Source organism: Brachyhypopomus gauderio, chromosome 2 (assembly GCF_052324685.1).
Source record: "Brachyhypopomus gauderio isolate BG-103 chromosome 2, BGAUD_0.2, whole genome shotgun sequence".
NCBI lineage: Eukaryota > Metazoa > Chordata > Actinopteri > Gymnotiformes > Hypopomidae > Brachyhypopomus > Brachyhypopomus gauderio.
The window spans coordinates 1,121,759-1,252,500 of NC_135212.1; the positions used below are offsets into that span (position 1 = coordinate 1,121,759).

The 130,742-nt window shown below is 44.7% G+C and overlaps 3 protein-coding genes across 8 annotated transcripts in view; 2 read left to right on the plus strand and 1 right to left on the minus strand.

The window, feature by feature from the left end:
• The first annotated feature begins 50,236 nt into the window (after window positions 1–50,236).
• LOC143483050 (alpha-N-acetylgalactosaminide alpha-2,6-sialyltransferase 2-like) lies at window positions 50,237–67,473 on the plus strand. 2 transcript variants are annotated; one of them, XM_076981743.1, is made up of 9 exons: window positions 50,237–50,434; window positions 57,946–58,015; window positions 58,116–58,287; window positions 58,454–58,616; window positions 59,024–59,162; window positions 59,285–59,388; window positions 63,229–63,312; window positions 63,417–63,513; window positions 66,701–67,473. In XM_076981743.1, exons 1-9 carry the CDS (start codon window positions 50,280–50,282, stop codon window positions 66,887–66,889), a joined length of 1,173 nt encoding a protein of 390 aa, XP_076837858.1. In that variant the 5' UTR covers window positions 50,237–50,279; the 3' UTR covers window positions 66,890–67,473. The 2 variants fall into 2 exon arrangements, with proteins under 2 accessions (XP_076837858.1, XP_076837865.1); XM_076981750.1 differs by lacking the exon at window positions 66,701–67,473 and adding an exon at window positions 64,295–65,492.
• A 198-nt stretch (window positions 67,474–67,671) lies between these two features.
• On the plus strand, window positions 67,672–118,098 carry caskin2 (CASK interacting protein 2). Of its 5 annotated transcripts, XM_076981771.1 has the most exons (24): window positions 67,672–68,069; window positions 69,425–69,500; window positions 69,684–69,787; window positions 69,887–70,013; window positions 87,788–87,839; window positions 93,523–93,620; window positions 93,788–93,933; window positions 95,464–95,559; window positions 97,519–97,649; window positions 103,238–103,346; window positions 103,478–103,586; window positions 105,558–105,652; window positions 106,615–106,732; window positions 109,170–109,349; window positions 110,270–110,347; window positions 111,657–111,790; window positions 112,021–112,078; window positions 112,236–112,330; window positions 112,443–112,553; window positions 112,654–112,755; window positions 112,851–112,989; window positions 113,241–114,812; window positions 115,082–115,328; window positions 115,538–118,098. In XM_076981771.1, the coding sequence occupies exons 4-24, from the start codon at window positions 69,920–69,922 to the stop codon at window positions 115,632–115,634; spliced, it is 3,861 nt and encodes a 1,286-aa protein (XP_076837886.1). In that variant the 5' UTR covers window positions 67,672–68,069; window positions 69,425–69,500; window positions 69,684–69,787; window positions 69,887–69,919; the 3' UTR covers window positions 115,635–118,098. The 5 variants fall into 5 exon arrangements, with proteins under 5 accessions (XP_076837886.1, XP_076837877.1, XP_076837894.1 ...); XM_076981762.1 differs by lacking the exon at window positions 69,425–69,500; XM_076981779.1 differs by lacking the exons at window positions 69,425–69,500; window positions 110,270–110,347 and having other exon boundaries at window positions 69,684–70,013.
• Window positions 118,099–123,086: 4,988 nt separating this feature from the next.
• The window catches only part of nherf1b (NHERF family PDZ scaffold protein 1b), a 25,990-nt gene continuing 18,334 nt past the window's right edge, over window positions 123,087–130,742 (minus strand). Inside the window, exon 6 of the mRNA XM_076981809.1 lies at window positions 123,087–124,610. Coding sequence (XP_076837924.1) covers window positions 124,464–124,610 — 147 coding nt within the window. The 3' untranslated portion in view covers window positions 123,087–124,463. The remainder of the gene's footprint in view (window positions 124,611–130,742) is intronic.

Consider the following 130,742-nt stretch of genomic DNA (forward strand, 5'->3'; position numbering starts at 1 on the left):
AGAAGTGACTGAGCTTTCGTTGGTGCGCGTCGAGACTTCCGTGTTCCCACAGCGCCAGGGGAATTTCTGTCTCTGGTTCGTTCACGCTGCGATATCGGAGAGTTGAACTGGACCGAACCAGCCAACATCTCATCGCAGCGATTAAACTCACCAGAGTCTCGCTCCCTCGCTGTGTCCTTGTAGGATCTGTCTTTATGTAACGTTCTGTGCGGGGCAGAACAGGGAGGCGGACACAAACGCTGAGGAGAGCAAGATTTATTCAAGGAAATTCCATAATCAGGGTCGTAATAACTGGCGCAGGTCATATTGGGAGGGCAGTCCATACACGAAATATACAAAGGCATATTACGAACAAGGGAAACGACAAGGCAGGTAACTAGGGAAAAACAGGCAAAACACACGAAATACGGGAAACACAAAAGAGTGAACTTACTAACAGGTGCAAAGGCAACGAACAGGTTGGAACAAAAAGACCGATACAGACATGGGAGACACAGGGACTAATATACACAGGACTTAACAAGACACAGCTGACAAGGATCAAGACACGGGCGTGGTGAACAGACAGAGACCGGAGCAACAAACAAGCAAGGTGGGGTTAGGGGCACGGAATAACAGAAAACACGAGGAACAGACATTGGAGTGACAGCTAGGAGAGGGGGGGGGGGGCGTAGCCCTACGTGACATGTACCCAGGACAGGTTTAGTAAAAATTACACTTGTATCGTGACAATGAACGATTAATCCTAGTGATTAATAAAAATATGTTTATGCTCAATTTTATAGCCAATGGCAACAAGGTCCAACTTTCAACATCAGCATCTACATCAGTCAAGCACAGAATGTGCAACAAAAAGTTACCAATAAGCTTTGTTCAGCCGCAAAAGCAGCTGGTTCTCAAAGTTCTTTGAGCCAGTGCGTGCTCTTTTTGGCCTGAACAAGTCAGCCCTGCAACAATAAACAGTCTTTCACAGGCTGCTGTAGCAGGGAGTGCCGTATTAAGCTTAAGTGATAGCTGGCACACAGCTGGGAAGGACTTCTGTACCTCTACTGTGTCTCTTGGGCACCCCAGTTATGCATCCAACTGCTGGTTTGTTTCAAGAGGCCTGATCTTCTTCAAGGAGGAAAAGAAGTCCTCTTCCTCAGATGATGTGATCTGATGATGTGATTCCTCTCTCACTGATGTGATTCTCGGTCTGACAGTCCAAGTGGCTTCTGATATAGTCAAGGCCTGTGGAATAAAAAAACAAAAATCAGTACAAATTGGATTACACAACAGTACTGTAATTATGTATTGGATAATGGGGTGTGTGAGATTAAATGACATTTCAAACTCATTTCACTGTCTCCATAGAAATTATACATATTAAGGGGAAGTTGAGAAGTGAGACATTTACCAAGTTTGAGGATATTTTTGTCACTTGTCCAGCAGGTCTTAAATGTGGGAACTAAAATGGCTGCGGCTATCAGCTCTGGATCAGTAAGCATCTCTCCGAAGCGTTTTTCAACACCTGAAAGAAGTGCAGCAATCAAAGGCTCGCAGAACTTGGAGGCAACGTTAAGTTGTTGGAGCTTGGTCCTTAGTAGAGTTATGGTGGGGACCAACCATCCCATCTGCACACTGGTTTCGCCTTGAAGAACATCAAGTGCCTTTGCAACTGGGCTCATTGTCTTCGCATATTCTGCAAGAAATGCAAGTTCCACTGGAGTAAACCTGTACAAAGACAAACACAACAACATGGAACATTTAGCCTACATGATGTAGCATCTTCAACTGGAGAAACTCGTAATTAAAAAGGAAAAATGTTGTCATCTGAGACATTTAGAAATGTAGTTGTGTTTCTACAAATCTGAAAGGCAGGAAAAAAACTTACTTGGGTGTATCTAGTTCACTGCAGACAGCTGCAAGGGCTCCTTCGCCTTGTTCTCTTGTTATTCTCACTATTCTTTCTATGGCTGAGAAGAGTGAATTTCACCTTGTAGCAACAGGCCTTAGTTGGAGTTTGCAGTGGTCTTCAATTACTTCAGATGCAGTGGTTGATCTTGAACTTTTGTTCCACAGGCTAGAGCATTTGGCAAATGGGGACCTTGACACACGCTTGTACAATGGGTTGATGTCTGCTTTCAAAGCATCAACTGTGGACACTAAATTGAGAAGGTGATGGTGCTTGGGTAGCTGGTATTCCAAGTAGTCATCTTCATCCAACAGGGCTCCAGCATCAACAAATTCAACACCCTCAACGCTTTCCTCTTCATCGCCATCATCATTTTGACCGCCATCATCCTCTTCTCCATCACTCTCTCCTACAGGTTCAGGATTGTTGTTCTCATCAGTCTGCCCATAAATTCTGAAGACTTTCAGGAAGTTTGATCCATTGTCAGTTGTAGTGCGAACGATCTTCTCTCTGATAGTGAATTCTGTGTGAATATCATTAAGGGCACCAGCCAGGGCAGAAAAGGTGACCCTTTAAGTTGCTTGCATGCCAGGGCAGCACAAGATCTCTGCAAGGTCTGGGGGTTAAACCAGTGTGCAGTGACACCAATGAAATTGGTGAAAAAATGAAAAAACCAATTTAATCATCTGAGATTGAGTAACTTTTAAAATCAGGTCTGCAAGAACCTATAAATTGAAATGGGCGTATCTTGTCGTAAGCAACCGCCAAATGGAGGATCAGACCACAACACTGCTTTTACAGATATATCTCAAAACCCAATTCCAGTATTTTGGTCAGATCGTATTTAAAAGGTAAAGCGTCATCATGTTAAAAGAAGAGGTGCAAATGTAGCCAATCTTCTGTCTTTCCCCCGATCATCACAGTCTACTACACAGCAAAAACAACTAAAAATGGCGTTATTCAATACTCGTTCATTAAGCACTAAAAGTCACATCTTATGTGAATTTATATGAGATTCTCTTCACCCCTGCTTCCTGCTGACGCTGTTTCCTGTTGACGCTGCTGTGGAGCGAATTTTGATTGTCTCTCTAAAGTGTAATAATCTGTTTACGTGCTAATCTTTACCTTTTGCCTTCCTAGATAATTTTTACAGGTAGTACTTCCACTATCAAGACGGGCAGTTGATTATTCTGGCCACTGACAAACTTTCTGCTTCTACAAATCAGCTACCGTAAGTTTGTATAAATCGGCTAGACGTGGTAAGTGTTTTGATTTATTCATGGCTGGTGTGGGTTTGTTTCCCTGTTCGGAGTGTGGCATGTTTAGCCAAGACCCTTTTGCCACTGGTAGTAATAGTGATAATATTTGTGAGAGGTGCAAACTAGTTAATTCTCTCGTGGCGAAATGTGGAAAGCTTAGAGCGCCGCGTCCACTCATTATTGAGGGATAGAGAGACAGGGTCAGTAGTAGCTGTGGACGCGCCAGGGAGAACTAGCGCCTCCGCGACTCCGGCGATAGAGCCCTCACAGCGGGGCGAATGGGTGACATCTCGGCGGCGTAGTCGGAGAGCGAGAGCTGCAGCTCACGCTAACGCCAGCGCTAGCCCACCAGAGCACCACTCCCCGGTTCACGTGTCCAACAGGTTTGCCCCGCTCAGTGAAACACCCGCTGAGGTGCCTGTCTCACGGACTCTGGTGATAGGAGACTCTATAGTTCGGCACGTGAAAGTCGCTATTCCTGTAGGGGCTCCAGCAGTTACAGTTAGTTGTTTACCAGGAGCCAGAGTGCCGGACAATAGTGGCAACCTTAGACTGTTAGCCCATGTGTTGTTTATGAACTCAGTCTATAAACGCTGTTATAATTATAAACTTGTGTTCCGCTTTATTCGACCAACTTATCTTTTACATGTGTTACACGTCTTCTCCCTCACATCCTCCACATGCCTGACCTTCTATTGACTACCTCCAGTGGTCATATTTGGAACTGCTATTGAATGCATTCTGCATATCAACACAGCCCATAGGAGATTCTCTAGGATAGTCAATCATATAGGGGCCAACGATATATGTCTGCGGCAGTAAGAAGTAACTAAGAGTAATATTAAAGAGGTGATTAAATTAGCCCAGACGATGTCCGATGCCGTAATCTGCTCTGGCCCCATCCCAATGCGGCGCGGTGATGAGCAATACAGCAGGCTCACGTCGTTAAACCGCTGGATGTCCAAGTGGTGCTCCAAAAATCAAGTGGGCTTTATTAATAATTGGAAAGAGTTCGAGGGCAAGCCTGGTCTTTTAGGCAGGGACGGTGTCCACCCCACCCGGGATGGCGCCGCCTTGTTATCTTGCAGCATAGCCCATAGCCTGTTAGTTAGTGGGCAGAGTAGTACTAGGAGCTGCTGACTAACCAGAGTCGCGACCAGGCCGCAGACTAACGGGCTAAACCTGTCTGCGAGCTGCTTAGAGGCATCACCAAGTTCCCATAGGATTGAAACTGTGTCTGTGCCCCGGGTTAAATTAAATCATAAGAAAATAGTCCGTCCTAAGTTTTTAACTAATATTCAGACTTCACATCCAATTATTACCTATATGACCGATCTGAAAATTGGATTAATCAATATTCGATCGCTCAATTCTAAAGCAGTTTTTGTGAATGAACTTATAACTGACCAGAAAATTGATATTCTGTGTCTAACTGAAACGTGGATTCAGTCTGGTGATCATTTAACTCTAAACGAAGCCACTCCTGTGGGATGTAGTTATATACATAGACCTAGATTGTCAGGCAGAGGAGGAGGAATATGTATAATCTATCGTGATTGTTTAGAAATTCATCAGAAATACCTAGATATCTCAAACTCATTTGAGATGCAGTCTATTAATGTAATTAGTCTATCTGAAAATAAAAGTACATTTTCCCTAACAAATGTATATAGACCACCAGGGCCTTACTTAGATTTCTTAAACGATTTCACAGATTTTGCAACAAATTTAGCAGTATGTAGTGACAAAATAATAATGGTAGGAGACTTTAACATACATTTTGATAATGCGGAGGATCCCCTGACAAGGGCTTTTACTTCTATATTGAACTCTGTCGGCATTATACAAAACGTAGTAGGACCTACACATTATCGAAATCATACCCTTCTATATCTTCGACATAGATAATATAAATATACTTCCAGAAACCGTAGCAATCTCTGATCACTATTTAGTCCAATTCAATCTTCACCTTAAGATAAATACCCGCTCGTCTCCTCGGCAGTATATAAAGCGCTCGATAAATTCATCAACAGCAACACAGTTTATTGAAACCCTCCCTGATTTAACTGTTTTAGGTCATTCGCCATCCGATCCAGGAGAGTTAGATAGTCTAACCGACTGCTTAGAGAATACCTGCAGATCAGCTCTAGATATAGTAGCTCCACTAAAATATAAAAAGGCTAGATCCAAAAAGCTCGCCCCGTGGTACACTGACCAAACTAGAAACCTAGCATGCAAATAGCACGTAAATTAGAGAGGAAATGGCGATCTACTAAGTTGGAAGTATTCCACTGTGCCTGGAAGGATAGCATTATTGAATACAAACGGGCACTCACTAAAGCACGCTCAGCATACTGCAGCATAGCCCATAGCCTGTTAGTTAGTTATTTTTCTCACTGATAGAGAAAAATAAAAACAATCCTAGCAGATCAAAAAATCAAGCAGGCGCAGAACCTCAGATTCCAGTAAACCTCACTAGTAATGTATTTATAGATTTCTTTGATAATAAAATAGAGAATATTAGACAAAATATAAAACCTTTTATTAGCAATACAACGGTTATGTCATCTGGTTTGGTTGATATTGATTTAAATTATATACCGGGAGAAAAACTTGATGCTTTTTATCCACTCCAACGATCAGAATTAGAGAAAATAATTTCTTCCTTAAATTGTACTACCTGCACTCTAGACTCGGTTCCCTCAAAGTTATTAAAAGCTGTAACTAAACCAGCTGTAACTAAACCTCTTCTAACTATAGTTAACTCATCCATTACAATAGGTCACATGCCCAAGTCATGTAAATTAGCAGCAGGGTTGCAACTACATACTTTCTGAGGTGTATGCAAAGATATTATCGGCACCCCCCGCACTCCACCCCCACCCCCCACCAACTCGGCAAATAATTTTCTGGCATCGATTTGGCGCCCCCTCTAGTGCAGCGCCCCTATGCGTCTCATACGCTGCATACCCTGCCACTGATTAGCAGTTATTAAACCTCTGATCAAGAAACCAAATCTTGATCCGACTGTGCTATCTAATTATAGACCCATTTTGAACACATCATTTATATCTAAGATCATGGAAAAAGCTGTTGCCCAGCAATTATGCCTACATCTGCATAGGAATCACATATTTGAAAAGTTCCAATCTGGCTTTAGGCCCCATCACAGTACTGAAACAGCATTAGTCAAAGTAACAAATGATCTCCTCCTTGCTTCAGATCAAGGCTATGTATCACTGTTAGTGCTTCTTGATCTTAGTGCAGCTTTTGACACAATTGATCATAGGATCTTGCTAAAGCGGTTAGAACGCTGGGTTGGAGTCCCAGGCACAGCCCTTTCATGGTTTAACTCTTACTTGACAAATCGCCATCAGTTTGTAGAGCTCAATAATATTCCATCCAAACGTACAATAGTTAAATATGGGGTCCCGCAAGGCTCCATCTTAGGACCACTATTATTTACATTATATATGCTACCATTGGGCACAGTTATAAACAAACATGGTGTCAAATTTCACTGCTATGCAGATGACACTCAACTTTGCATATCAGCCAAACCTGATGACAAACTCAGTTTAGGAAAAATTGAGGCCTGTGTAAGAGATATTAAATGCTGGATGTCTCTAAACTTCCTCCAACTAAATGAGGACAAATCAGAAGTTCTTCTCCTGGGCCCTAAGGCCTCAAGACAGAAAATTCCAGATTTAATGCTTAATCTTGCAGACTACCCAATTACACCTGGCACAGTAGCCAAAAACCTAGGCGTCATACTCGACTCTAACCTATCATTTGATAAATACATAGATAATACTACTAGGATAGCTTTTCTACATCTCCGCAACATTGCCAAGTTAAGAAATGCATTATCACAGGATGATACAGAAAAATTGGTGCACGCCTTTGTTAGCTCTAGATTAGACTACTGTAACTCACTACTGTCAGGACGTTCAAATAGGAATCTAAATAAACTTCAAATAATTCAAAATGCCGCAGCCAGAGTTCTGACCAGAACTAGAAAATTTCAGCATATTAGACCAGTCCTATCAGCCCTGCATTGGCTCCCAGTTAAATTCCATATTGATTTTAAAATTCTATTATTAACTTATAAAGCACTGCACGGGCTTGCTGCTGAATACCTCCAGGAACTTATTTCCTACTATGAACCCCCACGTCCACTAAGATCACAGGGTGCTGGTCTTTTATTAGTTCCACAAATTAATAAGGTAACAGCAGGGGGAAGAGCCTTTTCTTATAAGCCCCCCCAGTTTTGGAACAACCTTCCAAAATGCATACGGTACTCTGACACAGTCACAATCTTTAAATCTAGGTTGAAAACCCACCTATTTGGTTTAGCGTTTGATAATTAACATCCCCCCTTAGATAAAGGTACAGATCCAGGGGTTCATAGACGAAGGATTTTATGGTAGACTGGGGTGCTGGTGCTGTCATCCTGTCACTGCTCGTGGTCACTCAAGTTTGTTGACAGTGCAGTGGATGGATGCCATTGTCTCAGAATGCCCCCAAGCCTATGTTACCTTCTGGTCCTGCCTTTTTAGCTAGGCTGTAATAGTTTAACTTAATGCCGGAGTAGCTGCCACACTCCAGAAATGTGTTTAATTTAATCTGTTCTGTATATGTCCTCATACAGAGCTAATTTTCCCTGTTTTATTTTCTCCACATGGCTGCCCGCCTGCTCGAGGAAAAATGAGATGAGGAGAGACAAGCGATCCATCCAGTGCCAGACACCTACTGCCTGACCGGATAAGCCTACACCATGATGGAAATTATTACATATTTTCCTTTTCTTTATTTTTTTCTGTCTAAATTGTTGTTGTTGTTGTTGTTGTTGTCATGGTGACCGGTGTCGGCCAGAGGAGGATGGGTTCCCCCCCTGAGTCTTGGTTCCTCTCAAGGTTTCTTCCTCATGCAAAAAAACTAGTTTTTCCTTGCCACTGTCGCCCTTGGCTTGCTCACTGGGGGCTAGGACTCGGCACTTGTAAAGCTGCTTTGTGACAACAACTGTTGTAAAAAGCGCTATATAAATAAAATTTGATTGATTGATATCTTATTGTACTCTAGACTTTCTCTGTCTGACCGAAACTTGGCACAAACCCATGGACTACTATGCCCTAAACCAGACAGCACCACTAGGTTACTCATACGTTGACAAGCCTCGTATGGAGGGGCGAGGTGGTGGGGTGGTTCAAGTTCATAAGGCAGATATCAGGGTTACAACTGTCCCCATGCCTAGTGTTCCTTCATTTGAACACCTGATTTTTAAGCTGGCTGCGCCTACTCCGCTACTCGTCTTCTATATTGCTTCTGGGTGATTTTAACATCCACATTGATAACGCTGACTGTAAATTTGCCAAGGAATTTTTAGAAATGTTGCAATGTTTTAATCTTACACAACACGTACATTTCCCAACTCATAATAGGGGCCATACTCTTGACCTCGTCTGCTCTACTGGTATCACAGTACATCAGCATTCTAGCACTGAATTTAATGTCTCTGATCATTTGGCAGTTATCATGGACATTGAAATCCCATTGCCTATTACAATAGTTGATCGCCGAATATCTATTAGAAACCTTAAAAATATTTCGGCCTCAGCTTTCTTGAACAAAGTTGCTAGTGAAATTGCTGTTTGTTCTCCTGATCTGTCTGGTAACGTCTCTGACCTAGTGGCATTCTATAATGATGTGCTTTCCTCCTGCCTGGATCGACTGGCTCCTCTGAGAAGCAAGACTGTGTCATTTCGATATTCTGCACCATGGTATACAACCGAGCTTCACCAAATGAAATCCAGGAAGCGTCAGCTGGAAAGACTGTATAATAAAACGGGCCTAACAGTACACTGTCAAATGTACACTGATAGTCTCAAACAATATAAGGATGCTCTTCTAGCAGCACGGTCTGTCTACTATTCTGACCTCATACAAGGTGACTCAAGAAATCCTAAGACTCTTTTTTCAACAATAAATAAAATACTGAAACCCAATAATTTTGTTACAGGCTGCTTTACAGCAGACAAATGTAACTCTTTCATTTTTTTCAAACAAAGTCAAGACACTCTACAATACTCTAACCATCAGTCCTATCCTCTCTTTCTCATCGCCAACTACACCAGTATTTGTAACTCAGCCACTCTCTTTGTTTACACCAGTGTCTCAACTAGAATTAACGAAGATCATGTCAGGAATGAGAGACTCCACTTCTGTACTGGATCCTGTTCCATCAAGGCTAGTTTGTTAGAGGCTAGAGTTGTTTTCCAGTAATCTCTTCACTAGTCACAGAGATTGTTAATTCTTCATTAAACTCTGCCTCCATTCCCCAAATACTAAAGTTGGCTGCTGTTACTCCTATACTCAAAAAACCTGGTCTGGATGCTAATACTATGAGCAAGTTTCGACCTATCTCAAATCTCCCATTCCTATCTAAAGTAATGGAATGTGTTGTGGCATCCCAACTCAAACACCATCTGGTCACCAATAAACTGAGTCATTTCAGTCAGGTTTTCATTCGCAACATAGTACTGAAACAGCTCTTTTAAAAGTGACGAATGATCTGCTACTCGCCTCGGACTCTGGGCAAATCAGTGTCCTCCTTCTGCTGGACCTTACAGCAGCCTTCAATACCATCAACCACTCCATTCTACTTTCTCGCCTGGAAACCTCCTTTAACATTACTGGCACTGCTTTAGCATGGTTAAGATCTTATCTTACAAACCGAGAGCAGTTTGTGCATATTAACAATTACAGCTCTAGCATCGCCCCACTGTCTCATGGCGTCCCCCAGTGTTCAGTACTTGGTCCGCTTCTGTTCATTCTCTACATGCTTCCTCTAGGTGACATCATATGTAGGAATGGCCTCAATTTTCACTGTTATGCTAATGATGTGCAGCTTTATATTTCTTCCAAATCTACTAGCTCTGCTCTTCATTCTACTATTACAATTGAGTTGAAATCATGGATGGAAACAAATTTTCTCAAACTAAACTGTGAGAAATCTGACATGATCGTCATTGGTCCCAGAGCTCTCACAAAAACAACAGGAAGCTTCCATCTCACCATTGGCAACGACAGTTTGCATTCATCTTCAGTTATTCGCAATCTGGGAGTGATTTTTGACAATAATCTCACCTTTAATAACCATGTGAATCAGCTCACTAAAACTGCTTTCTTTCATCTAAGGAACATCGCATGATTACGTTCATCACTGTCTTTTTCTGCTGCTGAAATACTGATCCATGCTTTTGTTACATCCAGAATCGACTATTGCAATAGTGTTCTTTATGGTATATCCAGCAAAATTCTAAATAAACTTCAGTATATACAGAACTCAGCTGCACGTATCCTCACCCAAACTTCATCACGTGATCACATTACACCTGTTCTTCAGAAACTCCATTGGCTTCCTGTTGCACAACGTATTCAGTTTAAAATTCTTCTACTCACCTACAAAGCTCTCCACAACCAGGCACCATCCTACATCTCTGATCTGCTTCATCAGTACACTCCTTCTCGTTGCCTTCGTTCCTCTGATGCCAACCTATTGGCTGTACCCACTAGGACTAAGCACCGAACCTGGGGCCTTCTCGGTAGCTGCGCCCTCCTTGTGGAATTCTCTACCCAATCCAATACAGAACTGCTCTGAATTATCTGCCTTCAAAAAATGCTTAAAACCCACGTTTTTAAATTGGCTTTTAATTTATAATCTACATATGCAAGTGTTTATGTGTATGGTGTGTGTATATGTATGTGTGTGTGTATGTATGTATATGTATATGTACATACATGTGTGTATATGTAGATACACTCCAGATCAAAATCTTAAGACCAGCTAAAAAATTGGAAGAATTTGCATTTTGCACCACTAGATCTTAAGAAGGTTGTAAGTAGAGCTTCATTCAATGCTAAAAGAAGAAATGGGACCAAGAGACAAAAGATTTTGAGGAGCCAATTTATTGAAAACAACAATATAACTGAAATAGGCTGTTCAGCAGCTGATCAAAAGTTTAAGACCATACCTCAAAAAAACCCAAAGGGCCCCTCAAAACTCAAAAATCAAAGTGTCAAAAAAGACTCAGTAATGAGTAGCTCCTCAATTCTTGTTGATCACTTCAAACAACCGTTTAGGCATGCTTTATTCCAGTGTTTCCAGGAGGCTACTGGGAACGTTGTTCCAGGTGTTGAAGATGGCTTCACAAAGGGCATCCATTTTTGTAAACTTCCCTTGCCATCCATCCCCAAATGTTCTCAATCGGATTTAGATCAGGGGAACACTCTGGATGATCCAAAAGAGTGTCATTATTCTCCTGGAAAAAATTATTTGTCAGACGGGCATTGTGAATGGCAGTATTGTCCTGGTGAAAAACCCAGTCATTACCCAGCTGGTCCTAAGATTTTGATCAGCAGTGTATATATATATGCCCTATATATGTATTTTATTTTTCATCTTTTTGCGTATTTTATATTGAGTGTATTTTTCGGGATAGGGTACACTTGCTGCCTGTTCCTTACATTATCTTTATGCTTTCTGTTTTAATGTGTTTTGTAAAGCGTATTTGAGCATTGTGGAAAGCGGTATATAAATAAAATGTATTATTATTATTATTATTATACACAGCAAAATCAGCAGAGTTAAATATTTGGTGTTGATGAAATATTTGAGAGTAGAGAGTCAATCTGACTATTGGCCGAGTTAATCCAACTCTGAATAGAGTCTCATCTCTGTGGTTTTACTCCCAATTGAAAAAAACCCAGTGTCAAAATAAAGTGTTAAACAAGCCCTCCTTTAAAATAACTATCTTACGCTTTTAGAGTGTTAAATGAGTAACCCCACCCATAGTACGTCGTTTCTTGGTTAGCTGTGTCTCATTTCTCCTGTGTGAATCGGTAAGTTAATGCTTAATATATTGATTTATGAGTGCCAATGTATTTATTTCATTAAAATATTGTTTAATGTGTACTCTATGTATACGTATAGTCCATAATATCAACTGTGACGTGTTCGCTAGCTCGAGGGACAATACACATAGTTAAACCTTTAATAGGCTGTCATTTTCACTTGATACTCATTTTAGCGCAAATTTGATTTTACACCCAACTGTATTTGTTCGGTTTCGGCGGAGAATTTTGGGTAAATATTCCGTCTGTTATCCACCTTTTTCCTGGAATCCCAATGGGGGTTGCCATGACGTCTCACTATTTCCGTTCCCCGGTTTATTAGTTCCGGTCTCGCTAGCGTTTCAGCATCGCTAACCAAAACATTGCTAGTGAGACGAATAAAACTGGCTTTGATACCGATTACGTGCTTCAAGTATGAGCTCAGGCTCGACATGTTCCCTTGTCGGGTGCCATAACAACTCAAAAAATTGAAGTTGTTGTTGGAAAGTATATGCTTTGAACACCAGCAGCTTCGTAAACACTGTCCGCGTCCGGCTCCTTTTGTAGTAACTTGGATATTTTTTTCAACATTACTTAATCACATTTAAAATAATTTTATTAGATGCAGCACAATATAACAAAAAAGATGCCTTAATTGTCAAATTTGATCAAGCCAGTCCAAAGATATTCAAATTTAAATCGTCTGTATTTTTTAATGCAATTAACCTACATCTTGTGATCAAGTAATGTGCGCTAGTTTTACCATGTGGCTAGTGCCCGCCGTGATCATGGTTCATCGGACCAACACGTTGTCTTGGGACCCTTAAAAACTACCTTAAACTGTACAGACTGGGATGAAACGTCAGGAAACAATAAACAAGAATATAATGTAACGGTCCACGTGTCTATTAATATCTTTTGAACAGTCCCACAATGTTTTTGAATGGTCCAAATGCGAAGTTAAAATTCAAGCAGGCTCAAAAAGAAACAGGAGCACGAAATGCGAGTTCTTCTAACGGGATGAGAGAAAGTGGACATTCAATTATGTCATATTACCAAAACTCTGGGAAGAACCTCCTACAAACCGATTAAAACAGCGATTTATTTACAGCGCGCTTGCGATCACTGACCTCGCTTATGCCCGGTTCACACTACACGATCTTAGGCTGGTTTTTCAGTCGCCGACTGTTTTTTGTAGATCGCCGACAGAAACTGTGGTCGGAGGCAAATCGGCGATCACTCGTAGCTCGCTCAGTTCTGTAGTGTGAACTGCTGAAAGACGCTCGCCGAGCCATCGCCGACTCATCGCAGACGACCGGCAGATATCTAGCATGTTTAATATCTAGCCCGGTCGGCGACTGAGAGTCTTTGTGAGCCCGCGTCGCCGATCAGTCATGTAGTGTGAAAGCCACAACAACTGAAAGACTTGCGATTACAGCACAACCAGTCATGTAGTGCGAACGGCACAAAAACCTGACGACTGAAAAGTCGTGTAGTGTGAACCTGGCATTAGACAGCGCGACCGGAGAAAAATGTCCGCGGCTCAATCATGATCATGCGGGGATATCCAAGTAACTACGTTTTGCTTTGCATTCCATACCGAAGGAAAGGAGCCTAGCGTGGCTTGCAGTTTTAAAACTGAAATACCATCCGAAGAGGATATATGTTTGTTCACTTTGTTGAAAAGAAGCCTACAGAGCTGCATCCTGACCCGGAGCTGTATTTGGGTTACGATAGACCACCCCAAAAGAAGAGACGAATAGTTCGCATGAGCCAAACGGATCTACAAACAGTTATAGTAAAAGTAAAACTACAAACAAACGAGATATTATACATATAATTTATTGTTTTTCAATGTTTCACAACATACGTTCTGCAATGCACGAGTAACCCACTGTCTCCACTACTCCACTCTCCCTCAGCATTACCCACGCCTGATGTTTACCTCGGCTCACGGTCTCACTTGGCTCTACCTCAGCTTTAAAAAAATGAAATCACCATGTTTTTTATACAATACATTTCCTATTTTGTTGCTATAAAGGTAGTTGTATGCTTCTGTTCTTTTATAATTCCGTAGCTCTTCGCCATCTACGCCTTCGGGAAAGACGAAGTAATTGACTATATCAATATCGCTAACTTCAGGCCACAGCTTCATGTTATCAACCCACTCTGAGAGCGCGGAGGGGTGGGGCACTGTTAAAACACAGTCACCACAACTTTTTAAATCGCTCGTACTGTGCAGCCACCTAGTATTCTTGGCCATGTTTTATTAATAAATCCGCAACGAACGTCCACTTTCTGATTCACTCTTAACGTAAACACTACAACCGGAAACCAACAACCGGTTTCAGCTACGAATCATGGGAAAGGTTAAAGTTCAGGAAAATCGTGGATACGGACCCCACACACACACCAGCCACGTGGAGCAAAGAATAAGCTTGAACCAAGCCAAGTTCACGTTCATCTTCAACTCACATTCTACTTATATGTAATGAGAGAAAAGTAGCCAGCATCACTTTTCACGGATTTTTGACGCTGGATTAATTATCATTTTTAATTCATCGCTCCATGTACCAGTAAAATAAATAAAGCACAGGTGGCACTAGACGTTTGATGAACAGACGTTGAGGAGGAGACCGCCATTTTGCTTTTTGCCTGGACAACTAATTAACCTTGATCAGGCTACAAATCAAATTGGTAAGTGCTGCTTTCTGTCAAATTTCTGAATGTAGCCCCACCAGGGTGCCTATGAATAAATAAAACACTCACTCCAACCTATGGTTAGATGATCACATTTATTGACAAACTCTTTTCCACCCTCGTCACTTTAATCGAAACAGGGACACACCCCGTCTGGAAATTTCATAGGAAAGGAGGTATCCTTTTTACACGCCCACACACACCAAGGTAAGACACTCCAAATCTTAAAACCACACACATATAAGGCTCACTCCAAAAAAAATTATCACACAGTGCACGCCAATCCCACACAACTACGCCCTCTAGAAAGAGGATTCTACGAGGGAAGATCCCCGCCTCAACCAAGGCACGTAGGGAGGAAACAGACAAACAAACAAAAACAAACAAGAAAACAAAAAAAACGAACAAGCCAGTAGTCCACCGTCCTGCCGGACCACCCGCTAACCCACTGGCTTGTTCTACTGTCTAGAACCCCTGAGCAGCCCTGATCATGCTACACTATGTCAGCTAAAATCTCATTAAGTTTATTTAAGAATATGTTGTTAAAATACCCAAAACAAGAACAGCAGGTGGCAGTTACGCACTCCATGCGCACATCTAATAAAACAATACAACAAAACACAATTTACAATTCATCAAAATACACATCCAGCCCAAAAGAAATTACATACAAATCTGCAAAAAAACATACCATCCGTTCCGATGCGATGTCATCTGCAGCTGTCCAGACGCCGATACACCTTAAACCCCTAGCCATCGTACCCGACGTCGAGCCTTCGCGCACTCCAACCACCCGATGCAGCCACTACTCCGCGTTCCTTAGCATGCACACGATACTGCAGTATAAACCCATAGCATAGTGCAGCATATTCTTAAAAGTGACCACCCACTTTTCCTACCTCACAACGCCGACAGTTCCATGTGCTCCTACCATCGCATTCGGAAGGACCCCTAGCTGCCCCATCACTGCCAACCTAAATCCTATATAGCCGAGGCGCATGCGCACAACGTTACTCCTCCTGTCACCCCGGCTACAATCTACCCCCGGCAAAACAAATCGGCGACCCGACGATTCCAACTAAACCTCCCTCACTAATCTGCACCTTCCCCAGCACTACTCCCTCCATCTCCCCTAACCGATCTAGGCAGATGGTGGGGATTGGAATGATGTCCTGCCGTGGACCTAGTGGACGTCCTCCTTGGTACAACCCCTGGTATGAAGTCTACCTCCACCTGTACGGGAGCTGGAGAGGGAGGATCTGAAACTTCAGACTCATCCCCAAACAGAGCTTCCGACTCCCCATCTGAAGTCTCTCCCTCAGAATCGGAATCAACCGCTTCATCTCGCCCCTCGGGTTCGATTTCACCCTGTTGCCCCAAAACCTCCGGGATTTCTCTTAACTCTGTCCGATGAACATGTCGAACGGGTCCTTGAGTATAAGCTGGAAGGACTGAATAGACCGTACCCTGGCTCTTGACCACTCGATATACACAAGGGTCCCAATGGTCCTGTATCTTGGCTCGCCCCTTTGCATGGTTCCGCAGATACACCAACTGACCTTCCTTGAGTCCTTGATCGTTCACCTGCTCATTGTGCCTCCGATTACGCTTGGCTGCCTGTTGTTCTATTCTTTGCCTCACATGCTCGTATGCCACCCCTAAACTGGCCTGGTGATCTCGAACCCAATCGGTGACTGATTCAATCTCCCCCCCATCACTCCCCAGCAGAAAATCCACTGGAAGCCGAGGTTCACACCCAAACATCAAATAATAGGGGGCCATTCCGGTAGTCTGATGAGGCGTGGTATTATAAGCATAGGTTAACTGAGATAGATGGTGTGGCCAGTGTCTCTTCTCGGCAGGCGGCAAGGTACGAAGAAGATCGTGCAACGTACGATTGAACCTCTCACACTGGCCGTTACCTTGAGGCCGGTAGGGGGTGGTCCTGCTCTTGTGTATACCATAGATCTTACAAAGTTGCTGGATTAATGAACTTTCAAAATTCCTACCTTGATCAGAATGGATGCGACACGGAGGGCCAAAACGATGGAACCACTGCTGCACTAAGACCTGGGCCACGGTGCTGGCCTTCTGATTTCTGGTAGGTATGGCCTGGGAATACTTAGAAAAAACATCTGTGAGTACTAGCACATTCTCCCGCCCATCACTAGCTGGCTCCAACACAGTAAAATCAATAGCTAGAATCTCATGAGGGCGGGAGGCCTGTAGCAGGCCCTGATAAGCTCGTACCTTTGGCTGTACAGCCTTCCCCAAAACACATCTCTCACACCGTTGGCACCACTGTTCAACTTCTCGGGCCATTCCTGGCCAAAAACAACGGCGTCTAAGTAACTGAAAGGTACGATCAATACCCTGATGCCCGTGGTTGTTATGAACATTGTGGAGAACTTCCTCCCGCAAACACACTGGTACCACCAGCTGGTAAATTTCCTTACCGCCCCCTGGCGGATACAACTTGCACCACAACGCACCTTCTTTCTCTACCAAGCGCTCCCGCTGCCGCAATAGCTCCCTACTCTCAGGTAGCAACTTTGCCCTCTCCTCAGCTCCAGGCCAATGGTTACGCCGCAAAAATCTCAGTATCGGACTAATACTAGCATCCCCATCTTGCAAACAAGCAAGGTCTCCCACTGAACGACCTGGAAGAGCTAGAACCTCCTCACACCAAACCTCACCACTTCTAAGCCCATCTTCTAGATGTCTGCCCATCAAACCCTCTGGCAGCGCCGTACTTAAACAGCACTGTTCCACATACTGTCGGGAAAGGGCGTCGGCATTCCCATTCTTACGGCCAGGGCGATACTTCACCTCGAAGTTAAAGGAGGCCAATTGCGACACCCATCGCTGCTCCACAGCACCCAACTTGGCTGTCTGAATATAACATAATGGGTTGTTGTCCGTAAAGAGAGTAAAATGATTCCCAAGTAAATACTCCCTAAACTTCTCAGTGACCGCCCATTTAACTGCCAACAGCTCGAGTTTTATAGAGCTGTAATTGTCCATATTTCTCTCTGTGGGCTTCAAACTCCTACTCGCATAAGCGATAGGGCAAACCATGCCCCCTTGTTCTTGGGACAATACAGCGCCCAACCCCCCAAAGCTGGCATCCACTTCAACAACAAAGGGCTTTCAGAAGTCTGCATACGCCAGAACTGGACTCTCCACGAGTTTACATTTCAGAGATTGGAAGGCTGACTCGCAAACTCCATCCCATACGGAGGACAGTGGCACAGGCGGAGTCTTGCCCTTTTTCTTGGGGGTACAGAGCTGACCAACGAGCCGATGTAGTGGGGCTGCCAATTTGGCAAAACCCTCAACAAATCGCCGATAGTAACTCGCGAAACCCAAAAACGACCGCAGTTCAGCCAGGTGCACCGGCCGCCTCCACTCCCGGACCACTTCTACCTTTCCTGGGTCCGCTGCCACGCCCTCAGCCGAGACTACGTGCCCCAAGTACCGCACTTGACTTTGGAAAAACCTGCACTTAGACAACTTAACCTTTAGCCCCTGACTCTTTAACCGAGAGAAAACTCCTTCTAACCTTTCTAAGTGCTGTTCAATAGTAGAAGAAAAAATGATAACGTCATCCAAATACAACAGAACGGACTGATGTCTCTGGTCACCAAACATACGCTCCATCAACCGCTGGAAGGTTGCAGGAGCGTTACATAAACCAAACGGCATACGGTTAAATTCGAACAGGCCAAATGGCGTGCAAAACGCAGTTTTTACTTTGTCCTTCTCAGTCACTGGCACCTGATTATAACCGCTCGCCAGGTCTAGTGTAGAAAACCACCTGGCCCCACACAAGGAATCAAGAGACTCTTCTATACGTGGGAGAGGATAAGCATCGCGGCGCGTCTTCGCATTCAATTGCCTATAATCCACGCATAACCATACGTTACCATCTTTTTTTGGCACCACCACGATCGGAGCAGAATAAGGGCTGCAACTTTCCCTCACAATCCCAGCCTCAAGCAATTGTTTAATATGTGCTCTCACCAGTTCGTACTGAGATGGCGGGAGGCGGCGGTATGGCTGTCGTACAGGTATGTCATCTACGAGAGGGATGTCATGTGTAATCAATTCAGTACACCCTAAATCACCTTCATGCTGGGAGAAGATAGAACTATATTTACTCAGGAGAGCTTTAGCCTGCAATACCTGCGAATCGGTGAGAGTTGAAAACTCCAAGGCCTCCAAAGAACCCTTTTCGTGGCTGAGGTCGGAGGTCTCCTGGACTGACATCACTGTAACCTCACATGGAGCTGTCTCTGGGGACCTAACATGTAACCCACCGGGAGAACCGAACATCAATGCTTGCACTACCCCCACCACATGTCTTGGGGGAAGCCACACATCCGCATTACTAACATTGGTTACTGGGGCATACAAAATACCTGCCTCTACTCGAACCAGACTTGGAGATAACAACAATCCCTCAGGCAGACAACCGTCCCCAGGGCCCAAAGGCTCCAATACAAACTCGGTCAGGTAAGTCTGAGGGCAAGTGACGGGGACCAAGGCCAAGGTACCTGCAGAAATACGAATGGGCAAAGACCCCTGCACTCGAACACGGAAGGGTTGGGGGGAACTCAGGATCGCCTCCGTCTTTTCACACTGGCGTAGAGCACGTTGAAACGCCAAGGGCGCCGACTTCACTGGGGGGGCAGAGAAGAGATGGGCACCAAAACAATTAACCAAAACATGATAACAGGCACTAAGAACATTCATGCCCAATATACCTGGAACCTCCCCTTTACGGCCAGCCCTGGGGTCAATGGGGTCCTTTACGATCAGCACACCTCTTTTCGGAATAAGGGAATCCAAGACAACCACGTCTAATTCAAGGTACCCTACATAAGGTATTCCCAACCCATTAGCGGCCTTCAATCCTAGCCACTCACATTGCCGGATGGGCACGCCCGAAAAATACTTGAAATAAAAACCCTCAGATATAGTGGTCACCATAGAACCTGTATCTACCAAGCACGGGACCAACACCTCATTCATTTTTACATTTAACACAGGGCAATTTCCCACCAATTGATCATACCCTGAAGGACAAACTGCGGTAGAGCCTGATAAATCATTCCCCAGCGTGTGGCTCTGCACGCTGGGAAGTACTAGTTTCCCGCCTGACTACCAGAAGGACAACTACCTGCAGACGGTGGCTGATTCCCAGAGGAAACAGAAGACTGACAATACCGAGCTATATGCCCGGGTAAATTACAACGTATACAAATAGGTTGGCCATCTGGGGTCCTCCTAAAATGCCGTGTACCCATAGAATTAGTGGATCTCGAAGGCGGCCCAGGAGGACCCAGATGCTTGAGCAGTAAATCTAACTGGGCTTGTTGCTTTAAAACCATTTCTTTTAATTCTGTCAATTCAGATGTTGGGTTCACCGTCCCTGCTGCCCTCTGGCTAGTATACTGCTGGTCGCAGACCACTCCCAGCTGCGACCTTCGATCCCGCCCTGATTGTCCCTCGTCCACCCACTGTAGTGCCTCTTGTCGTACCTCTAGAACAGACAGGTTTGCATTATTCCTAACCAAACGTTTTAGTTCCCTGCGCAACGTTGAGTCCCTCACGTTTTCACAAAATTGATCCCTAATTACCAGGTCAGGATCCGACACCGAATTACCTTTACAGTTTTTAATTTTCTCCATTAACTCCATTAGAGCATGGGAAAACTCATACAAAGATTCCCCTTCCTTCTGTTTACGATCAAAAAACTTTTGCTGCCAGTACACATACGACTTTGTGCACCCAAATACTTCCCGCAGCACTTGGATAATCTGTGTGGAACTTTCCCGTACCTCCTGAGAACGATACTTAATCTCATTGCGTGCCTGACCCTCCAAATGATCGTATAAAAACATTGCTTTGTCCCATTCAGATAAATACCGTGACCTGATACAACCTTGGGCCTCCTCTAGCCACTCTTCCACAGTCAAAGCCCCTGCCGAGGTGACCAAGCCTGAAAACTTGGGGCATTTCCGCTCCCTTGGAAGATAGACAAATGGTTCTCTTCTTAATGCCGGTCCCAGTCCATGACTACCCAAACTGTCCACAGTAGGTGCTGGCCTCAGTCCCTCTGCTTCCCCTTCCATCAAGGGTGCAGGTTCTGATGAAGAAGGGCCTTCCATGTTCCGGTCGTCCTTAGTCCTCCACCACCTTCTCTGGCACCTGCTGTTCTTGTTTTACTTTACACAATTTATCCCCTGACCTGGGCTGCTCAACCCCTCCCAACAACTAATCTAACTAAATCAAAATGAGATCAAAAACAAATTTAAAAAAAGGATTACTCCCTTCCCACTACCGCCGTCAATAACTACCTTAGTCGCTCCTGCTTGCAGCGCCAAAATGTAGCCCCACCAGGGTGCCTATGAATAAATAAAACACTCACTCCAACCTATGGTTAGATGATCACATTTATTGACAAACGCTTTTCCACCCTCGTCACTTTAATCGAAACAGGGACACACCCCGTCTGGAAATTTCATAGGAAAGGAGGTATCCTTTTTACACGCCCACACACACCAAGGTAAGACACTCCAAATCTTAAAACCACACACATATAAGGCTCACTCCAAAAAAAATTATCACACAGTGCACGCCAATCCCACACAACTACGCCCTCTAGAAAGAGGATTCTACGAGGGAAGATCCCCGCCTCAACCAAGGCACGTAGGGAGGAAACAGACAAACAAACAAAAACAAACAAGAAAACAAAAAAAACGAACAAGCCAGTAGTCCACCGTCCTGCCGGACCACCCGCTAACCCACTGGCTTGTTCTACTGTCTAGAACCCCTGAGCAGCCCTGATCATGCTACACTATGTCAGCTAAAATCTCATTAAGTTTATTTAAGAATATGTTGTTAAAATACCCAAAACAAGAACAGCAGGTGGCAGTTACGCACTCCATGCGCACATCTAATAAAACAATACAACAAAACACAATGTACAATTCATCAAAATACACATCCAGCCCAAAAGAAATTACATACAAATCTGCAAAAAAACATACCATCCGTTCCGATGCGATGTCATCTGCAGCTGTCCAGACGCCGATACACCTTAAACCCCTAGCCGTCGTACCCGACGTCGAGCCTTCGCGCACTCCAACCACCCGATGCAGCCACTACTCCGCGTTCCTTAGCATGCACACGATACTGCAGTATAAACCCATAGCATAGTGCAGCATATTCTTAAAAGTGACCACTTTTCCTACCTCACAACGCCGACAGTTCCATGTGCTCCTACCATCGCATTCGGAAGGACCCCTAGCTGCCCCATTACTGCCAACCTAAATCCTATATAGTCGAGGCGCATGCGCACAACGTTACTCCTCCTGTCACCCCGGCTACATGAAGAATTGGTTTATGTATCATTAATTACAGGTTTTTTAAAATTAATTATTGTGTGTGGTGGTGGACCTCGTCGAGGTGTTGAATTCTGTGCAAACTTGGTTGAACATTTTAAACAATTCGAGCTGAAACATTTTAGGTAACTAGCTAACTAGAATAGTTCGCCTGAAGGGTAAAATATATAAAACATGGTGTGTCATTTCGGGCCGTAACATTTTTTAATAGTTAACAAAACTGTAAAAAATATTGCTATGGCATAAAATTATGGATAAATAGAACAGATAGTGTTCCAGTTCTAGAGTATGTGCTGCCGTAGCAGCTACGGTCCGTGAGCCCTAGCGGGATTGCGCGGTAAACATCGTGGATGGATAATGGATTTTTGCCATCCACAACATGTTGAACAGCTGTTGGTGACGAGTACCGCGAGGCCTTATCTACAATGAGGCACTCAACAGATGAGTCTGTAGTCAAAGAGAAAATGAGAGAAACTTTCCAGCATAGGCAGAAGCTGGTTCATGATACAGATGCATCAGTTTCAGTCCTGGATGAGTTTCCTCTTTTCCTTGACATTCCTGGATTGGTAAGAAAATTAGACCGGTGTCCACTTTTTTTTTTTTTTTTTTTTTAAACAATCTACATATTTAATCATATATGGAAATTGTGTGTCTCCTTCTTCAAAGATTGATCAGGACTTTGCCATGATGTTTGGAGATGAAGTGTCCAGAAGGTTTCTAGCAAAGTGGCCTACTTTCTTCAAGCCCAGAGTCATCAGTGACTGTAGGACCCTCACCTGTAATGAGTATGTTGAGGAACTTCTGTCAGCAATTGAATGCCGAACTGAGGAGACCTATGGTAAGTGGAACTTTTGATTCCCAAAATATGTCTGTAGATTTTTAAAAAGCATTTTTCAGTAAAAAAATTTGTGTTCAAGGATGGGACAGTGATATGTCATCAATTCTCCTGCTTCTGCATCTACTTCCTCAAACATCAAGAGGTCAGAAAAAAACGGCGAAGATCAGTTCAGCCCAGGCAGCCACCCGTCTTGTACGATACCTTCCAGTATGTAGTGTTTGATTTTTTGCCTCAGGTCACATTGGAATGTGGTGTGTTTTCCACTTAGAGGTTATAATGGGACATATTTCATTTGTAATACTTTTCATTTGCAATTGGGGGTCTAATGATGTAATGGTATTACCAGTAAAAATGTGTCTTCACTACATGAAAACCTCTACTTGCATTGACATGTAACATATCCTATATTTCTAACATATAGGAAGGAGCCAGTCTTACTACCTTCCTTGAGAAAGCTGAAACGAAACAGCCCTTCCTTCTCTGCATTGGTGAGCAAAAAAACAAAATCTTAAAGTTCTACATTATCATCGACCAGAAGGCTGTCCCATGCAAGGCTCAAACGTCAGTGGCTGCTTTTGATGAGCTTTTTAAAGCTCACTACGTCTTCAGTCTCTCCTATGATGAAGCTCTGAACAATTTTTATACATTTGTGCAGACCACAGTGTATAACATTGATGTTGGGAGTGCCAAAGAGAGCCCCCGTGTTAAGGAACTTAGAGCAAGACTACTGCAGCAACACTAATCGGTTTTTTGATAATGTTCACATGTTTTGTTTGTAAAGTGCACCACAATAGTTGTTCACTCCTTTGTCAGCATTTAAAGTTTCGCCATGGTTTATATCCTGGCAAATGTTTACATTTGAAATGTGGAGAGCAAGGGTGTTCTTTATCTTTTTGTACTTACAATGGCTTTAGAAAGCACCTTAACAATGTACACAGGCACAACACAGTTCCCCATGTGGATACTAGCCAGTATGTCACTACACAGAATGAAAATGAGGTGCAGTTTTCAAGTAATTCAACTTCTGTTGCCACTTCAGAATCATTTCATTTACAGAGTTCTGATGGTATGTCTCAGTTGTCATCTATGTGTGGTTCAATTGTTGCACATTTGCAAGCAGCAGGTATCTCTGAAAGCACTGTCCAAACAATTGTTAGCTCAATGGAAGAAGTTGTTAATGATGTTCACAATCAAGCACGAGAGGCAGTTCTCAAAAACTTTTCTCCTGAAGAAAAGGATTCAGATGTTTGTAAAAAAAATAGAGTCCTGTTTTGATCAGTAAGACAATCCCTTCTCAGAATTGAACACAGAAGCAAAGAGACAAAAACATTTTGATGAAAGGTGGGAAATAGTTGAACCCGAAGAGCATGTCCTTGGGGTGAGAATGGATGTAAGAAGAGATAGAACTACAGGTATATACGGCCAGTTCCCTGTAACAGACAAGTATATGTATGTGCCCATTCTTGGTACTCTCAAATCCATTTTCAAAAACAGGGAAATAAGAGAAAGCTTCTTGCAGGACAAACTCGGTGAAAAGGGCATTTACAAGGACATTAATAATGGTTCATATTTCCAAAATCATTCCCTATTCTCACAAGAGAGGTATGCTCTACAGCTATTGATCTACTATGATGATTTTGAAACCGCTAATCCTTTAGGGTCCAAGAAGGGTGTGCACAAAATTGGCGGTGTATATTTTACTTTAAAAAATCTTCCACCTAAATGTAACTCTGTGCTAATGAATATACACCTTGCAACTCTTTTTTACACTAGTGATTTGAAGACATATGGTTTTGAAGAAATATTAAAGCCTCTTATTAATGATCTAAAAATCTTGGAAACGAAAGGAATACAGCTTCCTTTTATTAAAAAACCATTGTTTGGCTCAGTGATTCAAATTACAGGAGATAACCTTGCTTTAAATGGTGTGTTGGGTTTTGTGGAATCCTTCAGTGGAACACATTTCTGTAGGTTTTGTTTGACTAGTAAGGAGGACATACAGTCTGTATTTACAGAAGATCATCCTGATGCAAGTTTTCGTTCAAAAGATCTTCACACTGAACATTGTAAGGTACTAAATGAAAATCCTGCTCAACCTTTAGTATTTGGTGTCAAAAAGAATTGTGTATTTAATTCTTTACAGTATTTCCATAGCTCTGACAACTATGCTGTTGACATCATGCATGATTTGTTAGAGGGTGTTGTACAGTATGAACTTAAGCTGCTTTTTCTTTACCTTATTAAACAGGGTTATGTTTCTGTTAACACTTTGTCTGACCGAATACAGAGCTTTAATTATAGTTACCCAGAACGCAAAAACAAACCAAGTGGCTTACAGTTGGATGACCATAGCAAACACCTGGGGTTGAATGCAGTCCAGTCATGGTGTGTTCTGCGCAACACTCCCCTTATATTTGGTGATGTCATTGAAAGGGATAACAGTCACTGGAAACTACTACTACTTTTGATACAGATAGTAAACATAGTGTTTTCCCCAGTTGTAACTGATGGAATGATATGTTATTTAAAACATTTGATATGTGATCACCATAATATGTTCAAATTACTATATCCTGATAGGAAATTGATTCCAAAACACCACCTGATGATACACTATCCACGGTGTATAAAAAAAATTGGCCCTCTTATACATGTTTGGTGTATGAGATTTGAGGCTAAACACTGTGTTTTCAAAAAATCTGTGAAAAATTTCAAAAATCTCATAAAATCTTTAGTAAAGCAGCATCAGCGTCAACTGGCATTTTACTATGAGAACTATTATTTCAAGAGATTTGAGTTTGGTCATAAGAACATGAAAACTCTCTAGCTTGGAGGGGGGAGAACTACTTAGACAAACATTACAATTGGAGGAATTTTCTGATGTTTCAACTACTAACTGGGTCAAAAATTATGGTTCAGAGTATGAAGTTAATTTGTTTGTTTGCACTGGATCATATGATCTGCCGGAGTTCAAAAAAATCTGTAATATAATAATACATGAAGAGCATGCTTTCATACTAGCTGGTAATGTTAAGACACTGTACTTTGATGAGCACTTTAATGGATACTGTATTGAGGAGAGACTTGATGTACTTTCTGTTATTTGTATAGATCAGCTTACATATTTCAGATCCTTTGACAAGCAGTTCTCCAATGAGAATGATAACAGAGCTTGCATAGTGCCATATTATATTATATATTATATGTTGAAAATATGAGAATGTCATTCAGTATTTTGAATGGTTTTATTTTATGTGGTGCACATGTTGAGAAATAAATAATAATCTTTATAATAATAATAATAATCTTTATTTGTATAGCACCTTTCATACATACATGTAACTCAAAGTGCTTTACATTATAAATAAAAGAAACATTAAAAGGAGATAAGACAAAGACAAAAAGACAGAAGAAAATGTTAAAAGAAGTTAAAGATAAAAATATTAAAATAACGTAAAAAGTGAAGTAAGTAAGATAATAAAAAGTAAAGTAAATAAGATAAAACTATTAAGATAGAGTTTCTTAACTAAAAGCGGATCTAAACAGGAATGTTTTGAGACTGCTCTTAAAACTATGCAGGGATGAAATGCCTCTGAGCTCTTCAGGAAGAGAATTCCAGAGCTTTGGGCCATAGTGGCTAAAAGCACCCTCGCCAATCTTTAATCGGCTTTTAGGAATCACCAGTAGATTACTGTTTGAAGACCTGAGAGACCTGACTGGAACATATCTAACCATCATTTCACTTAGGTAAAGAGGGGCAAGACCATGAAGACATTTAAAAACCATGACTAGAACCTTAAAATCTATTCTAAAGCTGACAGGTAACCAGTGCAGTGAGTGGAGTGCAGGTGTAATATGATCTCTCTTTCTCCTGCGGGTCAGAACCCTTGCAGCCGCGTTCTGAACTCGCTGTAGGTGCGAAATAGAGCTCTTTGGAAGAGCAGTAAGAACAGCGTTACAATAATCTAGCCTTGATGTGATAAATGCATGGACAAGTTTTTCACTGTCAGCAGGAGAGAGCATATCTCGGACCTTAGCGATGTTTCGAAGATGAAAGTAAGCTGTCTTGCATGTAGTCATGATGTGTGATTTGAAGCTGAGCTCATTATCAAAGGTGATGCCCAGGTTCTTAACACATTGTCTGGCTTTCAGATTCATTTGATTTAAATAAGTCTGGACATCATTCCTTTGTGAATCACTGCCAAGAACAAGAACCTCTGTCTTCTGTTTATTTAACTGCAGAAAATTGTCAGACATCCATGTCTGTATATCATCTATGCAGTCAAACAGTGAGCAAATTGATTTTAGGGCTTTAGGTTCTAGCGAAATATAAAGTTGAGTGTCATCTGCATATTGATGATAACTAATACCATGTTTATTAATGATGTGTGGTAATGGAAGCATATATAGGTTGAATAGTAACGGCCCAAGAATTGATCCTTGGGGGACGCCACAAGTTATTTTTTGATGTGTGGAGGAAGAGGTACCTAATGCTACATAGTAATCACGCCCAGTTAGGTACGATCTAAACCAGTCTAAGACTAAGCCACTAAGGCCTACCCAGCTCTGTAGTCGATCAAGAAGTATTTCATGATCAACGGTGTCAAAAGCGGCGCTTAAATCTAGCAGAAAAAGGACTGAGAGTTTGCCTGCATCCTTATTCAATCTCAAGTCATTTACTACCTTAACTAGGGCTGTTTCAGTGCTGTGGAGAGCTCTGAAACCAGATTGAAAAGTGTCATTTATTTGATTTACTTTGACATAGTCATTCAACTGGATTGACACTACTTTTTCAATGATTTTGCTAAGAAAGGAAAGGTTAGATATAGGTCGATAATTATTAAGAATTGTGGGATCAAGATTTCTGTTCTTTAATAGTGGTTTAACCATTGCAGTTTTAAAAATTTTAGGGAATTCACCCAATTGCAGAGACTGATTAACAATCGTTAGAACTTCATTTGCTAATGAGCTCAGAACCTGCTTGAAAAAGCTTGTTGGTAAAGGGTCCAGTTCACAAGTAGAGGATTTTAGTGATGAAATCACATCAAGTAGTGTTACCATGTCAACTTCTTGGAAATAAGACATATTAAAGTTAGGCTGAGTAACTGATATAAGGGTTGATGGTCTATTAGTGCTTGTTGCTATGTTCTGCCTTATACTAGTAATCTTGTCCCTAAAAAATATAGCAAACTCCTCACATTTTTCAACTGAAACAGTCTCAGGGAAGCCACAGGAGGTGGGGTTTACTAGCTGATCTATGCTTCTGAACAAGACAGCTGAGTTATTATTGGATGAATTGATTAAGGTAGAGAAATAGTTTTTCCTTGCTGATTTCACTTCACTGTTGTAATTGTGCAATGTTGTTTTATAAATATCAAAATGTACTTGCAATTTTGACTTTCGCCAACGTCTCTCAGCCTGCCTACAATCTTGCCTAAATTTTACAATAGATGGAGTGTTTCTCCAGGGCATCTTAATTTTACCAGAGATTATTTTAGTTACCTTTGGTGCCACAGCATCAATACAGTTCCTAACTCTGTGTGTGAATGTTTCAACTAGCTCATTCCCATTTTCTGAGAGGGGAGGGAGGGACTGTATCATGTCTGTGAAGGCCACGGCACTGCCAGCACTGAGATAACGCTTGGTTATTGTGCGCTTTTCACTGAGTGTTCTAGTAGATAATGACATGTTGTAAAATACACCAAAATGGTCAGAGATTGCAACATCAGTAATTTCAGTATTATTAACCTCTATACGTTTAGAAATGACCAAATCTAAAATGTGGCCATGCTTATGAGTTGGGCCTGATACATGCTGTATGAGATCAAAAGAGTTAAGCATCCTCATGAATTCTGAAGTGATTGGATTTGTGGATATATCCATGTGAATATTAAAATCCCCAACAATTAAAACATAATCAAAATCAATTAAAATCCTTGAAAGCATTTCTTCAAAATCTTCAAGAAAATCTGCATGTAGTCTGGGAGGATGATAGATAACAATCAAAAGAACTGAATAAGTACTGTTGAGTTGTACTGCCAGATATTCAAACGTAGGATGTTCCCCTAATGAGATCTGCTTACATCGGAATGCTTTATGGTAAAAACATGCAACACCACCACCTCTCTTATTTACCCTGGAGACATTAAAATAGTTAAAGTCGGGAGGTGAAGCTTCATTTAACACTATTGCTCCATTGCTATCAAGCCAAGTCTCTGTTAGAAAAAGAAAGTCCAGACAGTAATCTTCAATTAATTTAGCTATTATAAAAGACTTGTTTGTGAGTGAGCGGACGTTTAGTAAGGAGACTTTGAAGACTTGATGTGTTTGATCAGCATCGCTTACATCACTTGTGCATTTCACTGGGATCAAATTTTGTTTGTTACAATGTTTTGTACCCTTATGTTTTCTTCTGATTACATTTTTATTTCGATTCTGAGAGCCATGCCACCGGCTATTTAAAATAACTGGAATGTAGCACTGACTAGGAGCATGGGTTCCAGTGTGTCAGACCTGAGAATTCACTGAGTGTGCAGGAGAAGTGGGTGAGTTCCTGCAAGACAGCAGACTGTAGTGTTGCAGAACCTCTTCAATCTCCTGGAGTTTACCTCTGAGACTGTGGACAGATTCTCTGACAGGAGATGGTGGGCTCCTTTGACTGACATTGCTGACGTTACTGCTGGCGGTTGGGTGCAGATTCCACATGTGAGTGATTCCATACATTAGATTATCCACAAGCATTTGAGTCCCAGCCCTGTTAGGGTGAAGCTGATCAGGTTTAAAAAGCTCAGGACGCCTCCAAAAAATGTTGAAATTGTCAATGAAGTTTACCTTCCGATGTGCACAGGCTGTAGTGAGCCAGCTGTTTAGAGCCAGCAGTCTGGTAAAGTGACCACTGCCTCGACGTGCAGTTGGTATCGGTCCAGAAATGAACACTTCACACCGGGGAAAACTCCAGAATGTCGAGCAGATGGTTAAAATCCTGTTTCAGTATCTCAGACTGTTGTTTGTAAACATCGCTAGAGCCGACATGTACAATCAGTCTTTCCGTAGCTGGATGGTCATGCAATATGTGTGGAATCATGGGTATCACTTCACAGACAGTAACACGAGGAAAGCAAAAGGCCTTAATACTGTTGCTCCATACATCTCTGATGACTGAGTCCCCAATTAGCAGCGTTTTGGGCTGTGGCGGTGTTCCTCGTCTTCTTTCACCGTTAATGCCTCGGCGGCCAACATGGTTAGCATTCCGATGGCCAACATGGTTACCACCCCGATGGCCAACATGGTTACCACCCCGATGGCCAGCATGGTTACCACCCCGATGGCCAACATGGTTACCACCCCAATGGCCAACATGGTTACCACCCCGATGGCCAACATGGTTAGCATCCCGATGGCTAACCCTCTTAGCATGCTTGTTAGCATGCTGCTGGCTAACACAGTTGGCAGCCTGGTGGTTGGTCCGCGAATGGCCAGAGTTATTTGCAAGCTTAGCAGCCAGACTGGAGTCGGATCTCTGATGCTGATTTGGGTGCGTTTGATGTCCTTGATGTCCTGGAGAGGGAGGCAGTATGTTGTGATGAGACTGCTCAGTTTCTGCTACTTCAGTTGAGGCAAGAGCTTCATATCTGTTATCGAGAAGAATGTTCTGTTCTGAGGATTGCTGCTTGCCGCCGCTGCTGTGCTGGTTTCTGTAAATGATAAAACAAGTAGTATGTGATTCTATTTTTCAAGCTAAATTGAATTAATTGCACACCCAAAGCTGCAGTATGCAAATCAATGTCAGCATGGTAAATCAGTTGAGAAAAAATTGACACTGTAAGGTAGTCAGTTTATAACACTGGACTCTGGTGCTGAAAAGTTTGAACACTGAGTAGTGTTGCACAGTGGTACATTTGAACTCTTAAGTAGTTAAAAATAACTATTGCAGTGTAATTATTACAACACTTTGAAAAGTGTTAAAATAACACCCTGGGGTGTGGACCCATATAGACACTTTAAAAGTGTTGAAATTAACTCCCATAGAGTTATTTTGTGTCTGTCGAATTTGCTGTGTATATGCTACTACTGGGCACTATCATGTAAGCATGATATTAGCTTCCATTGCTACGCAGTAGGGATGTATATCTTCACCACTAAGCTAGATTCGATACACATCTCGATACACTGCCACCGATGCGATATAACTGCGATACTCTGAAACCCCTTGTCGATACAATGCGATACAAATCACTCCTGTTCACGATATGATGCGATTCAAAAATGATTGGTAACGATATGACTTATTATATGAGGATTCGGTTTGATAAGTGATCATTCGATACAGTTAGTTGAGGTTTGAGGATGTATTGGCCTAACCCATCAGTTTTCGTAACTCAATAGCACAATTCTACTTTACTCTCTATTATAATAGTGAATATTATGATCTGCAACACTATTGTCTGCTAGACTTACGAGGGGGTAGCGGACGCAGAGATGTCCACACCGTGCCGTCTTTTCATGTGTGTCGCCAGGTTCGTTGTGCTACTAACGTATTTGATAGCCCCACGGCATTGTTTGCAGATTGCGTGCGTCTTGTCAAGTTGACCACATCGCTTACAAAACCCGAAATATTGCTACACGTTTGATTTGTGTGTCTTTTTTTGGTGCCTTAAATATCTTTGTCTTTGCTAATGCTTTCGTTTCCCTCCATCTTTGTTGTGTACGTCTGCGTGTTTGCGTCAGTACCTGAGGACACGATGGTGCATTTATGTTGCCTCGAAAAAGAAAAAGAAATCAATAAAAATAAAAAATATGTTGCCTCTGAAAATGTTAGAATAAGGAATAGATACTAGAAAACAAAACACCCGATTTAATCATGGCTAGAGGCGATGCATCGTGAATTCGCTCTCAAATTAAACCCGATGCACGTTAAATCTACCGGTGCAGTCGAATCGCAGACATGTGTACCGATTCACCGATGTGTACCGATTCACCGATCTCCACATCTCTACTATGCAGATGATAATCAGTTGTATATATCTTCCAATCCAGATGATATCACTACTACTCTTAAGACTGAGAACTGCGTCCAGGACATTAAAAACTGGATAGCGTATTAATTATTCAACTAAATTCCGACAAGACTGAGGTGCTGATTCTTGGGCCCAAAGCTGCTAGAAGCAGTTAGGCTGATATTGCCCTTACCATAGATGGTTTTTCAGTAACACCTAAATCTACCGCAAAAAGCGTAGGTGTCACTATTGATTCAGATCTTTCATTTGACACACATATATGCAATGTCACTAAAAATCAAATCAAATATATTTGTATTGCGCTTTTCACAACACATGTTGTCACAAAGTGCTTTACAGGATTTACAAGGTTAACAATAACTAAGGCTGCCTTTTTCCATTTACGTAATCTCGCCAAGCTGAGAAACTCACTTTCATTAGCTGATGCAGAGAAGCTGGTCCATGCTTTTGTCTCGTCAAGATTGGACTATTGTAATGGCCTTCTGGCCTTCTAATTGGATGCTGTAAACCAGGGATGCCCAATACGTCGATCGCGAAGGATCACATGACATTAAAATGTCATTTTTGCCCCCCCCCCACAATCGACACACACCACCAAAAAATAAACGAATAGGTAGATCATTTTGACTTGGTCATCTTATAAGTAGCTCGCAAGCTGAAAAGTTGTGGGCACCCCTGCTCTAAACAGTCCATAAAGAAGCTACAACTTGCAAAAAATGCTGCAGCTAGGGTCCTAACTAAGGCTAGAAAATTCGATCATAATAGTCCCACTCTCGCGGCATTATACTTGCTTCTGATTAAATATCGAATTGAATTTAAAATTCTTATGTTAACCTATAAGGCATTAAATGGTCTTGCCCCACAATATCTGAGTGAACTCATTACCTACTACAACCCATCTCGCCCTTTGCCCTCCCAAAATGCTGGATTTCTCCTTGTTCTAAAAATTTGTAAGACTGGTCTGACTTGCTGGTGGATGTACTAATGCCGGGGTTGGATGTGCCATTGCCGCAAGAGGACGTGCTGATGCTAGCTCCTACCTGAGTCTCACCATCTGCACCGAAGGGACTGTGACTACTTGGCAGAGGAACAAGAACTTAACTATAACTGTAGAACCACGTGTTTTCCACAAATACAGACTTGTGCTAACGGGCCACCCAATGGAGGATGGGTTCCCTTTTGAGTCTTGGTCCTCCCGAGGTTTCTTCCTAATCCCCACCATCATATGGAATTTTTCCTTGCCACTGTCACCTTTGGCTTGCTCATCAAACTCCACTTCTTCTTCAGAGAGAAGCACTCTCATCAAACTCCACTCCTTCTTCAGAGAGGCGCACTCTCATCAAACTCCACTCCTTCTTCAGAGAGGCGCACTCATCAAACTCAACTCCTTCTTCAGAGAGGCGCACTCTCATCAAACTCCACTCCTTCTTCAGAGAGGCGCACTCTCATCAAACTCCACTCCTTCTTCAGAGACGCACTCTCATCAAACTCCACTCCTTCTTCAGAGAGGCGCACTCTCATCAAACTCCACTCCTTCTTCAGAGGCGCACTCTCATCAAACTCCACTCCTTCTTCAGAGAGGCGCACTCTCATCAAACTCCACTCCTTCTTCAGAGAGGCGCACTCTCATCAAACTCAACTCCTTCTTCAGAGAGGTGCACTCATCAAACTCCACTCATCAAACTCCACTCCTTCTTCAGAGAGGCGCACTCTCATCAAACTCCACTCCTTCTTCAGAGAGGCGCACTCTCATCAAACTCCACTCCTTCTTCAGAGAGGCGCACTCTCATCAAACTCCACTCCTTCTTCAGAGAGGCGCACTCTCATCAAACTCCACTCCTTCTTCAGAGAGGCGCACTCTCATCAAACTCCACTCCTTCTTCAGAGAGGCGCACTCTCATCAAACTCCACTCCTTCTTCAGAAAGGCGCACTCTCATCAAACTCCACTCCTTCTTCAGAGAGGCGCACTCTCATCAAACTCCACTCCTCCTTCAGAGAGGCGCACTCTCATCAAACTCCACTCCTTCTTCAGAGAGGCGCACTCTCATCAAACTCCACTCCTCCTTCAGAGAGGCGCACTCTCATCAAACTCCACTCCTTCTTCAGAGAGGCGCACTCTCATCAAACTCCACTCCTCCTTCAGAGAGGCGCACTCTCATCAAACTCCACTCCTCCTTCAGAGAGGCGCACTCATCAAACTCCACTCATCAAACTCCACTCCTTCTTCAGAGAGGCGCACTCTCATCAAACTCCACTCCTTCTTCAGAGAGGCGCACTCATATCAAACTCCACTCCTTCTTCAGAGAGGCGCACTCTCATCAAACTCCACTCCTTCTTCAGAGAGGCGCACTCTCATCAAACTCCACTCCTTCTTCAGAGAGGCGCACTCTCATCAAACTCCACTCCTTCTTCAGAGAGGCGCACACTCATCAACTGCAGTAAGTCTGAGATCACAGCTAAGCATGCGTCCACTTTTCTCTGAATTTCTTGACTTGGTGCAATTTGGAGTCGGATGCTATCATACAGCTCCTTTTTCTCCACCCCCCCATCTTTGGAGGACAACTTTGTTTTTATGTATGTAACGGTGGCGGGTAGGAGCAAGGACGAGACACGAATCCTGCTTTGCAGCCAACGTCACTGCTTTATTCAACATACGACGACAGTAAACACTCACACGACGTGCACACTGAAGACAACGACAAGCACACGACACTGCGCGAACGCACATCAAATAGACAAACTACATGAGCCCCGAGTGATTACGAGACGGGCCACAGGTGGGACGAATGAACACACGCAGACACAACCACACCCACGAGGAGCCACAGACGGCAAAACGCAGACGACGTAGACACACGCCCACAGGGAGGGGTCCGGAGCTGTTCCGTGACAGAACCCGCCACCAGGGCTCGCTACTCCCGGAGCGTCCGGCGCAGCTGGAATGCCCCAAACCTACACCGACGGGCAGGTCCGGAGCCGCTGGTCTACGAGCCTCCGAGAGCCGTCACTCCCGACGGCAGGACCGCCACGAACCCCCTAAAACACCCTCCCTGGGAAGACGGGGGAAAACACGTTAGACACATTCAACGGGACATTCACAAACACACAGACTGGCACACTAACACACAGCGGCACGAAAGGGAATAACGGATTGGGCACATATACGGGAAGACTTACGAACACAGGCACACACAAACATGAAACAGGCGCCCAGCTAAGCGCCAAGACGAGAGCCCAGAGGAGCGAGAGATCGGGAGCTGCGGGCACCGTTCCACCTCCAGCTGTGGCTGCAGCTGGGAGCTGCGCGGCCGGCTGACGTGCCGTGTGCTGCGCGGCTGAAGGACGCTTCGGACGCAAAGCCACTGGCGGTCGTGCCGAAAGGGCTGTGTGGACGGTCGACCTCGGTCTCCATGTCCTCCCCCTCTTCTCCTTGGCTCCAGTCCATGGGTCGCTCCGGGCTGCCACCCCGGGTGCAGTCCATGTCGCTGTCACTGGAGCGATCGGAAGAGGGGGTCCACTTCCCCTTAGTGATCTCGATGAACAGTTCCGAGGGAGGAGGGCTCTCCTCGTTGTCTCCGCTCCAGGAGACCTCGGACGGTGGGTAGTCCTCCCCACCGTAGCCCACGGTGGAGGCAGCGTCCACCGATGGGGGGTAGTCCTCCCCACCGTAGTCCACGGTGGAGGCGTCGTCCACCGATGGGGGGTAGTCCTCTCCACCGTAGTCCACGGTGGAGGCGTCGTCCACCGATGGGGGGTAGTCCTCCCCACCGTAGTCCACGGTGGAGGCGTCGTCCAATGACGGATAGTGATCCCCTCCACCGTAGTCCGGCTCCGCCTCCTCGTCTGGGGAGTCCTCCTCTCCCAGCTCGCTCTCGGGGTCCCTCATCAACCCGCAGAGCTCCACGGTGTTTCCCCGCTGGGGTGAGGGCTCCCTGGAGGACGGGGAGTGGTACGCCCTCCATATCCTCACCGCCTCCTGGCGGAGCCCCTCCGCCACCTCGGGGTTGTGGTGCTCCCGAGCATGACGCAGCAAGGACGCGCATACAGGGTCCCCCTCCAGCTGCGCCTGAGTAGGCGTGGAGCTGTCCGGCGTGGGCTGGTTCACCTCCACTCCGCTGCCGCCCTCTGGTGGCGGACCAGTCTCACACCACGCAAGGACGCCGATCCGGACGGGCGAGCTTCCCCGCCAAGACGAGGGCGATGAGCGGTGGCGCCGCTTGCTGGTCTTCTTCTTGCCCTTTTTGGTCTTGGACTTGTGGCCAGGCATGGTGTCTCGAGTTGGCTTGTCGTTCTGTAACGGTGGCGGGTAGGAGCAAGGACGAGACATGAATTCTGCTTTGCAGCCAACGTCACTGCTTTATTCAACATACGACGACAGTAAACACTCACACGACGTGCACACTGAAGACAACGACAAGCACACGACACTGCGCGAACGCACATTAAATAGACAAACTACATGAGCCCCGAGTGATTACGAGACGGGCCACAGGTGGGACGAATGAACACACGCAGACACAACCACACCCAGGAGGAGCCACAGACGCAGACAACGTAGACACACGCCCACAGGGAGGGGTCCGGAGCTGTTCCGTGACAATGTACAGTTCAAATGACAATTATAACTATGTAACGTTTCAAGGGTCGGATGCGACGCAAACACAGGAATAGAATAGATTTATTAAATAAAAGGACACAAGACACTAAACACAGGAGAGCTAAGAAACAAGGAGGTAGGTAATCAAGGGGAACCATGCAAGCAACTAAACGGCTAATAGAAATAACACGGAAGCTATCGAACACGTAACAACTCAAACGGAACAGCATAATAGCACAATCACAATAACTAATGCTACAGACAGGAACCTTTATACAACATGTACAGACAAACCAAGGGGACTGCAAGACTTAGAGGGCTACAACACTAAAGAAAAGTAAGCGAGAGCTAGACAGGACATGACAACGCCTGTCTAGCTAAATAACTAAATAAGAACACATGACGGACACTAAAGGACGGAAACTAGGAAACAGGGGAAACGGGGAGCATAAGGCACAGGGCTAGACCAGACCACTAAACATAATAAAACAGTAAATTACTATCAAGCGCAGGGCAACGAGAAACATCGACGCAGGGCAACGAGAAACATCGACACATATAACCAGAAGAGACCAGGCACAGAACAGGAACACAGCATGAATACAAGCAAGTAGGAAAGAGCAAGGAAAAACACAGCGGGAATGACTTACAAACAATGACCGACACAGGAGAGAACCACCAGGGAGATTATATGCACAGAATCACGATGGTGAAACGAGACTCAGGTGTAAGGGACTAATGACGTAACATAGGATAAGTGTACGGAATGTACTTACCAGCAAGGGTAGAAAGCTGCGACAACACTCCCCCAGAGGCCAGAGGTAGGCAGAGAAAGACCCGGGAATCCCACCCGCCCACGGCCCCTCCAGGAGCAGTGGAGTCCCAGGGCCGCACTTCCCAGTGACCCCCGCATGCCCGCCCCCGCAGGCGGGAGAGTGAGACCCCGGACAGCGCCCCCACAGCCAAGGAGCCCCTGGTCCAGAGGAAACAGAGCCCCCCCAGGATGCCCCCCACCCCCGCCATGGGCCGGTAGCATAGCGCCAGGCGCCCCGGAAAGCCACCCACCACCCGGCAGGGCGTCCCTCCCCCCGAGGAGCCCCAAGCCGCCCCGGACCACAACCGCCCCCACGCCGGAGCACAAGGCCGGGCCCCGGAACCCCAAGGCGCCCTCCCTCTGGAGTGGAGCAGTAACCACAGGGGAGCAGCCGGGAGTGGGCCGACCAGCCCCCGACCCAGAACCAGCTGTCCTCACTCATACACTCAAACTCATATATACATTTGCCCCTATACACCCACACCACCCCTTATATACCCTACCATGCACACACCCATCCCCATACACATACACACACGCGCCCCCAAACTCACCTTCACATGTAGACCCTCACACATATACACCTACACACACATGCATCCCAACATACATTCCTCCACACATCTGACCACACCCATATACCCTCCTGTGCACATGAGCCCACCCCCAAATGTGCCCACACCCCAATATACACACATACCCTTATATTTCCTCCAACATGTAGGCTACTCATTCATCTACCTGTACAAAAAGAGATATGACAAAGACACACATACATGCAAACCAACCCACCCTCCGCGGCAGGGGCAAATGGCTGGACCAGCAAGGATCAGTAGTAGATCCAGGCCACCAGCCCAGCCCCACGCTAGCGATCCACCCCCGCCCCGGCAGGGAGCAGGAAACGGGTGAAGGAAGGCCTTCCCACCCCTCCACCCACAGTGCTGTGTAGGTGTTGGTGTATATGCATGTGTGGTAGTGTGTGATACTATGGTGTAGTTAAAATTGAGGGGACAGGTGCTAGGACAGACGTGGGCAAAGCCCCGGGCCACTGTTCAGTGTTTGTCCACACCGTCCCCTCAAAGGCCCTCAATGTCTAAGGTGCAGTAAAAACTGAGGGACAGACAGTGGTGAAGAGACGGATGAGACCATGGCAGCAGGCCCACCTCGTCAACCTCTGGTTACATGCCCGCCCCCCAGGATCCTAAATGTAAAAGGACTGTGTGCATGTGTGTGTGTGGGGGGGGGGGGGGGTGGTAATGCGTAGGTCCAGAGGAAATGGTCCTCTGGAAGAGGAGAGCCAGCTTGCTAGCTGGCTCATTGAGCACTGAGCTTCACTGCCCCCCCGGCTCGAGGCAGGGAGTGGTCGACCTGGGGAGACTGGGCGGGCAGCCCTCTCCGTCACCCCATCCAAGCCCAGATCCCCACCACAGAGAACAGCCGGTCTGGACATCCATATACACCTAAGCACATATTCTCTTCGCATACGTATACACCCACACATCACATCAATCGCACAGTGATCAAACGACAGCAGACATCCACAGGATTTGAGACAAGCTGATCTGAGTCCGGAACCCAGCACCCCTGGCCCACCCCAGATACCCCCAACAGCCACCGCCCCACTCCCACCACCCAGGCACCTCTGAGCCCCAAGGCCCAGACCCGACGCCCCGACACAAGGCCGACCGACCCACCCCACCCAGCGGTGCGTCCGCAGCGGCACAGGCCACCCCACGCGGGCAGGGCCCCAGCACGGGGTCGGGCGGCCCCAGGAACCAGGCCCTGGGTCCCGCCACCCAGACCCGCAGGGGAGGCCAGCCACCCCCCTAAGGGCCAGCCCTTGCCCCCCCCCCCCCTCCCCCCAGCCCCACACCCCAGAGCTCAGAGGTAGCGCCATCCAAAGACCCCCCCACCACCAGCCAGGACAAACCCACAAACATCCCAGGTCGGTAGCCCCGGTCCTTCAGCCCAGAAAGTGGCCGGCACGAGCAGTCCCCCCGGAGTCGACCCCCAGCCACCATCCGGCCACCCGGGAGTTGAGGCCCCAGCCAGCCACCCCGACTAGCTAATGGAACTGATCAGTGGGAACCAAAGAGAGTTAAATTTTTCCAACTGGTCTTTAGAGGAAGCAGACATTCTCTCCAGACAGATGTGATCGAGTAATAAATTTTTGTAATGAGTAATATTCAGGTCCTTTTTAGCTTTCCAATTGATAAGAATGGTTTTCTTGGCGATGCATAGGGCAGTGAGAACTATGTGTGATGTGTTTGGATCTATAGCCAATTCACTGACGTCTCCTAGGATGCACAGTCTGGGGGATGTTGGGATGTAGCATTTAAACCACGTGGACAAGTCTACACATACCTTCTGCCAGAACTCCTGGACAGGCCTACAGTCCCATATAGCATGCATATAGTGATCAATTACATTTGCCTGTACAGTGGGTGCATATGTTTGACTGTGCTAGGCCCATTTGGAACATCCTTTGTCCTGTGTGTTCTATGAAGGATTTTGTATTGTATAAGTTGTAAGTTGAGGCTCTTACTTATTTTGAAGATATTTGTACATATGTCTGTCCAAAAATGTTTATCTGGATTAATAGATAGATCTCATTCCCATTTGGCTATCGGAAGGGAGATTGAATCATCAAATTTTAACAATAATTTATACAGTTTTGATCATAATTTAGGAGTATCTAGATTTAAAAATTCAGTTACCCATGCTGATATTTCTAAATTCAGTTGATTGTGGTTAAATCTCTGTTGAATGATGGATTTTAATTGTTGATATTCAAGAAATCTACTGTTGTTTGTACTATACTCTGATATAAGTTCCTGAAATGTGACAAAGTTTCCATTTTTAATAATATGTTCTAAATTTTTTATTCCCTTATCATGCCATGATGTGAAATGTAATACTTTCTTGTTCTGACAGATGTCTGGATTGTTCCAAATGGGTGTTAGTTTGCATGGGATGAGTGGAGACCGAGTTAATTTAAGGAATTTCCATCAGGCTGTCAGTGAAGTATTTATACTGAGGCTTTTAAAACAGTCCTGACGCTTAATATTAGGGCTAATGTAAGGGAGGTCTGAGAGTTTTAATTTCCTGCAGAATGCTTGTTCTAGGTCCAACCATGGGCTGTCTATTAAGTCATATTTGTTCCATTTTAAAATGTACTGAAATCTATTGGCTAAGAAATATTGATAAAAATTTGGTAGATCTAAGCCACCATTGAGTTTTGGCTTTTGCAAGGTTTTCAAACTTATTTTTGATGGCTTGTTTTTCCATAGGAATTTTGAGATGTTTGAGTCTAAAGATTTAAACCAAGCGGCAGAGGGTTTATTTGGGATTAGTGAGAATAAAAAATTGACTTTGGGTAGAACCATAATTTTAATGGTAGCGACTCTCCCCATAAGTGATATAGGTATAGCGTTCCAGCGTGTGAGATCATCTTCTATAGTTTTTAATAGAGGGATATGATTTAACTGCACTAAACTTCTAAAAGTTTAGCAGAGACATGTATGCCTAAATATCTAATATTACCTGATTGTAGTGGAGTGGTGGTCGTGTTCTGGAAACTACAATTTATAGGCAAAACTGTTGACTTACCCCAGTTGATGGAATATTCGGTTATAAAAGAGAAGCTGTCTATAAGTTTGATTGTATTCAGAATAGAAGCTTGTGTGTTCTGCAGAAAAAGTAATACATCTTCTGCGTAGAGACTTATCTTATGGTTTGTGGTTCCTGTGTTAATTCCTGTAATATTTGCATTTTGTCGAATTGCTGCTGCTAATGGCTCAATGAAGAGAACGAAAAGTGAGGGTGATAGTGGGCAGCCCTGCCTGGTGCCCCTCTGCAGAGTGAAGCTTTGTGAGGTGATATCGTTCGTCCTAACATGTGCATTAGGAGAGCTATGTAAGGTTTTGATCCAGTTTATGAAGGATGAGCCAAATCCAAATTTGTGTAGAACTGCTAATAAATATTTCCAGTTTACCCGGTCAAATGCTTTTTCTGCATCTAAAGATACAATGGTAGTCTCTATTTTGTTAATTGTGCAGTAGTCTATTATGTTTATTAGTCTGCATGTATTGTTGACCGATTGTCTACCCTTGATAAAACCTGTTTGGTCTGGATGTATTATAAGTGGGGTGATTTTCTCTAATCTTCTGGCAAGTGCTTTGCAAATAATTTTAAGATCTACGTTTATGAGTGAAATGGGGCGATAGCTGTAAGGAAGTGTAGGGTCTTTGCCTGGCTTTAGAAGTATGCTAATGTTAGCAGAATTCATGTCTGGGGACAGTACGTGATCATTTTGAATTTGAGTGACCATTCTAAAAAAGGTTGGTTCTAGCACAGACCATAATTCTTTATAGAATTCTACCGGAAATCCATCTGGTCCTGGAGCTTTGTTATTTGGTAGCTGCTGTAGGGCTTCATGTAATTCGGGCAGAGCAAGTGGTGAATCCAGTGCAACAACTTGTTCGTTTTCCAGCTTTGGGAGATTTATATTATTATTAAATTCTTCAATAGCTGAATCAGATGGACTAATCTGTGATGTTTATAACTTTATAAAACTCTTTAAAAGCTTTATTTATTTGTTGTGGGTCGTGAAAAATGCTACCTGTTGAGTTCTTAATAGAGGGGATAGTTGTTTTTTCCTTATTAAGCTTTAACTGATTAGCAAGGAATTTTCCGGATTTATTTCCATGGTCAAAATTTTGCCAACGCAGTCTTTGCAGTAAGAATTGTGTCTTTTTATCTATTATTTCATTTAATTCCAGTTTGAGTTTTCTCAGCTTGTTCAGTGTGTGTTCTTGTGGTGAGGCAGCATGGGCAGCTTCTAAAGATTTTATTTTTTCTTCCAATTCTAATACCTTTGTTTTTTCTTTATTCTTCTTATGTGTACAGTAGGATATTATTTTCCCCCGCATTACTGTCTTCCCTGCTTCCCAAAGAACACATGGTGAAGTTCCTGGTAGATCGTTATATTCTAAATATGTTGCCCATTCTTTTTTGAAGTAATTAATGAAATCTTGTTCTTTAAGTAATGATGTATTTAATCTCCAGTTCCTAGTTGCTGGTGTGGTTCTTTTCTGTGTCAAAGAGAGAGAGACCGGTGCATGATCACTGATAGTGATAGGATGAATATGGGTGTCTGTGACATCTGTCATAATAGAATTGCTAAATAAGAAGTTGTCTAAACGAGAATGTGAGTGGTGTACTGCCGAAAAGAAGGTGTAATCCCGGAGAGTGGGGTGGTGTGAACGCCATGCATCAGAGAGCCCAAAATCGTTCATATATTGTTTTAGGGTGTCTGCAGACTGCCAGCTCCTTTGACTCACTGCTGTACTGAACCTGTCCATATCTGGATGAAGTACCAGGTTGAAGTCTCCTCCTATTATTAGTTTGGTGTCAGAGTGATCAGAGAGTGCAGTGAAAATATTGTGAAAAAAGGAGGGGTCGTCAACATTTGGTCCATATATGTTAGCAATACATAAACGCATATTTAGAATGGACAGGTTAAGTATTATATATCTACCATCTGGATCTGTTATATTGTTGCTAATGGAAAAGCTTATCCTTTTGTTAATTAATATGGCCACCCCCCTTTGTTTTGAGTTGTAACAGGCTGAGTACAGGTGTGGGAATTGAGGACAGGTCAGTGTGTATGTAGGTGTCTTGGACATGTGTTTCCTGTAGAAAGACAATATCTGCTTGTAAGTCGTTTAGCCGGTTAAAAATTTTCAATCTCTTTTCCCTCGAACCAGTTCCATGTACATTCCATGTGACGAACTTAAGTGAACTCATGTTAAGACTTGTTTGAGTGTTGGATGGTTGCTAAAGGTGTGTGTGTTGCACATCTGTGTTGTATGCCTGCGTTGTATGTTTGGTGTATGTGTCTGCGCTATAAGTCTGTGTGTGTGTGTCTGTGCCTGCATGAATTGGTCGTGTGTGTGTGTCTCCTGTGTGTTAGTGTGAGATTGTGCTGTATGTCTATGTGTGTGTCTGTTTTGTATACCTGCCTGTATGTGTGTGTGTGTGTGTGCATACAATACATTGCAGTCTTGAAAGTGGGTGAACAAATTGCTGGGTGAGTGTAGAAAGAGAAAAGGAGAGGGGAAGGGAAAAGGAAAGGGTGACATTGAAAATGCATATACAACAGAAAAAAAAGCATAAACAACTAAGACTTATGAGGGAAAACATATGGTACGGTGCTAATTAGACCGGTATTAGTTATTTAAACTTAGACATAGGGTTGCAGCGGTAACCGGTTTCACGGTATACCGCGGTATTAAAATGCACGGTTATCATACCGTGTGCGTTTGCTTATTACCGGTAAAAAGCAAGCCAGCGGAGAAACTGACGCAACTCCGCTCCGGTTCAGCTACTCAGCACACAGCGGTGAGAATGGCAGAAAGTGCATCAGACTTAACAAAATTTTTAACAAAAAAAGCTAAACTAAAATCAGCGGCGAAAATGACGCAATCGCGGTGGCTCCGCCCGTGCGCGAGGGTCTCGCGCGCTGTCGATTCGCGAGGTCGTGCACCTCTCGAATTTTGTAACTTCGCGCGCGCCGCGCCTCAGCGCAATGAACAAAGTCATGTTTGCAGGGTTCATACACCTTTATAAGGTGGAATTAAAGCACTTGTACGTCACTTTAAAGGTCCGTTTCAATATTTCCCAGCACCTTAAACTTAATTAAGTTAAATATTTATACGTATACTCGAAATAATTCGCATTTTCATCACATTATTTAATGGATGTTTATTTTCAAAACGCCCAATCTTAACGTCTTCACGTTCTCTCATGTTTCGTCCTGGAATTACAAGAGGCTCGTATTTGTTAACGTAATACAAAAGAACTGTGCGGAGTCGCGCGCTACGGTCACTAGTGAAAGAATAAACCTAGCTTTTTATGGTCCTTGCTTTCACTGAATGTGAAAGACGCCATTAATTTACATGCGTTCATTTTCAAATTCTAACGTGCCTGTTTTTCATATGTTAAAACCAGACTCGGTGTGAAAGCCTTAAAATAGAAATCTCTATTGTGAGGATCATGTCAGAAATAAATCCTCTCTTTCTGGAGTATCCGGTTATATTCTAACTTGGCAGTACAACGAACGTTTACAACAGTTGTTGATCAGACACTGACCCAGGCTGAGTTTATCAGATATTAGATCATTTAAACTTAAATAATTGTACTGAAATCCATGATTTAGGTTTCTCTAATTTTGCAGTATTTATATAAACCTGTGTACAGCTTTTTTTTTTTAAAGGAGACATTTTGTATACAATAGTTCCAGTTTCTACAATAAATAGTTAATTGAACAAAAAAACCTTGTTGTAATTTCTTTAAGGGTCCGTGTATCTTTTAATAATATACAAACTAACTGTGATACCGTGATAACCGTGATACCGCGGTATTTTCTGAGACTGTTATCATACCGTGAAAATCTCATACCGTTGCAACCCTACTTAGACATATCTTATTGTTCTAGGCGAAAAGTAATGTGTCATAAAGAATTGGCGTCGGTGTCGGTGTTGATACAGTTCACCTGTTTAGAACAGCCACGGTGTTGTGTTTGTGTCACGGTAAAGTTGACCGTTCACGTATAGTTTGTCCACTGAGATTACAGCTTGGGAACCTACTTGGATGAAACTCTTGCGGATGGGGAACAAGACCTTGCGTCGCTCCAGGATTTCTTTGGGGAACTGGTCGTTGATACTAAAGTCCGTTCCTTTCACCTCCCGGCCGCGGCTCTTTAGCAGTTGTTTAGCAGTTTATGCTTGTAATGTTCAAACTTGGCCATGATCAGTCTGGGTCTCCGCGCATCTGGCCGTTTCCCCCCCAGGCAGTGAACACGGTGAAAACTGATGGTTTTAACGGTGGCTTCTGAGATTTTCAGGTGATTTTGCATAAATGTTTTTACCGTAGTCTCTGGGTCTTCGTCAGCCTTCTTCGGAATACCTGCGAATATTAAATTGTCTCTCATACTACGGGACTTGAGATCGATGACCGTTTCTTTGATTTTCTTGTTTTCTTCCGAGAGTCGGGTCATTCCCTCGGTGAGCGATTTCACTGACTCTCTAAGATCCGTGTTTTCTGCAGCGAGTGCCTCCACTTGCTACTGGCTGAACTCCACCGACTTTCGCAAAGCCTGAAACTCTTGGTGGAGGATTTCTACCAGAGCCAGGCGTGCGTCGAACGTGGACAATTTGGTGTTTATAGACTCCAGAATGTCAGGAGAAATCCAGCATTTTGGGAGCACAAAGGGCGAGATGGGTTGTAGTAATCAATTAGTTTACTCAGATATTGTGGGGCAAGACCATTTAACGCCTTATAGGTTAACAGGAGAACTTTAAATTCAATGCGATATTTAATCGGCAGCCAGTGTAGTGCGGCGAGAGTGAGACTAATATGATCGAATTTCCTAGCCTTGGTTAGGACTCTAGCTGCGGCATTTTGTACAAGTTGTAGCTTCTTTATGGACTGTTTAGCGCATCCAATTAGAAGACTATTACAGTAGTCCAATCTCGACGAGACAAAAGCATGGACTAGCTTCTCTGCATCAGCTAATGAAAGTAAGTGTCTCAGCTTGGCGATATTACGTAAATGGAAAAAGGCAGCCTTAGTGACATTGCATACATGTCCGTCAAATGAAAGATCAGAATTAATAGTGACACCTAAACTTTGTGCAGTAGATTTTGGTGTTACTGAGAAACCATCTAGGGTAAGGGAAATATCAGCCCAATTGCTTCTAACAGCTTTAGGCCCATATTTATCTAAGGGGGGATGTTAATTATCAAACGCTAAACCAAGTAGGTGGGTTTTCAACCTAGACTTAAAGATTGTGACTGTGTCAGAGTCAGAGATTTAAAGTCTGAATATTAGTTAAAAACTTAGGGCAGACTATTTTCTTATGATTTAGTTTAACCCGGGGCACAGACACAGTCTCAATCCTATGGGAACTTGATGACGCCTCTAAGCAGCTCGCAGACAGGTTTAGCCCGTTAGTCTGCGGCCTGGTCGCGACTCTGGTTAGTCAGCAGCTCCTAGTACTACTCTGCCCACTAACAGGCTATGGGCTATGCTGCAGGATAACAAGGCGGCGCCATCCCAGGTGGGGTGGACACCGTCCCTGCCTAAAAGACCAGGCTTGCCCTCGAACTCTTTCCAATTATTAATAAAGCCCACTTGATTTTCGGAGTACCACTTGGACATCCAGCGGTTTAGCGACGTGAGCCTGCTGTATTGCTCATCGCCGCGCCACATTGGGATGGGGCCAGAGCAGATTACGGCATCGGACATCGTCTGGGCTAATTTAACCACCTCTTTAACATTAGCTTTAGTCACTTTTGACTGCCGCAGACGTATATTGTTGGCCCCTACATGAATAACTATCCTAGAGAATCTCCTATGGGCTAACAGTCTAAGGTTGCCACTAATGTCCGGCGCTCTGGCTCCCGGTAAACAGCTGACTGTAACCGCTGGAGCCCCTACAGGTACAGCTACTTTCACGTGTCGGACTATAGAGTCTCCTATCACCAGAGTCTGTGAGACAGGCTCCTCAGCGGGTGTAGCACTGAGCGGGGCAAACCTGTTGGACACGTGAACCGGGGAGTGGTGCTCTGGTGGGCTAGCGCTGGCGTTAGCGGTAGCTGCAGCCCTCGCTCTCCGACTACGCCGCCGAGACGTCACCCATTCGCCCCGCTGTGAGGGCTCTATCGCCGGAGTCGCAGAGGCGCTAGTTCTCCCTGGCGTGTCCACAGCTACTACTGACCCTGTCTCTCTATCCCTCAATAGTGAGTGGACGTAGCGTTCTAAGCTTTCCACTTGCGCCACGAGAGAATTAACTAGTTTGCACCTCTCACAAATACTATCACTATTACTATCAGTGGCGAAAGGGTCTAGACTAAACATGCCACATTCCGAACAGGGAAACAAACCAACACCAGCCATGAATAAATCAAAACACTTACCGCGTCTAGCTGATTTATACAAACTTACGCTAGCTGATTCGTAGAAGCAGAAAGTTTGTCAGTGGCCGGAATAATCAACTGCCCATCTTGATAGTGGAAGTACTACCTGTAAAAATGTATATTATTTATCTAGCTGCTTGAAAACTTAAAATGTGAGGGTCCACGCGGCTAAAATGACGCAATCGCGGTGGCTCCGCCCGTGCGTGAGCTCGCGCGCTGTTTTCACTGTATCTACTCTGGTAACAAGACTGACGCTACTTACTGATGACCACAACCATTTTATTTTCTCTACCAAGTTACGGAACACTGTGAAAGCTGACAAGAGAAAACACATTTCACATACATCATTTTCACAAAGGTACACAAATTAAAATTTTTTCAATAGTTACCATGTGCACCTGTTTAGCCAGTAGTAGATAGTCATCTCTCATCTGTGACGGGCAGGGTGAGCGAAATAAAATGGAAGCGATCACGCCAAGTCTCAGGGGAAAAGGATGGTTTAATAGGAAAAGTGAGCAAACCAAAACCCGTGAACTGATCCAAATTACATTTACATTTGCGGCATTTAGCAGACGCTCTTATCCAGAGCGACTTACAAAGTGCTTTGAATCTGATCACATAATTCATCCTAGTAGTATAGTACAGATAGGCCAGAATTTAAGACACCATTGAGTCAGACTACTACTAAACTACAGGAGTCAATGTCATTACCTAGTGTTTTACAAGTTAGACATTTGCCAAGAAGCACAAATAACCAGACAGACATACAATTTAAGAACAACGGCCAGTGGTATCAGCTGAGTTAGTGCTCTGGTAAGAACTCAACAAACAGGTGAGTCTTCTTTCTGTGTGTGTGTGTGTGTGTGTGTGTGTGTTACATGGCAGATACCATGTGCCTTTGCAACTGATCTTACTGACTTGCCCTTATTTGTGACCTCATCAGATGCTTCTTTAAAAACATTTGCAGGCACACCTCTGTCAGTCTTTCTTTAAAATTATTAAAAAATCAAGAAAGTTTTCTTGGTTGTATGTAAGTTGATGGTTGTAACGCGTTTTAAAGCTGTGTTACAAACCACCTGACCCCTGTCAGCCATTGTTTAACTAGCTGTATTATCAAGGTGATTTGAAATTAACAGGGGGAAAATGCATCACAATTTACCTGAAAAACTACAGTTTAATGTAATGTAATTCATATGGTTTTACCTGCAATAGTATAAGTACTAAACAAAATATAGTCTTGATTCAAAAATTTACTTTCTCACCTCAAAATCAGTTTTTTCTCAATGGAATCTGCATGTGCCTGTTTCCAGCCTTGATATTCACCATGTGGGATCAGGGAGGAATTGGGTAAATACTGGAATGATCATATGACTCCTATCTTATCCGTGATGGGTGGAACTGATGGTGTTAAAACTCTCCCCATGTTACAACCATACCCGGTCTCCCCTATATGTGAGACCTCTGACAGACCTTCACAGCAGACTAAAAACCTAAACACTCAAACACATGGTAGTAGTGTTTTCCATTTGTCACTTCAGTGTGTAGTCACATATATGAAAGGCTAATCATCTGATATTTGTGTGTAGAGTTTGGATGCAATAATATGGTTTTGGCATAGTGTTTTGACTGAAGTGTTTGCTTTTTCCAAAAGTGTGAGATGTTTTGCCTGTTGTGTGTGTAGCATTGGCTGCTGTGTGTTACGTTTTGACAAAGCATTTGCAAAACACTTTATGAGTTATATGTGAGTATGTGCTACTGAAGAAGAAAAACATTGCATAACATGTTGTGAAAAGAATATGTCAGTCAAATAAATTACTAGAAAGGAATCAATGTGGTCTAACAGGTGTTGGAAAAATTTTAGAAGTACAGTACAGGCCAAAAGTTTGGACACACTTTATTGAAAATACTTTCAGTGCCTCCACTAATTAACCCTGATAAGGCACACCTGAAAACTATTTCAGGTGGCTACCTCTTGAAGCTCATTGAGAGAATGCAAAGAGTGTGCAAAGCAGTAATCAGAGCAAAGGGTAACTATTTTGAAGAAACTAGAATATAAAACATGTTTTCAGTTATTTCACCTTTTTTTGTTAAGTACATTTACATTTATGGCATTTAGCAGACACTCTTATCCAGAGCGACTTACAAAAGTACATAACTCCATATATATATAATATGTTCACAACACAATATGTTCATTTATAGTTTTGATGCCTTCAGTGAATCTACAATGTAAATAGTCATGAAAATAAAGAAAATGCATTGAATGAGAAGATGTGTCCTGTACTGTAAATAATGGAATGTCAGTGGAGAAAGTATTGAGTTGGGCAGAGTGACTAATGAGTAGCCCCCCGACCCAGACTAACGGGATTAAGCAGTACACAAAATGTATGGATGGATGATTGGAAATACATCTCTGGTCCAAGTGGTGTTGATCTTGCCTTTTTTGTGTTGTGGCCTCCTTGCTTCAGTGTAAGCAGGGGTGTGAAAGTGTGTGAAACTAGCTTTAATCTTGACTCACTATAATTTATTAATACCACTTCTATATATCTGCCTGTCTGTCTGTATATTTATTTTGTAAAGAAATAAACATTTGCATTACAACTTGTTTAATTAGTTTGTTAATATATAGTCTATGTTATCACATTTTTAACGCATGTTTCAACGGCATTTTACGAGCCTTACCTTCTTCATTTAGTCGCGTCCTGATATGTTAACATACCTTATAACGAACTGGTCCTGCTAGGCACCCCATCAGGTTTATAGAGTGGCAGCATGATTGATGTTCAGCATTTCTCTGTTTCAGTCATGAAGACACGTAAATGTCATGAAGACACGTGTCCTGCTGGGCACCCCATCAGGTTTATAGAGTGGCAGCATGATTGATGTTCAGCATTTCTCTGTTTCAGTCATGAAGACACGTAAATGTGAGAACATTTTGATCTTTGCAATAGTCTGTGTTACTTTATCTTCTTTATTCTGCGCTGGAATTCAACAATTAATGTCTCTTGATAACCCTGCAATATACCTAAGGTAGGCAACCGTGACCCTCTATATATATGTATAAAAATATTGTGTATATATATATATATATATATATATATATATATATATATATATATATATATATATATATTGTGTATATATGTGTGTGTGTGTGTGTGTGTGTGTGTGTGTGTGTGTGTGTGTGTGTGTGTGTGCGCGTGTGTATTTTAGGGGTGGGACGCAATATAAAAACTTTATCAAATTACTAACCCAAGCTTTGTAATTAATTAATCGAAATTAAACTCATTTTAATCACATTTCAATATTTAACATGAGAAAAATGTATTTACGTTTGAATGATGAATGAACATAAGCATAAACATCAACATCTTGTTTATTTTTCCACCAGTCTACTACACAGACCAATAGATGAGTGCAGAAAACAGAGCAAACAGTTTTCAGAACACAATTTTGTTTAATTTTGGGAGTTTTGCTCAGCATATTGGAAGAATAAGAAGAACTGAAGTAAATCAGATGTTTTGTAATACCATTTTAGATGGTATATTTTTCTTTAATTTCCCAGACCTCTGCCACAGACATCTCCATGGTGCCTAGAAGTGGTCTTTTGCATGCTCAAAGCAAATGACTGGATCTTCCATTCATCATCTATAATATCAGCAGTCACACCAAGATAATTCTTGTTGCTAACAGAGGTCCAGTGATCCCCAGTCAGAGCCACAATAACCTGTTTTACTTCCCTTTCCTCATCATACAGCTGCTGGATTTTCTTCGACATTGTCTTTCTGGACGGCAGTTCGTAACTTGCATCAGCTGACGCAATATGCAGCGCTTCTTGTAAGCCTTTATTTTCCACCACAGAGAGCGGTCTACAGTCCACAGCAATCCATCTTGCTAATGAATTGGTCAATTTGTCTAACGTGGACTTTGACATTTTGTTTCTTAAGTTGAACCAGAGACCGTATATATAAGTGGACTGGACGCGAGTGAAAAGTGAAGCCTCCGTTAGTCAGCTGCCCTCTAGTGACTGGTTGCAGTACAACTTTTAATCCCGCCCATTCCCATGTAAGTGAACGGGCTGGACGAGAAACTTTGAATTTTTATTACATAGCTGAATTTGAGCTATTATATTTTGTCAATTCTATTAGACCCCATTGCGTTAGTATCTCTCCCAGTGTTTTTCTCTAGGATAAACAGATTTTTTTAGAAGTGTTATTTAAAGGCGTGTGGCGATAAGGTGATTGACAGTTAATAGCTGCGTTGGTTGACATCTAATACCAGACGCTAAAATGTGAACGCGCTCAACATCAAAGCTCTCGACAGCAGTATTAAAACCTTTTACCTTTGTTTATTTTGTAAAACGTCAAAAGTGTCTATACTGGTGGGCGTATCCTAACGAATGTTGGGACGGAGATATAGGCTCTCTTCGAAATAGCGTACTGATCGAGCCCCAAATCAGTATGCCGTATGCAGTATATGACCAAAATGAAAATTTCCAGTACGCGAAACATACCCGGATGACCTACTACTTCCGCAAAATACTCCAGTACGTGAACAGAGCTATCTTTGTGGTGTACTGCATCCCATCATGCAATGCTACGTTCACGTGACCACGTAGTATGCTTTGCTTTTGTCGCATACTGGAAACTGTACTGCATACTACTACCAGGACCAGTATGCAGTATATACTGAGTCCAGTATGCAGTATCCAGGGCTAGTCTCTGGCAGAGATACTGGCTGTGTTCGAAATAGACTACTACATACTGGATACTGCATACTGGACTCAGTATATACTGGATACCGCATACTGGTCCTCGTTCAAAAGTATGTAGTAGACTATTTCGAACACAGCCACTGTCCTGCCTACCGGTTCTAATGCGCATGCTCTGGCTCCAATTTTCATCTACTGCGCAAGCGCATTCAAGATAGCGGTGTCCGTGCGGCCATCTTGGTGGCTTCAAAAGTTCACAATGGGAGTCAACGGTGACGTACCGTCCATTATATATACAGTCACCGAGTTGAACCCCGACATGTGGTCGAGTGTTGACTGGCGACACTGCTCGTACTAGAAATACATTTAGCAGCTAAGTTATCATTACTGACCTGCGCGTTAGCCCCAACATGTTTTGCGTTGAGGTGGTAACGAAGGGTAATGATGGGACATCTGAAGCGAGGCTTCGAGACGTGTACCGAGTAAAAAGGGGGCGTGTCCGATGAAGCCCCGCTTCGGAGCTTGTGTCATATTGAGCAAAATCACGTGATCAGCAACAAACGAGGCCTCGGATAACATCGGCCACGTCATTGCTTCATTTTGCGTATCGTTTTTCTAAATAAAAGCGCTATGAACCCTGTTGCTTCGTGGGTTGTAGTAGGTGGTTAAATTTTAATTCTGGAACGTTCTAAATTCTTTTTTGTTTGATCAGAATGTATATCAGATTCACACATCAAAAACAGACTAAAAACCATTGGAAGAGGCAAACCTTATTTGTAATGTTAAAAACATTTTACGTTTGGCAGACGCCCTTATCCAGAGCGACTTGCATTTTATCTCATTTTTATATAAGTGAGCAATTGAGGGTTAAGGGGCACCTCAGTCATGGCCTCAGGTCTGGGGATCGAACCCACGACCCTCCGGTTACAAGACCAGTTCCCTAACCACCAAGCCATGACTGCCAAAACAGATCTAGAACCCCCAAGAAGCAATTATTTTAAACACATTGTTTTTTTTTTTCATTTTGTTTCATTTTCTAACTCAAAATATTCAGTCTGCCTCAACAATCAATCAATTCCCAATATAGTAAAGTACAACATATCTTCATTGTCAAATAAGTCCATGTGACATACAAGAAAACCCAACACAACCACTAATGGTCAAGGATTAGATTGGCTACAAATCATTTTAATAATTAAAACATGATTTAATTGATTCTCCTGTTACTAAACATGAGTTTGATTGAAACTTTGTGACAATATTGCATTTACAAATTTTTGAAAGTATGATCCAACTGAATGACGAGGCTGTAACAGTTTCACCAGCAGATGTCACTAGTGAGTGATGAATGAAGCCTCGAGTAATGAACCTTTTTGCAAAGCAAAGGGTTGGAAAGCTTCATTGCTTCAAGAGGCTTCATTTGCCCATCACTAACGAAGGGTGGAAGTGCTCCTGTGATAAGCGAACTCCTTCCTGCATAAAGTGCAAATAACACTATTTTTGTTTGTACTTCCATCTGGAAGTTTCTTATATTTAAATTTCCCATCCACCAGCGTAGCCTCTTCAGTCATCTCCATCATGCTCATCTTATTGTACATCAGGGGCGGACTGGGGAGAAAAAGTGGCCCGGGAGTTCCTGACAGACTGGCCCACTAATATATATATATATATATATATATATATATATATATGTGTGTGTGTGTGTGTGTGTGTGTGTGTGTGTGTGTGTGTGTGTGTGTGTATACTGTATATGAATCTATACATGGCATGTAGTGTATATGACGGCGTTTATTGTCATATGGACAATATTAATTCCAGCAATAATATGATTACAATATTGGCTTTTAAATAGTCCACCATAAGACCACCAAACAAGTTGTTAAATAGTCCACCATAAGACCACCAAACAAGTTGTTTTACGCAAAGTGCATCCTAAAGAACAACCTACAACTCTAACGTGGGTATTTCTTCCTCTTACCTATTTGTGGTGGTTAGTTTTAATCTAAGAATTTCAATAGCTTTAAAAAAAACAGTGCACAGTGCTCTGGAACCTTGAAGACCGTCACTTGCGTCCGTGTTAACCGTGTTAAGGTAATTGCAGTTGCAGAGGCGACAGCAGTACATTTAAAATAACATGTTATCTACAATTTAAACTGCTGTATGTTTTCGTAGTCCGGCCCGTATTTTCTGGGACAAGTTGGTTTTTTTCTGATCTCCGCTGCATACTGTCAGCCCGCACCAGCTGGCCCAGTCCGGTCCAACTCGTTCATGTGTTTACAGGCTCAGACCGCGGCCGCGCTGAGCAGGTTTGCCTGACTGAAGCGGGGGAGGTAATAGACACAGTTAAACAGCAGCGTGACTACGGGCCGGGCCGCAGTGCGCGGCAGTGGCTCCTCCACGGGCTGAGTTAAACCACCGGCGGCCAGCGGCCCGACGGCCCACCGGCCCCCCGGGGAAATCCCCGGTAGCAATGTATGCCAGTCCACCCCTGTTGTACATCCATATAATCTTAATGCCTGGAACTCGTGCACAGAGAAATATTCCACGGTGCAAAAGTGTTTCAAGGCGTTAATTTTTTAGGTCATTATTTTCCCTGTAATTAATCACACACACACACACACACACACACACACACACACACGGTATATGTGTAACGAACGAGAACTAGGAGAAGGACACAAATGCTAAATAAATGAGTTACCTCCTTTCTCCTAACCAGGGGTGTGTTCCAAGAAGCGGGTTAAGCGAGAAAACCCGGGTAAGTTAACTCAGAGTTCACGGAAACTCGAGGTTTTCCGTTCCAGAAACCGAGCTTAGAGAGAACCGGAGTCAGTTACTATAGCAACTTATGCTCTGAAGCTAACCTGCTCGCTGGCAGGTTAACTTGGGCCTGACCCAGAGTTACAAACACGTCATCATGACGTGTCCTTTCCTCGAAGATCATGTGGATATTGAAACTCAGTTTATTCGCTGAGTTCTTTGTCGGGAACGCCTTATAAAACCCCGAATAGACATAAGCCTACTATCATTTTCGGATTATTTTTTTAATGAACGTTATCGTTTTCAGCACAATCCATTACTTACATCAATAACTTTATTATTATAATAACATTTCAAATATTACACATCGCGGATCAGCCCTAAATTCTCTCCAGATTGTTATATATCGGTCTTCGTTTTTTGCTAGTGGAAGTTTTCTTTATAGTGTAGGAGATGCGGAATCTGTCAGCAAAGCTACTGTATGTCGGTCTGTCCGAAAACTATGTCCGGCATTAAAATGACTAGTGCCCCGTTTTGTGGTGTTTCCTGGGCTTAAGCCAGTTATGGACATCAAAGAGGAATTCCACAGCATCATTGGTTTGTCTTTAATTCACACGGACAATAAAGAAATTAAGCAAAGGAGAGGCAATATACAACGAACTTCATTCCATTTACATTTTAAGGATTTCCTAGAGTGATTGGCTGTATTGATGGAACCTACATATGCTACCTATTCCAGCACCATTAGAACATGAAAATTCATCCATAGCATTAATGTACAGGTACTAACCTTTATAATCCTTAATGAATACTTATCTTTAATTGTAACAAAAATAACGTAGCTATTGTAACTGACCGTTCTTCCCATCAAGATCGTATGTGATGCTTCCCACCTCGTCACAAATGTTGAAGCCAGATGGCCAGGATCCGTGTATGATTCCACACTGTACAACAAATCTGAATAGAGTAGGCCTGATGTAGTTATGCTAGTTATTCACATGCAGTGTAATAGTTAAATCATTGCAAACCCTAGTGTGATTATAGGACATGACGGCCTCCTTCATGGAGACAGAGGGTATCCCTGCCTGTCCTATAGGCCTACCTTATGACTCCCTAATCAGATCCTGCACCTGGACCACAGTCCCGCTACAATCAGGCCCACAGCAAAACCAGGGCAAGAATTTAAATGACCCTAGGAATCCTCGAGGCCAGGTTCCAGTGCCTGAAGGGGCTCAGAGTAACCCCTGATAGGGCGTGCCACATAATAATGGCATATGTGGTATTACACAACATTGCAACCATCCAGGAAGAGCGACAGCCTACCATCTCTGACATGCCCACAGACGAGGAACCTTACATGCATGTGGGTGACAACAGAGATGGTGGAGTTGTCAGAGACTCCATCTGCAATCACTGCTTTCCACATTAAATCATGCACCACCACCCACCCCACCATCCACCCTGTAACCTTTTAATATACATTACAGTCAAATTCACTGTTATTTTTCATTATTTCATTTTTCCTGTAAATAAATATATTTTAAGAATAAGATATAGTTATGTACAGCCATACCACTTTGTACAATATTCTTATACTTCATTTTTATCTGATGCCATGTGTGTTTCACACCACTCAGATTAGACCTGGAATTAGTAAGTGTTCAATAAAAAAATATTTTAAAAACTCAATACAGTATTATAAAGGTGGAGAAAACAATAATATAATCGCACCCTTCTGCTAAATATAAAAATATCATTTTCACTCACGCATTAACTCTGTTGGCAATTTTTTGACATGCTGACTGCATTTCTCTAGCAGCTCCCGCAGTATTACATTTACGTTTAATAATATCTAAATATTCTGCATACGCAGTCATTAATACTTCAAGCTACAGTGGTGTGAAATACCATGTTCGGCTGATTCTCGCGTTGAAGTCCATGATAAATCCTATTTATCTGCGTTCCATTAAGAATGCCTTTCATAGTTACGCGTGAACGCGCTTCTGTCTGGGTCAACCTACTCAGAGTTGAGCGACTCTGATTACTTTAACTCCGATCCGCCGTTTTGGAACCAAAAACTCTGTATGTCAGATCGGGGTAAGACAACTCCGAGTTCAGGGTTAAGTTTAGAGTTTGTTAACCGCGCTTCTTGGAATACCCCCCAGATCGGCTCAAATCGCTCGTGACCGGCGAGGCATTACGTTTACATACCACACGGAGTTTCCAAACAACTAAACACTGCTAATGCAATGATATTCACACAAGGAGTTTTAATAGCACACAGACTAATTGATTTAACACCTCCCGGACACGACAGAGATAAGACAAAAGACAAACGGGTTATAAACACAACCAGTAAACAAACAAACGCATTCAAAATGGAAAATACAATTAACAGGACTAACAAAACGTATGAAAGAACGATCAGGAGACAATACCGAGAAGACTCAAAGAGCACAGAAACCAAACATAGGATGATCAAGAAAACAACTAGGAACAGATCTAATAGAACAGACCAAACAACAATCAAGGAGTAAAACCAAGGGCAGATCCGATAACAAACACAGGGAACAGAACATCCAAACAGTCGCAACAGTAAATGAACCAAATTGACTCACAAGGAAAGACTGGGCACACGGGAATATAAACCAAACACATCAATGAGTTAAACATAAACAGCTGATCAGGATTAATAATGGGCGGCGGGATCAAGGGGCGTGACAGGGGAACGCTACGGAGATTAAAATAAAAAAAACATAACTAAGGGAAACATGAAGACCTTACATAGGTTGGGGCGGAGTAGATGTTACAATATGTATCACACACACACACACATAGGACGCATAGACTATGTTATCACATTTTCAACGCATATGTGTGTGTGTGTATGTGTGTGTGTGTGTGTGTGTGTGTGTGTGTGTGTGTGTGTGTGTGTGTGTGTTATCAGTAATGAATGAATATCTGTAAAGAATGCATCCTATATTGTAAAATTAGTCCTATGCGTCAAAAAAAATTGTCCTATGTGCCAAAATTGGTTTTGTGCATTTTACAAAGTGTCTTCCTCCATCAGGGCACATTTATTTGGTGAAAGCGACTGGAAGTCAGCAGACCGCATAAAGGAAGAGTTAGAAACACTTACAGTAGGACAATTTAGGTGTTCTAGTACATGTTCCACATATTTAACCTAATGGTTGATCCTGTTGTTTGCATGATATGGCCTCGCTATCTCTTCCCCTGTAGCATGTGCCATCCTGCTCCTTAAAGTGGACTGTGAGACAGAATAGCTATCTGAGGAATCGTTTCAACTTCTCAGTGCCTGTGCTGCAGTGGGCAGAGAGTTTTAACCAGTCTGAGTGGCAGCGGCTCCAATATGCTAATCTGCCATATGGCTGGAAGGATGTTTCTCCTAAGGGTAAAAAATTGTCATTAATGGTCAAACTCACCTGTGCTAGGTTTAGTCCATTCAGACTAAATGTATCTTTGTCTGAGAAGAAAATGGCTTTAGAGCAGATTAAATATCTTGTGCAGGTTTATTCACTCTCAGCTAACTTATTCCTCCATTTCCCCAAAACCACCAGTTGTGAGCTCTGCCCTGTCACTGCTGCAGAATTCTTCTAGCAGTCGTCTATTTGAACGAAAGTCCCCAGACCAGTGTGTGCATTGTGCAGTGGTTGGCAATGGGGGAATCCTCAACGGTTCAGGACAGGGGAAGGCCATCGACAGTCATGATTATGTCTTCAGGTTTGGGCATCTCTCCTCTTTTTATCTTTTCTTCCTCTTACCCCAGTTTTAAGGTGGTTTATGAAACATTTCTATGAAAACACACCCCAGTGAGATATTCTATTCATGCTGAAGAGGCTGTAACTTTGCATTGTCTATTTGCTAGTGAAACATTTATCTTAGCGTTGGTTTCAGTGAGTGTGAGTTCAAGTATAGCTTTTGTAAATGTTCGGTAATGGGGCCTTATTTGTAAAATGGACACTTGGTATTCCTGCAAAACATGCAGGTTTTATTGGTTTCTTTTGGTGTTGGGAAGTGAATGTTCCTATATGGCATTCTCTTTGATCAGTCTTTATAGAGTTCAAGGCTACATGACTAAATAGTAAAACTGAATTCCTGACAAATAAGTAAATGTCTGTCATTTCCAGGGTGAATGGAGCAATAATCAAAGGCTTCGAGGAGGATGTGGGCACTAAAACATCTTTCTATGGATTCACCACAAATTCCATGAAGAATTCACTTGCAGCATACAGGACCGATGGCTTCACTAATGTGCCGCAAGACCCAGTAAATGATGACTTTTGCAAAGACATTTCAACGTAGATAATTCTGACAGGCCTACTTTTGAGATAACTTGGATCACATAATAAATAAAGCTGTTTTCCAAAATCTTGTGCATTTTTTCATAGGATATTACCTTTATCTTCATCCCTGCTGAAATCCGGGACTATGTGATGCTGGCTGCTGCCATCCATGGCGTTCCAGTGTCATCAGGATATGATGAAGGAGACCAGTAAGTGTTTTCACACAGAATGAGCTGTGGTACAGCTTTGATGCAGCTCTGTGATGCAGCTTCGTTCAATGTTGTTTCTTTCCACGAGCAGTAGGGAGCAGCACATACAGTGTTTTTCAAATGCATTTTATTTCAAAATGTCACAATGCCACTTCACAAAATGACCAGACGATGTCGCCCATGTCTCATTAAAGGACAGGGTTTATGTCTTCAGCCATATCTTATTTAAATTATTATTTATCATTATTGAGGATTACAAGTAGGACAACTTTGCTTTAATACACATAATTTTCTATTTAAACAAGTCCAATTAAATAATAATTTTAGATTTTCAAAAAGACTTTAGACTTTTTAAAATTCCTGTTTGAAGAAAACTCCCAGTATAGATGTTCCTAAAGAACTGACTGAAAATAGCAGGTTGTTTAAGTTCTTTTTCAAAGCTTTCATACCATTTATCATATTTATGTCAGGGCTGGTCCCAGGGTTTTTTGTTCCTCGCAGCGTTTGCCAGCCAGCTGTAGAATATTGACTGTGAATACAGTAATATGGAGTATTGTCCTCACATGGACATGGTAGGATTGTTCCTGCGCATGTGCTAGGCGGTTCTTATAAAACGAACGACTAAAAGCTCACCTCTGGTTATCTGTTGGATGTCTCCTGCCAGGGCCGGCCCTTCCATTAGGAGACACCACCGCTAGCTAGTTTCGATTCAGTCCTTTGATGCCCTCATGCGCGTTGTTTACATATTCCGCTTCCAAGGAACACGGAGCTGTGAACCTTATTTTGTTGGAACCTTATTTTGCTTAAGAAGTTATCTAGTATAGATTTTATGGTTTATTGCGTTTCTAAAGCTGTACTGTCATCTCAGTTTTTATTTTTATTGCAGTTAATTAGTAAAGGAAATTTTTTTTTCGGGGGGGATAGGAGCGGGCCCAGGTTTAATGGTCACGGTTCGCTACTGACCTCGACACACCCCTCACTGTGGCCGCCGTTGACGGGAGGGCCCTTAAGTCAGGGAGTGTATGCAGCCAGACAATTCCCCTGGACATGAGAATAGGGGGGCACAGCAAACATATATCGCTGTATGCCATCAGTGCCCCCAAATTAGGCCTTATTCTTGGTCTGCCCTGGCTTCAGCGTCATAACCCAGACATCGACTGGCTGCACCTGTCAGTCAAACAGTGGGGTCCCCTATGTCAGACGACCTGTCTAGTGAGTGTCTGCTAGTCCTAAAGTCGGCAAAGGCCCTGCCGAACAGCTAGACCTTACTTCCGTTCCGGCTGATTACCACGACCTACAAGAGGTCTTCAACAAACAAAAAGCCAGGTTCTTACCCCCACACAGACCCTTTGACATCGCTCTCGACCTCTTACCCGGTACGAGTCCTCCCAGTGTTCGTCTGTTTTCGCTTGCTCCGCCTGAACACAAGGCCATGGAGGAGTACATCCAGGAGTCCTTAGCCGCAGGGTTCATATGGCCATCTACCTCTCCCGCGGGTGCGGGATTTTTCTTTGGGGGAAAGAAGGATGGAGGTTGACGGCCATGCACTACTGGGGGCTCAACAAGATCACTGTCAAAGACAGACACCCTTTACCCCTCATGCCGTCAGCCCTTCGAAGCACTGCAGCGAGCTACCATTTTCACTAAGCTGAACTTGCGCAGTGCTTACAATCTTATCAGAGTACGTGAGGGGGACGAGTGGAAGACTGCTTTTATTACCCCTTCGGGTCACTATGAGTACCTCGTGATGCCGGTTGGGCTTATGAACGCCCCAGCCGTCTTCCAGAGGTACATAAACGAGGTGTTAAGGGAGACCTTGGACCGCTATGCCTTTATCTACCTGGACGACTTTATCTACCTGGACTGACTACCAGTCAGTCACTCAGGGAACACGTTGGGCACGTCAGAAGGGTTCTCCAGTTGTTGCTGGAGAACCACCTGTATGTCAAATTGGAAAAGTCATCATTCCATACGGAAGAGGTCTCGTTCCTCAGGTTCCATGTCTCCAAGGGCAAATTAGCCATGGAACCAGTTAAAACCAAAGCTATTGCCTCCTGGCCTGTGCCCACGTTGGCCCGTCAGGTCCAGCGCTTCTTGGGGTTCGCCAACTTCTATCGCCAGTTCATCAAGGACTACGGTTCTGTGGCGGCCCCCCTCTCTGCGCTCAGAGGTTCGTTTCCGCCCCCGTGCTCCGTATACCAGACCCCGACCTACCCTTTGTTGTGGAGGTCAATGCCTCTGAGGCAGGGGTGGGGGCCATCCTGTCTCAACGGTCTGGGAGCCCCCCTAAACTCCACCCCTGCGCCTTCTACTCTCACTGTCTCACTCCGCCTGAGCGTAACTATGATAAGCTCCTGGCCGTCAAATTGGCCCTTGAGGAGTGGAGGCATTGGCTGGAGGGTGCCAAACACCCTTTTGTGGTCTGGACAGACCACAAGAACTTGGCATACCTCCAGCAGGCCAAAAGGCTTAACCCGAGGCAGGCAAGGTGGTCACTCTTTTTCGAGAGGTTCGATTTCACCTTGTCGTACCAGCCCGGGTCCAAGAACACCAAGCCCGATGCCCTCTCTCGCCTATGGGAACCGTCCTCTGTTCCCTGCGGCCCAGGGACTGTGATTCCCCCCGCCAAGATCGTGGCTCCCATCCAGTGGGACATTGAGGCCACCGTTAAACGTGCCTTGGCCAGTGATCCCGATCCTGGGGGAGGGCTCGCAGGACGGCTTTACGTTCCGGCCCGGGTGCTTGGGCAGGTCATGAAATGGGCTCACGCCTCACCGTTTGCTGCTCACCCGGGTGCTTGGCGCACCCTAGAACTAATCAAGCGTTGTTTTTGGTGGCCCAACATAGACCGATCTGTAGGCAGCTTTGTGGCTGCTTGCACGGTGTGCGCCCAGAGAAAGACTCCACATACCAAGCCCACGGGGCTGCTCCACCCACTTCCGGTCCCTTCTTGTCCATGGTCGCACATCTCCATGGACTTTGTTACCGGGTTGCCCCCCTCTCGGGGCAACACGGCTATACTGGTCACTGTGGACCACTTTTCTAAGTCAGCTAAGTTCATAGCTCTGCCTAAGCTTCCCTCCGCTCGCCAAACAGCCTCCGTCTTCCTGCAACACATCGTGCATGCTCACGGCTTCCCTGTGGACGTGGTTTCTGACCGAGGACCACAGTTCACAAGACATTTTTGGGGTGCTTTTCTTAAACTCCTGGGTGCCAGGGCCAACCTCTCCTCTGGGTTTCACCCCCAGAGCAACGGCCAGACGGAGCGGGTCAACCAGGACCTTGAGCAGACGCTCCGATGCCTGGCCTCCTCCAATCCCACCTCCTGGTCCGACCAGCTGATGTGGGTGGAGTACGCCCACAACACCCTCTGGCACTCGTCCCTGGACATGTCACCCTTCGAGTGCCTTTACGGCTATGCTCCGCCCATGTTTGCTGACCAGGAGGGGGATGTGGCGGTGCCTAATGCCAGGGCCCTGGTTCGCCGCTGCAGGACCACCTGGCAGCGGGCCCGCAGGGCCCTGCTCAAGGCCTCGGCTGGCCACAAGCGCTCCGGTGTGCACCGTGTTCCACACCTCGCAGCTTCGGCCGGTTCTGTGCCTCACAGCGCGCTGTGTCTCTGTTCCTTCGCGTGGGTGCGATCATTCAGTGCACGGATAAGGCGCTTGGGTCCACCATCATAAAACATCCGCGGGAGATTCCGTCTCCTACTTTTTCTAATGTTTGTTTTTTGTTATTCTTGGTTGGTAGATTTTATACTTTTCTAGCTATGGCAATTATTTATATGGTTATCTATGCATATATTTTATTGTCAATGATTCCTTTTATTTTGTGAAATAGGCCTTCCGATTATTTTGGAGACAAGCATTCATTTAAGCATTTCAGAATGCTTCATCCATACTTCATTGAGTATGTAACAAAGAGGTGAGATCCTTCGTCTCTAAAGATGTATTGACTAGTCTGGATTATTGAAGCATTCTCTCTCTCTGTGGTCCAGTAGGCCAATGGTGTGATAATTTAATTTACAGGTTTTTGAGCTCTCTGAGTTTGAAGAGGTACAGTGATGTGTACATGCCCACTACTGGAGCCATGATGCTCCTGACAGCCCTGCATGTCTGTGACCAGGTCAGTGTTTATGCTCTCCTAAATTTAAAGGCACACACACCCTCTTCAGGATTGTCACGGGGGCCACATGCAATTTTGGAAAGAGCCATTTGACTCTAGCTCCATATGGGACATGTAAAGAAAGCTATGCAGGGTCATAACAGTATGGATGATATTTGATTACTATTAGAATCGGCCCGCAGGCCACAGCCGCCCGATGGTGTTTTGCACGCACAAACACTACATTCCCCACAATGCAGCGGTAGCCCGCGAAGTCACTGCAGTGCGCACAAGCTGCGAAAATGACGTAATCGCGGTGGCTCCGCCCGTTCACGAGGGCCTCGCACGCTGTCGATTCGTGAGGTCGTGCACCTCTCAAATTTTGTAACTTCGCGCGCACCGCGCCTCAGCGCAATGAACAAAGTCATGTTTTCAGGGTTCATACACCTTTATAAGGTGGAATTCAAGCACTTATACGTCACTGTAAATGTACATTTCAATATTTTCCAGCACGTTAAATTTAATTAAGTTAAATATTTATACATATAGTCGAAATGATTTGAAATAATTCGCTTTTTATTCACATTATTTAATGGTTGTTTATTTTCAAATCTTAACATCTTCAAGTTCTCTCATGTTTCGTCCTGGAAATACAAGAGAACTGTTCAGTCAGACAGCTATTTGTTGTGAAACGAAGTCGTTACAATTTCAAGCATTTTCAAGTACTTTAGCCTAAATTCCAGCACTTTTCAAACCTTTATTACTTTATTCATTTAATGTACAGGACATTTTTTCTTTGAAGGTGTGACGTTGGGTGCGAGGCGAAGGACGAGACACAGATCCTTGCTTTAGCAGACGTCACGTTTATTTGCTTTAACTATTGCGCAAGACAGCGCATGTAAAACATGGAACACTCACACTGAAACATGTAGACTTAGACAACGACGAGCACAAGACACTGCGCGAACGCACATTAAATAGACAGACCACATCAACCCCACATGATGACGAGACGAGCCACAGGTGAGACGGATAATGACAAGACGCACCCGCACCCACGGAGCTACACTGACGCAGACGAATAGACGCAGACCACGTTAACACACGCCCCAAAGGAAGGGTTCGGGGACCGTAACGTGACAGACGCCCCCACAAAGGGCACTACCCGTCCCGGGGTGCCAACAGGACAGAGTACCCCGAACCCACGTCGATGGGCGGATCCGAAGCGCCCAGTCCTGCGTCTGGGAGATGACCGCCCTCGGTGGAGAGTCCGCCACGAACAGCCTAGAACACCCTCCCTGGGAAGACCGGGGAAAACACGTTAGACACATTTAACGGGACGGACACAAACACACAAACAGGAACACTTACACACAGAGGAACAAATGGGAAAAAGGGGTTCGGTACACATACGGGCAGACTCACGAACACTGGGACAGACACACACGACAGGCGCCAGGCTGCGCGCCAGAAGGAGGGCGATTAGGGGAGAGAGATCGGGAGCTACTGGAGCTGCAGGTGCTGCGGTAGGCGATGCTCCTCCTGCCCTTGCTGCAAACCCTCCACCGGGCGCAGTGCGGCTGGCGGACGCACCATGTGCAGCGCGGTTGGCCGATGCGCCAGGTGCAGCGCGGTTGGCCGACGCGCCAGGTGCAGCGCGGTTGGCCGACACGCCAGGTGCAGCGCGACTGGTCTCTCCCCTCGGTGGACTGTAGGGCATCCCTCCTTCTCCTCTCGACCGCCCCTTGGAGCCGGCAGTGGGGTCTTCTCCCTCTGTCTCCATCGCCTCACTGCCCCGGCTCCAGCTCATGGGCTGCTCCGGGCTGCCATCCCGCGAGTAGTCCATCTCTTCTCCCTCGGAGCGATCGGAGGATGGGCCCGCCTCAGGGGTCCACCTCCCCTTTACCGTCCCAACAGACAGCTCAGAGGGGGAAGGGCTCTCCTCCTCGTCCTCAGTGTAGGACCCCTCGTCATCTTCCTCCTCTCCGCCGTAGTCAGCGGAGAGTGCGGAGCACACCGACGGAGGGTACTCCTCTTCATCCTCCTCTCTCCCACCGTAATCTATGGTGGGCACGGAGCACACCGACGGAGGGTAGTCCTCTACATCCTCTTCTCCCCCACCATAGACTATGGTGGAGGCGGAGCATACGGATGGAGGGTAGGCGTCTTCTCCCTCACCGTAGTATATGGTGGGGGCGGAACAAACCGAGGGAGCCTGGACTTCCTCTTTGCCTTCCTCTTCCTCCTCCTCGCCCTCTGAGCCCTCATCTGCGAACTCGCCCTCTGGGGTCTTCTCGGTGACGTAGAGCTCCACTGAGCCCACCCGTATCGGCGAGAGTTCCCTGGTGGGAGGGGGGTGTCGCTCCCTCCACATCCGCACCGCAGACTGGCGGAACATCTCTGCCCTTTCGGGATCCATGGTCTCCCGTGCCGCGCACAGCATGTACGCGCACACTGGGTCTGACTTCAGCTGCTCGGGAGTCGGCGTGGTGGTGTTGCGCGGGTCGGAAGAAGAGGCATGGCGTCGCTTGCTAGGGCGCTGGCCCCTCTTTGGCCAGGTGGCGTAGCCTGGCATGCTTAGGGTGTCTCTTGTCGGCTCGTCGTTCTGTGACGTTGGGTGCGAGGCGAAGGACGAGACACAGATCCTTGCTTTAGCAGACGTCACGTTTATTTGCTTTAACTATTGCGCAAGACAGCGCACGTAAAACATGGAACACTCACACTGAAACATGTAGACTTAGATAACGACGAGCACAAAACACTGCGCGAATGCACTCGTGATGACGAGACGAGCCACAGGTGAGACGGATAATGACAAGACGCACCCGCACCCACGGAGCTACACTGACGCAGACGAATAGATGCAGACCACGTTAACACACGCCCCAAAGGAAGGGTTCGGGGACCGTAACGTGACAGAAGGAAGTTTGTTTTTATCTGTTTGCTTGTTGAAAAATGTTTTCACTTGAAATTACAGACAGATCCATAAGAAAATATTGCTTTATTCATTTAAGCATTAAATAATATACACTGTATTAGGTCTTGGTTCAATAGGCTATGTGCAATCATTTCAATATGTTTTAATAAACATTGAACCAGTCCAGCCATCGGCTTGTAGCAAATTTGGTTTTTTGGCCCTCTGTGTATTTGACTTTGACATCCCTGGCCTATGTGGAGAATCCTGCACTTATTACAAATGTCCCTTCAGGTGTCTGCATATGGTTTCATCACACGGAACTATAAGCGATTCTCTGACCACTACTACGACGCGGTGAAGAAGCCACTAATTTTCTACTCCAACCATGACATGATCAAGGAGGGGACACTGTGGGACATATTTCACTCCTCCAGAGTCATGTGGCTGTTCCAGAGAGATATGGCTGTTCCAGAGATGTGACAGGAGGGGGATTTGCTCACAAATTAATAAATTGATTGTTTTATCCAAGATAGAAAAGTGATCAATGGTAATTCAGCCTATAATCATTCTGACTTTAATCATTGGGTGAATACGTCTTCCTAAATTGGTTGATGTTGTTATTGTTTGCAACATTATTGTTGTCTTATTTTGCTACCAAGTATGAGAAATGGCTGCTGCTTCTACCTGCTACCAACTCCCACCTCCAGCTCATCCTCATCAGATGTTACTACAAATAATGTACTGCTATTACTGGGATGGAGAAAGCAGTGTGATTTGATGTTACGGAGTTGGGGTGTGGCACATTTGTGGGCTTCTGTCGTATGTTGAAAAGCCATTGCTGAATCTTTTTGCCCTCCTTCTACTCTGTAACCAGTCTGTCCAAACCACAAAAAGAGCTGGACAGATGGGACACCACGATCATCTGATGGGATATATAACTGCTAAATGATGTGATCATTTGCATTTCAGAATAAAAAATGTATATTCACGAATAAAATAAATTCTTATTTAAACGTACGTAGGTACGTCTTGGTGATGTTTTTCCAAAAGGTTATGAAGTCATTGACTTATCTTAGTAACTACACACGATTGATGTTCTTATTGTCTGTTTTCCATTTTGAATAAAATAGATGATGAAAGCGTAGTGTCAAACTTCGCACTTCTAAAATTTCTATGGTCTGGCTTATTGGACTTGCTTGGCAACGACTGTAAAAGGCGCAGTGGGAGGCAGGGGGAGGTAAAAGAGTGCTCCCAGTGCTCCCAGTGTTCCCAGTGCTCCTATACTCGACTCTCCATCTCTGTTGCTGACACAGGCGTCTGCGCAGTGGGAGGGACGAATGTTGGAGCGGGTTTGGCGAAGTGGCGACGTTAAACGCTGTCTAATGGAGTACTGAGTTTCTGTCGACGAAGAGTAGAGAATAAGTCATTGAAAGCTGCGCACTCCTCTATCGGATTACTATTTACGAAGTGAATGTGGCCGTCGAGTGCAGTGAGAACAGACACAGCCACATTTACCTGGACGTGGAAGTACTTTTCAGCTAAAAGTGAACAGGCGATTTCAAGGACCTCGGACGCAGTAACGTTAACTGGCACATACGGAGCTGCTGGTTTGACATTCAACAAGTTGCCATTATTGCTGAATGATTTACCCAACCTAAAGGTAAAAAAACCTGGAAGGTTATTAAATTTATACATGACGAGTTCATTTAAGTTTGTGAACTTTACAGTATGTACCGTGTTGTCAGTCAGGTTTTAACCTCTAGGTTAACTTGCTAAATTTAGGTCATAAGGATTTTCTGACATTTTTTTTTCAAAGCAACCAACTTTGGTTTAGGGAGCCTGGTTGCTAGCCACTAACTTTTCACAGGGGTGTGCAATAGGGTTTTTTTTGCAATAGTCTTTTTATGTACTTAGCTTTCTGTAGCTGGCTAGCTAGTCTAACTTATCTATTTTAAGTTGCAGCACCCAGGTGTATTTAGAGGAAAGTTTTACTAAATCATTTAGGCTAACTGACATGACCCGTTATAGCTAGATAGCAATTTCTCACATAAACAGGTGTGTAAACAGTTTGTTTTCACTCGGAACTATTAACTATACATGAATCTCTTACCCTGTGAGGTTCTTGGCTAGCTAATTTAGCTAGGTTAGCTACCTGTGTGTAGCTCACATCCTTCTCCAGTCAACAGTTGTGCTGATTTAATAGAGATTTACTTCAGTCTAAATGTATTTAGGGTCGACAAAGCGGTCTGTTGTTGGATGTATTTAAGTGGTAGTTAATGTTTAAAAATAGCACAGTAGTCTGTAATCTATTGTAGCAAAATATTGTCATAGGAAAACAACACTGACCACTTCCATACCCAGCAGTATTTATGAACCATCATGGTGTATTGATAATTAGTGACATAGTCCGTCATCGTGCCCCTCCCCCCCGGATTTCACCTAGTCTACATAATCTACTATGTAGTTACTAATGTTATTATGTATTACTAATATAGTTTATATTATGTAGTTATATTTACCTACTGTCTCTCGAAGGTAGTGTCAACTCCCAACTGCAATCTTTTGTTGCAACCATCTTTATCACCGTACCACGAATGCCACTATTTTTTATAGTATGAGGGCACTTGCACCCTATAGTGTAAAATACATGTATTAAAAATAACTACACAGCAGTATAAGCAAGTGTGAAAAGATTGACTCATGGCTTAGAAGAAGACAAAACGAAGAACATGATTACTGTTATTGAAAGTGACAGCTTTGAATTGCCCACAGCATTGCTGTATGGTTGATTTGGCTTGGAAATTGCTTAGAGGTTTTGTAAAAATGTAAATAAAATTAAATAAAAAACCTAAAGTTTTGCTCTTGAGAAGTTTTGAGGAGGAGAATGTCATAATAAACTACTGAGCTCTTAAAGTCTGAGATCTCTCTCATTCTCAGATTTAATAAAGATTAAATCTCTCTCTCTCTCTCTCTCTCTCTCTCTCTCTCTCTCTCTCTGTGGTTGGTGTGGAGAAGAAGGTTTTGCTCTGATCTCTTCACAGGAGGTGTGGGGGAGGAGACTGGGCACAATGCCAGCGTCTCATGTGGGTGGGTAGGGGAGGCTTCGAACTGGAGGGAAAAATCTAAACCAAATTCTACACTGATGTTAAAATGTTGCTCTTCTTTGAGAAGGAGTTCTGCTAACACCCCCCCCCCCCCTCCCACAATCACTGATCTGGTGATCTGTTCTAAGACAGGAAGCCTCACTGTTATTCTTGTTGAAATCCATTTTCAGGTCCCAGTCTGCTGGTCCAAGCAGCACCGCTCCATCCCCTCAGCACTAGTGCAGATATCTTCTGGCCACTGGGTTCCTAATTAGCTTTCCTGCCACTACTGGAGGTAGCACTTGTGGAAAGGGAGTGGTGAAAAGTATTGTGCAACAGATTTTCACTTACTGCCACTACGTGGAGATGTGAGAGAAGAGCTGGACTCTTGCAGGGTCACTAGCGGAATTCAACCCAGCAGGGGACCATGGGAAAGGAACAGGAGCTTCTTCAGGCGGTTAAGAATGGTGACCTGCTCTCCACACAAAAAATACTGGCGAAGCTCAAAACCAGCAGGAGCAGTGAGTACTTCTCATACATGTAAATGCACACACTGTGTTGCTGCAGGGTTCATCACAGGCACATGGGACATAGTGAATCACCCTGTTTGCTTTTACAGAGTCACAACATAATAGTTGTTTCAGACATTAATGATCGAGAGCATTAACATATTATTTCGTGTTCATTTATTTTAAAATGTTCTATGTTGCTGTAGTTCCTGTAGTGCTCCTTTATCTTACCTGTGAAGGTGTTTACAACCTGAAGGTCATGGGTTCAGTTCCCACGGAGCACAATGTAATTGTAAGATTACAAGCCAGTTAGTTGGAAAATGAGGAAATTCATCTACTCCTGGTTGACACCTGTAACATCATGACTGTCTAGTCGTCCTAACAATTCTTCAACCATTATATATACATTGGATATTTAATCTATTTTAATATGTAATATAATATAATAATAATAGTATAATAATAATAACATATTTTGTGAATTACAACAATTGTGTAATTGTGAAGTGACATCAATAGTTCATGGCAAGTTATAGTTTCCATTAAAGAAATTTGATTTGATTTGATAGTATAAAATGTCAAATCATAAACATTTCATAAACATCATGAATGAAGACATAATGTCTTATATTTAATGCAGTGCAGATATTTTATCAAGAATATTCACATCATATTTTTTTATTTATATACAATGCCTTTTGCATTCTCAAGGACACTTTACAGTCATAGAAACCTTGCATGTGCGCAATCTAAACAAGATGAGATGTGACCATCAGATGTACACACTGTACTTAAACATCACAGGACATGTGATAACAGCGAAAAACGTAGTCTTTAACACATATAATTCATGAGGTCGATTCTGTTTAATTAGACAGTGGTAATTATTATGACCTCTTTCTTGGAAATAACCACCTCATTTCTAATTCAAAACATTTGAGGTGCTGATTTCAAGTTATATGGTGAAATTAAGACTTTAACCCACTTAATCTGTTAATGTGATGATCGGGGTGGAGCGAAGGACGAGACACAGAATCCTTGCAGAGACGTCACTTTTAATTTGTCACACATAGATTGCGCAATAGCGCGTAGGAACATCTGACACTTACACAGAAACGCGTAGACTCTAGACAACGACGAGCACAGGACACTGCGCGAGCGCACATTAAATAGACAAACCACATTAGCCCCACGTGATTACGAGACGAGTCACAGGTGATACTGATTATTCACACGACATGCCATAACCACGGATATACATAGACGCAGACAAAGCACGTGGACTACGTATACACACGCCCAAAGGGGAGGGGCCGGGGTCCTCAACGTGACAGTTAAAATATAAAGTAATAAGGCAACTGAACATTCTGTAACAACTGAGCCCAATTTTTGAATGTGGTTTTGTGTGTAGACATGCTCTTACCAGGACTAGGGCTAGGGCTAGGGCTAGGGCTAGGGCTAGGGCCAGGACTAGGGCTAGGGCTAGGGCTAGGACTAGGGCTAGGACTAGGGCTAGGCTTTTACTTGGATTACTGTTGTCACTAATGTCTGAAGTAGCACTTCTGCAAATACCACAGCTGCTATTTTGTAGTCAAAAGTCAGTGACTCTACTATCTTTTGCCACTTATTATCTTTTGCTGACACCATTAAAGACAAATGAGTCATCAACTTGTTGACCTTTTGAATCCCAAAGTAAGTAATATAGAAAAGACACATTACAGGGTTCTTAGGTCATTCGCTTGTTATTGCTGCTTTTTCTGCTTATCTAGAGATTAAAGTCTCTTGTCAAAATAATAAAAATTAACTCATTTGTTTTGAAGTAGAATACAACAAATAATAATTTTCTAAAATAATGAAATTTCACATTTTTTTCATATTCTAATTATCTCGCACTAATGAACTTCCAGAGAAACCTGAAGCCCCATTCATCCTCCCCACCAGCCCTCTCACCTCCCCACCAGCCCTCTCACCTCCCCACCAGCCCTCTCACTTCCCCACCAGCCCTCTCACCTCCAGATAGGCCTTGCTGCTCCTTTATCTTTCGTCCCACCGCGTGTTCTACAAGAGTCGGTTGTGCTTTGAACCACCTTGCCAGCGGAGAAGCTCTGATAACATCCATAGACCCTGGCTCTTTGAGCTTCTTTGTCTTCTCATGCTGGTACGTGGAGAGCAAGCTGTACTTCGTTACAACTGCACTTGACTTGAGCATGAATATCGCCTGTGATGTGGTCAGCGGGACACTGGCGGAGTGTGGTAGTGACCGGTCTATGTCTGTCTCGTCTGCATGACTGCTGGGGGGTGGGGGGGGGCTGTTAGTCATGTACTTTATCCTTCATAACAGTGGTCTTCATCCTTCATATACATCAGTTTGTAATGATATAAATTTTTCTCATGTTTAGAAAAAAATGAGAAAATTAAGTGCCGGGACTGACCTTTACCTTTTAAAGATGCTACTTTTGGGCCATTTAGAGAGACTCTTTGCTCCCACCACCTTTTAACGAGCCCTACTGTCATCTTTAAGGGAATTTATCAGTGTTGTGTTTGTGAGGACACCAAGTGTGCTATTTGTGCCCCAAGTGCCACAGTTTGTTTTCCAACCATAGCCAAAGGCCAGCGTGATAACCCAGCACCACCTCTGCTATTCCAGACCCAGGTGTCTGTAAACACACAGGAGATAGCACACTGACTTCAAGGAAGGATGGGGTCATGGGTGGAGCCTTACTATAACTTGTGCCTTATTTTTTTGACCTTTGACCCAAGGACGGGGCCTTTGTGTAAGTGAAGAGCAAGCTGAGTAATTGCTCTTTAATGTGGCCCTTGGTGCCCATTGCTTATAAACTCTTTCATGCGATGGTTAATACAGAGCTACGGTTGGCCAGCTGACTAGTCTACACAACTTGCATCTTACTGCAGATGCAGGAGCTTTGTTCCAGTCCCCGAGGGGCCTGCCAGACCTTGTGCCACAGCCTGCTGGATTACACCCGGCTCTTTGTTCAAGGCCCTAGCCTCCCTAATTCATCACCTTATGGGTTTTGCATACGGTCATTAAGCTTGTGTATTGTCACAGACCACAATGCAGCAAACAGCCCAGCCTGTGTGTCTCCAGAACACCAACTCCTCCCATTGCTTTTGACATCTGCTATCTCAGGTCTACCTTCAACCCCACTCCAGAGCCCCCTCATCCACCCCTAAATCAAAGACCCAGATGGTGCCCAGACAGATGAAAGACAGTTGGGTTAAATAAAAAGTGTTCTAATATAAGCTTGAATGTGTGCAAGTGGTTATCATTTATTGTGTAACCTCTGTGATGTTGTTGTGGTGGTGTCCACCACTAATAAAGACCTTAGTGAGGTATGGCATGGTATTGCAGCAGTCCAAGATAGATCTGCTTGACTTTGTGTTTGTTTTATTGACATGGTCTAACCTGACCTCTTTTCTTTACTACGATCCCAGTAACAGATGGTAAGTAAGTGTGGATTCTGTGGGAATTCATTTTAAAGGACTTTACTTTGGTGTAGTGTAGCTTAGATCAGTGGTAAGCCTCTGTAACTCCAACTTTTATTACAGTTTCCAGACATGGGATCCTGTAAATCCCATCGTTTTTCAATATCTGAATTATTTATCTTAAAGTAAGATTACAAGATGCTGTAGTGACTGAGCCGTGCAGTATAGTTTTAACTATTATATTGGTAGAAAAGATATATGGAATGTGTATTATGACCGCTTTAATAACTGAATTTGAACTTCCTTAATCTCTGAAAAATAGTGTCATCCCACTTGGCGTCCATTCCAAAGCCATCTGAGTATACACTTGCTGTCAAGTAGTTTAATTTAACCGGAAGAATTTGAATAAGTTCATTGCACACTCGAGATATTTCAAAGCTTGTTGGCCAAGCTTCTTAACCAATAATGCTTTAGAAATCGGGCCCGAGTCCAACTTCAAGTGTGTACACATACACCATGACAGTGAATTGAGTGATTTCTTTAACTAACATGTAATGTCGCTGTCTCTTTATTTCAGTAAAATATGTCACTTAGTGTTATAAATGAACACTGCTAAGCTATTATGCCATCAGTCTTATTTGTTAGCCCTTGGTTAAACTTATTTGTTAGCCCTTTGTTGAAATTCTGGTGACTGTCATGGCGTATTGGCCCTGCTGCAGCTGAAACAGCTGCTATGTAGTATAGGCCACCATTCATATTACCTGTATTAGTGCTACGATTTAGTCATGAGTGCTGCATTAAACTGCGACTCTCCAATGAAAATAATATACGGTACCCACTATTGAAATGTGAAGAGCTTTCAGTCTTCACAGTTTGTCTTTCTCGCTTTTCTTTCATAGTTTGTCTCCACCATTTACCCTCAAACAAGAGTCAAGATTGTGCCTATAAACTGCGCTCAGAGGTTGCAGGGTGAACACCCACTGATGTTAATACAGCACAGGAATTGGTTAATCAACTTGGTTACAGACATCACTGTGTCCTTGGTCTACTTCCATAGGGCTCTCAGCACCCTTGTGCTGACATACATTTTTCACATTGGAAAGGAGACTTTAATTACTGTAACTAGATTTATTTTAATCACTGAAGCTTGGGCTCATTAAGTGCCTGTTTACTGAACTTGCTCTCTGCCATGTCTCATTCCATTACATGGTAGTGGTTTCTTCCACTGTGATGTTCATGCAGTAAATTTCAGCTGTAAAACATTTAATTCTTAGGAGGAATACAAAAGGCTACATTCATCATTTTGTGCTTTAACTGCACAAAATGTTTATGGGGAAAGAGCCCAATTCTCTCCATGACTGGGTGCAATATTGGAGGTTAATAAAATGTTCTTTTACTTTGAAAGAGGGTAGTGACGGGAAAGTGTTAAAAATCTTTCTGTCTACATTCTGTCTGTAGAGTATCTGTCAGTATTTACATGTTAAGTCTGCTGTTTCTGTGCTAAATATTTAATTGACTTGCTAAATAGGCAACTGACTGTGGTTGTCTTGTCAAACATCTCCATGAATGAGGGCTTTTCTGAAAATGTAATACAATTTTAAGCACAAATTATGTTCATTGTTATTTTAGACGTAGGGATTTACCTGGATTTGGCTTATAAAGAATACATATTTATGAGATTTGTGTTTTTAAAATATGTTCTCACATTTTTGCTCCTGTAAGAATGATGAATGTTTGGCCCTATTGGATTGGCCAAGCCACTTTGGTGAAACCATTCTGAGATTTATTGAAGGAAACTACTCCAAAAATCACCTTGGTGAAGATTGCCTTGTTTTGCTCAGTGGTCTGAGAGCAGAGTAGCTGAACTCTGTGTGAACTTTGTCATTTCTTCCAGTTATCTTTTATGTTACAGTCTCTCTTCAAATTGACAGCTGCTGCCAGTTTTTCTGCAAATACTCAAGTCTACTACACAAAGTCCTCAAAGACGAAAGAAATGCCTTATCTGAATAAAGGCAGGAGAGTTGAGCTGTGTAGCTGTGTGTGAATTGGCTGCAGGCCTAAATCACATGTTCTGTCTCTTGTTTTGATTCCTCCAAGCTTGTTTTCATTTGTGGCTTATCTGCCACCTTCCTGCTCCCATTTCAGCATACAAGAAGAGTCCGTTCAGCCTTTAGCTTACAATGGATAGATAAGATTTCAGAGCTGTGGTCTTTTAGAAATTGCTCTTTGAATAAGTTGAATAAGTATTCAGTGCTTGTGAATCAGATGACTAAAGCTCTATGTTCGTGATAGAGTTTCATGGCATGGCTGGAGAAAAACATGTTTTCCACTGTCACTTGCCTTTAAGGCTTAGCCTACATGCTCAATTAGCATGCAGCCTGTCTGTTCAGGCTTCAGTTTTGGCGGAGGCCAGCGGTAGAAAGTTACTATTTAAAACCATGCAGTGTTCACCGAGACCTGAGATCAGCACCCCAATTCCTCTTGCTGCACGCCAATTAATGCCCAAGGCTCAGGAGGTCCAGAGCCCAGGAGAGGGTCTGGGCACCGTCCACAGTGAGGGAATAGCAGGGCAGGGTGGCACACAGAGGGGCAAAATGGGAGGACAGGGCCTCAGAATGCTGCACAGCGTGACTTATGAGTCACAGCTGCATGGGGCTTAATAGTGTTTCACAGCTATTTTCCTTCCCGCTCTGAGCGTGCCAGCCATTGTGCTAGGCGCGACATAACACTGTGTGCTTGAATGAAGGCAAAAAGAATAGGAGAGATGATGTCACCATATGAGAATGCGTTCCCCTTGGGGTTAACTCTGTTAGCTCATGGAGTTTGAATGTGTTGAGCAGGTACCGTCTGTGTTTGTGCTGGTGGGGGGATGAACGGTGAGACAGGAGGTAAACTTCAAAAACTAAAAATAAAAGGCAGCGGAGGGGTGAGGGATAAGAGGTTCTGTCCTGGAGGGGTGAGAGATAAGAGGTTCTGTCCTGGAGGGGTGAGAGATAAGAGGTTCTGTCCTGGAGGGGTGAGGGATAAGAGGTTCTGTCCTGGAGGGGTGAGAGATAAGAGGTTCTGTCCTGGAGGGGTGAGAGATAAGAGGTTCTGTCCTGGAGGGGTGAGAGATAAGAGGTTCTGTCCTGGAGGGGTGAGAGATAAGAGGTTCTGTCCTGGAGGGGTGAGAGATAAGAGGTTCTGTCCTGGAGGGGTGAGAGATAAGAGGTTCTGTCCTGGAGGGGTGAGGGATAAGAGGTTCTGTCCTGGAGGGGTGAGAGATAAGAGGTTCTGTCCTGGAGGGGTGAGGGATAAGAGGTTCTGTCCTGGAGGGGTGAGGGATAAGAGGTTCTGTCCTGGAGGGGTGAGAGATAAGAGGTTCTGTCCTGGAGGGGTGAGGGATAAGAGGTTCTGTCCTGGAGGGGTGAGGGATAAGAGGTTCTGTCCTGGAGGGGTGAGAGATAAGAGGTTCTGTCCTGGAGGGGTGAGAGATAAGAGGTTCTGTCCTGGAGGCTGAGCAGACCTACGAGAACAAGAGTGCCAGGCTTTTCATATGGAGATGATCTGATGAGAACCTGACTGGTGAGAGAACGAAGAAGAGGAGCTGAGAAAAGAAAAGGTGGTGGGGGAGGGGGAGGGGGCTCAGAGAAACTGGAGTAGCGTCTCTCCATGGGCTGTTAATCTTTCACCTTTTCTCCATTAAGGTGAGCAATTTGATGTGATGTACACACAAGAGCCTCGGATGCAAGTGGTCAGTCACATGAGTGGAGGGCTCGCTTGCTTGGGAGAAGCTCTGGAGGGAGGGGGCTCTGAAGGCCAAACAGATGAAACCTTTAGATGGGAGGAAAAATGTCATTATGAACAAAGGATAGGGTGTGAGTTTCCTTTCATCCTGGGAACAGTTTGTGTGTGTGTGTGTGTGTGTGTGTGTGTGTGTGTGTGTGTGTGTGTGTGTGTGTGTGTGTGCGTGTGTGTGCGTGTGCGTGTCCGTGCGTGTCCATGTCTATGTGTGTGTGTCCATGTCCATGTATGTGTCTGTGTCCGTGTGTGTGTCTCTGAGTTCATGCGCTTCATAATTGTTCATAATCGACTACATTAATTTGGCTGGGTACTTACCATTACATCTTGCTCTTGTAACAAAAAAAGATGTTCGGCTTTGGGCTCAGGATGTTATGTGATCGTCAAAGTTCAGTGCTCTGTGGTTCTCCTTATCCGTGATCGGCTGCAGGGCTGGACTGACCAGAACTCCTATTCATAAGCTTTATGGCAAGTGTAGTTCAAGAGACTTTGATATGAACCCATTAAAATGGTACATGGTCAGCCTTTTATTAGATCGCATTTCAGTGTAACCTTTTTGGTCGAATCAGTATGGTCTGCCGTGACTGTTTCCCATCAGTTAGCGTCACCAAGATTGGACTGACGCATTGAGATGAAGGTCACCATTTAGCATTCTGAGGGCTCAGTGTGAATTAGGCTCTGTCAGCAGCCCCCAAGCTGGTTCAATACGGCACTGTCATCTCATTTTTCCTCATGACAAATAGCAACCAAAACCATTATCTTCCCATTGCCCCAGTGTAAACATCTCATGGGTGTAGGTTTTAGATTTTTATGCGTTGACATTGCAAAATAAACTATGGATCACTTTAGTCCTACAAGAGAGCAGACACTGCTCGCAGAAATGTCAAAGACAGTGTGGCCTACAGCCCGAGGTGAACACCATGTAAAACTAGTGTCAATCTTACTTTTGTATCTCGGGGGTGCCTTTATCAGCATGTGGTCCCAGTATGGTTTGTTCTGGAGTGTGACGTTTGACCAGCCTGAAAGCTCTTAGCTTCTGGTTCTGTACCAGCCTGAAAGCTCTTAGCTTCTGGTTCTGTACCAGCTACTGGGCTATTTTTATCCTCCTCTCCAATGTGTGGATGGCGTCAACTCTTTTGTCCACATTAATTGGTTTTAGTTGAGAGCACCATAGTTGGGACAGATGCTTCCCTTTTTGTCCAGTTCTCTCCCTTCTGAGACATAATAGGATGTGGTCGAAGGAAATTACCCTCTTGTTCTAGTTCTAATTTTCTTGGGCCACATCCACAAAGCGTTTCTTCAGAGGACAGGCCACTGGCTCAGCTTTGGCTAGCGAGCTAAGTGGTAGTATGGAGATACCACTGCGATCAGTAAATATTCGGTTCTCCTTTTTTTTAGCGCAAAATAGTTTTTTAATTGTATTTGATCACGATCCTCTTTAGATATACTGAAATAGCAGTATAGAGCTTTTGATGTTTGAGTTTTTGTGTTGTCTTTGTGTCGATAGTTTTAACAAAGCATTCTGTTGCTCCATTACAAGTCTAACAATTATGACTTTCTTCATGGTCTTTTATTGTTTTATATAGGTCAAAATTATGTGATTTCTTTATATTGGCACACATTGCAGTAATTATGATTTAGTGGCTTACTCATTGATATACAAAAATGTATTTGTGGAACATACAGGAATGTGTTGGACCAGTTGACAAGGAGAACCCTTAATTTACTTATACTTTACTTTACTTATCAATATATGGTTATGGTTCTGGTCTCTAGCACATCTGTAATTTAAGCTTTTCGCCTCATTTTTTAATCCTTTAAAAAAAGTAAAAACTGCTGAATCATTTGTTTCACAGTGTCCAAAATCTCACTTTCTTCCTGGTGCCTTTTGTGTTGTAGTTTGCAACCAAATAAATATAAGCTCTTAAAGATTTAAGCCCTTTGCAAACAGCAGATAGACGTCTGTATTGAGGTTTATATTGAGGACTGTATTAAAGTCTGTTGAGGTCTATATTGAAGTCTATATTGGGACTCCTAAGAGCAAGGAGTCCTTAGGTGTCCACGTCCAGGCAGCGGGTCCAGTCTCCTTGGTGGCAGCCTGCCCTACAGCTGCCGACCTCCGTCAGCTGGCGTGGAGATGAAAGCTGCAGCCGTCTGCTCGCTCCGCCCCTGGGCCGCAGCCCTGATGGAGCTCTGATGGAGGGCCTCCGGACACGGGCCCAACACCCTGAGGCCTGGGAATCACATCTCACTGCCACACTAACACTTATGTGGTTGATTTATTGGGATGTGACAACACCCCCACCCCCCACCTGGAGTTCATTTTTCCTACGACTTTTAGCTCGGATCTGTCTCTTTTTAAAAAGAGGAGAGAAAAAAAAATTATGGTTTGGTCTAGCAGAGATTTCCAGAGGCCACAGACCCAGGCTTTGGCAAGCAGAGGCAGTCAGACCCACTCAGTATAAAGCTAAAGTCTAGTATGTATGCTCATTATACAGCTAAAGTATAATATGTATGCTCATTATACAGCTAAAGTATAGTGTGTGTGCTCAGTATAAAGCTAAAGTATAGTATGTATGCTCATTGTAAAGCTAAAGTATAGTATGTATGCTCATTATAAAGCTAAAGTATAGTATGTATGCTCAGTATAAACCCACACAGTTTAAAGCTCAGCAGAGAGGAAGGCTGTTTTTTCCCTTAACTATTTGGAACATGGTTCTCGAACTCTCTCTGGCTCAGTGAATAAATCTATTTTTAAGGAACTGTAAAATACATTTTTACAGCATCTTCAACTCAAGAGAAAATGGAATTAAGTTAGATTAGTTTCATATAAACTGTAATGCAGTAATGATGTTCTCTGTACTAAAGCAAATTAGGCTATTTAATGTTTGATTTATAACTTAGCTTTTTAGGATTTTAGGTTTTAAGTGAATCCTGGTTAGCGGAGTAACTTAACCAGCAGGTTTCCCCTACCATCCTTCCTGCATTGACATTTATGATCCCTCCACATATTAAATATTACACATGTGGACAGAGATTTTGAATGGAATGGTGCCTCACTCACGTCCCACGCCGTCTGAAGTCAACGGGATGGGCTGGTTTTTGTGTGGTCTCAGACAACAAAATGTCGTTTGTTCTCCATTTGTGAGAATAACCCTCTGCGTTGCTTTTCAATGGTTCTGTCTTTTGAAATGCCTTCCCTTGCCCCCCCCCCCCCCCCCCCCCCCCCCACACCCTCTTTGTTTGGTGCAGTGTGTTAGAATTACTTTGACTGGTCCTGTTCTACTCTCAGATGTGTCCGGAGTCGGAGACCTCGGTGTCTGAACTAATCCGTAGTGCAGCCTCCACCTTGATCTATCCCCCATGTGCCCCCATCACACAATGACCAATGAGACAACTCCACCTCTTTGAGACGAAACACCCCCCCATCTCCTGCCCGCTTTCCTGTACTATGGATGAACTGAGCCTTAATCCTTCAGGATTTCTTTAGTGTCTTCTGGGGTGGAAGGGTGTTTTCTCCTCTTTATAGTTCAGAGAATGGATCACCACGCCATGTGAGACACGGTGGCTGTTTTTAAATCCTTTTGGACCCTTTATAAGGTTCAGGCTTTGACCCGCTGTCATTTCACTACAGACTACACAGTCACCTGTTCAACCCACGTTGCCCACCTCCAGGCCAGGACTACAATTCCTGTTTTTAAAATCTTATCAGTTACTCCTATTGATTGTGTTATGTGTACGTGTGTTGTGTGTCTAGTGTGCGTTTATGGGTAGGACTTTGTGGTGTGTTTATATTGGCTGCCTGGTGTCCCGTGTGTGTGACCTCTCTATCATCCGGGACCTTCTGATCTGCTCATGCGTTTCCAGGCGCGGCGCTGCACTTTGACCCGGAAGCAGTGCCTTGCGCTCCTCGGTCTGGCTGGCTTGTCTCAGGTTTGGAGTAGAGCTGTGGTTTAAATCAGCCCCCATCCTTCTCGTCCTCACACTTTTACCCCCCCAGAAAAAAACAAAGTACAGGGAAATCTGTCTTGACGCTGAGATTTGCTGTTTCTTTGCATACCTTTCACGTGTTGACATTCTTAGCTGTGTTTTTTCGTGCAATGTTTGTAGACAGGGATGATGGGGCCAGCAGATTACATGGATAACGCAGGCCAGGCTGAAGTGACTTTTGGGTTATCAGGTTTTCTCCGTGGAAGAGAGACATGAGCAAAGCCTTAGACCATGACGACAGGGTCTAGCTGCAGACAGCCCAGCATGGAGACGCTGAAGTGTAGTCTGAAAAGCCCATATTCACTAGCATGCTTCTCCTAAACCATGAAGGACCCTTCAAGAGCTTCTGTCTTTTTCTACAAGTTTAACTGTAATGGCTCATTAACTGACTTGAACCTAGTGCATCTAAGCCTATTTTAAAAGTGTGTTTGTTTTTATTTTGTTTTTCTGGGTGTGGCTGTTGTTTTTTTTGGATGGGGTGGAGGTGGTTGGAGAATAGGAAGAGAACGGGTCACTTATTGACTCTTTAAAAGCTGCTGAGGTTTTGATACTCCTGTTCTTTTCACCATTGGGGCCCTGAGCTCACCACTTTCTGCCTAGTGCTGAAATGTAAGGTGCATACCTGGCTAGGGGTCATGTGTGAAGGACAAAGGTCTAATGATTTGGCACCCAAATCTGTCACTCTAACTGGCACCGTAAGCCTGCAGCTTCACGAGAGCAAAAACAAAGCCAAAGATTTCAAAAGACGCCTCAACCCAAGACACCCACTCAAGCCACACCTGACTTTCCCTAGCTCCCCTTTTTTGATGAACACTATTCACACAGTGTAATACCGTAAGACACTGGGTTGCCTGGACCAATATGTTGGGCCCTACGTTTTTTTTTCCTTGATTTGTGATAATATTTCCTGTTTAGTTTCGATTTATTTTTTGTGTTTGAAGTCACACATGGGAATAAAAGCCTGCAAAGTATCACACTGTGTCAGACCAAGTCTACCCAGGACATGTGTTGTAATTCATTTCCTAGTTTTTGTGAAGCTAAAATCATTTGATTGACCACATGTGATACCTGATATATAAAGCTCATATAAATCTTGCGTGATGTGAGAATTATGCCTGTTAATTTCACAATACATTCCACAATCTGTTTTAATGAAAGATGTAGTGTTTAGTTACTGAAATAAATGATTATGTTCCATGTGTTTTATGTCGCTGAATCACAAGGGCTCCAAATATAACAAAATTAAAGGGTGCTACAAAAAGAAAGAGGACCAGAACATGGGGCATGTGTGTGAAGGGTGGGGAGGGGGTGTTGGTGCTGGTGTTTTCTCAGTGAGTTCCCCAGGATGTTTCTTATCCAGCATGGAGGCCCACTAGAGATCCACTGGTGGAGGAACACAATAGGAGCCTCCTGCTCTTTGTAACCACGGTCTTGGGAGAGGAAGTGCACACGGAGGCCCAGCTCACATCTCCGCTTTGTCACTGGAAGCTTCTGCGTTCTTAACGGTGCCGTGTCAACAGACCCCCACCTCGCCTCTTTGGCCCGTGTCACGGCCAGGTTAGGCTGAGCCCTGGGGTCACGCCCGCCCTCGCGCCCGTAGCTTAGGCCTCTTAGCTCAGAACTTCCGTTCTGTCCGTTCCGCCGTGTCGACCCACCCCTCCCAACCCCCACTGCCACTTAAGCCTCCATCTCACCACCGGGAGGTGACGGAGCAGACCGGAAAAGTGGCACACAAAGAGAGGAGCGTTCCTCCCTGGAGGAAAAACCACCCAGTAAACAAAGAGGGCCCAACAAAGCAGCGGGAGGGGGACTGAGATGAGCTTGTCTCTGTCTGACAGAGCGTGAGCGACCGCCGTACCCGCGCCTCCATCAACAGGGTCTGTCTGCCCTGTTGGGACTGACAGGGAACGCTTGCTCTGACTCGGGCTCTTGTTAACACATTGACAGTGGAATATCTCACCATTCCTGCTGCTTGCTTTTCTAACAGGACGTAAACAAAAAATTCATCCAAAAATGAAGCTCAGTGACATTAGTCTGACTTGTTTTTTTTTTTGTTTTTTTGTTGTCTTGTTAAGTAATAGTTATGTTGTTTTCAAAACCATTTAGGAGAAAATTACCAGTTTTCCAATGTATTTAACATTACAGCTAGGTCACATGTAAATGACAAGATAGACAGAGTTGGTCAACAGTAAACCTGTGGATGAAATTTAACCAGACGTTAAACCAGTAACACACTACACTGGATTAGGCTTTGATGCTACTCATATGTCATGCATGGTTCTTTATTCCGGCTTCATTTTGCGACACTCTGATGTGCATCCTCTTAATGTTTTGCATGTTATAAGCTTCAGCTCATAAAGACTGAAAGACTGCAGCTCATAAAGACTGAAAGAATGCCTTTTTAAGGGTCATTACTGCAGTATTTATTTAATGAAAATGCCAGATTTCTTTTTTTATTTGAATTTTATTTGTTTGCCAATGTGTTGTATAGACATTGTGGTGTGTTGCCTGCTTGTAGTGTTTGTTTTCATGTTAGCACAGGTGTGTTACCTGGGTTACTACTTTGTTGAATTCCTCACAGTCATGCTCTCTGTAGCTGTCCATATGTGCTTAATCCTGCATAGAAGTTCAGGTTTAGTATTTAGCAGGTGTGCAGTTATGCAGCCACTGGAGTTTTAGACATATGAGTGAGAGACCAGAACCAGTTCTTAATCAGTTTGTTACGAATGAGATCATATCTACTACATATACCCTCTACTGTGGATATTGTTCTTGACTTTGGCTCTGTGTGCCCTGTGGTGCAGTTATAGATACTTAGATCCTTTGCAGTGTTAAAACACCAGGCTGCTATGTAAATACTAGAAGGCATCATGACTACCCAGACTGCTCATTTTGTGTTGTGTGTGTGTGCTGGCCCTTCCCTGCTATAAGATAATGTCTGATAACCCCAGAGTGCAAACCTGTCGCTATCCTCATTTACTCTGCAGATAAGAAGCGTAGGGCCTCATCGGCCTTTTTCCTTAACCAAACATGCCGTCTCCCAAGGGAGGAACCACGGGGCCACCATCATGGAGCTGTTGAAGCTCATGGGATTTGCCACCTCGGTTCAGGCCCGGGCTCTTCCGCTGGTGCGCTTCAAACGGAGCCGTTCCTCCAGCCTTCAAAGGGCACTGGCGCAGTCCTCCCACTCCTCCCAGTCCTCCCACTCCTCCCAGTCCTCCCAGTCCTCACAGTCCTCCCAGTCCTCACAGTCCTCCCAGTCCTCCCACTCCTCCCAGTCCTCCCAGTCCTCACAGTCCTCCCACTCCTCCCAGTCCTCCCAGTCCTCACAGTCCTCCCAGTCCTCCCACTCCTCCCAGTCCTCCCACTCCTCCCAGACCTCCCAGTCCTCCCACTCCTCCCAGACCTGCCAGTCCTCCCACTCCTCCCAGTCCTCCCAGTCCTCACAGTCCTCCCACTCCTCCCAGTCCTCCCAGTCCTCACAGTCCTCCCAGTCCTCCCACTCCTCCCAGTCCTCCCACTCCTCCCAGTCCTGCCAGTCCTCCCACTCCTCCCAGTCCTCCCACTCCTCCCAGTCCTCCCACTCCTCCCAGTCCTGCCAGTCCTCACAGTCCTCCCAGTCCTCCCAGTCCTGCCAGTCCTCCCAGTCCTCACAGTCCTCCCAGTCCTCCCAGACCTGCCAGTCCTCCCACTCCTCCCACTCCTCACACTCCTCCCAGTCCTCCCACTCCTCCCAGTCCTCCCAGTCCTCCCAGTCCTGCCAGTCCTCCCACTCCTCCCAGTCCTCCCAGCAGTGTTAAAAGCTTTGCTTCCTTCCTTGTAATCAAGACAAGAAACGGGGCCTGCTCGAGCCGCGCTCATCAAAGAGGAAGGTGGCCGACCATTAAGCTATTGTTATGCAACGCCGTGACCGCTGAGATCCGCTCATTGCGCACAGTGTATGGAAAATAACAATTTACCAGCCAATGAAAACAAAGCAGCGGGTCTGGCCTTGTTGCACTTGCTGACAGGCAGGATGTGTTGGACCGGTGCCCTGATGGACCGCTGGATTCGCTAATAGCAGGCTGATAGCATGGGGCAGCACCAGTGGCTGTGAAGCAGACACTTTGTGTAAATAGTGCACACCAGCCGTGTCTTTTGGGTCTTCCCTGTCTAGTCCTGCCCGTCTTAACTGCACAGTGAAGGCACTCCAGATGCAGTTGGTCTGTCTGTGGCTGCTGGAGCTTTTGGTCATAACAAGACCTGTCTGAGAGGCATTTGATATTTTAACATGCCGGTATCCACTGCCCATTACGAATGGAGCACGATCCCTTTCTCTGACCACAGTCAGCACCAGAGGAAAACCATGACCTGTACTTTTTGCGTGTTTACTGTTTGGATATGAGACAGAGTCGGCTACTGTCAAAAACGGTCATTTTCAAGGCGGTGCCTTTTTTATGGATAAACATATAATTGTACAGTTTTGATACACAGTGGCTTTTCTTATTTTAGTCAGCGATTTTTTTTTTAAAGCAGATTCAGTTTCAGTGTTTTCCACAGATGCAGGTTGGGACTTGAGCTTGTATGCCATCTGAGGGAGAACGTTCCAGATTCATAGACAGGACCAAACGCTCCAAGCTGGATTACGTTCTTGTGGCAGAAAAGCCACACTAGGTTGTGTTTTCTGCACTTGTCTTTAAACAGACTCCTGCTGGACCTCCTCAGTGTTTTAATCCAGCTGGCAGAGCTAAAATATTTTTTTGGAATAATGGTTTTTGAATTAAGAATAGCTTCTTCCATGTGCTGTAGCTGATGGGAGATTGGTCTAAACCTTTTCTGCACATTGCAAGCCTGATGCAGTTAGTGATGATTAATTATTAAAAGGCTTCCTTGTAACTTATTAGTAATAATGCCCTGTTCAAAGGGGCTTTTATGTGTTTTTTGTCAGTGCACGCAAGCATCTCATTAATTATGGCAGATAACTAGGTCACACAAAGATTCTGTTAAAGAACTGTGTACCCAAGAGTAGTACTTCAAAGACTATTTTGCTTTGTTTTGGGCACTTAAAAGTCCCTGGCTGCCATGACAGGTCCATAAAGAGCGCAGGGCACTGGGCTGTCCCTGTGGCTCCTTGTCGTGGGTGTATCCAGTGTCTGTGGTCTCAGCATCGCTCTACCCTAACACCCCTGTGGCTTGACCTACGACCTCGCCAAAGTCAGATAACAAACACCGGTTCAGGGAGGTCGTCACTCCTTGACTCACCTTCAGGGATGCTGTGTGTACTAGAAGAGCAGATGCTGTCAGAGTTCCTCACACCCGTTGCAACCGGCCAGCGTGAAGCTGGGCTAAACCAGCATGACGTATGTCTAGAAAAAGGAAAGGGAGACAGGTAATTGTGATGAAAAAGCAAGATGTACTGTAAAGTCGTCTTGTTTGGAATTATATGGCCGTGATGAGCAGGCCTTTATTCATGGTCCCAGTAATTAAACCATGTTGGAATGTATCCCACAGCATTGTGCCTTTGGAGTCTTGAGCTGAGTTTGACTGATTATGTCTGAGACAGGAGGGGTCGGCTCATATTGTCTCCTGCAGCTGACAGGTCTTTACCTTAACTGAGGTGTGACCGCTGGGTCTGCAATAACCGTTTGCCTAAATGTCTCACCGAGTGCCCAGCACCGTGTGACATGACATCAAAGAGCAGCACAGAGGAGAGTCTCTCAGGCGCTCTCCTGTTACCAGTGTAATATCCTGGTCACAGGGGTCATGCTGAGGTTAGAGGTTAATGAACTGTGCTTTGTTATTCCCAGAAAGAGACAGTATTATTTAGGCTCATAACTCTTAGTGGTGTATCCATCTCCTCATAGGAATTCCCGACATTCGTCAGACCCTTGGCAACCTCCAACCGCTCACAGGTTTGTTCCACACCCACCCCCTGTGTTTGGGTCATGGGAGAACCTGTTCTTATGTTCCAAGTTACATAACAACAGAAGGAACGTAGGCCTGTGTAAAAATGCCATTGGGAGCATTTCAGTCCTTTATGGTTAAGTGTTATACCAGACAACAGTCAAGCAAAATTCGCCATGTCTGTGTGTGAGTAATTTCTTAACCTTTTTTTGGGTCAATTGGTGTTGTGTGCTGATGTGAATTGTGACAAGGCCAGATGAAGCAATAAATAAACACCGAATGAAGGAGTACATACCGTAACACCAGAGACAGTAGTGAAGAGAATGAGTCACAGTGTCGGCCCACGGTCTGCAGAGGGGAAAAGGAGTGCGAATGAGAGAAATGGTGAAAGAATAGGAAAAAAGAGAAGAAAGGAATTAAAATAGAAGAAGAGGAGGGGACTGAGGTGCACAGTGGATTTAGCATCCATTATGTAAAAGTAAAATGTATATACTTTGCTTTTATCCCTTGGATTAAAAGCCTGATATGTCATGGTTCAGTACAGCTTACGTTTTTGCAAGCTTGTCTGGAGGACGTCATGAGTGTAGTCACTTTTCATGCATTCTTTCATGCACAATTTCTTCTAAAACAAGTGGTTTTCGCAAACATGATTGAAGTCTGACTGTTGTGCTCTGTTTCCTTTTTTGCAGAGTTGTTAGGTTCCACCAAGAGGCTAAATGTCAACTATCAGGATTCTGATGGGTAAGTTATTCTTACATTGAGGACCTCATTCAGGTGTGGTTATAATCTCCTAATAGACCCTCATCCTTGGGTCTGTAGGGTTAAAAGCTTCGGATAATGTCAGGGTTATCATTACATACCTGACTAAAGTAATCATGCTCACTTCCTGTCTGTGAGACGGTTCCACCTTTCGAAATTTTGTACTGTGCGTTGTGTAGCAATCCTAAGAGCTCTGCTGATGCAGGTCGGGATGAGATCTTCTGCCCTGAGGCGAATCACACCTTTCGCTTACTCAGATGGGGCAGGGTAACTGGTAATTGTATGTATGGGCAAATCGGGAGTCATTGCTGCTGAAAACACTCATTTTAACTTTGCCTTGCTCACCTCATTTTTTATTCACAGCTTTACTCCACAGGGACTGTTTAGTTCTTCATTAGCTTGTTTATTACTGAGGGTTGTATCTCTGATGTTCTGAAAGTTCCCGGAGGCCATTTATGTTTTTTATTCAGTATTTCTTTGTAGACAAGTTTTGTCCCACATTTTGTATTTTCATTTTGCAGACTCTGAGGTTTTCTGCTTTTATGTTCTCCTAGTCTTTCATGCAAAGCTTAATGCATCTAATTTTCTTTGGTGTTTGATAATATCAGTTTATAAGTAGAACCCCTGGCTATAAACAAAAAACACAGATACAAGTGGATTGGAGGAATTAGAATGGTGTACTTTTTGAAACTCAGGGTCCTGGGTCTTAATGCCCTCCTATTTAGGTTCCTTTAAACTCCCAAGTATACAGCCAAATAGTTTATCTCTATTTTGCCTCAAAGTGGCAGCATAGATTCTCCTCCAGGAGGTTTAAAGCTTATTCTAAATCATCATGGACCTGCAGATAAGTTGGGCCTCTTGGAGAGCAATAAAATGGTCAAGTGACAGGGCACTGACCCCATATATCAGAGTGCTTGATTTTGTAGCGACACTTTGTTCATGGGGGGGGACGACGACTGTGGAGTCAGTGTTGTCCGTTTGGGGGTCAGAGTCTGCCTATAACATATTAGATGGATGTGTTTACAAGGTTCGGTGTGGCTTAGCACATTGATGACAATCCCTCCGCCTGGTTGTTATCGTGCTGGCCTGATGGCTGTGAATTATGGAGCTAACAAATGAGGTCTACGCATTAGCATGTGTCAGTGTTGATCTTTATGTAAATGTGTGTAGTGGCTACTGAACTCTGAGGAGAGCAGAGCCTTGCAGTGAAGAGGAAGCCTTTCATTATTTATTGGTGCTAATACCACTACTGATGGCTCACTACACTTGTTTGGGTTGTAATATTATCGCTTATTGATAATCAAAGCGGGGTAGTTGCTAGCTCTTCTGATCATGCAGCTGTTGGGCAGATGTTGGGGTTTTGAGCTCAGGGCACTTGCCTGGTTTTGTTACCTGAAGCATGGAAGGTTTCCGAGAGGGAGGATGGTGTGAGTGTAGCAACCCAACTAGTTTGAACAGAGAGGAACTCTTATCCAGACCTGCAGAGAACTGCATGACAGAGTTGGGAAGGACGTTGACTCATCCGTGCGTAGGCAGAGGCTGGAAAGTGATATAGTTCAATCATGGTTAAGAAGAGGGCTGGAGCCTCTCATGTCACTGCATTCATGGCTTGTATTTCAATCTGCCTCGTAACGTGTTGTGTAATTATTTGAAATTCTTTGCTGCGTGTCTTGGTTTGACTCTAAAAGGGAAAAAAATAACAAGAACTAAAAGCATGTCAGCGGAAGCCTTAAACAAATAATAGCACTGAAATGTTTAAGGGGGTTGCTTCCCTGTGAGACAAATTAGTATTTGAGCCTCCTTTGACTTTCCAGGGGACTGTTGGGGTTTGTGTGGGGGGTGTTTCCATGGCAAGCGTTGCTGGAATGTCTGTAAGTGAAAGGCCGGGCCAGTGTGAGGGGACTGATTGGAGCCCAGTCCTTTGTCCACCAAGGCCCTGATGCCAGGGCCCGTCAAATTCGCCCTGACATCTGAAGAAGTGGAGGCAGGAGCAGACACACAGGAACACAGGGCTCTCGCTGTGTTCTGGGAACCTTCCCAAAATGTATATATTTTGCAGAAAGCGGCAACCGCTCAGTGTGCCTGTGAGTTATCACTGTCGCCCTTGAGCGTTGATCCCTGCTATGCATGATTCGTGCTTTTGTCTGTCATAAAAAAGTGTTATGTGATCTGTGGCATGCCGGAAGATATTGTAAATTATCATGCTAAATAAGTTTGTTTGTTTGTGGACCTAGCTAGGGTTCAGGGAACCTCATGGCTCACCTGCATTGATCATTGTCTTTAAGAACTCATTATAAATCTGTAGTTTGCCTAAATGATAAGGGACAGGTTGGGTTTTAGCTTTTGTCCTGTGATGGACTGTTGCACCTAGTGGACAGGTTTGCTTTGGAAGTTAGCACATGAATGCCATGTTATGGAGTCTTGAGTTAGAGAAGGTCAATCATCTTCAGCTTCCTATTATGGAAAGGATGGTTCTAGATGACTTTAGCTACAGTCATGGTGAGCATATCTCTCTATATTCTCTGCTCCCCTCTCTCCATCATGTGGTAGCTCTTCAGAGCCTCTTTGAATAAAGTGAGTGAGAAACCTGCATAAAACAAGATTTTGTGAGAACACTAAGTGGTTAAGAGCACATGGCACTTGTCCACAGAAGTGAAATGGAGTAGAGAATGAGAGGCCTCTGTTTTTCCAACTTACGGGACTCTTTTAGGGCTTCTCCATACAGCCTTGGCAGGTCTTGCCAGAAGCAGGTTAGGGTAGAGTGGCGTTTGTAGCACAGAGGGCCGATTGTGAGGTATATGCTATTTTGGAGCCCTTTACCTCTGCCACTTCTGTCTTATAGCATGGCCTGTGCTTGACCTCTGCCTTCCCCTAGGCCTTGCTCAAAAACCCCATTAATAGGGGCCAAAGTAATGAACAGGAGGACTCCTTTGGGGACTATGGAGTGCAAAGCAAACCAATTTTGAAACGCTATTTCTAATGCCTCTACTACAGAGAATTTAATCCCTAGAGAGGATCTTGTGTACGTTGGTAAATTAAGCACAGCTCATATGGCCTCTTGAAAATGTCTTGTTTCATTGTAACATTTACATATTTTACATATATATCTTACCTTTGCAGTGGGTGGTTTTTCCTCTACTTTGGAGGTTGGGGGTGCAGCACAGTATTTTTGCTGTTCTTTGGATTGAGCTCTTCTTGGCTGAGATTGATGATATTCCTAAACTACTCCCCCAGCTTAGGGGTCACAGTCCCAAATGCCCCATTACCACTGGGCAACCTTGGTGTTTACCTTCCACACCGTCTCCTTTTCTTCTTCCAGTCAGTGTTTTTATTTTTTTAATCCACCTTCTCATATTGCTCCCACATCTATTACTGCTACTGTTACCTGCATCTTCTCCACCATCGCGATGACTTGTGTGTCTGTCCCACTGGATCTTAACCTGACCGTGTCCTCCATCTGAGTCAGGGACTCCCTCATCCTTGGGAGCCATTGCTTTGATGTATTCATAGATATTTCATGTCTCACCCTGAATGGTGGATCTGACACTTCTGTAGGCCTTTTCCCCCCTTTCTGGTCTTCAAGTTCTCATTGTGCCTGCTGGGTATCTGATGACTGGCAGGGCGTATATGTTTGTGACTTTGATCTTATTGTTCCAACTCACTGACTCTTGAGGACCTGCCTTACTGTATGGAGGTGCTTGGACATTGGTGTCCTTCTTGGTTCTGGCTCATTTCTCCTGTGTGATTGGAGAATGCCCAGGTGTTTCTCCTGTGTCACTGGAGAATGCCCAGGTGTTTCTCCTGTGTCACTGGAGAATGCCCAGGTGTTTGTAGCTGTCCTCCTGTTTTATGTCCTAGTGGAGGTTCATTTTCCTCTGTCGATCTCTTTTCTCCTTTGTATTATACCCATTCCTGCATCCTTCTTTAAGATCCTGGTCAGTGGATCTGAGACACAGTGTCCCCTTACGTCCTGCACTACAGCTCGATATCTGTACAAGCTCCACTACTCATACCCACTCTTATTGATGATGGAGCTGAGAGGGTTCAGACCTGTGTTGAACAGTTGGCACCGTGCAACTCCTTGTTGTACACCACACTTTATGGTGTCATGCTAGTCTCAAGCCAAGAATAATGCTTACAAAGGCCATATGGGCTGAAATAAATTTTGTTATCATGCATTTTTTATATTGGGACTACTATTTTGGTACCCAGCTTTTGTGCTATAACCTATACAAACATTTTACTGTGGTTTACTGGTTTCAAATGTCTGTGCTTCATGCTTTATACTTACGACTATTGTTAAGACCTTCTATTGTTGCTTTTTAATGACCTAACTACAGGTGGACAGTTGGGCCTATAATGTCACTACCGTCCTCTGTGTAACTTGGCTTTGTATATGCAGTATTGTTTTCTGTGTTGAGTTCTCTAGTAGTGCATTGATTTGTAGAATTTCCTTTAGTAACACTAAAGTAACACTAGTAACACTACGGGGTGTTCCCAGAGCCTGCTGTTTGTCCTGGCTTTAGAGTAGCATCTTCATATACGACAGTAAAAAGGCCATACTTAAAGAAAAAAAAACATCACCTTATAAAAACATCTGTGTTTTACAGGGTGTGGATTACCTACGTTTATTTTTAGTTGTTCTACCAGATTTAGCTGAATGCATGCCTTGTTTTGTTCAGGGTTTTTATTTTATTTTTTTACTTTCTCCTATGTTCAGGGCATTCGGGGTTAGGGCAGGGAGCTGGGGATTTAAATATTTCTTAAAGGGATGGTTCACTTTGGAACCTTTTGTTTCTGAGATTCTCCTGTAGACTTCACTTAGAACAATAAAGTGTGTTACCGTAAGTGTTTCAGAGCTGTAAATATGAAACTGTAGGTCGTGGTCGTGGTATTTTCACTTCTACATTGTCTAGTGATTGACAGATGGTAACGGCCACTCTGCTTTCTACACCTCTCCAATCTTTCATACTGCTGCTATGACGATTTCCTCCTCCCTGTGTGGAGAGTCACATGGATCATCCCTCTGCTTAAACTCAACAGGACACAGCTTATTCTGGGAAGATTTATCCTCTGGTCTGTGGAGCCATGAAGGGTCTTTTGAAGGCGGTTATTCATCACGGGGCGGGGAAACTCTGCAAGGCACACTTTCATTTGGCATGTCCCAACAGACGGCAACACCCATCCCAGTCAATGAGCATTTTATGTGGCACACGTGATTATCAAACCTCCTGGTGTTTTCAAAGCCAGGGCCCCGGCAGGCTCCTCCTCCAGTGAGACTAGTCCTGACTGAGTCTTGCCTCAAGTACTGTGGCTGGTATTTTTTTTGTCTCCTAGGGCCTCGTTAATTTCCATATTCAGTTTCCAATCCTGCCACATCTTTACTAGGACTTGGGCTGTTGGCAGCCTCAGCCTAGACTGTGTTTTATTTTCCATTCTTTTTATGACCACACATGGTCCTCAGCAGTGCTGCCTTCCCTGAACATCAACATTACACAGTACTGTGGCTTCTGTTACGACTATGTATAGTGTTTTTTTTTGTTTTAGCGTAGACCTACACATTTCCTTATGGCTGCATTCTTCTTGGTTGTTGGCAAGGAGTTGTATTCCAGTCTGTGTCTCTGACTTGCTACATTTTTTGTTATTTTTTTTCCCCCTTGCACAGATTTTCAGCATTGCACCACGCTGCTCTAACCGGCACCACAGACCTGCTCTGCTTGCTGCTGGAGGCTCAGGCCACCGTCGACATCAAGGACAGCAATGGTTAGAGCTTCATCGCCCGCCCCATCACCACCCTACCCTTCCTCTTCCTCTTTCACTTCGGTGCTTAGGAATTTTTTTTCCCGACAACAAGCAAATGTACAGTGAGCAGGAATGACACCGCAAGCTGGCGTGGTTAACGAGGGTCTCTGATGCCCCGCCCCCTGCAGGAATGCGTCCGCTGCATTATGCGGCGTGGCAGGGGAAGGCGGAGTCAGTGCAGACGCTCCTGAGAGCGGGAGGCGTGGTCAACAGCACCTCACAGGACGGCCAGATCCCACTGCACCTCGCTGCACAGTATGGCCACTACGAGGTGGTGAGTATCGTACACACACACACACACCCTTCCCGCTGGCACTGCACGAGAGAACATGCCCGGCTGAGCGCAGTGGCGTGGGAAGCATGGCATTCAGTGTGGAGAAACACATGTCGCTCACGGGCAACTGTTAGGTCACTTATATCTTTGGTGTCTCTTCTACGCGAGTTCAGCTGTCTTACGACGATGGGAGAGCCACCAAGTGGCCGACTTCACGTGCCGCAGGGGAGGCCGATATGTAACGGGCTGACCCGGGAGGGGGGAGGTGGTCACAATTCCCTCTTGGGGGTGGTGAGGTTGGGCAGGGAGGGGGTAAGTAAATATTGTTTGGGTCCCAAGGTTTCCTGAGAAAAAGCAGTTTTGACCAGAGGTCCAACATCTGCTGCGTACACAGTTTCCACTGCTGGGCTATGCCGAGCTCTTCTGGACCGAGATTGATGACATAATTCCTGGGCTCAGTTGGAAGCTCATGATTGAAGATCCCAGTCGCAAGTGCCCCTGCCACCAGTGGGACAACCTCCCACCCCCCCCCCCCCCCCCCCCCCTCCAGCTCTTCTTCCTCTTCCTGACATTCTTCCAACTTTTCATATAACATGATCCTGACGATCATATATCATGACGTCTGGTTGATGCACTACTATGTTCTGAATTATATATAACTCAAGCTTCCTGTGTTTTGTGTGCTGTTTCCAAAGAACTGTCAGCTATCTGAAGCAACAACAAACCATAGAGTACCGTAAATACACAGCTGTTTTTTGTGCACGTATATTTAAAAATAAAAAAATATATGTACACAATACGCTCAATATATAACCCTTTAACATATAAAGATTTTAGATTTATGTCTTTTTTGTTGAATGCAGTAAGGGTTTTCCTTGACAGCACACCATATTTTTGCTGGGCGTTAAAGCTAGTAATTGAATTCAATGGGTGTTCTGGTAAATACTATCCAGTGTTCAATGTTCCTGTGGCATGTCATGCATGACAAACAAGTATTTATAACACTCAAAGGGAAAAAGGTGTCTGTGGATACCGTGTCTGTGAAAGTTTATATGCTGTTAAGCAACATTTCACCGGGACAATTTGACAAGAATTTCTTTTGTCTAAATAAGATTGGAAGCTGTCTTGGGCCTGAGACCTCTCGGATATGAAATCATAAGACAATACCTGAATATTAATTTCAAATGAATAAGAAATTTTCCCTCTCAAGGAAAAATCCTTGATAAGGTACAAAAGTAAGCATATCAAGGAAAGGTATGAGGAAAATGTTATTATATGACTCTGAAAGGTTTGGGAAATCTGGAAATTAATAATGTAAGTATTGGCCTATCACTATATAGTGATGGTAGTATTGGCCTATCACTGTATAGTGATGTCTCATGATCGCTAGTAGTAGTAGTGACGTTCAAGTGGAAATTAGTCCTAATGTGAAGCAAAAACGGTCTCTCTCTCTCTCTCTCTCTCTCTCTCTCTCTCTCTTTTCTCTCTCTCTCTCTCTTTCTCTCTCTCTCCCTCCCTCCCTCTCTCTAGTCTGAGATGCTGCTACAGCACCAGTCCAACCCCTGCCTACTGAATAAGGCTAACAAGACTCCTCTGGATTTGGCCTGTGAGTTTGGCAGACTGAAGGTGAGACTGTCTTCATTTAATCATTCACCCTACAAGCTGCTTCCTTTATGGAGCAAACATCCTGACATAATTATGTTGCCTATATGGCTTAACCAAGCCAAAAAAGAAATAAATCACAGATACAAATGTCAGAATCTAAGATCTGTGATGCTGAGAATCTCTGCGATGTAGCGTATACCTCTAGTGCAGTCCAGCTTCAACTCCCCCCCCAGAGGTCATCTAACGTCCCAAGTAGGGCTGCAATAATAGATACTTTTAGTAATTAAGTTCCTACCAATTACTGCATCGAAAAATCTGCATGGAATTACCAGATAAGTAATACTTTTCCTTTAGTAAATATAGCAAGTATGCAAGAGAGTGTAAGAGAGTATGGTTTCTGTTTTTAGAGAAATCAACATGTTTATTGGTTGGATTGCATACTTGCAAATTTGCATAAATGCAAATTTTTAGCATTTAAGTGACATTGCATTCTAGTTTTAAAGTAAATATTAAAAGTTAAATATGTTGCCATTTGCCATTTATTTTAATTCCTACCGCATAGATTAAAACAATTCAAATCCTCTGCCAGTAAGATGAGAAATCGCTCCAGCACAGTCCAACAATCTTTCATGTTGCTAACGATCTGTCAGCTAACAGTCCGTAAAATAGCTGCTCTGCCGTCTCAGCAGTGACAACGCCAGCATGATCGTAAGGGTAATGACTGCTAGGCTAGGCTAGGCTAGGCTAGGCTCCACGTCTGCTTTTAAGTAAAAAGATTCATCTCTCGTCTTCAGTAGAAAGAAAGTTGTGTTTTCTTGGTCATATTGTCCTTCCGCCCTTCAGAGGTCGAGTCGAAAGATAGAGAAATAATGAGGCACAGTATTTTCATAGATGATTTTTAGTAATCGCTTGAGTAATTCCTCAAGGAACCATTTCAGCCCTGCTCCCAAACCAAACTCTTAACCTGGATCTGAACAGGATTGAAAAGTTTACATCAACTGTAAAAAGTATTCTTTTGTTTCCCATTGTGTCATCACTGGTTTGCTTTTGGTCACAGCTGAACAAACAAGTCTGTTCTGGACAAGGATCGGGCTGGTGATTCTGGCTGGAACTTTGCTCCTTAAACAATGTCACATTGTTGAAGATTTACTGCCTTTTTATCTCTGCATCTGTTGTTTTTGTTTCTGCTTTTTCCCCCTTGGGTTTCCCCCCCTGCTCGTTCTCTTTGCCCCACTTCTCTGCAGTCCTGGGAGGTTTTATTCAGGTTTGGGGGAAGCTCTCAAACGGCTCGTGGCTGCTCATGCACACGCTCACCTTGGAGCAGCAGGCCTGAATACACTGATGCACAAATATATTTAGAGGGCTTGGCTTGTATCTCTGCCTGTCCCAGTCTGTGTGTGTTTCTGTGGGTGTGAGACTCAGCTGCTGTGTTGAATGGGCAGGTGTGGCGACTGCCTGGCCTCCGTCTGTCTGCTCTCTCTGGCTGAGTTGTGAGCCTCACTCCATCTCTCGTCCGACTCTTTCACACTCTGTTCACTCACTCTCTCTCACACACACACACACACACACACTCTCTCACACACACTCTCTCACAGAGAGGACATTGATGCAGTGGTGTGTGTGGCCCAGATGTGTTTGGGTGTTTAATGGTCCCAGGGTCAGTTCTGCAATTAGATCCGCCTCACCTGCAGGGCCTCTGAAGAGAACTGGTCAGTACACAGATGGTTTTCAAGGCCGTTGAAATGTGTGTGTGTGTGTGTGTGTGTGTGTGTGTGTGTGTGTGTGTGTGTGTGTGTGTGTGTGTGTGTGTGCAGCTTGTCTTTCTGTGTACATGGTCATGGTTGTGTATCTTCCGTCAGAGCCCCAGTCTTTGTTCCCCACATTTATATGTCCTTCATGATCACACACTATCTTTCACCCTTTCACCCCTTCCTTCCTCCTTCCTCCTCTTGTTTCTCTGACCCCCACCCCACCCTCTAGGTGGCCCAGCTGCTGCTGAGCAGTAACATGATTACGACTCTGTTGGAGGGGGACCGGAAGGACAGCGTGGATGCCGTGTTCAACACACCCCTCCACCTCGCCGCTCGCAACGGGCACAAGGACATCATTAGGTCAGCATTTCCCTCTTTTGTCTTTATTTTCTGGTTAAAGGGTAAGAAACGTGAGGAACGGCCCTGCGTGTGAAACCTCAATGGTACGGCGAGTAGTATGAGGCGACGTGCCTCGCAGGTTGAGTTTACGTGTCGGTGAGGCACTCAGACCACTTCCAGGAGGAGGAGAAGGTTGTGTTTGTGGTACTGGTACAGTTTAAGTTCTACATGAGAAGTCTTTGACTGCTTAGATCACCGAGTGAAGAACTTCACTGCATGCTGCAGACCACCTGCTGGTCTCAGTCCAGGTGGCTCAGCTCACCAGGTGTCCACTTGTGAACTGTCCACTTGTGAACTGCATTTCAGTTTCAGGTCACCCAGTGCAGACCACTGATGATCATTTCTTTGTCATTTAAATCCTTTGTCAGCATGAAGTAGCATAACATACAACGTTTGTTTTTAGTTGATCAGGGGACCTTCAGGAGCTACTAGCCTGCCATCAGGAGGGGTAAGAGTGGGGGTGGTGTTGTATCAGGAGGGGTAAGAGTGGGGGTGGTGTTGTATCAGGAGGGGTAATAGTGGGGGTGGTGTTGTATCAGGAGGGGTAAGAGTGGGGGTGGTGTTGTATCAGGAGGGGTAAGAGTCGGGGTGGTGTTGTATCAGGAGGGGTAAGAGTGGGGGTGGTGTTGTATCAGGAGGGGTAAGAGTGGGGGTGGTGTTGTATCAGGAGGGGTAAGAGTGGGGGGTAAGAGTGGGGGTGGTGTTGTATCAGGAGGGGTGAGAGTGGGGGTGGTGTTGTATCAGGAGGGGTGAGAGTGGGGGTGGTGTTGTATCAGGAGGGGTGAGAGTGGGGGTGGTGTTGTATCAGGAGGGGTAAGAGTGGGGGTGGTGTTGTATCAGGAGGGGTAAGAGTGGGGGTGGTGTTGTATCAGGAGGGGTAATAGTGGGGGTGGTGTTGTATCAGGAGGGGTAAGAGTGGGGGTGGTGTTGTATCAGGAGGGGTAATAGTGGGGGTGGTGTTGTATCAGGAGGGGTAAGAGTGGGGGTGGTGTTGTATCAGGAGGGGTAAGAGTGGGGGTGGTGTTGTATCAGGAGGGGTAATAGTGGGGGTGGTGTTGTATCAGGAGGGGTAATAGTGGGGGTGGTGTTGTATCAGGAGGGGTAATAGTGGGGGTGGTGTTGTATCAGGAGGGGTAAGAGTGGGGGTGGTGTTGTATCAGGAGGGGTAAGAGTGGGGGTGGTGTTGTGACAGGAGGGGTAAGAGTGGGGTGGTGTTGTATCAGGAGGGGTAAGAGTCGGGGTGGTGTTGTATCAGGAGGGGTAATAGTGGGGGTGGTGTTGTGACAGGAGGGGTAAGAGTGGGGTGGTGTTGTATCAGGAGGGGTAATAGTGGGGTGGTGTTGTATCAGGAGGGGTAAGAGTCGGGGTGGTGTTGTATCAGGAGTGGTAAAAGTGGGGGTGGTGTTGTATCAGGAGGGGTAAGAGTGGGGGTGGTGTTGTATCAGGAGGGGTAATAGTGGGGGTGGTGTTGTATCAGGAGGGGTAAGAGTCGGGGTGGTGTTGTATCAGGAGTGGTAAAAGTGGGGGTGGTGTTGTATCAGGAGGGGTAAGAGTGGGGGTGGTGTTGTATCAGGAGGGGTAAGAGTGGGGGTGGTGTTGTATCAGGAGGGGTGAGAGGGGGGGTGGTGTTGTATCAGGAGGGGTGAGAGTGGGGGTGGTGTTGTATCAGGAGGGGTGAGAGTGGGGGTGGTGTTGTATCAGGAGGGGTAAGAGTGGGGGTGGTGTTGTATCAGGAGGGGTAAGAGTGGGGGTGGTGTTGTATCAGGAGGGGTAATAGTGGGGGTGGTGTTGTATCAGGAGGGGTGAGAGTGGGGGTGGTGTTGTATCAGGACGGGTGAGAGTGGGGGTGGTGTTGTATCAGGAGGGGTAATAGTGGGGGTGGTGTTGTATCAGGAGGGGTGAGAGTGGGGGTGGTGTTGTATCAGGAGGGGTAAGAGTGGGGGTGGTGTTGTATCAGGAGGGGTAAGAGTGGGGGTGGTGTTGTATCAGGAGGGGTAAGAGTGGGGGTGGTGTTGTATCAGGAGGGGTGAGAGTGGGGGTGGTGTTGTATCAGGAGGGGTAATAGTGGGGGTGGTGTTGTATCAGGAGGGGTAAGAGTGGGGGTGGTGTTGTATCAGGAGGGGTAATAGTGGGGGTGGTGTTGTATCAGGAGGGGTAAGAGTGGGGGTGGTGTTGTATCAGGAGGGGTAAGAGTGGGGGTGGTGTTGTATCAGGAGGGGTAATAGTGGGGGTGGTGTTGTATCAGGAGGGGTAATAGTGGGGGTGGTGTTGTATCAGGAGGGGTAATAGTGGGGGTGGTGTTGTATCAGGAGGGGTAAGAGTGGGGGTGGTGTTGTATCAGGAGGGGTAAGAGTGGGGGTGGTGTTGTGACAGGAGGGGTAAGAGTGGGGTGGTGTTGTATCAGGAGGGGTAAGAGTCGGGGTGGTGTTGTATCAGGAGGGGTAATAGTGGGGGTGGTGTTGTGACAGGAGGGGTAAGAGTGGGGTGGTGTTGTATCAGGAGGGGTAATAGTGGGGTGGTGTTGTATCAGGAGGGGTAAGAGTCGGGGTGGTGTTGTATCAGGAGTGGTAAAAGTGGGGGTGGTGTTGTATCAGGAGGGGTAAGAGTGGGGGTGGTGTTGTATCAGGAGGGGTAATAGTGGGGGTGGTGTTGTATCAGGAGGGGTAAGAGTCGGGGTGGTGTTGTATCAGGAGTGGTAAAAGTGGGGGTGGTGTTGTATCAGGAGGGGTAAGAGTGGGGGTGGTGTTGTATCAGGAGGGGTAAGAGTGGGGGTGGTGTTGTATCAGGAGGGGTGAGAGGGGGGGTGGTGTTGTATCAGGAGGGGTGAGAGTGGGGGTGGTGTTGTATCAGGAGGGGTGAGAGTGGGGGTGGTGTTGTATCAGGAGGGGTAAGAGTGGGGGTGGTGTTGTATCAGGAGGGGTAAGAGTGGGGGTGGTGTTGTATCAGGAGGGGTAATAGTGGGGGTGGTGTTGTATCAGGAGGGGTGAGAGTGGGGGTGGTGTTGTATCAGGACGGGTGAGAGTGGGGGTGGTGTTGTATCAGGAGGGGTAATAGTGGGGGTGGTGTTGTATCAGGAGGGGTGAGAGTGGGGGTGGTGTTGTATCAGGAGGGGTAAGAGTGGGGGTGGTGTTGTATCAGGAGGGGTAAGAGTGGGGGTGGTGTTGTATCAGGAGGGGTAAGAGTGGGGGTGGTGTTGTATCAGGAGGGGTAAGAGTGGGGGTGGTGTTGTATCAGGAGGGGTGAGAGTGGGGGTGGTGTTGTATCAGGAGGGGTAATAGTGGGGGTGGTGTTGTATCAGGAGGGGTAAGAGTGGGGGTGGTGTTGTGACAGGAGGGGTAATAGTGGGGGTGGTGTTGTATCAGGAGGGGTAAGAGTGGGGGTGGTGTTGTATCAGGAGGGGTGAGAGTGGGGGTGGTGTTGTATCAGGAGGGGTGAGAGTGGGGGTGGTGTTGTATCAGGAGGGGTAATAGTGGGGGTGGTGTTGTATCAGGAGGGGTGAGAGTGGGGGTGGTGTTGTGACAGGAGGGGTAATAGTGGGGGTGGTGTTGTATCAGGAGGGGTAAGAGTGGGGGTGGTGTTGTATCAGGAGGGGTAAGAGTGGGGGTGGTGTTGTATCAGGAGGGGTAATAGTGGGGGTGGTGTTGTATCAGGAGGGGTAAGAGTGGGGGTGGTGTTGTATCAGGAGGGGTGAGAGTGGGGGTGGTGTTGTGACAGGAGGGGTAATAGTGGGGGTGGTGTTGTATCAGGAGGGGTAATAGTGGGGGTGGTGTTGTATCAGGAGGGGTAAGAGTGGGGGTGGTGTTGTATCAGGAGGGGTAATAGTGGGGGTGGTGTTGTATCAGGAGGGGTAAGAGTGGGGGTGGTGTTGTATCAGGAGGGGGTAAGAGTGGGGGTGGTGTTGTATCAGGAGGGGTAAGAGTGGGGGTGGTGTTGTATCAGGAGGGGTAAGAGTGGGGGTGGTGTTGTATCAGGAGGGGGTAAGAGTGGGGGTGGTGTTGTATCAGGAGGGGTAAGAGTGGGGGTGGTGTTGTATCAGGAGGGGTGAGAGTGGGGGTGGTGTTGTATCAGGAGGGGTAAGAGTGGGGGTGGTGTTGTATCAGGAGGGGTAAGAGTGGGGGTGGTGTTGTATCAGGAGGGGTAATAGTGGGGGTGGTGTTGTATCAGGAGGGGTAAGAGTGGGGGTGGTGTTGTATCAGGAGGGGTAATAGTGGGGGTGGTGTTGTATCAGGAGGGGTAAGAGTGGGGGTGGTGTTGTATCAGGAGGGGTAATAGTGGGGGTGGTGTTGTATCAGGAGGGGTAAGAGTGGGGGTGGTGTTGTATCAGGAGGGGTAAGAGTGGGGGTGGTGTTGTATCAGGAGGGGTAATAGTGGGGGTGGTGTATCAGGAGGGGTAAGAGTGGGGGTGGTGTTGTATCAGGAGGGGTAATAGTGGGGTGGTGTTGTATCAGGAGGGGTAAGAGTGGGGGTGGTGTTGTATCAGGAGGGGTGAGAGTGGGGGTGGTGTTGTATCAGGAGGGGTAAGAGTGGGGGTGGTGTTGTATCAGGGAGGGTAAGAGTGGGGGTGGTGTTGTATCAGGAGGGGTAAGAGTGGGGGTGGTGTTGTATCAGGAGGGGTAAGAGTGGGGGTGGTGTTGTATCAGGAGGGGTAAGAGTGGGGGTGGTGTTGTATCAGGAGGGGTAAGAGTGGGGGTGGTGTTGTATCAGGAGGGGTAAGAGTGGGGGTGGTGTTGTGACAGGAGGGGTAATAGTGGGGGTGGTGTTGTATCATGAGGGGTAAGAGTGGGGGTGGTGTTGTATCAGGAGGGGTAAGAGTGGGGGTGGTGTTGTATCAGGAGGGGTAAGAGTGGGGGTGGTGTTGTATCAGGAGGGTTAAGAGTGGGGGTGGTGTTGTATTAGGAGCCCATGCTACGTGTAGCTGTGGTATGCCACATTCACACCCCACATGCCCATAGGGCCCCATCCCTTGTCTTATTCCCAGGAAATCCAACTTTACAGTGTCGAATGTAGTTTGAGTCGTTTGTGTAGTGTGTGGGCACAGATGTGTGTAAATCTGAGACTTCTAGAGGTGGTGTTGAAGGTTTGTACACGAGGCTAGTAGATCAGACCACATGTGTGTGTGTGAACTACAAGTGCTAACCACAGTTTCCTGTAATGTTCCCGTGCGTTTGAAGCACTTGGAGTGTGTAGATGGAGGCATGTGGGTGAAGAGGGTTGTGAGATCAGAGCACTTTGGGTTGGGAAAACTGGCTGATAGCTTTAATGACAGGAGCCCTCACGTTATCTAGATGCAGTGTTCAGTACAGTAAAGGTAGGACAGAGTGAGAATGTACTTCATTAACGTTTATAGTAGCTGCAGCCAATGACATACAAGTGTGTTCTTGTCCCAGACATTGTGCCAACACTGTAGGTAACAGTGTTCATTACTTTACTCTTTCATTCTTGAGAGGGTCTTACTTCTGGGTTGTTTCCAAAAGCATCTAAGCATCAAGACGTTAATTAAAGGCGTTAATTAATTCATTATTTCTGCTCTCTTATTCTGTCTTGCTCAGGTTGTTACTTAAAGCAGGAATTGACATCAACAGAACCACCAAAGCAGGCACTGCTCTGCACGAGGCTGCCCTCTACGGGAAGACAGAGGTAGTGCGGCTGCTGCTGGACGTAAGTGCTTGAGTAGCTGTAAGGCTCCATAACCTCTGAATAGCTTTCCCTGGGTGCCAGGGGTCTTTTCTGTTTGATATCCTCCATGGCACACAGCTGAAAAAGGCAGTTTTTTTTGTTTTGCATTACAGGCTGGCATTGATGTGAACATTCGTAACACATATAACCAGACAGCCCTGGACATAGTCAATCAGTTCACAACCTCCCATGCCAGCAAGGACATCAAGCAGCTCTTAAGAGGTGAGGCTGTGTTCCACTGATCCACTAACCTTACACAGGTGTGCTTGTGTGCTTGTATACACACACACACACCCACACACACGTAGACTATGATGTTTGCATCTGATAAAATAACAATAACAATTTAATAACAAATGAGACACAGAATTGATAAACATAAATTAACATTTATTTAAGACTTGCATTGTGGTATGCATTACTGTATTGTCTCTGTAATAATAATATTATATTAATATAATAAGAATAAGTAATAAAAACAATTCTGAGGGAGAAAAAATTATATAAATATGAAGAAATTAAAGTTATAGATGCTGATTACTTGAAAATCACACTGAATAAGAGAACAACAAATACATTTACAGTAAGCATACGGAGGCAGCATGTGAGTACTGCAAAGTTTTGTGTGTGGGTGTGTGTGTGTGTGTGTGTGTGCTGGCCTTTAGTGGGCTGAGGACAGGGATGTGTAATTTGAAGAACAGCTGCCCCGCTTTTATGTACCGTGTTCCTTTCCTTGAATGCTAGAACACAAAGTGGGGGTGAAAGTGTGTCATCACACGAGTGGGGGTGAAAGTGTGTCATCACACGAGTGAGGGTGAAAGTGTGTCATCACACGAGTGAGGGTGAAAGTGTGTGTCATCACACGAGTGGGGGTGAAAGTGTGTCATCACACGAGTGGGGGTGAAAGTGTGTGTCATCACACGAGTGAGGGTGAAAGTGTGTCATCACACGAGTGAGGGTGAAAGTGTGTGTCATCACACGAGTGGGGGTGAAAGTGTGTCATCACACGAGTGGGGGTGAAAGTGTATGTCATCACACAAGTGAGGGTGAAAGTGTGTCATCACACGAGTGAGGGTGAAAGTGTGTGTCATCACACGAGTGGGGGTGAAAGTGTGTCATCACACGAGTGGGGGTGAAAGTGTGTGTCATCACACGAGTGAGGGTGAAAGTGTGTGTCATCACACGAGTGAGGGTGAAAGTGTGTGTCATCACACGAGTGGGGGTGAAAGTGTGTGTCATCACACGAGTGGGGGTGAAAGTGTGTGTCATCACACGAGTGAGGGTGAAAGTGTGTGTCATCACACGAGTGAGGGTGAAAGTGTGTGTCATCACACGAGTGAGGGTGCTCGTCAGTAGAAAATCAGCAGCTTAGTTGTCGTGGATTATGATATTAACATGTTACAGATGTTATTTCTTCCTTTTGTGTTGGTGGTGGCACCTGTTTACTGAAGCAGCCGCTTCAGCTGCTTGAATGTTGGTGTTTGGCAGGGCAGTGTGCTGCTGGATCAGGTTGGAACGCAGGATTAATACAACCTTGTTATGAATTTAAGCTCATTTCTACGCTGGAGTGTGAGAGGCAGTGTTCAGAGGTCCGTGTGCTGTATGAAACCCGGTGGCTGCGTGATTGTGTCCTGTGGGGCACCTGCAGGTTTTGTTTGTATGCACAGGTCTGTCCTCTGTAATCTGCTCTATGCTGTAACTCACCATTACCCCCCCACCCCCCACGCCTGAGCATGTGGGTCCCGGTCTGAGTGCATGGCCGGGCACAGTCACTAATTTCCCCTTTGTTCTTCTGATGCTGGAACAAGATGGAAAATAATCTCTCTTTGTGGGGGGGGGGGGGGGGGGGACGTCTTTCCCCTGGAGTATTATAATGAGCCAATCAAATATCACAGATCACTGCTTCAGACAAACATGATACAGTAACACAGTGGGTGCAGTTGAAGCTCAGAGGGTCGTGAATGACTCCACTGTGTTCCTTTGGCCTTGTGACATAGATGTGACTTTTTACTCAAGTTTCTATATGTGTGTGTGTGTGTGTGTGTGTGTGTGTGTGTGTGCGCGTGTGTGTGCGTGTGTGTGCGCGTGTGCATGTGTGTGTGCGTGTGTGTGTGCGCGTGTGCGTGTGTGTGCGCGTGTGTGTGCGCGTGTGTGTGTGTGTGTGTGTGTGCGTGTGTGTGTGCATGCCCACAGATGCCACAGGGGTTCTTCAGGTGAGAGCTTTGAAGGACTACTGGAACGTCCATGACCCTACCGCCCTCAACATTCGCGCTGGAGACGTCATTATGGTATGCGGCGTTGTGTATTATCGGTCTTGCTGTGTGTGTAAGTGTGTGTGTGTGTGTGTGTGTGTGTGTGTGTGTGTGTGTGTGTGCGTGCGCGTGCACTTGCAGAGGGGTGTTATAGAGTGTGTTTGTATTTGTGTGTGTGTGTGTGTGTGTGTGTGTGTTTGTATTTGTGTGTGCATTTGTGAGTTTATTGACTGTTAAGTTAAGCAATGATAGTTGAACAGACTGTTGCCCATTCATGGGTTACAGTGAAATGTCCTCTACTGAAATATAAACAGGCACTCTTCTTTTCTCAACTCTTCAGCAAGCTCTGAACCGATTCCAGGTCCAAGTCTTCCAGGTCTTTCCTTTCTTCCCCCACCCCCCTCTCTCTTTTTCTTTCCTCCATCTCTCCCCTGTGAATCTCTCTCTTGTGCCCTCTGAAAACAATACAAATAATGCATTCTAACATATTCTAAACAGAATGTAATAACAGTAATGTTTTTTCAGGATATTGTATCTCTCCATGGGTCTCTCTCCCCACTGCGTGCCCTTTCTCCCTCTCTTCCTTCTCCCTCCCTCCCTCTCTCTTTCCCCTCCCTCTCTCTTTCCCCCCACTTTCTCACTTCATTGCCTGTGAGCGCCCTGTGCACTCAGAAGGGTTTACATTACACTCTCAGACCAAAGTGGGCTTTCACACAACACTGTTGCACAGAAACTGTTTGGCTTGTTTGTACACTGCGCTCTCACACATTAAACGGGCTTTTGGATCAAGAATGCACATGTGGGCCCAGAGCCGGGACTGAATGAAGAGTTGGGAGTTAAATGGGTTGTGTGTGTGCAGCTGAAGTCTGTGTGCTGTGGAGGCTGTGTATGCATGCATGTGTGTGTGTGTGTGTGCGGTGGTGATGTAGAACCTGTTGTGTGTGTGTGTGTGTGTGTGTGTGTGTGTGTGTGTGTGTGTGTGTGTGTGTGACTGGCAGGTGCTGGAGCAGCACATGGACGGACGTTGGAAGGGCCACATACACGACAGCCAGCGAGGCACCGACCGCGTGGGCTACTTCCCTCCCTCTATAGTGGAGGTGATCAGCCGTCGAGGCGGTACGTCCCGCTCACAGAGACCCGTGTCCCGCTCACAGAGACCCGTGTCCCGCTCACAGAGACCCGTGTCCCGCTCACAGAGACCCGTGTCCCTCTCACTGAGACCCGTGTCCCGCTCACAGAGACCCGTGTCCCGCTCACAGAGACCCGTGTCCCTCTCACTGAGACCCGTGTCCCTCTCACTGAGACCCGTGTCCCTCTCACTGAGACCCGTGTCCCGCTCACAGAGACCCGTGTCCCTCTCACTGAGACCCGTGTCCCTCTCACTGAGACCCGTGTCCCGCTCACAGAGACCCGTGTCCCTCTCACAGAGACCCGTGTCCCTCTCACAGAGACCCTTGTCCCGCTCACAGAGACCCGTGTCCCTCTCACAGAGACCCGTGTCCCTCTCACAGAGACCCGTGTCCCGCTCACAGAGACCCGTGTACCTCTCACTGAGACTCGTGTCCCCCTCACAGAGACCCGTGTCCCGCTCACAGAGACCCGTGTCCCGCTCACAGAGACCCGTGTCCCTCTCACTGAGACCCGTGTCCCGCTCACAGAGACCCGTGTCCCTCTCACAGAGACCCGTGTCCCTCTCACAGAGACCCTTGTCCCTCTCACAGAGACCCGTGTCCCTCTCACAGAGACCCGTGTCCCGCTCACAGAGACCCGTGTCCCTCTCACTGAAACCCGTGTCCCTCTCACTGAGACCCGTGTCCCGCTCACAGAGACCCGTGTCCCTCTCACTGAAACCCGTGTCCCTCTCACTGAGACCCGTGTCCCGCTCACAGAGACCCGTGTCCCGCTCACAGAGACCCGTGTCCCTCTCACTGAGACCCGTGTCCCGCTCACAGAGACCCGTGTCCCGCTCACAGAGACCCGTGTCCCTCTCACTGAGACCCGTGTCCCGCTCACAGAGACCCGTGTCCCGCTCACAGAGACCCGTGTCCCGCTCACTGAGACCCGTGTCCCTCTCACTGAGACCCGTGTCCCTCTCACTGAGACCCGTGTCCCGCTCACAGAGACCCGTGTCCCTCTCACTGAGACCCGTGTCCCGCTCACAGAGACCCGTGTCCCTCTCACAGAGACCCGTGTCCCGCTCACAGAGACCCTTGTCCCGCTCACAGAGACCCGTGTCCCTCTCACAGAGACCCGTGTCCCGCTCACAGAGACCCGTGTCTCTCTCACTGAGACTCGTGTCCCCCTCACAGAGACCCGTGTCCCGCTCACAGAGACCCGTGTCTCGCTCACAGAGACCCGTGTCCCTCTCACAGAGACCCGTGTCCCTCTCACTGAGACCCATGTCCCGCTCACAGAGACCCGTGTCCCTCTCACTGAAACCCATGTCCCTCTCACTGAGACCCATGTCCCTCTCACTGAGACCCGTGTCCCTCTCACTGAGACCCGTGTCCCTCTCACAGAGACCCGTGTCCCGCTCACAGAGACCCGTGTCTCGCTCACAGAGACCCGTGTCCCTCTCACAGAGACCCGTGTCCCTCTCACAGAGACCCGTGTCCTGCACAGTCAGCCATAGTGTGTGGGGTAATGAGGTCTGGTCTGCTCCGTCCACTGGGGAAATGGTGATGTCACAAACGTGTCACAAACGTGTGAATGGGGTGTCTGCATAAGACCGCCATCTGTCTTTTGACTCATCAGCATTTTGTCTGACATTTTCTCTCTCACACACAAGCTGCAATAACATCAACTAATGCACTTAATACAGGGCTGAGTCAGTATGATTAATACAGGGCTGGGTCAGTATGATTAATAACGGGCTGAGTTAGTATGATTAATATAGGGCTGAGTCAGTATGATTAATACAGGGCTGAGTCAGTATGATTAATATAGGGCTGAGTCAGTATGATTAATATAGGGCTGAGTCAGTATGATTAATACAGGGCTGAGTCAGTATGATTAATACAGGGCTGAGTCAGTATGATTAATATAGGGCTGAGTCAGTATGATTAATACAGGGTCAGTACGAGAGAAATGGAAGGATGTCTTTAATCAACATGCACTAGTTTCTTCAGGATTATGGGTTGTGCAGTATAAGATCAGAGTCAGACCAGAGGCTTTTGTAAAGATCAGACATTGTTAACCCTTTGTAAACCTCATAATACTCTGACATACCATCACCTGTTTTTTTGCGTTAGCAAAGCTCATCTGCCTTTACATCAGGCACATAATGCAATTTGTGAAAATCAATATTTTTATAGTCTAGACTCCAGACAATCTGTACTCTTGAATACACATCAGATGAACATATAGCAGCAATATGAACTTGACTCTCAGACCTTAAGTTTAAATCAGCGTGTGTCCTCTCAGGTGTCTGCATTGTCTATCTCATCCTTTCCCGCCTGTTGCAACCCATCAATTAAAAACACGATTAACCCCTAACCTCCCATCAGCTTTTGCATTAACCTGCTGCCCCTGTGCTGTCTGTGTTGTCCTGTAGGGGGCACCCTGTCGCGCCACTGCTCCCTGCCCTGCCAGAGACAGCAACAGCTCTCCAGAGCACCCGCCACCTCCACCCTCAGCACCTCCGTCACCCCCCAAACCGACCACTCCTACAGCCTGTATGTCCCTAACGCCCACCTGAGCCTGGCCCAGTCCAGTGGCCTGATCACCAACCCAGGTACACACACACACACACACACACACACACGCGCACACACACACACACACACACTAACACCCACCTGGGCCTGGCCCAGTCCAGTGGCCTGATCACCAACCCAGGTACACACACACACACACACACACACACACACACACACACGCACACACACACGCGCTCACACACACACACACACACTAACACCCACCTGGGCCTGGCCCACTCCAGTGGCCTGATCACCAACCCAGGTACACACACAGTGGCGCAAAAAGGGGGCATGCAGCGTATGCGACGCATAGGGGCGCTGCACTAGAGGGGGCGCCAAATCGATGAGATATAATACTTAATTTGTGTCCATCTTACGTTCGCCACCCCCCGGGTCAACAACTTTCGTTCGGGGGGGCGCCGATAGTATGTTTGCATACACCTCAGAAAGTAAGTAATTGCACCCCTGCACACACACACACACACTCACATACACAGACGTACACACACGCACACACAGACATACACACACAGACATACACACACACACACAGACGTACACACACACATACACAGACGTACACACACACACACACACACACACACACGTACACACATAGACGTACACACACACACTCACACAGACGTACACACACACACACAGACGTACACACACACAGACGTACACACACACACACACACACAGACGTACACACACACACAGACGTGTACACACACACACACACACACACACACACTGCGAGACGTAAGGGTGACACTGCCAGAGTTCGATATCACCTACGCCCACACACAATCCCCCAATGCCCTAGTCTCTCCGTGAGCCCTCTTAGCTTGGGATATGTACCGCAGCTCGAACACGCTCTTGTTGAACACGCCCCCCACCACCACACACACGGAGGCAGGGCGGCCCATACAGTGTTTGTGTCTGCTAGGTGGGTCTCCAAGCAGCCTCTCCCAGCCCGCGCTTCTTTGCCTTGAAGACATTTGGGTTCTGAGGAACTCCGGCGTGGGTAAGACCTGCTCAGCGCCCCAACCCCAACCCCCCCTTTAAGCAGCCCGTAGTGGAGGACAACGCTTCTTCCGACTAGCTTACTGTAATCTGCGTGGCGACAGAAGACCCTGCGCTTGAATGTAGACGTAGAGTCTTATGTGTTTGCGAGCATTAACCCCACCGTGCCTGTGGCTCTCCTCACTGCTGCCTCCACCACAGCCCTGACTCACCCCGCCTCGCCTTACCTCCCTTACCCAGCAGGCTGTGCTCTGCAGGGCCCTTGCTGCCCCGACCCCTCTGGCTGGCCTCGCACTCATTTTGCCAGCCCTGTGATGATGGCATGTTAGCTGCCTACTGAAGATCTCAATGCTGTGTTGCAAAATGCTGTAACAACAATTCACCATGTTCGTATTAGATTTGCAGGCTAGTCCGAATGTGCAGACGCTAGTCCGAATGAGCAGACGCTAGTCCGAATGTGCAGACGCTAGTCCGAATGAGCAGACGCTAGTCCGAATGAGCAGACGCAAGTCAGAATGAGCAGACGCTAGTCCGAATGAGCAGACGCAAGTCAGAATGAGCAGACGCAAGTCAGAATGAGCAGACGCTAGTCAGAATGAGCAGACGCTAGTCAGAATGAGCAGACGCTAGTCCGAATGTGCAGACGCAAGTCAGAATGAGCAGACGCAAGTCAGAATGAGCAGACGCTAATCCGAATGTGCAGACGCTAGTCCGAATGTGCAGACACTAGTCAGAATGAGCAGACGCTAGTCCGAATGTGCAGACGCTAGTCCGAATGAGCAGACGCAAGTCAGAATGAGCAGACACAAGTCAGAATGAGCAGATACAAGTCAGAATGTGCAGACGCTAGTCCGAATGTGCAGACGCTAGTCCGAATGTGCAGACGCTAGTCAGAATGAGCAGACGCTAGTCAGAATGAGCAGACGCAAGTCAGAATGAGCAGACGCTAGTCAGAATGAGCAGACGCTAGTCAGAATGAGCAGACGCAAGTCAGAATGAGCAGACGCTAGTCCGAATGTGCAGACGCTAGTCAGAATGAACAGACGCAAGTCAGAATGAGCAGACGCAAGTCAGAATGAGCAGATACAAGTCAGAATGTGCAGACGCTAGTCCAAATGAGCAGACGCTAGTCCGAATGAGCAGACGCTAGTCAGAATGAGCAGACGCATGGCCCTCCACTCTTCTGAGCCTAGTTGTTAAATACAGTTGTTCACCGGATCTTTTGTCCTCCTCTTTTCTCCGTCTCTTTCTCCTTGTGTCCTGTGTCCCTCTGTCTTCCCCTCCGTCCTCTGGTGTGCCCAACCCTCCAGCGGGAGACAGGAACAGCGTGGGAAGCACTAGCAGTGTTGGGAGCACGCGGAGTGCCGGTAGTGGGCAGAGCACAGAGAGCAACAGCGCCCCCAATGGACCACACCCACACTCCACCAACCCTGATCCCAACAAGGTACACACTCAATTAGATACACCTCAACTCCATCCCAGTTTCAAATGAACCTGCTGATATGTAAAATATCATAACATAATTATAATAGTGTTTGTTTAACTTGAGTCTGTCTCTTTAAGAGTAGGCAAACCAAACTAACTCCTCAGATTCCAATCATTCTGTTTGCATGAAAAAATCAAATAAAATCGGTACTCTGGAAAGTTTGCTAGATCTTGACTTTGTGTTAGCAGCTAGTGCCCCCTGGTGGTGACTCTTTACCGGCCGATCAACAGCCTGACCAATCAACAGGTATGTTTCTACATCCTGTACAGCCAGGTCTTCCTGCTGCAGGCTCTGCACTATATGTGCAATGTAACATTGTTTAAATGAGCACAATGGCTTTTGTATTTAAGTACATTTGTTGTTTTGGTGGTATAAATGGTTTTAAACGGACTGTTTTTCACAGCCATTCCTCGGAGGCCAGTGCTTGCTGTGGCGAGAGCACCAGAGCCTGGTTTCTCACAGCAGTTCATACGACCTCAGCAGCTCCTGGAGGGAAAGGTAAGAACCCAGCAGAACCGAGCGTGCGCACGCGGCTCTCCAGAACTTACTGTTGCGTTAACAAGTTTCCACTGCCAAATCTCAATCGGCGGAACGCCTTGCATGCGTGCAGGACGCTGAGGCCATCTACCAGTGGCTGAGGGACTTCCAGTTGGAGCAGTACACCACCAACTTCCTCAGTGCTGGCTACGACGTCCCCACCATCAGCCGCATGACCCCTGAGGTAGGAACCTGCCCGTGCAGTCCTAAGACTCAACATAAGGCTTTTGTATTACCGTACAAGGCTTTTATACAGAAACTGGGTTATCAACTCTGTTCATCAGGATCTGACTGCTATTGGTGTTACGAAGCCGGGTCATCGGAAGAAGGTCTCACTGGAGATCGGCAACTTAAGCATTCCAGAGTGGTTGCCTGAATACACACCAGTGAGTTGTGTTAGGGTACTGTGTGTGAGAGTTATTTGTTCTTTCTGTCTGTCACTTTCAAACATTTTCTGATCTTTCCCCCATGTTGCTATTAGGCAGACCTGGGTGAATGGCTCAGTGCCATAGGTCTGCCTCAGTACCATAAGAAGCTCTTGGAGAATGGCTACGACTCCATCAACATTGTCCGGGACCTCACATGGGAGGACCTACAGGAGATAGGGATCACCAAGCTCGGTAAGTGGACATGTGTGTCATTCTCTCCATCTGAACACTGGCTCACTATATTGGCTTTTAATTATTTCTAGCAACGTCGGTTTTTAAAGAGAAGTGTCACCTCTTCGAAAAGCTAATATTGAGCTCACGGATGCTTTTGTGAATAACAAATTGTGGTTCTGTGCCATACATTCCAGCGAACTTGCATGCACATAACTGCTGTAATGGATAAGTTCATTGTGATGGTTATGGTGCGTGTGGTCCACCTTCAGGCCATCAGAAGAAGATCATGCTGGCAGTGAAGAAGCTTTGTGATCTCCATAAAGCCCTCCTACAGGCTGAATCGGGTCAGGGCACCCTGCGCCGCAGAACACCCACAGCCCTCGACCTGCTGCCCATTGAGCCACCCGCCTCCGATGGCGACCTCCCTTCCCCCCACACCCCCAAGATGCTCACCTTCCAGGACAGCGAGCTGAGCGCCGAGCTGCAGAGCGCCATGGCCACACACTATGGTGGCGCTCAGGATGGCCTGGCCATCAAGAACGCCACAGCCATGTCCGCAAGCCAGGAGAGCATCGATGCCCGTTCCCGAGGATCAGGACGGTCGCAGGAGCCTTCCGTCACACCCTCCTCATCCTCAGCCACCACCCCTCACAGCCGATCACAGGAGAGCCTGACCAGTGTTGACGGCAGCCCCGTGAAAGAGCGGAACATTCCAGAAGGCCGGGACCAGCAGCAGCGTGCCGTGGGCGGCTCCCCAGGCTTTAAGTCCCCCCCGCTGCATGCCAAGCCCTCACTGAGCACCTCCTCGGCCCAGAAGGCTTTCAGCTACTTGCATGCCAACAGCGGCAGTGTCACCCTGGACCGCCGCTCACCCGGAGTGGCCAAGAAGCGCATGCAGAACCTGACACGCTGTGCCCTGTCGGACGGGGAGCCCGATGAGGAGGACGACGAAGAGTCAGCCCGGCCCGCCATCAACGCCTTGCCCTCCTACGCCACACTGAGCCGCAGGCCAGGCCGTGGGCAGACGTCCCGCCTTCACTCCGCCCCTGAGCAACAAATCGGCCGCAGCCATTCGTTTGCCATCAGGGCTCGGCGCAAAGGACCGCCCCCTCGTCCTCCCAAGCGTCTCAGCTCCGTCTCCAGCAGCTCTACCAGTGGTGAGACTGCGCCGGACTCCCCAGCACCACCTGCAGGCAGGGTGGAGACCGGCAGCCCTGGTGATGTCATAATGGGCCTGAGGGCGGAGCTCCACCAGGAGGTCTCAACCTCGATTTCCAGCTCCGGCGAGGGGTCTAGGAGACGAGCCCTGAGCCAGAGTGACCCCAGCCAGGCCCCTAAGGTAGACGCGGACAGGGCGGTCAAGTCTGACTCCGAGGAAGACGAGGGCTCCAAGGACGCCGGTCTAGAGAACTCGTCCTCTCCCCAGAACAGCTCCAGCGAGTGTTTCCCCTTTGCTGAGGAAGGCAATCTCACCATCAAGCAGCGGCCCAAGGTGGGCGGCCTGCCCAAGGCCGACGGCCCTGCAGAGATGCAGAGGGCCACCAAGGAGCTCGAAATCCCAGAGTTCAACTTGAAGGAGTCGGACACAGTGAAGAGACGCCACAAGCCGAAGGAGAAAGAGCAGCTGACTGCTGTGGGCGGGGCCGGTGAAGCCGATGAACTGCAGGGGCGGGGCGTGGTCAATCTGCGCATCAGCGAGACCGAAACCACTCCAACCTGCCCAGAGCCTCCATCAGCACAACCAGCAAAGGCACCCCCGCCTCTTGCCCCAAAACCAACCAGTCCTCCAAAACCCCCACACCACACCACTAATATCAGACAGCCTGCACCTCCAACCACAGGTACACGCCTTAAGTGAGGCCCCCTAGTGTTTCACTTAGGAAATGAAGCCTTATTTGAGCAAGGAAATTCTCAAAACATGTACATGCAGATTACCATATACACGTGTCAAATTACAGCCTTTGTTAAAAACCACTTCGGGCATTTACTTGCGTTAACATGTACATGTTGCAAATAAGTATTGAGAACAGCAAATCTGTTTTAACACTAAATGCATATTTATATTTGCAGTTCATCTTTATTCTGACTCACGGGCTCCTGTTTTTGTTAGTTTACCCTCCAGCGGGAGGATCGGCGGTGAGCGTGCTGAACGTGGCACAGAGCGTGGCGTTCGCAGCCCCCCCGTCTCTGGCGCCGTGTGCCCCAGTGGCCGGGCCACCGGGCCAGTGCCAGAGCAGCGTGGAGGGGGGCCCCGGGCCCAGACTGGTGCAGCGGCGGCTGGACCACACCAGCTCGTCTCTGGAGGAGGCACTGAAAGCCGTGGAGAGGAAGCTCACCATGGAGGACATGACTGACGGGTGAGGAGAGAGCCTGCGGTACATGAATGTGACCGAGCTGGAAGAGCCCAGGCAGAGATGTGGTTTAGGCTCATGTGTTTGTGTTGTGTGTAGCCCGCGTGAGGAAGAGCACTTTCAACATGACTTTACCTGCATCATGTATCCCAAAGTATGTGTGTGTGCATAACTGTGTCTCTGAGAATTGTGTCTGTGTTGACTTGTTTCAATAGAGTGTGCCAAACAGCGAGGTCTGCAGGCAACATCCTGGATGACATCGGGAACATGTTTGATGATCTGGCGGATCAGCTGGACGCCATGCTGGACTGACCCCCCCATACCTGTGGGGCAGTAGGGCATACCAGCGAGCCCGTTCATCTGCCCACTTCCCCTCTGCTCCCATGAGGAACAGGACTTGCTGCTTGGTGGTGTCCTAGGGAAAAAGTTAAGGGACAACCCGGAAGTTTCTAATAGCCGTTTCGTCCCACGAATCACAAGCACTTAACCCATCTGTCCAGGGAGGTGAGCACAGCCTGCTGCTGCTGCTACAAACATGGCTCACCGCTTCACCTCTCGGCTGGAGAAACTGCCACACCCCAGCAATGGTCTCCTGCTTCGACTGACACAGCTCTAACAATGTACGACTTAACAACCTTTTATTTATTTATTTTTGTCCCTTACGTTTCTCTTATGCCTGCTTATCTTTGGCTGAATTTTTAAATGCAAAACTAACTTATCAGTGTCATACATGTATGAAATGGTTAATGACAAGAAATACTAACAAGACAAGTGGATTCAGATGAACAGGTGCACCAAGGACAATCATTCCTCAATAGCTGAATATTCCTGTACTAAAATGTATTTTAAACTGATTTCAACATGCCTGTATTTTCCTGACCATTTCAATTTTTATATCTGCTAAACCTAGATCTATATTGAATACAGATATTCTCTTTATTAGAATACAACTGTCTTGGTGCCAGTAAAAGATGTTAATGTTTAACATTAAATGTTTAAACATGAATTACACTTCAGCTCTGTGTAAAAGAGACACTAGTCTCAAGTAGTAATGGTTTCAAAGGGAACACGTCAACACTAACGAACTTATTCAGCGACACCAACTACTGCCAGCACGGACCAAGAGCAGCAGTGAACAGACAAAAGGTGATGATCATACTCGTATTCACTATTTTTGGATTTACTTCAACTTCTTACTAGAAAAATAGTATTTAAAAAGTCAAAATATGTATTTTGTACATTAAAGATTTATTTGATTGGGAGCAAAATTGTATGTTCTACCAAAGTATATTTTTTCTTGAAATGTTCTCATGAATTGTTTTTCATGCAGTTAAACTAGAGGTTTTATTGTTTATTGTTAACACTATTACAGTTATTTTTATGTATTGTTCACCATGTTTTGTTAATGTTTCTCTGCTTTCCCCACATTAAAAACAGCTGTCTGTTTACTGTCAGATCATATCAATTGTTGCATTTGCAACAATCCACAGCGCCCAAATGAACACAACCAATTGGAGCCAGTCTCTCTCACTTTTACACACACACACACACACACACACACACACACACACACACACACACTGCCTGAAGCCAGAGGAGGTCAATTGGTTTGTGATCCATTCCCGGAATATACCACTCAAGTAACTTAGAAGGTATTTTGACCATAGTACGTTTATTTTGATACAGTTCGTTTATTGATTATTGTAAGCATACAAATTTCATTTATTATAATTTTCCAAGTTCACTGTCCTGTAAATTGACTCTTCGTCATAAGGTTTGTGTGTGTGTATTATTCTAGTTTTCATAGCCATGCAGGGAAACTAAACTAGCTGTAATGCAGGGTTCCCGCGGGGTCTTAAAAAGTCTTAAAATGTCTGAAATTCAAAACTTTAAATTTAAGGCCTTAAAAGACTTAAAAAACAGCCAGATTTTCATCCAAGGTCTTAAATTTAATTTAGTCAGGTCTTAAAATTTTACCTTAGTTAATTTTAGAAAAGTGTAGTTTAATCGAAACGTCCGGAAGTCAGTTCTGTGTTGTCTGTGTTTGTGCGGGGCTACAGGTGTTGGTACGTGTTAATTAATTAAACTACAAAACCCATAATAACCGCAGGCAGGAAACTGCCCTTGTCACGAAAAGCCTTCACGCAATTTTGTGCCTCATCCCCGCCGTCTTCGCTATCGTCAGTGCCGGGTCCCGCCGGACTCCACCGCAGTATCACTAGTGCTTCGGCTATATGATATTCGGGCTACATTAGGATAGAGTGACGGCAATGTTCCCTGGTTCGAATATCGCGAAAAAGTTTTCGTGTGGACTAAACAAATCGCATATATAGCTAGATTTGGCTTGGCAGACTTCATCAAGAGAGAGTTGATACGCTCTTACCGGGCCGTATGTGTTAATGTTCGATGAAAGCTTTAATTCAACCACAAAATCCAAACGGCTGGATCTTCATGTTCGGTTCTGGAGCAATGGATATGTGCAATCGAGGTACATGGGCTCTCATTTCATGGGCCATGAAACAGCGCAGGATCTACCAAAACTTATCAAAGTAAGTGATCCTTACTTATGCTCCACAGTCTTCTTTTCAATGTGTTAACCATTTTATACAATTAGGCTACAATACAAAAACATCTCAGAACCATGTACTGTCCATGGCATTGAGTTAGAGAAATGTTTCAATGCATGCTAAATCCCAGCTAGAGGAAATAAAAATATATTTACTGTGTTAAATCATGTAAAATAAAAAAAAAACAACTATGCCCTGTAGATGGGTTATGTCATGTTTTGAAACATGTTCCACTGTCCCATGCTCTGTTTCATGGATTGCACATGGTTTTATTTACATTGTACTGATGTATTGCCTTTTAGTGGGCATATATACATAGGGTAAAAACAGGTAGTGTGTCCCAACGTTTTCAATGTTAACATTCAAATTCATATTCAGCATGGCTAGACAAAGTAAGTTGGTTTCATCGGGATAATAAATAGAAAAGGTAGGGGGTTAAAAAAGTTTTGTGTGTTAAGATACAGATGGCCTGGGGAAAGAAAATTCTGAGCCTTTATTTAATTAGTTAATTTTATAATTTCATTTATTTCAGTAATTTAACCAAAATGTAACATTTAATAAATTTTATCAGCTGCAAGGTGTGAGGATTTTGGTCAAACCATGCCTTAGACATACTTGAAGATAGGCTGAGTCTACATGTTGTTAAATGTATAATGTGTGTATGATTATTTAATTTGATGGTGTACGTCTATCTTTTTATTTCTTATTTTCCAACAAGGAGGTGGAGGCAGAAAACATGCAAGAGGACACAATTGTCACACACAGACTCATATGTGACTGTCACAATGCATGGAGGTGTCACAGGTTCCCCTCACCAAGGAACTCTTAGCATCTGTGGGTGCAGCCCGGTCAAAATACTGACTCTTTCTGGATCAGGAATGAATCAGGAAAGAAAAGGAATCCCAGAGCCAGAAAAGAGAGCTGACTGAGCAGTCTTTAGAGGACCTTAAGAAAAGGAAGAAAAGCTTGGAAGACGTGTCCACTTGTCTTGCTAGAGTGGCAGATTCTCTTGCAGAAGAAGCTGAGGGCAAGACTGGATCCAAGATGGCTCCTTTCCAAGTCAAATGCTGAGATTGGTACTGAAAAGGAAGAACTCAGAGATATGTAGGGTGAGGTTGTATGTAGATATGCTAGTGTTGTGTTGGTAAGATTGCTTGGGTTGAGAATGTTACTATTTTGATTATCTGTTTTAATACTGAATTAATGTAATCCTGTAACTAAATTAATCAAAATAAAATGTTTTAAGAGTTTCTGGGATCATTAGATTGTTTCTGGTAATATGTTGTGTTGGTCTTAAATTTCACTGAGAATGGTCTTAAAAGGTCTTAAAAAAGTCTTAAATTTAACTCACTGAAACCTGCAAGAACCCTGTAATGGTGGAATAAAATGACTATATTAAATCGTTACTTTGCAATTATCTGACATTTAATCAGAATCATCTGACAATCAAACAACTTCATGATCATGACTGACCTGCAGCCAAGACCAAAATAAACATTGTTGGTTTTTCAAAGGTGATAAAATCCCCGTCAGTGGAAGGGGTTCAGAACTTGAATACCGAATAAAGTAAATAATGTATTCATTATTCAATATAAATGTAAGTAATACCTTTGTTATTGTAACCCTGTTTAGCTAGCCAGTTAGCCGATTGTTTTGGTAATGACTTTTTTTTTTTTCACATCAAAACAATATTTACCAACCATGTACCTTGTACCTGATTACTTACTGCAGTTAGAACGTAACCATCCTGGTTTCTTTCTATTCATTTTCTTTTGGGCATCTTTTCGATGCTTTTCCAACTGCGGTCAAGCCAGCCTACACTACAAAAATCTTGGTCAAGCCAGCCCCCCTAAAATTTGCGAAGTATACAATAGATTACGGTAATGGGTGATGCGGCCTGTGATTCCACATTCAAATGTAAATGGTGTACAGAATGAGTTTAAAAAAAAACAATAAATAAACAAGTGAATCAGTTAATTCAGAACTAATAAATCATGAATAAAACTTTAATTTATGATGACAAGTATGTCTTTGAAAATAAAAACCTTGAAAGTAAATTTAAACTATTACATTTATGTTACTTTTACTCTGTATTTACAGTGTTAATAAAAGGAATCCCCCTGACTGCACAGAATAATTTCACTACAGAATGGTAGAATACCCAAGTACCCGTCGTTGCAGAATCAAAAGTTTTTTTACGTTTTCTTGTAAACTTAAAAAAACGTGTATTGTGTTATATAAATAACATTCAAAGAACATTTTGATCTTTAAACGGTAAAAGAGTGAATTTATTGGATTTCTATTTCCTGGTCGGAAAACGTAAGCGACACGTAGGAGGAGTTGGATTAGATGCAGCTCCGCCCCCTGGACCGACCAGAAGAAACTATGGACGGTGGGAGGAGTTGGATCTAGATCCAGCTCCACCCCCTGGACGTTTGCTTCTGCAGCGACGGGTATCTCAGAATACCACCTACAGGTGTCACTCAGTCAAGATCAAAAAGATCAGGGGCCTCATGTACGAACGGTGCGTACGCACAAAAACATTGCGTACGCTATGTTTCACGCAAACGGTCAGATGTACGAAATGTGATTTGAACGTGAGAAAGTGCGTAAACCTACGACACCTTCACCTCTGGCGTACGCATGTTTCTAATGTGTTGTCGTCAATTAGCGACACTTAGAGGTGATGCATTGAAATTACAACTATTAAGATATCCTTCACGCACACATTGTAGTAAGCCCTTACTGGGGTAACAAAGTAAATTAATCAGAAAATTAAACAGTAAATTAATCAGACAATTTCACTGCCTTACTGAAATAATCATTCAACGTGTTTCCACTTAGCCTAGATTATATAAACATGCATTAAATGTTGCGCTGGCGTTCTTGGGAGATGGCAGCGTTGGCATTAGGCTACTGGAAGATATCGCTAATGGCCGAATTCGCCGAGAGCGCGTTTTCCGTGACCATTATGATTCTTTAGCCCATGATGATGACTGGATTATAAGCCGTTTCAGATTTCCAAGAACTGTCCTCTTGTGTTGAGTTGGGTCCAGTTTTGGAGAGAGAAACGCGAGGAGTTGCGCATTGCCAGCGACAACGCTCGGCTTCCTGGCAACTGGCTCGTTTCAAAGCGAACTGGCAGACCGGTCGGGGATATCCCAGTCATCTTTGAGTCGGGCCATGCCAGCTGTTTTGGATGGGATCATCTGCATGTCAGCTAGGTATATAAAGTTCCCATATGAAGCGGTTGACCAGGCAAACATTAAAGCGCAATTTGCAGCGATAATGCAACCCTAATATAATCGGAGCGATCGACTGCACACACATTTCTATGAAGGCACCATTTGAGGAGGAATTTGCTTATGTGAATAAAAAGCACTTTAATTCCATAAACGTGCAAATAATCTGTGATGTAAAAACTTACTAATGTAGTGGCACGTTGGCCTGGATCAACCCAATGATTAGTACATCCTTACAAACTGCATGGTTGGGATAAGATTACAAGATAGCAGAGTGTGTGACGGGTGGCTACTTGGTAAGCAACAAAATGTAAGCATTTAAATAAAAGCATTTGACATTTCCAGCTTGGAATAATTCATTTTAAACATGGGTAATTGTTAAATTACTTAGGAAACAGCAGCTACGTGCTCAAGACGTGGCTGATGACCCTTTGTAATCCACAGACTGACCGGGAGCGGAGATACAATTCTCTCCATTCTCGCACCCGGTCAGTCGTGGAGAGGGCGATTGGGCAGCTGAAAAGCCGGTGGCGCTGGCATGTGGGGTCCTGCACAATGTTGCGCACAGGTGTGCCGTGCCATTGTTAGAGGTGGTGGAGCAACCAGTGGACCCAGAGTCAGGACAAATTAATGCGCAGCGCGAATTTTAACCAATTCTTTTATTGAGTCGCTGATGCTAGTGATCGCATCACTGATATTTTTAGGTGCATTATATTATTCTGCCAGTGTGCATTATTCTGACCCCACAACATTTAAAGCTTCACACACGCTATCCCACTCAGACCTTTTGCGCTTTGCCGTAATGCCACAACGTGCCAAACAAACATTTTTTCCGCACCTCTACCTCATTCAGGAGCGTCTCTACTTTCACATTCGGTGAAGTTCCTCTTTTTTCCCCGTTTAGACATGGTTTGTGATAGATCAGAGAGCAAACTTCTCCGGTGCAGGGCAAATTTAAATGAATTTGCATATTTATAGGGGGAGTGTCACCGTGTGCGCTCAATTCCACGTTGATTGGGACGTACAAAAGAAATGTGCGTGGATTCCGGCGTACGCACAGTTTGATACATCCGGATTTTTTTATGCGTACGCCATTTTCTGGATTTGTACGTACGCCAATTTTTAGTAAGAAATCCTTTGTACATGAGGTCTTTTTACATTAAGTCTTTGTACATGAGGCCCCTGATGCGTAATTTCAAAATAAAGGTCCATCAAGTGACCAGATTTGATCAATTTTACTCTATATTTATAGTGTCATTAAAAAAAATCCTCCTGATTGCACAGAATAATTTCACTACAGAATGGTAGAATACCACCTACAGGTGTCACTCATGTAAGATCAATAAAATCTGATGTGTCATTTCAAAATAAAGGTCCATCAAATGACCAGATTTGATAAATTTTACTCTATTTACAGTGTTATTAAAAGGAATCCTCCTGATTGCACAGAATAATTTCACTTCAGATAAATACATATATTTGTATATGAAGTTAATTATTTGTTTGATTTTCACCTTTCTTTCTGTGGGTGACAAAACTTTTGTCATGCAAAAATCTGACCTTTCTGTGTTCATTAAATGATCAATATTTCTGCAGTAAAGCAAATTTATTTTCGTAAATTAAATTTCATTTGGGAGGGTTTCAGCTTTCATACGAGTCATTTCTAAAACCAATCGATGAATTTAAAGTCAGGTTATAAGCTTTTGTTTCCACAACATGGATAAGCGACAGAACTTATGTCAGGGACTGTATTACCTCACAATTCAGACCTTTGGGATATATTGGGAGTTTTTCCTCGCCACTGTCGCCTTTGGCTTGCTCATTAGGGATCTGGACCCATACGATTGTAAAGCTGCTTTGTGACAACGTGTGTTGTGAAAAGCGCTACAGTGTATATAAATAAATTTTGACTTGACTTGACCTTTTGGAGTAGAAAGTACATAGGACAAAACCTATTGGATATTAAATGTTTTTATTATCACATGGTGTGACAGACAATTTACGACAGTGCTATTAATTTTTTTCCATGAGAAAATCCTTCAGACCCAGAGATCTTAATATGGACATGACACCTGCAGAAGGCACAAGACAATATTCATCTAGAGTCCCAAGATACATTTTTCTTTTCTGTTTCACATTAACATTTGGTGCTGGGTTTTATGCCAGTTCCTTAAGTAAATTGTCTGTACCCAAGAGCTCTGCTGGGCTGTCATTTAAAATTACACATACATACTGAATACACAGATATTCATGTTTTACTTGTAGACATTTAAGGATTAGACTTACATATCTACACATTTATTGTAGCACAGAAATTCTACATATGTAGCATATGTGTATCATTCAATATGTGTTCACAGGAGTGACATCAAACACATTGCAGTGGTCTGAAATGAGTATTATATGTTGCAATTAATCAATGCCGAACTACAAACGAAAGTAGCCACAATTAGACCACAGACCATGTAAATAATTTTAAAGTAGCAAGTAGTCTCCATATTCAGTAAGAAAACACTCAGATAGCAAGTAATTGCTGTTGAAATTCTACATTTAGAACAATGGTACTGCAACTGTACAGTACCACGAACACCTCAATGGTACTGCAACTGTACAGTACCACAAACACCTCAATGGTACTGCAACTGTACAGTACCACAAACACCTCAATGGCCAGCAATGGGAGTCGGAGTGGTTGGCATATTTTTGAAGTCCACACTGAGTTAATCACCTTGCCGTGTTTATACACTATAAAAATATTGATATACAGGTTCTGACTTTATCAGCCATAGACGTGGATAAAGCTAGCTAACGGTTGTAGAATTCAAAAGTGATTCCATATACTCACACACATCTTTGCACACAAACACATTTGCACACTGTCACACACTGTGTCACACACACAAACACATTTGCACACTGTCACACACTGTGTCACACACACACACACACAGAGAGAGAGAGAGAGAGAGAGAGAGAGAGAGAGAGAGAGAGAGAGAGAGAGAGAGAGAAGGGCAAGAAACTGAAATATGTTGGACTTATGATTATGTTTGATACATCAGAGTACTGCACTGCTATTGTTACAACTATCTAATTCTTTATCATCTAATTTGTGTTAGTACTTCAATTACAGGATCTTCAAATATATCTTTAGCATGTCATATATATATATTTAATAAATCTTCACAATGTTCAATATTCGTTCAAATCGATTTCAAAACAATTCATATAAAAACAGGAGAACAGAGAACTCATTTCGCTGTCTTAAAATGAGATTTTCCTTTTTACAGGCAAGCACATGGTAAAGTTAGCAGATTACTGAACACGTAGGAAGATTACAGATTACTGAACAGTTCATGTTTCTTGCTCCAGTCCATAGGGGGCGCCCTCTTCTTGGAGCGTTTCTGGTGCGCACGCTCTTTAACCTGCTGAAGGGACAGATTCAGGGCTGGGATGGCGTCCCTGATGGAGGGCTCCACAACCTAAGAGAGAGATTAAACACCGCAACGTAATTAACTACAAGTAACCTGCGCTAAAACCCAATTAATCCCAATACTTAAAGAAAAACAATCTCATCTAACTATGCTTACATATCAAACAGCATTTGCTTAAACATGAGACTCTCCTTCATTTTCCCTGATTTCATTGACCATTTAATTAATTTATTAACCTGTCTACACTGAACACCACCATCCTGCAGAATGTGTGCGTGGCTGTCACGTTTAAATAAAACCTGATTGCTAACCTACATGTTTTATGCTCCTTCAAAAGGCACATTTAATAATAATAAAAAAATACACATATCATATATATATCATATATCATATATACTCATATCAAAGCACTACTCTACCTTTATAGGTCCTCATATCAAAGCACTACTCTACCTTTATAGGTCCTCATATCAAAGCACTACTCTACCTTTATAGGTCCTCATAACAAAGCACTACTCTACCTTTATAGGTCCTCATAACAAAGCACTACTCTACCTTTATAGGTCCTCATAACAAAGCACTACTCTACCTTTATAGGTCCTCATATCAAAGCACTACTCTACCTTTATAGGTCCTCATATCAAAGCACTACTCTACCTTTATAGGTCCTCATATCAAAGCACTACTCTACCTTTATAGGTCCTCATAACAAAGCACTACTCTACCTTTATAGGTCCTCATAACAAAGCACTACTCTACCTTTATAGGTCCTCATAACAAAGCACTACTCTACCTTTATAGGTCCTCATATCAAAGCACTACTCTACCTTTATAGGTCCTCATATCAAAGCACTACTCTACCTTTATAGGTCCTCATAACAAAACACTACTCTACCTTTATAGGTCCTCATATCAAAGCACTACTCTACCTTTATAGGTCCTCATATCAAAGCACTACTCTACCTTTATAGGTCCTCATATCAAAGCACTACTCTACCTTTATAGGTCCTCATAACAAAGCACTACTCTACCTTTATAGGTCCTCATAACAAAGCACTACTCTACCTTTATAGGTCCTCATATCAAAGCACTACTCTACCTTTATAGGTCCTCATAACAAAGCACTACTCTACCTTTATAGGTCCTCATATCAAAGCACTACTCTACCTTTATAGGTCCTCATATCAAAGCACTACTCTACCTTTATAGGTCCTCATATCAAAGCACTACTCTACCTTTATAGGTCCTCATATCAAAGCACTACTCCACCTTTATAGGTCCTCATAACAAAGCACTACTCTACCTTTATAGGTCCTCATAACAAAGCACTACTCTACCTTTATAGGTCCTCATAACAAAGCACTACTCTACCTTTATAGGTCCTCATATCAAAGCACTACTCTACCTTTATAGGTCCTCATAACAAAGCACTACTCTACCTTTATAGGTCCTCATATCAAAGCACTACTCTACCTTTATAGGTCCTCATATCAAAGCACTACTCTACCTTTATAGGTCCTCATATCAAAGCACTACTCTACCTTTATAGGTCCTCATATCAAAGCACTACTCTACCTTTATAGGTCCTCATAACAAAGCACTACTCTACCTTTATAGGTCCTCATATCAAAGCACTACTTTACCTTTATAGGTCCTCATAACAAAGCACTACTCTACCTTTATAGGTCCTCATAACAAAGCACTACTCTACCTTTATAGGTCCTCATAACAAAGCACTACTCTACCTTTATAGGTCCTCATATCAAAGCACTACTCTACCTTTATAGGTCCTCATATCAAAGCACTACTCTACCTTTATAGGTCCTCATAACAAAGCACTACTCTACCTTTATAGGTCCTCATAACAAAGCACTACTCTACCTTTATAGGTCCTCATATCAAAGCACTACTCTACCTTTATAGGTCCTCATAACAAAGCACTACTCTACCTTTATAGGTCCTCATATCAAAGCACTACTCTACCTTTATAGGTCCTCATATCAAAGCACTACTCTACCTTTATAGGTCCTCATATCAAAGCACTACTCTACCTTTATAGGTCCTCATATCAAAGCACTACTCCACCTTTATAGGTCCTCATAACAAAGCACTACTCTACCTTTATAGGTCCTCATAACAAAGCACTACTCTACCTTTATAGGTCCTCATAACAAAGCACTACTCTACCTTTATAGGTCCTCATATCAAAGCACTACTCTACCTTTATAGGTCCTCATAACAAAGCACTACTCTACCTTTATAGGTCCTCATAACAAAGCACTACTCTACCTTTATAGGTCCTCATATCAAAGCACTACTCTACCTTTATAGGTCCTCATATCAAAGCACTACTCTACCTTTATAGGTCCTCATATCAAAGCACTACTCTACCTTTATAGGTCCTCATAACAAAGCACTACTCTACCTTTATAGGTCCTCATATCAAAGCACTACTTTACCTTTATAGGTCCTCATAACAAAGCACTACTCTACCTTTATAGGTCCTCATATCAAAGCACTACTCTACCTTTATAGGTCCTCATATCAAAGCACTACTCTACCTTTATAGGTCCTCATAACAAAGCACTACTCTACCTTTATAGGTCCTCATATCAAAGCACTACTCTACCTTTATAGGTCCTCATAACAAAGCACTACTCTACCTTTATAGGTCCTCATATCAAAGCACTACTCTACCTTTATAGGTCCTCATATCAAAGCACTACTCTACCTGTATAGGTCCTCATATCAAAGCACTACTCTACCTTTATAGGTCCTCATATCAAAGCACTACTCTACCTTTATAGGTCCTCATAACAAAGCACTACTCTACCTTTATAGGTCCTCATAACAAAGCACTACTCTACCTTTATGGGTCCTCATAACAAAGCACTACTCTACCTTTATAGGTCCTCATATCAAAGCACTACTCTACCTTTATAGGTCCTCATAACAAAGCACTACTCTACCTTTATAGGTCCTCATATCAAAGCACTACTCTACCTTTATAGGTCCTCATATCAAAGCACTACTCTACCTTTATAGGTCCTCATAACAAAGCACTACTCTACCTTTATAGGTCCTCATAACAAAGCACTACTCTACCTTTATAGGTCCTCATATCAAAGCACTACTCTACCTTTATAGGTCCTCATAACAAAGCACTACTCTACCTTTATAGGTCCTCATATCAAAGCACTACTCTACCTTTATAGGTCCTCATATCAAAGCACTACTCTACCTGTATAGGTCCTCATATCAAAGCACTACTCTACCTTTATAGGTCCTCATATCAAAGCACTACTCTACCTTTATAGGTCCTCATATCAAAGCACTACTCTACCTTTATAGGTCCTCATAACAAAGCACTACTCTACCTTTATAGGTCCTCATAACAAAGCACTACTCTACCTTTATAGGTCCTCATATCAAAGCACTACTCTACCTTTATAGGTCCTCATATCAAAGCACTACTCTACCTTTATAGGTCCTCATATCAAAGCACTACTCTACCTTTATAGGTCCTCATAACAAAGCACTACTCTACCTTTATAGGTCCTCATATCAAAGCACTACTTTACCTTTATAGGTCCTCATAACAAAGCACTACTCTACCTTTATAGGTCCTCATATCAAAGCACTACTTTACCTTTATAGGTCCTCATATCAAAGCACTACTCTACCTTTATAGGTCCTCATATCAAAGCACTACTCTACCTTTATAGGTCCTCATATCAAAGCACTACTCTACCTTTATAGGTCCTCATATCAAAGCACTACTCTACCTTTATAGGTCCTCATATCAAAGCACTACTCTACCTTTATAGGTCCTCATATCAAAGCACTACTCTACCTTTATAGGTCCTCATATCAAAGCACTACTCTACCTTTATAGGTCCTCATAACAAAGCACTACTCTACCTTTATAGGTCCTCATAACAAAGCACTACTCTACCTTTATAGGTCCTCATATCAAAGCACTACTCTACCTTTATAGGTCCTCATAACAAAGCACTACTCTACCTTTATAGGTCCTCATAACAAAGCACTACTCTACCTTTATAGGTCCTCATATCAAAGCACTACTCTACCTTTATAGGTCCTCATATCAAAGCACTACTCTACCTTTATAGGTCCTCATATCAAAGCACTACTCTACCTTTATAGGTCCTCATATCAAAGCACTACTCTACCTTTATAGGTCCTCATATCAAAGCACTACTCTACCTTTATAGGTCCTCATAACAAAGCACTACTCTACCTTTATAGGTCCTCATAACAAAGCACTACTCTACCTTTATAGGTCCTCATAACAAAGCACTACTCTACCTTTATAGGTCCTCATATCAAAGCACTACTCTACCTTTATAGGTCCTCATATCAAAGCACTACTCTACCTTTATAGGTCCTCATATCAAAGCACTACTCTACCTTTATAGGTCCTCATAACAAAGCACTACTCTACCTTTATAGGTCCTCATATCAAAGCACTACTCTACCTTTATAGGTCCTCATATCAAAGCACTACTTTACCTTTATAGGTCCTCATATCAAAGCACTACTCTACCTTTATAGGTCCTCATATCAAAGCACTACTTTACCTTTATAGGTCCTCATATCAAAGCACTACTCTACCTTTATAGGTCCTCATATCAAAGCACTACTCTACCTTTATAGGTCCTCATAACAAAGCACTACTCTACCTTTATAGGTCCTCATATCAAAGCACTACTCTACCTTTATAGGTCCTCATATCAAAGCACTACTCTACCTTTATAGGTCCTCATATCAAAGCACTACTCTACCTTTATAGGTCCTCATATCAAAGCACTACTCTACCTTTATAGGTCCTCATATCAAAGCACTACTCTACCTTTATAGGTCCTCATAACAAAGCACTACTCTACCTTTATAGGTCCTCATATCAAAGCACTACTCTACCTTTATAGGTCCTCATAACAAAGCACTACTCTACCTTTATAGGTCCTCATATCAAAGCACTACTCTACCTTTATAGGTCCTCATAACAAAGCACTACTCTACCTTTATAGGTCCTCATATCAAAGCACTACTCTACCTTTATAGGTCCTCATATCAAAGCACTACTCTACCTTTATAGGTCCTCATATCAAAGCACTACTTTACCTTTATAGGTCCTCATAACAAAGCACTACTCTACCTTTATAGGTCCTCATAACAAAGCACTACTCTACCTTTATAGGTCCTCATATCAAAGCACTACTCTACCTTTATAGGTCCTCATATCAAAGCACTACTCTACCTTTATAGGTCCTCATATCAAAGCACTACTCTACCTTTATAGGTCCTCATATCAAAGCACTACTCTACCTTTATAGGTCCTCATATCAAAGCACTACTCTACCTTTATAGGTCCTCATATCAAAGCACTACTCTACCTTTATAGGTCCTCATAACAAAGCACTACTCTACCTTTATAGGTCCTCATATCAAAGCACTACTCTACCTTTATAGGTCCTCATAACAAAGCACTACTCTACCTTTATAGGTCCTCATATCAAAGCACTACTCTACCTTTATAGGTCCTCATATCAAAGCACTACTCTACCTTTATAGGTCCTCATATCAAAGCACTACTCTACCTTTATAGGTCCTCATATCAAAGCACTACTCTACCTTTATAGGTCCTCATATCAAAGCACTACTCTACCTTTATAGGTCCTCATATCAAAGCACTACTCTACCTTTATAGGTCCTCATATCAAAGCACTACTCTACCTTTATAGGTCCTCATATCAAAGCACTACTCTACCTTTATAGGTCCTCATAACAAAGCACTACTCTACCTTTATAGGTCCTCATATCAAAGCACTACTCTACCTTTATAGGTCCTCATAACAAAGCACTACTCTACCTTTATAGGTCCTCATATCAAAGCACTACTCTACCTTTATAGGTCCTCATAACAAAGCACTACTCTACCTTTATAGGTCCTCATATCAAAGCACTACTCTACCTTTATAGGTCCTCATAACAAAGCACTACTCTATCTTTATAGGTCCTCATATCAAAGCACTACTCTACCTTTATAGGTCCTCATAACAAAGCACTACTCTACCTTTATAGGTCCTCAGACATTTTTAAGCAACCAGTATCCAAGTGCTTCACCCAATTTCCAGATACCACAAATGACAAAAGGCA

Bases quoted from the DNA above. Each gene is read 5' to 3' on its own strand.
- LOC143483050 (XM_076981743.1), top strand. From the start codon at position 50,280: ATGATTGATGTTCAGCATTTCTCTGTTTCAGTCATGAAGACACGTAAA. The intron at 58,617-59,023 runs GTTTGGGCATCT...TGTCATTTCCAG, and splicing joins AGTCATGATTATGTCTTCAG to GGTGAATGGAGCAATAATCA. The intron at 63,313-63,416 runs GTGAGATCCTTC...TTTAATTTACAG, and splicing joins ATTGAGTATGTAACAAAGAG to GTTTTTGAGCTCTCTGAGTT.
- caskin2 (XM_076981771.1), top strand. From the start codon at position 69,920: ATGGGAAAGGAACAGGAGCTTCTTCAGGCGGTTAAGAATGGTGACCTG. The intron at 103,587-105,557 runs GTGAGGCTGTGT...GCATGCCCACAG, and splicing joins CATCAAGCAGCTCTTAAGAG to ATGCCACAGGGGTTCTTCAG. The intron at 114,813-115,081 runs GTACACGCCTTA...TGTTTTTGTTAG, and splicing joins GCCTGCACCTCCAACCACAG to TTTACCCTCCAGCGGGAGGA.